Source organism: Peromyscus eremicus, chromosome 15 (genome assembly GCF_949786415.1).
Source record: "Peromyscus eremicus chromosome 15, PerEre_H2_v1, whole genome shotgun sequence".
In the NCBI taxonomy this organism is placed as follows: domain Eukaryota; kingdom Metazoa; phylum Chordata; class Mammalia; order Rodentia; family Cricetidae; genus Peromyscus; species Peromyscus eremicus.
In genome coordinates, this window is record NC_081431.1 from 21,758,053 (window position 1) to 21,902,231 (window position 144,179).

At 38.7% G+C, this 144,179-nt stretch overlaps 2 protein-coding genes and 1 long non-coding RNA gene across 3 annotated transcripts; all 3 read left to right on the forward strand.

The window, feature by feature from the left end:
- The first annotated feature begins 4,156 nt into the window (after positions 1-4,156).
- Positions 4,157-5,089, forward strand: LOC131925390 (olfactory receptor 10J1-like). The gene has a single exon (XM_059280713.1). It carries the CDS (start codon positions 4,157-4,159, stop codon positions 5,087-5,089), a length of 933 nt encoding a protein of 310 aa, XP_059136696.1.
- Positions 5,090-31,277: 26,188 nt separating this feature from the next.
- On the forward strand, positions 31,278-32,207 carry LOC131925707 (olfactory receptor 10J1-like). Its single transcript, XM_059281060.1, has one exon. It carries the CDS (start codon positions 31,278-31,280, stop codon positions 32,205-32,207), a length of 930 nt encoding a protein of 309 aa, XP_059137043.1.
- A 6,984-nt stretch (positions 32,208-39,191) lies between these two features.
- Positions 39,192-74,744, forward strand: LOC131925391 (uncharacterized). Its single transcript, XR_009383234.1, has 3 exons — positions 39,192-39,285; positions 44,548-44,666; positions 74,636-74,744. It is a non-coding gene; the product is annotated as an uncharacterized LOC131925391 (long non-coding RNA).
- The last annotated feature ends 69,435 nt before the right edge of the window (positions 74,745-144,179 follow it).

The window sequence follows — 144,179 nt, forward strand, 5'->3', positions numbered from 1 at the left end:
TTTCTTCTTCTTCAATCTTTGAATCTTTAATTTCTTTTTCTTACCTTACTGAGATGGCTAGAATATCCAATGTAATGTTGAAGAGAAGTAGATAAAGCCATCACGTTTATCTTGTTCTTAATCATGAAGCAAACCCTTCAATACCTTGGCACCAAGTATGATGTTGACTGTAGGATTGCTGCCTGTCTTTATCAGCTGAGAGAAAATAATTTTATTCTCAGCTTTCTACAGGTTCTTCTCAAGTGCAAATATCGAAAAAAAATAAAACCTGTGTTAGTAGCAATTCAAGGAAATCATATGACTTTACCTCTTTAAATGCTTTTATGATGAAGTGTATATTTGGAATCTTCTAATTCTAAACAAATTTCCATCCGAAAACAAAACTTTGCCCTTTAACCATTTTATATACTGATAGATTTAATTTGTTAATATCTCATACAAGAATTTGCCTATATTTCAGATGCAGATTGGCTTTAAAGTGTTATCTATGATGCTATAACATTGCAACTTTATTAATATTGTTATTTTGAATTAAGTTTCTTATATTTTTCACTGATTGGATTTTTCATTTATTTTTAAATTTTCAGTATAATCATGCCATTTCTCTCTTCTCTTTCTTGCTTCCAAATATTGCCATATGGCTCTCCCCTTCTGCTTAAAATCCATGGCCTTTTAATCTCATTAATATCTATTACATGCATATATATTCCTAAATATAACCTAGTCAGTCTGAGTCATGTTAGTTTTGTGGTGTTTTCAGGGCTGACTATTTGACACCAGTTCACATGCTCTCCTCTGGAGATGACTGTCTCTTTCAGAATTCCTTCCTTGTCTGTGATTCTTAGTGTATGGTTGAAGCCTTGTGCCCCACTGCCATCCATTCTGGCATGTCCATTGGTGTCATCCTTACTCATGTCATGTTTAGACAGTCAAGCTGTTGATACTTTATGGGTGTAGCTTCTGACATTATGAAGGACACAAATTTCATAGCAAAGTGCCTAATCTTAATCTGCACCCTCTTTGGGTGAGCCTTGGGTTCTAGAGTGTTGTGTAGATGTATCCACAGGGACTGGGTTCCACAGCCCTGAATTTTGATTGCATATGTTTTTTGTTGTTGTTGTTGTTGTTGTTGTTGTTGTTGTTGTTGTTTTTACCAGAGAATTGATGTTGCCCTCCGTGGGCTGGGCTTTCCTACATTAGTTTAGACAGCCTCCCAAAGACATGACCACAGACAAACTTGATGTAGTCAATTCTTCAGTTGAGGTTTCGCCTTTAGATGACTCTAGGCTGTGTCAAGTTGAGAAATTAAGTTTGACCAAGAAATGGGGCTTCTCAGCGGTTTGGTTTATTTGTTTCTAATTGATTCTTGAGAAGTTCACACAATGTTTTGATCATTGTCACCCCTCCCCATCTACTTTCAGATATACCTCTTCCATATCCACACAAATTTGTATACTTTTTAACCCATCAACTCCAATTTGTTTTTCTTTTATATTCTTAGATGTGTGACCTTCCAAAGATTCATGGTCAACTTACCAGAGACAGCATTAAGTCTTAAAGAAAACGGACTCTTCTTCTTCAAGAAGCTGTCAATTTCCAGTAGCTCCTCTGCTTAGGTGGAATTTCATATATACCTCCTTTTTCTGTGTTGAGATTTGGTCTGAGCTTGTACAAGGATTGTGCATGTAACAATTGCTCTGACTTCTTATGTGCAGCTGTCCTGTTGTGTCTGGAGGATACTGTTTCCCTGTGTTCACTGACCACCTCTGGCTCTTACAGACTTTCTGCCTTTTCTGCTACAATGATTCCTGGGCCTTGGAAGGTGATATAGATGAACATTCTATGAGCTTATTCTAAACCTCAGCCAGATGTACATATCTGTGTGAATTACCATCTACTTCGAATAGACAGTTGTCTGATGAGGGTTGAGATATGCATTCATCTATGACTGTAAGAATAAGACATTAGAATTCAGTTACATATATATATATATATATATATATATATATATATATATATATATATATATATATATATATATGAATAATTGTTGTAAGTCCTCCCCTGGGGCTTAGAACCTGTCTATCCACAGGTTTTTGGCTCAACAATGGTGCCAGGTATAAGTTTTCTCAATTAAATATTGTATATTGGTAACTAACTTATTCCTAGGAGTATAACCATTTCATTTTACTAAAAATACATTGAAATAAAATTGTGAAGCTACTTTTATTCTTTTTACTCTGAATCCTCCCTACTTATGTTCTTTTATTGATTATTATGAAAGTTTATTCATGTCTTCTCTTATTTTCTTGATCAATTTCACTAGCATCCTACATTCAAACTTATAAACATTTACCTTTATATGCCTTATCATTTTATTCTTCTTTTATGTTAGTACCATCCAATTCCTATTATTTTTTTCTACTTTTTGTCTTTATTATTTTATAATTTAATGAGATGGGACATTCTACTGGATAGTATTAGCCTCTTTTAAAAATAAACATCTTAAAGTACAAATTTAACTCTAATAATCTTGTATGAACATCACATATGTTTTGGTATAATATTATTTTATTACTATTTGGTTCAAAATAGTTCCCAGTTATCATGATGAGCTCTTGTAACCATGGGTTAGAATTCCAAACATAGACTTTTTAAGCTATTTTTAAAATTTTTCTAATTTGATTATACTCTACTAAGAATGTAGTTATCTTTTTAAAGATAACTTAATTTTAAGAAAATTTTCGGTATCAATTTCATGGAATATAGGCAATTATTTCTATAATTTCTAAAAAGAACCAACATGTACTCGATCAGAATGCTTTAAATCAGGTTCTTGAGTAAAACTAATTAAATTCTATCTTTAGTTGTAGTCCAATGACTCAGTCTATTATTTATGAAGGAATGAGCTGGTCTTTTTTGTTTATTTTATTTATTTTTTTTTCAAGACAGGGTTTCTCTGTGTATCCCTGGCTGTCCTGGAACATCCTCTGGAGACCAGGCTGCCTTTCAACTTAGAGATCTGCCTGCCTCTATCTTTCAAGTGCTGGAATTAAAGGTGTGCACCAACACTGCCAGCCTTGTTTTGTTTTTAATTTCATTTGGGTGTGTGTGCTCTTGCATGTGAAAGTATACATTATGTGCAGGTATGTGTGCCTGTGTGTGCCTGCGGGGAGGTCAGATGCCAATCTCAGCTGTTCCCTAGATGTCATCCACTTTGATTTGTTTATTTTTTTAAATTTTCTAACAGAGTCTTTCATTGGCTTGGAACTAATTGAGGCTAATCTGACTGGCTGTGATCCCCAAGGATCTTCCTGTATCTACCTTCCCAATTCTGGGATTACAAGCACATGGCCCCATCAGAGAGGCAGAAGATAGGAGTGAGTTTGAGACCCACAGCCAAACTGATGAAGAGAGAGAGTCTAAATTGGAAGTCCTAACCCTACAAAAGAGGGTGTGGAAAGATTATAGGGATCATAGTGGGTAGAGGCTGCCAGGAGAACATGGCCAAAAGAATCTACTAAGCAGGACTTATGTGGGCTCACAGAGACTGCACCAAGTCCCCTGCATATACATTATAGCTGGTAGGTTGGTGTTTCCCTGGGACTCTTAACAGTGGAGTAGAAGTATCTCTGATTCTTTTGCCAGCCCTTAGGACATTTTTTTCTCCTATTGGGTTGCCTTGTCCAGCCTCAATATGAGGACTTTTGCCTTGATTTCCTGTATCTTGTTTTGTCCTGTTTGGCTGTCGTCTCACAGAGGTCTGCTCTTTTCTGAAGGGGAAACAGAGATGGGTGGATCTGAGAGACAAGGGGGCTGGAGGGAGCTGGTAGGAGTAGAAGGAAGGGAAACTGTAGTCAGGATATATTATATGAGAGAAGAATTTATTTTCAATAAAATCCAAGTAACTTTTTAAACGCACATGCCACCATGTCTGGCTCTTGTTTGTATATATTTTAAAATGTAAGTTATAGTGATTGGGTTTAGGGAGCCATGCTTTGGAGATAAGGACTTTATGAATTGAACTTCCATATAACTCCATCCATGGATGTTGTACATGACTCTGCTGTATAGGATCTCCACTCTGCAGTGTACTCAGGGTCGTCTCTGACACTAAGACATAGTGTTTATCTTCTCTTTATCTTTCAGATCTGAAATGAAGAGAGCCAACTTCACAGGGGTAAGAGAGTTTATTTTCCAAGGTTTCTCCAATTTCCAAGAATACCAACTCATACTATTTGTTGTCTTCCTTGCCCTATACATCCTGACTCTGGCTGGCAATGTCATCATTGTGACCATTATCCGTATTGACCACCATCTTCACACCCCCATGTATTTCTTCTTAAGTGTTCTCTCCAGTTCAGAGACTTTCTATTCCCTGGTCATCATCCCACGAATGCTTGGTAGCCTTGTGGGTTTGAGCCAAACCATCTCCCTGGAGGGATGTGGGACACAGCTCTTTTTCTTCCTTGGATTTGGAATCAACAACTGTCTCCTGCTAGCAGCCATGGGTTATGATCGCTATGTGGCCATCTGCAACCCACTTCGTTATAGCATTGTCATGAATTGGAGGGTGTGTGTCATTCTGGCATCTTCAATTTGTGCCACAGGGTTCTTTCTTTCACTAGTTCAGGTGATGTCCATTTTCAGGCTGCCCTTTTGCCACTCACTGATTGAACATTTCTTCTGTGATGTCCGACCTGTTTTGAATCTGGCCTGTGCAGTGCCAGTCATCAATGACATCTTGACATTAGCTCTTACCCTCCTGGTAATCACAGCACCTGCCACTTTCCTATTCATCTCCTATGTCCTCATTATTTCCACCATTCTCAAGATTGCCTCAGCTGATGGCTGGAAGAAAACTTTCGCCACCTGCAGCTCCCACCTCACTGTGGTAGTGATCCACTATGGTTGTGCCTCCATTGTCTACTTCAAGCCCAAGTCAGAGAACACCAGAGACCAGGACCAGCTGATCTCAGTGACTTATACTGTTATAACACCTCTACTAAACCCTGTTGTGTATAGTCTGAGAAACAAAGAAGTCCAGGATGCTCTGCGGAAATTATTGGGTAGGAAATCCCTATCATAGTTGCTAATTTATGTCCTAATAATTTTATCTTTTTCATATGGAACATGATACCTAAAGTTATAAAGCCAGGATGTCATGTGATTAGAAGTCTAATATGTCATAGCAAGGGTCAAGGCCAGGACTAAAGAAGAGCTGTGAGCCAGCCTCTAATAATTGTGTTACATTTCTTTACCGTCTTTGTTAACATAATAAAAACACAGGTCATTTGCAAGACCTGTGCACAGACAGCCATTGGCCCTACTCCAGAAGATAATTACAAGGTCAAAGTATGATCTTACGTTCATTTTGAGCTTAAATTTAAAGGGACCAATCTATTTCTTGCTGAATTATAAACAACACATTAAACATTACTCAATGGAATATTCTCTTAATATAAATTAGATAGATGTTTGAGCAAGTGGTGAATAGGAAGAATACGTACAGGCGTCTAACTGCCTTGTGTTTTAATAAGATAAGCAATGAAAAACTAAAGAGATCTTTTAAGAAATGAATTTGGAACGCGATAAAACTTTCCAGACAAACTATCTTCAAGCAGCCACACATGGACCTCCAAAGGAACTCCACAATTACTATCTGCAACAGGTAGAACTCCTGATGTAGGGGGAATAAGGAGAGGCAGTATAGAGGAAAGAGAACATTAAATGGAAAACCTTTCTAATCAACATAGGATAGCCATGGGAGTCTGGCCATTTCATCTGAATGCAAGTGACCTGGTCTATTCTTTGCTTCTTATTGATGAGAAGTCAGATGGTGGAGAGGGGTTTGGGGGGCTAATAATAAAGCATCCTTCATAGAAAAGTAATTGTTTTAAGTCTCAGAAAGGAAGAGGGAGCTCTTGAGGGAGAGGATCACTGAGAATTGTCTGAAATTGACAAAGAAGGAAAGGTTAGGGAGAAATCTTCTGAGAACTTCCTGAGAGTTGAGTCAAAGTGTGAGATGCCATTGTGAGGAGGGTTAGAGGGGCAGAAGGAATTTAGCAAAAGTCCTTCTAATGGAGCCTCCTTCTCCTACTTGTAAGCCAAGTTATCAGGGCAAGGAAAAGGAATTTGGCGGAAATTCCAGCCAGGACAGCTCCTTTGTGAAATAAATTAGATGATTCCATTACTGCTGAAAAACTGAGCAATTGTAAATAGTAAGGAATTCTGACATGAAGACTCCCATAAAATTCAATTAAACTGAGTTAGACATGAAATAATGACAGACTATTTACTCTTCCTTACCTCAAAAAATGAAAAAAGAGAACAATGGGGGTAAATTTTAGATTCAATTTGTGGGAAGAAATAAGTGATGAATAAAACAGTAATTGGAGGGCATAATTATTGAGCAAATCAAAGTATTTTATTATATTGAGAAATTAACTTCAATAACTACAAAGAATACATGAGTATACATTATTCTCTTTGTAAAATATTGTCAAAATACAGAAATATCAAATAAAATATGTGCATGTGATACAGCATGTATACAGGGAAATAAATCTAAGAAAGTTCCCCTTTCTGTCTGCCTTTTCATTCAGAATCCCTAATACTCCTGATGGAGGAAAAATTACCTAGATTTTTCATGTAAACCCAGTCAGTCAATGATGAGTAATCTAGGCTGAGTAAAAAATGAATTTGAGGCTCTGCTCTTTGCTTTCCTTCTAATTTTTCTCACAATGCCCTGTGATGAATCCAGTTCTGGGCCACACTTACTAGCCTGGAGGAAAAGAACCCTCGTCCATGCTCATGTCTACCTCCACTTGTTAGATTCCAGGAAGATACATGACCCACAGTCAACCTTAGTGTCATGCATTGAGAGGACTTTGGTATTTCCATGGTCTTTCATCAGTGTGATTCTTGCATTTCATGTCTTGCTTGTGAACAGCCTGGGGCCATTCTGTGTCCACCATCTCTCCATTACCCTTTTATAGTCTTAGACTGTTCAGCTGTATTTGTGGTCCTATGATGTAGTGAATGGAGTCAATTTGGTATCCTCAAATCATCCTCCAAACACCTCACTTACCTACCCCTCTCCCCCTGCCAGGATTCAAGCCTTTCTGAGAGGCTTCTCTGGAATGTGAGGAACATTCACACTCCCCTGATGCACTGACACCTTTCTGTCCTTGATGAGGGCATCAAGGTTTAGCTGGTGGCAGGACCAAGAGTCTGCCTCCTTCAGTATCCCACTGACTGCAATGCTGTCTTTGCCAAAGGTTGTGTGTCTTTATGTTATTCAAACAGAAAACTCCAAATTCTTCTCAGCTACATACTTGATGGGTGATATTGCTCTGTATGCTGTGAATGTGTTGCTCTAATCTGTTGATAAATACAATGCTAATTGGCCAGTAGCCAGGCAGGAAGTATAGGCGGGATAAGCAGACAAGGAGAATTCTGGGAAGAGAAAAGCTGAGTGAGGAGATACCAGTCTGCTGTCCAGGGAGCAGCAGGTAATGGCACACAGGTAAAACCACAGAACACATGGCAAAATATAGATTAACAGAAATGAGCTGAGTTTAAGTGTAAGAGCTAGTGAGTAGTAAGCCTGAGCTAATGGACGAGCAGTTATAAATAATATTAAGCTTCTGTGTGATTACATTATAAAAGGCTGCGGGACTGTGGGTGAGAGATTTGTCCTGACCTCAGGCCAGGCAGGACACAGGAAATCTTCCAGCTACACATACTCACATTATGTTTTTCACATATAGAATATTTTAGTGCTCAGATTTTGATATTCAAAATCATTCTCTCCAAACTACAGGAGGATTTCCCCTCTAGAAAAGTCTGCTAAACTTAAAAGCTCTTTCAATTTTCAATAAAAATATTTCTTTTATAAGTTTTTAAAAGTCTTTTTTAAATGCAGTTGACTTCCCCTATGGCTTATTCTGGTTCTTCCCCAGGACAAATAACACCTCCTAGAATAATGTGGAATAACAATAACAATTGGAAAAAGAGGGGAAGCATTAGATTACCACTCACAAGATTTCTGCCTAGAGTTTGTTTCTTTGGAAATTCAGAAATCATTTACTTCTCATTTGGAACCTTCAGGAAAAAAGCTCCTGTCATAATCTTATTGCCCTCGAATAGAAAATCCCATTTTAAAAGTATAGCTCTCCAATAGTACACAAGTCTCCATCAGAATGGAGTTCAAATCTCCCTTACTGGAGGTTAATCCTGTCTGCCAGCTACATCTACATCTGGTATGTAGGGTGAGATTTTCCATCTTCCTAGTTAGAAAGAGGGTCTTTCCCTGTTTCTGCACAGGTCTAGCTCCAATGACCAATACATCTATTGGGTTGACAGAGATTTATTTTCTTGCTAAAAAAGAAATAGTAGTAAGAAAAAACTGTTAAAATACAGGGCCCCAAATCAGTGAGTACCAATAACAAAACAACAAAAGATAGAAGTGGGAGGTGGGGAACTGTAAGGACCAAGTAGGAAATGGGAATTGGAGGGAGAATGGAGAAGGTGGGGATTATGGTGTTGACAATGTATATTTTTACATATTTGAATTTGTCAATCAAAGCTAGAAAAAGAGCATTCTGTCTATCCATGGGCACATTCCAGAAACTGTGCTTTTATCTGGTTTTCCAAGCATTATCTAAGTACATGTAGGGCCTGATGCATTTTTATGACATTTGAAAAGATGACTGTCTTTTCAGAGTTGTTGATTAGACCTGCACATTAGGAGAGGCCTTATTTCTTGAAGAAGGGAGTTAGTCTAGAAATATCTAATATACAGTAGACATGATGGCCACCTGCCTCTTGCTTCCTTGCTTTTCTCTGAAGGGGCAAGTTAAGCTCACAGTGGGCAGTTTAATTCCTCTCCTCCTGCTGTCTCAAGTAGATTCTCTTTTTATCCAGAATATATATATATATATATATATATAACTGTCTAAGTACTTCTTTTTTAAAAAAATATATCTTGGTTACAATTTCCCCTTCCTTCACTCCTCCCGGCTCCTCCCCGCTTCCCCCTCCCATCTGGATCTTTCCCCTTTCTGTCTCTCATTAGGATAGAACAGGCTTCTAAGAGATAACCAAATGCAACAAAATAAAGTATTATAAGATAAAATAAAGAACTCTCATATCAAAGTTGGACAAGGGAAACCAACAGAAGGAAAAAAGCCCAAAGTGGTCACAAGCATCAGAGACCCACTAATTAATACTTTCAGGGGTCACAAAAAATACTAAACTGAAAGCTATTATATCATATATATATATGACCTGGGACAGACCCATGCTTGCCCTGTGCTTGTTGCTTCATTCTCTGTGAGTTCATATGAGGTTTCCTCAGTTGATTTAGAGGGCCTTATTCTCCTCATGTCCTTCATCCCCTCTGGCTCTTACACTCTTTCTGCCTCCACTTCTCTGGGGTTCCCTGAGCCCTGAAAGGAGGAATTTGATAGAGACTTCCCATTTAGAGCTGTGTATTCCAAGTTCTCACTCTGCATAATGGCCATGTTAAACTCAGCCTTACCACAGTTGATTTCCTTATTGATGGTAATTCCTATTTGCCTTTAAATACTGGCATTTCCTGGGATTCAACCTTTTTCTTTTCATGATAACATTTTCAGTGACAAACCATTCTTTTTTTTCCCATTTCAAACTTGAACAACTTATATTGTGGGAATCTTTTTTTTTTTTTTAGTTTTTATTTTGCAATACAATTCAGTTCTACATATCAGCCACAGATTCCTTTGTTCTCCCCCCTCCCGCTCCCCTCACCTTCCCCCCAGCCCGCCCCCCATTCCCATCTCCTCCAGGGCAAAGCCTTCCCCACAGACTGAGATCAACCTGGTAGACTCAGTCCAGGTAGGTCCAGTCCCCTCCTCCCAGGCCGAGCCAAGCAATCCTGCATAGGCCCCAGGTTTCAAACAGCCAACTCATGCAATGAGCACAGGACCCGGTCCCACTGCCTGGATGCCTCCCAAACAGATCAGGCCAATCAACTGTCTCACCCACTCAGAGGGCCTGATCCAGTTGGTGACCCCTCAGCCATTGGTTCATATTTCATGTGTTTCCGTTCGTTTGGCTATTTGTCTCTGTGCTTTATCCAATCTTGGTCTCAACAATTCTCGCTCATATAAACCCTCCTCATTCTCGCTAATTGGACTCCCAGAGCTCCACCCAGGGCCTAGCCATGGATCTCAGCATCCAGATCCCTCAGTAGTTGGATGAGGTTTCTAGCATGACAATTAGGGTGTTTGGCCATCCCATCACCAGAGTAGGTCAGTTCGGGCTGTCTCTCGACCATTGCCAGCAGTCTGTTGTGGGGGTATCTTTGTGGATTTCTGTGGGCCTCTCTAGCACTTTGCTTCTTCCTATTCTCATGTGGTCTTCATTTACCATGGTCTCCTACTCCTTGTTCTCCCTCTCTGTTCTTGATCCAGCTGGGATCTCCCGTTCCTATTGTGGGAATCTTAATATAGTCATAAAATTTCAATTTGATCACATTTCTATATTCATTCAATTGGTCAACAGCATTTACACTCATACTTTTAAAATTTCAGTTATACGCTGTCATTCTTCTTTTTGGGTTTTTTGGTTGTTATTCATATCATTTCATACAAATTTTAAAAGCAACATGTGCAACTTACAACATGAATCATACAAACTAAATTCTGATGGCAATTTATTGAAAGTCCATTGAATTGACAAATAAATGTACAGGAAATTGACCTAATTCTTTTGATTCTTTGTTATTATTAAAAATTATTTTCCACTGGTTTAAGGTCCCTGTTGAATCAAAAATTTTCACATTTCTTTAAATTATGTTCGTTGTGATAGTTTTACACTGTAATCTGTGCTGCATCCTGTGTTAATTTTACATAAGGCATGCAGTGTAGATGAAGAATAATTTTTCTTCACAGATGCTCAATTGCTTTGAGCCAACTGTTTGTTAAAAGATTTTTCATGGTAGTGTGCTTGCACCTTTGTGATATGTCAATCAAGCAGCTATCTGAGGATCAACTTCTGGGCTGTCTGTATTGCTACAGTAGCATGGAGTCTGGTTTCGACCAGTTCCTCTCTCTGTGAGCTAAACAAGAACTGTTAAGTGACATGATTCCTCTCACTTTTCTATTTCTTCTCCAAACACTCTGGCTGGCCCAAAGCCTGTGGTTTTTAAATCCACATTTTGTAATAAGCTCTTCCATGTCTACAAAAGTCTCACTGAGATGGGAATTCCATCAAATCTACAAATCAATCTTAAAAGCAATCTCAAGTAATGTTTTGAGTCTTCTGATCATGAAGACAATATTTACCTTCAATTATGTAGTTTTATCTAAGTTTTCAGCACATAATATTTATACATGTTTTGTTAACTATATACTTAGACAATTCATTTTCCTTGGAGAAAGTACAAATGATTTTCTTTTGTATGTCTGTTGTGACTGTTGTTGCATTAGAACCCCTCTGTGTAGATTTGGATGGTCTTGAATTCACTATGTACCTCAGGCTAGTCTTATACTCATGATCTTTCTGCCTCAGTATCCCAAATGCAGATATTACGAGCATATGCCTCCGCATCTGGCTGATACTGCATTTAAAATTTTTATTTCATCATGCTTATTACTGATCTGCCAAAACTGAATTGATTTTTGTGTTTTGGTAATATATGCTATAGTTTTGCTTAATTTAGTCACACCAGGAGTTTGTTGTATCTTATTTCTATAGATATGCTGAGATTTTTTTAAAAATACATATAAACATATATGAAAATAGAGATGGTGTTTTTCTCCCTTTCTCATCTGTATTTTTTTTGTTTCATTTCATTGCCTTATTCAAAGGGCTAGCATTTCTGCAATTATGTTAAATACGTACAATGATAGCTATAGTTTTTTTTTTAAATATGATCTTTATCAAGCTGAGTTAATTACCATATATTCTTAGCTTTTGTAAAGTTTTTCTTGTAAATGAGTGGTGGGTTTTGTTAAATGATTTTTCTATATTCACTTACATAATCATAAAGTTTATTATTTAAAATGCTAATGTGACGAATACCAATGCTTGATGTTTGAAAATTGATCTAACTTTGTATTACTGGAATAAATCCAAGATGGTCTATAATTCTTTTTATGCACTGTTGGATCCGTAATAATTTTTCTATTATTTTGCTGATATTCAGATGAAGATACTTTTTCTCTAAGCCACAAGACAGAATTTTCTGATGAATTAGTTTGTCTTTCAAGCTGCTGAAATTATGAACATAACATTCATAACATTACTCAAACTATTTTTGTATTATCTTTTCATAGCTGATGGAGATATTTCTTCCTTGTTTATGGTACTTTTTTTTTTTTTCCGAGACAGGGTTTCTCTGCGTAGCTTTGCGCCTTTCCTGGAACTCACTTGGTAGCCCAGGCTGGCCTCGAACTCACAGAGATCCGCCTGCCTCTGCCTCCCGAGTGCTGGGATTAAAGGCGTGCGCCACCACCGCCCGGCTGTTTATGGTACTTTTGATTTGTGTCTTTTTTAATTTATTTTTTATCAGTTTTATACTTATCAATTATATTTTATACTTATCAACTTAATTGATTATTTTTCAAGATCTTTCTTAAATGCGTTTTCTATTAATTTGTTTCTTTTTTTCCAGGTTTGTTTTTGTTTTGTTTTTTTGCTTCTGTTCCTACCTTTGTCACTTCCTCCTTTTTCTTGTTGGAACCTGCCTTCCTTCTTTATTTCTACCTTCTTGGTGTAGCAACTCATTTTCTTGATTTGTTTCCTGCTAAAATACTCATTTCAGTATTGTAAATTCCTTTCTGTATCACTGTTTTAGGTATGTTCACATATTTTTTTATTCCTTTTTTTTTTTTTTGTATTTAAGTTTTTTCCACGGGACTTTTTAAAGAAGTGTGTTGTTTGACTTCCATGTTGTTTAGATGTTTTCCCTGCGGAGTTTCTGATATTGATATACATTTTGTATGTATTCTGGATACTTTTTCTGTCATGTTCGGAAATGCTGACTACTGTGTAAATGCTTTATTTTAGCAGATATTCACTTGGTTTACTTGTCTTTCTTCTGTGAGCTATGGTTCCAGCGATACTTTAACTTCTGAGGAATTTTCTGTTAGTTTGGTCTGCTTGTCCCCTCTGGCATTGTCAGGACTCCCCATGTACTCTCTTTGTTTACTCTTTTTCTTTTCCAACCAACATCTTGCATAACAGCCAGTTATCTCTTAAAAATGAAAATCATATCATACCTCTCCTCCAGTTAAACTTACCTAATGTAGTCCCACGTTACATAAGATAAAGTCTACTTCCCTCATGATGGCCCATGTGATGGCTGGTCTTTTCAACTGATATTTTTCATTTATTATTTGGCAATTTCATAATGCATATACTATATCTTGATCATATCAATCCCGTTACCCTATGTTTTCCCCATCCCACCATGGTTGAACCCCTTCTTCCCAACAAATACGCTTCCTTTTTTCATGTCTTTCTTTTCAAGTGACCTGCTGTGTTGAGTTAGAGTTGCTTGCATAAGCATGTACAGACGGGAACATGGGCCACTTCTCAGTAGCTATGCCACTGTAGACAATGATTCCCCTAATCTACCTCAAGACCCAGCTATACCACTCAAGGAATGCTCAATCATACCACAAGGACACATACTCAACTATGTTCATAGTAGCATTATTTGTAATAGCCAGAACCTGGAAACAACCTAGATGCCCCTCAACCAAAGAATGGATAAAGAAAATGTGGCACATATACACAATAGAGTACTACTCAACAGTATAAAACAATGACATCATGAAATTTTTAGGAAAATGAATGGAACTAGAAAATATCATCCTGAGTGAGGTAACCCAGACTCAGATAGACAAACATGGTGTGTACTCACTCATAAGTAGATACTAGATTTAAAGCAAAAGATAACCAGACTGCAACCCACAACCCCAGAGAAGCTAGCTAACAAGGAATTTGTAGCTTAAGTTTTCCTGCCTGGCCCACAATCAGGACAAATCTCTATCACCTGCCAGTCCCACAGCCTCAGACCCAACCAGGTAAACACAGAGACTTATAATGGTTACAAACTGTATGGCCATGGCAGGCTTCTTGCTAACTATTCTTACAGCTTAAATTAATCCATTTCCATTAATCTATACCTTGCCACATGGCTCGTGGCTTACCAGCATCTTCACATGCTGTTTCTCATCGTGGCGGCTGGCAGTGTCTCTCTCACTCAGCCTTCCACTTTCCAGCTTTATTCTCCTCCTTGTCCCACCTACACTTCATGCCTAGCCAATGGTCAATCAGTGTTTTATTTATTGACTAATTAGCAACACATTTGCCATACAGAACATCCCACAGCACTTCCCCCCTCCCTTTTTTTTTCAAAAAGGAAGGTTGTTTTTTTTTATTCCATATTTTAATTATTATTTTTTTTAATTTTTATTTTGCAATACAATTCAGTTCTACATATCAGCCACAGATTCCCTTGTTCTCCCCCCTCCCCCCCCTCACCTTCCCCCCAGCCCGCCCCCCATTCCCATCTCCTCCAGGGCAAAGCCTTCCCCACAGACTGAGATCAACCTGGTGGACTCAGTCCAGGTAGGTCCAGTCCCCTCCTCCCAGGCCGAGCCAAGGGACCCTGCATAGGCCCCAGGTTTCAAACAGCCAACTCATGCAGTGAGCACAGGACCCAGTGCCACTGCCTGGATGCCTCCCAAACAGATCAGGCCAATCAACTGTCTCACCCACTCAGAGGGCCTGATCCAGTTGGTGACCCCTCAGCCATTGGTTCATATTTCATGTGTTTCCGTTTGTTTGGCTATTTGTCTCTGTGCTTTATCCAATCTTGGTCTCAACAATTCTCGCTCATATAAACCCTCCTCATTCTCGTTAATTGGACTCCCAGAGATCCACCTGGGGCCTAGTCATGGATCTCTGCATCCAGATCCCTCAGTAGTTGGATGAGGTTTCTAGCACGACAATTAGGGTGTTTGGCCATCCCATCACCAGAGTAGGTCAGTTCGGACTGTCTCTCGACCATTGCCAGCAGTTAACAAAGTAAAATTACATATAATTTGGGAATTTGGGCATAGCTTCTCTTACTACTTCCTGCTGGAGGAGGGCGCTGTATCTTATGGGGACACAAAGAAAATTTTAGAATTATGGAATAGTCCATGAGGCTGTATTGTCTGAGCCAGATGCCTTCAAACCATTCTGGATGTTGGATCATCTGGGCCATGGTGTCATCGGAGACCTTTCAGGGGGTCTTGGCTGGTCAAACCTGATGTATCTTAATCTGGAACAAATCCATAGCCTTTGGCTTTCTGTGGGAACAAAAGCAGAGTCTCCTTTCCAAAGTAACATATCCTTATATCCAAATTTTGAAGTCAAGGTATCTTTAAAGTATACATATTGGTTTAACTCAACAGCTTTTACAATCAAATGTTTTTCTGCAGTTAAAAATCTCAAAGACAACACAATCCAGATTCTCTGTGTAATATTCATCTTTACGTGGCTTAATTTTTATATTAATTTTACTGTCTCTTTAAAGACTTTATTTTTTAAAACTATGTATTTGTTTATATAACTGTATATATCACCTTTTTTGTCTCTTTCAAGCCTACGTATATTTTACACACATTGTAAACTATTACATCTGAATCTGTCTTATTGTGAATCTATTGCTTTAAACTGCAGCAGCTGTGGCTGCTGGCTCCGCCCACCTCATCTTCCCAACATGGTGGTGGCACATCTACCACCAGCTCTGGGAGCCATCGTGGGTCCACGCCTCTATCCAAGCAGCGTGTAGCCCAGAAACCTCTTTGCTTTGTACCAGCAAAGGCTAAATCCACCATGCAGCTTAATGTGCCACTTGCAGAGGCCTCATTCCCGCCATACTGCAGGTCAAGCAAGCACACTAGGAACCCGCTATAGTAGCTCAAACCCACAGCTGCCGCTCATTTGAGAGAGACAATTAGGAAGCTGTTTTTTGCTCTGTTTTAAAATCTTTTCTCAGGTTTTAGGTGGAAACTCTTGCCACCACGTTGGACGCCATTTGTAGCTTAAGTTTTCCTGCCTGGTCCACAATCAGGACAAATCTCTATCACCTGCCAGTCCCACAGCCTCAGACCCAACCAAGTAAACACAGAGACTTATATTGGTTACAAACTGTATGGCCATGGCAGGCTTCTTGCTAACTATTCTTACAGCTTAAATTAATCCATTTCCATTAATCTATACCTTGCCACATGGCTCGTGGCTTACCAGCATCTTCACATGCTGTTTCTCATCGTGGCGGCTGGCAGTGTCTCTCTCACTCAGCCTTCCACTTCCCAGCTTTATTCTCCTCCTTGTCCCACCTACACTTCATGCCTAGCCAATGGCCAATCAGTGTTTTATTTATTGACTAATTAGCAACACATTTGCCATACAGAACATCCCACAGCAGGAAATTCCTAAGAGGGATGCATGGATTTCCCTGAGAAGGGGAATAGATGAGATCTCCATGAGCAAACTGGGTGTAGGGGGGCAATGGAGGGTAGGGGATGGAGGATGAGAACATAATGAAACAAAATGGTTGATCTGGAACAGGAACAGAGTGGGAGGGCAAGGAAAAAGATACCATGATAGAGGGAGACATGGAAGCAGGGAGAAACAGGGTGCTAGGGAAGTTCCCAGGAATCCACAAGGATGACCTCACCTTAGACTACCAGCAATAGTGGAAAGGGTGCCTGAACTGGCATACTCCAGTAATCAGATTGGTGAACACCCTAGCTGTCATTATAGAGCCTCCATCCAGTAACTGATGGAAGCAGATGCAGAGATCCACAGCCAAAGACCAGGCTGAGCTTCAAGAGTCCAGTCAAAGAGAGAGAGGAGGGATTCTGTGAGCAAGGGGCATCAAAGTCATGATGGGGAAATGTACAGAGACAACCAAACCAAACTAGAGGAAACTCATGAACTGTGGGCCAATAGCTGTGGAGCCTCTATGAGACAGGACTAGGCCCTCTGCCTAAGCCAGACAGTTGTTTAGCTTGACCTGCTTAAGGGACCGCCTGGCAATGGGATCAGGATCTGTCCATGGTGCAGGAGCAGGCTTTTTGGAGCGCATTGCCTATGATGGGACACCTTGCACAGTCTTGGTGCAGGGGAAGGAGCTTGGACCTGCCTCAACTGGATGTACCAGGCTCTGCTGACTCCCCATGGGAGGCCTTGCCTTGAAGGAGATTGGAATGGAGGGTGGGTTGTGGGGAAGGCTTGGAGTGGCAGGAGGAGGGAGGAGAGGGGCATCTGTGGTTGGTATGTAAAATGAACAGAAACTTCTTAATAATATAAAAAGAAGAAAAATAAAAAGTAAAAAAAAAAAAGAAAAGAAGAAAAGGAAAATGATTCCCCTTCTCCCAGCAACCATTAACTGCCAATAGCTCTTCCAGGAGGGGAAGGACCTCATAGGCTCCTCCTCCATCCCTGCTGGAGTGTCAACTGGCTCATCCTTGTGTAAGTATTGTATACGGTAACTATAGCTGCTGGGATTCATCAGTGCAACAACCTTGCCGTGTTTAAAACATAGCTTTTCACAGCACTGCTCCCCATCCTTCCGCTTTTACATTATTTCCACCCTCCTCTTCCACAGTGTTTCCCTAAGTCTTGCAGGAGTGAGACACAGGGATCCAGTTTGGGAATAAGCATCATTTATTCCCAGCACATTGACAAGTTATGAGTTTCTGCATTGCCCACTGCAAAAAGAAGTTTTTCTCAGCAAGGCTGAGGGAGGTAATTATCTATTTCCCTTGGGAACTTTTGGGCCTGGGTTTGGTTCCCAACACTGTATCACTGAGAGTAGTGGTACATGACTGAATTCTCAGCATGTTCAGGAGATGGAGGCAAGAGGACCAGAAGTTTAAGATAATCTTAAACTATACCGTGGGTTCAAAGGCAGCCTGGGATGTTAAAGGTCATTTCAGAAGAATACAAAGAAGTAGTTTGTGGCTGAACGTTGGGGAACTTCAGTAACGAGAGACTGAGGGAAAGAAGAGGGAGAAGGACACTGGGAGGAGGCAAGAGAAACAAGAAAGCATCTTTCCTGATGTTTCGTGAGCAGAGCTTTCCGGAGGGAAAACTTGATCAACTTTGTCCAGTGGTAAGGATGGTGAATTAGAACTGACCATTAAATTTGGAACTATAAGGCTAAGTTTAATCACTTGGGAAAAATATGTATTGACACAGTTAAAGCTACTCAGGAGTGAATAGGGCATTGAGAAGTTTACTCAAGATAGCTCAGTGAATAAGAGCTCTCCTGTGTAGGCTCGGGGACATGAGTTGGATCTCAGCACCTACTCAAAAGGCCAGTCACAGGTGCAGGCTCCTGAAACCTTCGAGTTTGTAGGGAGGACCAGAGACAGGAGGATCAGTGGGGCTTGCTGACTGCCAGTCCAAATCGAAGTTTAGTAAGAGACCCATGTTCAAAAAGTAGTAAAGTGGAGAGTGACAGAGCAGCAGAACTCCCCAAATACATGTGTTCATTCATACACAACACCCCCCCACACACACACCATATCACACATCACACATAAATTACACACCACACACACATTACACATCACACACACACCACATCACACACACATACCATACTTACCATACATCATACACACATCATATCAGATATCTCACACAGACACACACACACACACATGCAGACACACACACACACACACACACACACACATCATACACACTATACTTCTTAAAAATGAATAGGGGTGATAAACTGAAGACATCAAACTCCTTCATATAGTTTTTCTGTAAAAGGGAACAAATCAATTATCCTATAACTGAAGAGGAATGTGGGTCAAGGATGATTGACTTTGCTAAGTTTTACTAGAGAAATTATAGCAAATGTATGCATGTCTTTCTAAATTGGTCTAGTTTGTCTCCTCTTTGCTTTGACAAAATACGTGCCCAAAGTAAATGGGTGGGGTGCATTTCAGCTTACAGGCTACAGTCCACACCATTAAGCAAAGCTAAGGCAGGAATTTAAAGCAGAAACTTTAGAGGATGTTGCTACAGGCTCGCTGCCCTTGCCTTGTTCAGCTACCTTTCTTCTGCTGCCCAGGCTCACCTAGCAGGAATGGTACCAGCAACAGTGGGGAATTTTCTTGATTGCTAGTTAAGGTCACTGTAACTGAGGATGCCCCTTTCTCAGTCTTCTGGCCTTTTTCAGAGTCCCCAATCCTGCCATGTGGGGCCAAACCTCTGCTTCTCTTCTGGACTCCTACAACCCTGGAATTCCCACTACAACCAAGGCTGCACCTGCATTAATGGTGTCTCCTGGACTTTCTTCAGAGAGGCTCTCACCCTACCACATAGAGGAAGCAAGCCAGTAAGAAGCATTCTTCCATGGTTTCTGTTTGAAGTTCCTGCCTTGGTTTTGCTTAATATCAGATTATAGCCTGTGAGACGAAATGAATCCTTTCCTTCCCCAAGTTGCTTTCGGTCACTGTTTTATCCTAGTGACAGAGAAGCAAACTAGACCAGAAATTTGTACCCTCCTGCCCACATGCCGGTCTGATGGAGGCAATTCCTCAATTGAGATTCTATCTTCTCAAGTGTGTCAAGTTGACAACAAGAACAAACGATGACATAAATGAACATGATCTAACATAAACTGAAGACTCAAAAGACACAAGGATGACTGAGGGGTTGTGATGGGTAACCATGTAGTAGATGGCTCCACTAGAAAAATAAAGGGGGCTCACTCATAGGGTTAAGTACAGAAGGCTTAATGTTGGAGCAGAGATTCATACATACATGAGGTAAGTATGATTATGAGAATACACAGATCTCTTTTAATTGCTTTGAATTCCTAACCAAAAAAAAAAAGTTGTCTACTGAAGAAGGCAAGAGGATGAAAGGCAGGAAATATAGCCGGGTTGCCCAGCAACATCAATAACCTACTTAATGTTAAATGTCATGAATTTTAATTAAGACCAGTTATTATCTAAGGTTTTTATTTCTTGCCAGTTAAGTTCAGCTACATGGGTGCTCTATGCAAGAATAAAATTTGATTTAACGAAAGTTGGTATTGCGGTTGGTAAACAGGGGCACAGAAATCAAATGTAAGTGCAAGGCAACCTTGAGAATGAGAGCCTACTGGATTTAAACAGGGAAGGAGAAAACGTCAGGGCAGAAGAGATTCTGAAAGGGACAAAAAGCAGACACAAATATAGAAGGAAGGGCATTGCAAGGCGAGCTATCACTTAGGTGTGGGCGCCATAGGGAATGAGCAGGAAAGAGAAGACACAATATAACAGGTCAATACATGGGACTAGCCAGACATGGTGACTCAGATCTATAGTCTCAGTACTCAAAAGGCAGAAGCTGAAGGATTGCTGCAAGTTCAAGGCCAGCCTTGGAATATAGAGTGAATGAGACCTCATCTCATAAAATCTGAACCAACTAAAACCCATAAGAATAAGAAATATGCACTCTCTTCATAAAAAAAATCTTCAAACTCTAGTCAGACTTACAATAGTAGTAGATAAGTACTTTTAAATCTTGCATTGAAGAAAGCTTCATATTTTTTTGCCATTTGAGATGATGAGTCTCCTTAAATTCCTGGGAGTACAATGGGAAACTAATGAAAAGAAATTCTAAAGAAGAATAATGTGAGGAACATCTAATACACAGAAACATAAGGTAGTAAAAGTATGAGTAATATTTACTTTTCCGTATGACGTTGAGAACCAAAAAAAAGTTATATCAATTTGGTTTTAAGGAGTTCGCTTAACTTTGTTGCTCGCAACCAATTAAATTTCAGATAAATCAAATATTAGAGAATAAAAAGTGGAGAATGCAGCATGTGTGGCTTTAAAAACTAATCTTGGAGTTAGGAGGGCCCTGTTAAGCACTAATCAAAATGCAAAAGAAATAAAGTCTGATGTCAAGAGATAAATACATAAATACAATACTGACAAATTTTCAAATCCATAAACCCAGTAAAGATGACAAATGGAAGAAAAATATTTGCAACATGTATAATAAAGGACATATTTTCTTATCATAGAACTCTTCTAAGAAAAGGACAAATAACAAACAGTATGAAACATGAGCAAGATATGCAAATGGACATTTATAATAAACGAAGCACAGAAGTGAATAAGCACATAAAACGATACAAAGTACATTCACCAAGACATCAAAATTCAAAAAAGAAATATATCATCTTTGCTTATCAGTATGGCAAAATTTTAAAGACATAGTGATGTACAAGATTAATGAAAAAATGCATGAGGAACTTACTCAGCGTTGCTGAATGTGTAAGCAGATACATCCTATTCTGGTTTCTGTTCGGTGGTATGTATTGTATTTAGTATATGAATCACTGGCCATGGAATTTTGATTTCAGCAGTGTATCTTATAGGCACATACTCCAAGAAGTGGACAGTTACAAACAAGCTGTGATTCTTTCTTATGATCTTCATAGGTAGGGTAAGTCAGGTCAAGTGTGATATTGTTAGAAGCTGTGATAGGAAAATTTTCAAATTAGTACAACAGACCTTATGGTAGTGATTTGTAAAGACACCAAGAGTACATTGCTTTAGGAAAAATGCAAGTAACATGACAGTGGATAAAATGCAGTGTGTTTGAATGACAAAGAAAGGTCACATAGAGACACATGTTCACACATACAGTACAAACACAGAACGTTTCCAAATGGTGTTCAGTAAAATATGCTTTTCATGTGACAGGGACTAGCGACTTAGAAATAAATTGACAACATGGAAAGGGAGGGCATTATGACACACTCTGAGGCATTATTTTCAAGTTGGTACTCCCAGTATATGAACTCAGGATGTTTAAAATATTTTTGGTGATTTCATGTACATATGATTTCTTTAACAAACCCACCATCTATTCCCTCCCCTCTAACTCCTCCTATACCCGCCAACTTCATGTAATTTAAAAAAACAAACAAACAAACAAAACCCACTGTGACCAGTATGAGCATGGGTGTAGAGATGTTCACTACAGCATGGGCAGCCTTTTCCCAAAGAAAACTGACTGTCTTTCCTCCAAGCAGCTATGAACTGTCCATAGCTCCTTTGCTGAGAGTGGGACTTCACGATCTCCTCCCCTATTCGTGCTGCAATTATGGATGGCTTGATTCTGTATAGGCCTTATGCATGTAACCAACATCTGTTATGGGTTCATGTATACCTCTGCCCTATAATGTTCAGAACACACCATTTCACAGCAGTCCCCTATTAACTCCAGATCCTGTTATCTTTCTGCCCCCTCCCTCTTCTGCAATGACCCCAGAGCCTATAGGGAGAAAGTACAATATACATACATTCATATATATATATATATATATATATATATATATATATATATATATATATATATATATATGTCCATACATACCCATTTAGGGCAGATCATTTAATCTCTTATTCTCTGAAAATTGACCAGTTGTGGGTCTCAGTATTAATCACCATCTATTAATAATAAGCTTTTCTGGTGAGGGTAGAGAACTGCACTAATCTCTCTGTATGAAGAGAACTATTTAAGGGACTGGAGAGAGATGTCTCAGAGATTAATAGTCCTTGCTACTCTTACCATAGACTTAGGTTCAGTTCCCAGCACCCACACAGCATCTTATAATGTCCTGTTGTTCCAGTTCCAGAGGACCAAAGCCTTCTTTTTTTTTCCAAGACAAGGTTTCTCTGTGTAGTTTTGGGCCTTTCCTGGATCTCACTCTGTAGACCAGGTTGGCCTTGAACTCACAGAGATCTGCCTGGCTCTGCCTCCTGAGTGCTGGATTAAAGGCGTGCGTCACCACTGCCCAGCAGGGACTGAGTCTTTTTTTTTTGACCAAAGCCTTCCTATGGCTTCCTTGGGCATGCCTTCTGGTCTCCTTGGCTTCTGCATGCTCATGGTGCAGATAAACGCATACAGGAAAACACACATACATGTAAAATAAATAAATCTTTTAGAAGATAAGTATTTAAGATGCAGTTTAATGCTGTGTTCATTTTGCAGAATAATAGTAGCAGTTCTCTCTCAGGATCTATGACCTACCCAGCTACCAGTTCTTGGCCCAGGAAGCAGTGTCAGGAATGAGGTCAAAGTTGTGGAATTTAGAAATCAAAAAGCAATTATTTATTCTCATAATATTCACATAACTACTGTAGCAATCATATCTTCTGCCATACTGGTTCTTACTGTACCTTGCAGGGTTATATCTAGGTAAGACTGTTCATTACTTTTCTTCCAAGCAGTGTTCTGTATAGCACATTCAGGCACTATGAAAGCTGGCCAACAGGAATGAAGTTTCCAGGTCACTGCCAGCTTGATTTCTCCATGTCCTATGACTCAAGTCTATGTTATCTTTAGTGAAGGGGACTTAGTACTGAGTACTGAAAAGTAACCAAGAACAATTTCAATGTCCTGTATAAATTTGGTCTATGAGACCCCACTGGTCAACAAATTGAGAAGAGATAACCTACACTTGGTAATGGGCTCTTGGTTTGATAGCCTATGGCATCTGGGAGAAGCATAATCCCCACATACATGGTAAATGTAACTCCATTTAAACTTCATGTATGTATTTTAGGAGGCTTCTGTAATACTGGGTTGTCACATGGATTTTCCAAGTCTTTAGTATTAGTTATCAATCATTGTACCCCCTTGTTTATCACTCTAGTTGGTGGCATGAACCTGGGAGTGCAGAGCCTGAAAATGACGTGGACTAAAGTCTCATGCAGTAGTCAACTTTATTCAGGGTGCCAAACAATTCATACTAAGAGGGTTAAGAATAATCACACAAGTCAGGTGCTCAATCACAAGAACAAGCCACCTGTGTTTAAAAACATAGAAGCATATGAATAACAATAGCTAAAGTAAATTCACTCCTATCCACTACACCTGGGAAGGGAATGAAAGCACATTCCAGGAAGAACCCATGTTATGAAGGAATAGAGGTTACAAGACTCATTTACTTGGAGTTCTCTCACAAGGTCTCAGAAATGTCTTCACACTGCTTCCTTCATGTACCACTTTCCCACACACCCTACTTCACCCTGCCCTCCTATCCTCTTCCCTATTTAGTGCTTCCTGGTCCATTATTTTAGTTCCTCTCTTGAGAACACCTGTGTTCCACTACCCCACCTCCCTTGGAATCTCACCACCATATAGCTATTTTCCAGCTTCTTGACTTCTACAAGTACCTTAATTTAAACACACATCTTTTTGTGCATGTGAATTCTTTATTTTTTTACATCCTGAACACAGTTTCCCCTCTCTCCTCTCCTCCCAGTGCTTCCCACCCACCTCCTCTATGCTCCCCCATCTACTCCTCCTCATTACTATTCAGAAAACAGCAGGCCTCCCATGGATATCAACCAAACATGACTTATCAAGTTGCAGTAAGACTAGGCACCTCCCCTTGTATTAAGGTTTTGGACAAGGCAACCCAGTATGAGGAATAGGGTCCCAAAAGCCAGTGAAAGAGTCAGAGACAGCCCCTGCTTCTACTTACTGTCAGGAGTCCCACCAGAAGACCAAGCTACACAACTGCAACATATATTACAGAGGGCCTAGATCAGTTCTACGCAGGCTCCCTGGTTCAGTCTCTGTGAGCCCCTATGAGCCCAGGTTAGTTGACTCTGGGTTTTCTTACGGTGTCCTTGACTCTTCCTGTCTCCTATAATCCTTCCTCCCCCTCTTCCATAGGATTCCCTGAGCTCTGTCTAATGTTTGTCTGTGGGTCTGCACCTGTTTCCAGATGCTGGATGAAGCCTCTCTGATGACAGTTGGGCTAGGCTCCAATCTATGAGTATAGCAGAATATCACTAGGCATCATTACATTGACTTTTTTTTTTGCCAGTCATGTTTGATTCTATCCTAGGTCTCTGGGCTATACAGTCTCTGAGTCCTGGGGCTCCAAGCTGTTTAAATAGGCATATCTTAAGATATACATATTAACACACAGTCCAAAGCGAAGGTTGTTTGTTTGTTGTTGTTTTGTTTCATTTTTTTATGGAAAGAGCCTTAAAGTGATTATGTAATAGTGGCAATGAGGGCACCTGGTGTCCAGATATTGGTTGCTGAATATGATGCAAAAGATGTTAGATTTCCTTGTAGGAACGGCTAAATGAAGGGCCAGAGCAGGGAATGTACATAAAGAGGCTAGACCTCATTATGGTGTAGAACATAAACAAGCATACACAGAAAATGAGGACAGGTTGGAAGAAAGTCTAAGATAAGTTGTAGCCATTCTTGCTGGATAATTCTGTGGTGATTTGAACATCAATGTGAATAAGTGTTAGTAATATCCAGTGTCGTTTAAAACAGCTAGTGTCACAGCATCTCACATGCAAACCCAGGAAAGAATTAGTGGACTAGAAGTCACCAAGAAAACAAAACACTAGGGTGAAAAATTAATAGGAAATAGAATATAATCCCAACATACCACACTACAAATTACGCATAGAAAAATTAGACACTGATTTTTAAAAATACATACATAATATGAACATATATCATGGTTATATAAAATAATGTTTGCCTTATTAAGAAATACCCACTAAGGAGTTTAGGAGTGACACAGTGACTTCAACATACTCTTAAGTGAATTGAGAAAAACATATATAAATATATATAGATATACATACATATATATCTATATATGTACTAGATGATTATGATGATGGTGATGAAGATAGACTAAGAGTTAGGAAGGGAGGATGACAATACAGCAAATACAAAACACTTCACATAATCGAGATATCTAGGTGGAAGATTATTTAAGTGGTTTTGTTCTAGTTTATCTAGAGTCCTTTACAAAGTTTCAAATTGTAACTTTAAGATATTTTCTCCACCCAAAACTTCAAAAAAATATGAAAAGATATTTGCACAGGAAAGAGTTAAATCAGAAAGGCTGGGTTGCCTAACCCCTGAACATCCCCAGTAGAGGTTTATCCTCATACTTTGGATAGTTCTTGAGAAATTAGCTGTGAGCCACTGGATTTTTTTTATTTGTTTTGTTTTATGTGTGTTCATAGATGCTAGAATCCTGGAAGCAATTGATATCTGTCTAATCAGCTAATTCATGCTAATGTCGTTGCTTTATGACAAAGAATATCTGATTTCCCTCTGGTGTGGTATCTAGATGTTGCCAGCCAATAATAGGATTCCTGAGGCCAAAGTCCAGAGCTCCCATGTGAGCAGCACTTTGTAGGTGTTATCACGCATGGTTGGGAAGATCGAGCATGCCATGTGAAGCTACTAGGAAAGGTCACCCGGAAACTCATGTCAAGTTTATCCTAGACTGCCTGTGAACCACTTTTAATTGATTTAATTCTGTGTCCTTGTTTTACTATCAGCCATAAGCAGGAGGGTGATGACTCTTCTGTCATCTAGCTTGAGAATGTTCCTAAAACCCCAGTCAATGGATTGGCTAGATGGTTTAGTGGATAAAGACAAAGTCTGTTGCCAAGCCTGATGAACACACATGCCATGGCACATGCCCCACCACTCCAAATAAATAAATAAATAAATAAATAAATAAATAAATAATGTAAGACAAATTAAGTGGAACCAGACAAAACATGTAAGCAAATGGAGAACCTGTACCAACGTATTCAAACATATTTCTTAATTTAGTACAATTCCAAAAGCCTAGTTCTAAAATCTGTGTTAAAAGCCACAGTTCAGCCAGAAAGAATAAGATAATCTCCTTGATAAAATTTATGATGAAATTATAGCTGTTAAGACTATGGAATTTTGGTAAAGGGGTGAAATTAACTAATATAACAATATAAAGTGCTTGAAATGACCCATGCTTATGTATATTTTTTTGAAATCTATTAGAGAAGTAGAGATGTAGAGCATTGGGAAAGGGATCATGCATCAGGAAAAGTGACCAGGTTAATTAATCACCTGTTTAAAACAAATTTGATATCCATCTTGTACCATAAATAATAATTAACTCTGGATACAATTAATTATAAAAATATATAATATTAACATGCTTCATAATAAATTAAAAGAGAATATTCTGATATTGAAGAAGGATATTTTTCTCATAGATGATAAGAAAGTGCAAAATGTAACACACAAGAATGTGTTTGGCTATATTAAAGTAGTGTTTGTCCAATAAAATGCACCAAAGAAAACACGAAAAGGTGTGGGAGGCAATGGGAAGAGGGGAGGGGGAAGCTGCAATTGGGATGTAAAATTAATGATAAATTTAATTATAAAAGTTTTTAAGAAAAGAAAATGAAAAGGCACAAAGTGGGAGCAAATACTTGGGATAAATAATGAGGACAGGAATTAAAATACTTGAAACATTGCAGTTTCTAGAAACAATCCTAGTGTTGGCCTTTAAACTTACAAACTACAGTCCCATCCCAGAAATTAAAATATGACTGAATTTTTAAAAGACTCAAGTCTTAATGAACCATATACAATATATTTTGACTGTTTTATCAAAACTATATGTGGTGGACAATAACCTATTATTTAAGCTTTCAAACATGTGTAACAATGGCATAAAATGCATATAATCAAAATGAACATATTACGGACAGTAGGGACCCCTGGAGCATTGAGGAGTTCTGGAAGAAGGGAGACAGGAAAAAACATGGAAGTGTACTCTCTAGTTGAGCTGAGGGACAGGTTCCCAAATGTTTATTCTATTGCCATGTTCTCCATCTTACGTATTTTAAATGCAGTGTTCTGTAAGTACCATTATTACATTAAAATTATAAATTATAAATAAAACAAACTAAAAGAAATAGCAAGGACAAAAGCCAAGCCTACTAGTGGACATGTATACCTACAGACAAATCACTGCTGGTACCTTCTTGTCCACTGAACCCAAGTGTTGTTCATTTTGAAAATTATTTATGAACTTTTATTTGCCTTTTAATATAGGCCATTAACTGTATACTAGCTTCATTTTGTTCTCTGTGCCTCTGTCTTTCTGTGTGTCTCTGTGTTTCTGTCTCTGTCTCTCTGTCTCTGTCCTCAATATTTCATTTTCATTTATCTGAGTGTATTGCAATAAGAGCAAATGCCAGTAACATTTTTTGTATTTGCTATGCCCTTTTAATTTTATAATCTCCTACTTTTAAAAGGTTACTGCAAATTCAGTGGGTAAAGAAGACTATGAAAGACAAAAGGGAAAAATACTGCATATAGGGAAAAATTTCAGATTTACTATGAATTAAGACAATTATTGATTGATTGATTGATTTTGTAAACTGTGGAAGGGTTAACTCAGAGGAGAAGCAGTATGGTCCAATAAGGAGACATATGCTAGAGAAAATTCAGAGTAAAATTCCTTCTAGGGAAAAACAGGACTTGTACTTGGGGCAAGGAAGCCAGGTTGGTAGGGCCCCAAACTGTGCTCATGAGGCCCAATGTGTTTATCCAGGTTTCTGCTGGCCCTGGGGGTAACGCCCTGCCCAAGTTGTTTGGATATTCTGTTTATATGGCCTTCCACTGAAGATCGTGTTATTGTTTTTAATCTCTAAAATTTTGATTCCCACAAGATAAGGAAGGAAGGAAGGAAGGAAGGAAGGAAGGAAGGAAGGAAGGAAGGAAGGAAGAGTCGTCAAGATTGACTATTTTCATTTAAATAGGGAAAAAGACAAAGAAAACATCTTCCAGCATGGAGCAGGGTTCTTGTCTTTGTGAGAATTGCAGTTTCCTGGAATCTAAGACTCTCATCTAGAGCTCACTGGGGTTTTGTAACCATGGTTTTCCAAGGCTCAACTGTGTAAAAATAGAATATTTATTTAAACAACATAAAACCTGACAAATAAGACACATTTGTATCTACTTGCAGTGAAAGCTACCTCAAAGTTCAAAAAGCAAAATGCTACTGAGTCTAGTGAACACGCCCTCCACATAACGAGGTCCCCTGGTATCTGATGCTCCCCTGTCCCAAGGTGACTCTCAGGGTGCTCAGGGAAGAGCACCCAAATCCCTGGGAGTTGCTCCTTGGAGAATCTTTCTTGGGAATCAAAATCTTATCCTCCAGATGGAAGGAGCATCTCATACCCAAAGAGCCCCACCTCCATGCATTTCATTCGGCCTCCATCCTGGGACTGACTCTATGGCCTGTGGACCAGCCACATTCAAGATGACTTCTTTCATGACTCGGATTTATGAATGTTTGTGATCCATGGCCACTTCTAATGAGACACAGACTCACAGGGAGAGAAGTAAGTGAAATTTGAGGAATGACATGGGTGGTTAAGATGATATCATATGAGAAATAAATTATACACTTTAGTTTTCTTGTAAAAGGGTCATCATGTACTTAGTGGAGAAGGATACTGGTATCTGTGAATATTTGGTTTCCTTCTTTACTTTTTCATGTATTACATTAAAAGATCTCCCATTCTGTTCATTGCAATAAACCAGAGCTTCTCAGGATTAAGAATTAATCTTAGTTTAAAAACCATGTGACTCTGTGTTCCTACTTGTATTTCAACAATTCATATTCCAGAAATACATGATTTATAAAGCTGCATAGAGCATGTTTATAGTAACTTGCTATACCACACCCATCAGGGTCAAAGAACTTTCCCTATGAAGAAATGGCCTGTGGCATCTAACATAAAATTAATTTTGTTTGCAATCTTATCTGGCTTCTTTCTGTATCATGCTTACAGGAGCTAGCCTGATAATGCATTGATTTGTTACTTTAAAAAAAATCTTTTTGCAGTTTTCCTTTATGAAAAGTGGCTTATTTGTGAAAAATGAATAAAACTTTTAAAAAGCATTAAAGAATACTACCTTTGAAATTTGTCCAATGGTAAATCATTTTGTAGTGTGGTCCATTTGCTTTAATTCAGCAAAGTGTACTTAGGGGAAAAAGTATCCTTCTATTACTGAATTAATTATTTTATTAACCTCTCCTAATTATATGTTGGTTAGTAATAGAGATGGTAAAGGCTACTGGAAAAGGTGTACTACCAGTATATTTTCTAATTACATGTTGATAATGAGGTGCTTCTGGCCAGTGTTCTAATGGCAGAACTTCAATGTTAAAATGTAACCCAATTATTTATTTGCTTGTTGCTACCATGGCATAGACACAAGGGGAAAGTGAGACAGAGGGTAAAACACTATGCGTTCTGTTCCTTGAAGAAAATGTCACTGCGGCGCTCTGGCTTTTTGCTTCCTAGTGGGCAATTACTGTGGTGGAACAATGATTTGTTATGATTCTTCAAGGAGACATTCATGTCTTGCATTGCACTGGCCACACAGTGGTTTCAAAGAGTGGGAATGCATGGTCCCTGTCTAGCTGTCATGGGAACAGTTGCATGATGCAGTTTTATGTGGTGGAAGAAACAATCAAAAGGAGTCAGAAGACACGAGTTTTTGAGTCTTAGATTAATCCTTTGATGTCTATGTGTACGTGGGCAATTACCTAAACAAAACAGAGGTGATGAGCTCAAGTTCCTCATCTCAAAAGAACCAGCAATCTTGTCCTCACACTTCATGAAATGATAATGAAATGAAATAATATATGTGAGTATCTTTTATGATTTCAAAGGCACAATAAGATGCTGGTAATACATAAATAAAAATAGTAAAACATTCTTTGCTACCCACATATGCAAAGGACATACAGGTGGGCTGGGGAGGAGAACAATCTTACAGAGAATATGACTTGCTTAGTTTCGAAAATGAGTGGCATCTAGGGAAGAGAAATGTAGAGCAGCTTTAACAGGAACATCAGAGTCAAAGGAGTAAAATGAAAAAGAAGTCTGTAAGTGCAGTCGCCAGAGCTCCATGCAATCTTACATGCCCTGGAATGAGTAGGACTCTACATAACAGCATATTCAATGTTTTAAAAGTTCAAACTTATGTTATAGTTAGCAGTATAATTGTTTGTATCCCAACAGTGCTATGATGTTATCACTACATCCCTATAAGGGATGTGGAAACTTGTCTTAAGGATGTTAAGCCTTTATCCAAGATATGACAACACATGGCAGAAGAAGTAAATGATTCACAGCATTCAACTGCAAAAGCCACGTAGTTTCTTCATACTGAGAACCCTGGACCACTCCCCCAGGCTCTACTCCTCAAAGAAATAGATGGGGATGGGAATATAAATGAAAAGAAATGTGTGGTAGATCAACCACAAAAAAAAATTCCTGGCATACCAACATCACCCTTTTGGTATCATTAATCTTTTTTCCTTCTTAGATATCATATAAGATATAATGAAGAAACAGAATTACACTTTGGTGAGTGAGTTCATTTTCCAGGGTTTTTCTAACTTCCATGAGCACCAGCTCACACTCTTCGTTGTGTTCCTGGCACTGTACATATTAACCCTGGCAGGTAATGTCATCATTGTGACCATCATCAGTCTTGATCATCACCTTCACACTCCCATGTACTTCTTCCTCAGCATGCTGTCCGCTTCAGAGACTGTGTACACACTTGTCATTATACCAAGAATGCTGTTCAACCTCATTGGCCTGAGTCAGTCCATTTCCTTGGCAGGTTGTGCCACTCAGATGTTCTTCTTCATCACTTTGGCTATCAACAACTGCTTCTTGCTCACAGCCATGGGATATGACCGCTTTGTGGCTATTTGCAACCCTTTGAGGTACTCAGTCATCATGAACAAGAGGGTGTGCCTCCAGCTGGCGTGGGGAGCCTGTAGCATTGGTCTAATTGTGGCAATGATACAAGTGTCAGCTGTGTTCAGGCTGCCCTTCTGTACCGCCAAGGTGGCTCACTTCTTCTGTGACATCCGGCCTGTGATGAAACTCTCCTGCATTGACACCACTGCCAATGAGATCCTGACTTTGATCATAAGTGTGTTGGTGATCTTGATCCCCATGAGCTTGGTTTTTATCTCCTACATCCTCATCATCTCCACCATCCTCAAGATTGCCTCTGCTGAGGGCAGGAAGAAGGCCTTTGCCACCTGTGCCTCTCATATCACAGTAGTCGTTATCCACTATGGCTGTGCCTCCATTGCCTACCTCAAACCCAAATCAGAGAACACCAGGGATGAAGACCAGCTGATCTCTGTGACCTACACTGTCATCACACCTCTCCTTAACCCTGTGGTATATACCTTAAGGAACAAAGAAGTTAAGGATGCTTTGTACAGGGCCGTGGGAAAGAAACTTCCCTGATCGTTTGAATTCATTTCAGACAGGATCATTGAAAATTCTCTAGGAATTCTCAAGGAAGACATGGAAGTGTTTCCACGGAGTTAGCATTCATGATCCCATTAAGCAAATGTAACAGGAGGTGAGAACAAAGGATCCACAAATTCAACCACTTGAGGAAGGGAGACACAAGCCAGCACATGTCTCACAGGAGAACAGCAATAAAACGTTAATATTGGGAAGTACATCAGCCATCTGGAAAGTCTGATACAGAATGAGATCAGGAGAGCAGCCAGAATTAATGAGGGGAGGCTGCAATAAAAGAGTTTTTAGTATATTCTGTAATACTCTTGGGGGAGACATAGGTTTCTTTTTACCCATGTAGAACATATAAGTGTTGAACATAAACTGTCCTTTATGGACAATTTACAGCCTTTTGCTTCTTAGACACTGCAAATAAAATGGATACCAGAGTTGAGCATATTTAAAAGTTAGCAGCCCGTGAACTTATGGATCCTTTTCATGGAAGCTCCAGGTTATAGAATATGGAAGTTGATGTTTTCAGGGTCACAGGGAAGAAATATCTTCAGAACGTCATTAAAAACCATTGGTGATGTAGTTAAAGAAGTAGCAACAATACTCATATAAGCCCTTATCTTGTGAAAATATACATATTTTCATAAATGTTGGTGACATATACGAGCATATGAACCTGGAAAAAAACACATTCGAATGGCTTTTGGAACACCTCACAGAATGGATGAAAACTGCTAACATGAATAAAGGAAGGAATCTTGGGCAGAAATTAGTGAAGTGCAACGTTTAGGGGGATTTGGATGGGAGAAGAGAATGTAGCTGTCTGGAACGTAGTAACTCAGTAGAAGAAAAATGCTTCCTAAACCATCGATCCTTATGTATTAAGGTCCCCTGAGATCTTAAATGATACAACATATTTCACTGCCACCTCCACAACAGCATACCAACAACCAATGCCTAGTGACTTGGTTTTCAGGCTACATCTTTATGGCCTTCTATGACTTTTTAATCAATTGATGATATCCTGCATGTTATTATCAGCATCTACTCAGCCAAGGCATTCTTCTACTCATTTTGAAATACCAAACTGAAGCAGCTCTCCTTCTAAGAACTATTTAATAATGCCCCTAAAGATATCACTCCCTTGAACCCTCCCTTCTAAACCCAGATATTCCTACATGATCATATGACCAGCATGATTATTGCTTATGCAGTCTATATGGACTGTAATGTAAAATGCCCAGAAAATGACTTTTTACCTGCACACAGTCATAGCTGAAGGGCTGTTCAACACAGTGGTTAATGTCTCACTTATATCAGATGATGTGTTTCTCAAGGACCATGTACATTCTTTAATTTAAAAAGCTAGAGGTTTAATCAAATATTTTAATTCCTCAAATAACTCACTGATGTTCAATATTAAAGCTTTACTTTTGGGAGGTTAATAGTGAAATCCAAGATAACCCAAAATGACTTTATTCTGTATCTGCTAATTGAAGACTTTTTCATTAACTTAATAAATAAAAATTAATTTAATTAATGTTGTCCCTTCACTATTATCAGTCATAGATAATCCATATCTGTAAACTATGTCAATCACTTAAAATGAAAGGCAGCAATTTTTAGAAATCATCAGAATTAAGGCATGAGAACATGAACATATATGTATATGATTATGTATGCATATATGTTTATATATGTGTATATTTAATCATATATAATACAAACAAATGAATTTTTTCAATTTCTCTGATCCTCATCTGTAAAAATTATATCCAAAAGTTCTTGTCAAACACATGAAAGGATAATGATAAAAATTATTAGGAAATGACAAAACAGGGGCAGATATTCTCTTTTACTGTTAGAATGAGGAAAAATAGCTGTATTCCCCATAAGCTGCATCATTCTTTATTTGCAGAATAGGTTACTAATCTGTGCTCTGTTTTTACCATGGAGTGTAGTATGAATCACCTGCACTACAATAAACACAGTAGGAATTGCTGCAAAAACCACAGGAAGTAGTAGGAAATACCATGTACCATTAACATTATTGTAACTGTTATTAGTGAACATCATCCATGTGTTCTTACCTCTTCATATGTTCCTACTTGTTTATTCCCAGCTTCCTTCCATAGACTCTTAAGTCCTAATTATTAATATTATTAAAACTTTCATTAAGACTGTAGATCACACATCTTGGTCCTTTATGAAAGAATATTTCCCGAACCTTTCATTTCTACCTTTTGATAGCAATTTCAGTAGTTTGTGTTTGTCTTCTTGCTACATATCAATCCACTTCCCCGATATAGTTTAATGAATTCCAAATCATTTCTAATGACCCTAATATGAACTATATGTTACATCCTGACCTTCTCATATGTGCCCAACCTCTGTGTATGTGTACATAGACACATTTACAAATAAAGACACAATCACAGAACAGTTCTTGGCCTTCTGTCTTGTAGGTCAGGCCCTGTGTTTCTCCTTTCAGTCTATTCTATTCTCCTCTATTGTATCTTATTTCAAGAACATTAATGACTAGAACCATATCTATCACATGCTTTGACTAAAAACTCAGAATGGATAGTTGGTCTATTTTCAACTGATGTCAGTGCCAAAGTCCAATGTCTGAAGATGATATTTCCAGAATACTGAAATAAAATTAAAATCTTATTTTTAAAAAATCTGAATTTTATTTTTAAACATTTAATAATCATACTTAAACATATTTTATCTTGCATAAGAGACACTTAGTCACCGCTGTCAGCTTCTAAGTTGTTCTAAAAGTCTTTAAAGTTCATGTTCATGACATGAGAGGGATTCAAATGTTTTTACTGATGAACAGTAAAAACATTTTTATTGGAGAAACAGCAAAATATCTTTGGGGAAATTCCCCATTCTTAGCATTCCATTTATATATTACTTAATAGTTGTTTATTGGAATAATACACAGTGGATACTCTCCTATATGATTTAGAAGTTTAATTAAAACCATGCTGTAAATCCTTCCATAAAAATTGTGAAGACTCATCACTTAATTGGAATTAAGAAACTAAAAATTAACTAAGCCAGAATTTTAAAACTTGTTTAAACTTATCAAAAAATTGTATGTGAATGTGTGTGTTCATGTATGTGGAGGTATATATGTATGCACACAAGGCAGGTGACAACTTGGGTGTTGATATTTAGATACCATCTATCTTTTAAAATCTTAGTGGCTTCATTAGAGACCTTGTATCAAGAAATAAAGTGGAGAACAATTGAAGAAGGCATCCAACATCAACCTTTGATCTCCATATGTACACACACACACAGTCACACTCACAAACAACAATACATACATACATACATACATATAGTAAATTTTTGAAAAGTGCAGTCAGATCAATAGACTAACATACTTCAGAGTGATGTATGAATTAAATGGAAAGTCCAGTTCTAGAGTAAGGATCAATATAAGAGTGACTTCATATGCTGAGGTAGAGAGAAGCATGAACAATTAGACTCCAGAAGGAGTCAAATCAATAGAAGATACTAGCCCCACCACCCCCAAAAGAAAAGCTTTCTTCTTCACAATTTTTTCTAAGAGGTCAGAACCATGTTTGTGTTTTTAAGTCAAGAGCAACACCTAGACAGAGAGTCATGGCAGGGTTCGGGGACTGCCAAAAGCAAAGGTCCAGAGGGAAGCAGGGGCATGAATGAAGGAGAAATCAGCTGCAGGAAAGAAGTGTTGAGCTACAAAGTGTTAATATGTAAGTTTCAATAAAGGCACTTATTATAAAATAATTAAACTCAAGTCTCACTCAGTGAAAGCTATACATCTTTGCTAATAGAAGTCACTATTTTAAAACAAGTATAAGCTTCAGGATTTGTGTTTAAGATGGAATTCAGATTAAACACAGATGATATATTCTTATTATTTGCTTTTTCCCCCAAAACCCTACTAAATTTGAGATAAAAAAGGAACAATGTCATTTCAATAAAATGTGCATAGAAGATAACATCAGATGAAAACCAAAAATTAGCAATTTAAAAAATAATTCAATCAGTCATTAATGAATCTAATGTAACTTCCCACCAAAGAGAATGTTGATCTAGGCTTGGGACAAAGAACACAACACAATGCTAATTTAAGATCCCAAGTACAGGAGAAATGGTATCTCTGAACAATAGTTTGTCATTAGTCTGACAAACTAGAGTTGCTTGGAAATCTTTACCATGTTATACAATCACAACCCTAGCCTTACCTAAGAGATTGCTGGCAGGTGGTTGTCTGCAGAGATCTGCAAAGATGAAGTAGGGAGAAGGTATGTGATGATGAAGATGAAGAAGAAGAGACAGAAGGACATCAGTCATCCTTTCAACAGCTTACATCTCTGAGTCAGGACACTGAAGAATTTCCCTCTGTGCACTTCAGCATTTCAAGAGAAAGACACACATCTAGGCAGTTGAATGTTCTATTTTGGAAAAAAAATGAAGCTTGCATTTGTAAACTAGTTCTATTACATTAGTAGGTAAAACAAAAATTCATTACACCCATAGATCAATGCATCTTTCAGCTCTCATCAGATAAGTTTCTATTTGTAGTACATGTTGATTAACACAGAAACTGACAATTGGCCAAAGCACAGAGAACAAGAGACTTTAGAATGCTCAGCTCTAAAGAGAACATATATACTATGCAACCTCTTCCTAATGTCAGGGATCATTGTGGATGAGGGAGCAGAAAGAATGTAAGACATTCTAGATGACAAAGGAAACTCTTCTGGACACAGCAGACAGAATAGCTATACATCCGAACTGGCAGTGGTTGTGACAACATGCACAAAACCTTGGCCAGCACAAGCCGGACCAAATGCTAGCATGGAGAAGGGAGATGAGAACACGATCCTACCCCTATCTGTGAAGCTATTGGCAACTGGTAGCTACTGGGAAAGTCAGTTTTTTCTAAGGGTATAGTTCCTAGTAAGTTGACTACTTAGTAGAATACTTTGGATAGCACAAATTGGCCTCAAAAGTTAAAATAAAGGATGTAAAGTTGTATGGGAAGGGAAAGGGGGTGAATCTGGGAAGAGTTGGGAGGGTGGATATGAAAAAGATGGCAGATACAGAGAAGTAAGCCAGACACACATCAGCTGTGCAGTTCTCTGTTGGGGAGCAAGGAGAATAGATGCTGCTTCCCAAAGCAGTTTGTGTTCTACTCACTGAGTCATACCGGAGATTGCATCTTCCAGAGTAGGCTGCCGCATAAGATCTCTCTCGTTCATGTGCATAAACACACACACATAGATATATTCAACTAACATATGTGAAAATATACCCTGAAATGCCAGAAACATGACTCCTAAATTACTGACCTAGAAGATACTAAAGATAAACAGCAATAGCAGATAAAGATCTCAAAAGTTTTCTTATAAAAATGATCAGTCTGAAAGAAAACAGAAGCAAACAGTTGAATTCAATACAGACATGGGGAAGAATGTCAGAAACATAGAGGAAAAAGTCAGCAAGTGAAAAAAATCACAGAAATTGAGATTTTTGAATAAACAACAGTAAAGTTGGAAATGAAAAGCCCAATGAACTAAATGTGAATGCTGTGGAAAGCACATCCTATAGACTTGAGCAAGGAGAAGAAAGAGGGCAGTATTGAAGAATTGCTACATTCAAATGTAAATAAGGAAAATTTTTAAAAAATGAGCATGGCCAGTGTCCAAAAAACTCAGGGATACAATACAAGAAATGACCCTAAGAAACTATGAGACAGAGGAGCTGAGATAAATACTAAAGGTATAGCAAGTCCATTCAGCAATGAATGTACCAAATCTAGAGAAACGAAAAGATTCAAGTAAAAGAGGCTTTCAGAAACCTAAATAGACATAACCAGAGAAGAATTTCTCCATGACAGATTATTATATTCAAGATGTCCAAAGTACAAAGCAAAGAAACAGTAAAAAGTGTAAGGAAAAATGCCAACTCACTACAGAAGCAGAAATATCAGAGCAACTCCAGATTTTCCATCAGCTATTCTCAAAACCAGGAAAGTATGGAATGCTATTTCAAGCCCTGAAAGTAAATAACTGTCAAACAAGATTGACTTATAAAGCAAAGCTATCTTGTAAAACAGAGAAATAAGAGCACTTGGAGGCAAGAATGAAATAAGGCAGTTCATCACCAACAAGCCCACACTGCAGAAGGTACTGAAAGGAATATTATACATAGAAGAAAAGGAAGCTTCAGCATCGGAATACAGGAAAAATGCAGAGAATAGCTGAACTAAGGAGAGCTAGGAAGGAATCCATCATGTCCATCCCAGTAAACCCGTAAATCCCTGATACTAATAGGGGAGAAAGTAAAGAAGAAACAATAATCTCACCAACCAGAAAGCAACCAAAAATATTATAGTAATTAAGAGTATGTATCAATAATAACCAGAAACGTTGTGACTTTAACTCATGAATAAAGAAACACAGAAAGTTTGAGTGGATTAAAAAAACTGGATCTAACTGGTGTACTCTTCTCTGGGGAATATTACTTCTTCTACTCTTAGCGTTCCTAGCTGCCTGTAGCCCTTTGTATAGGGTTGAGGCTTCCTGGCCTTTCCCCTATTCATGTGAGCATGTCCATTGTTGCTGTCTTTGTTCAGCTCATGTTTAGGCAATATCATATTTCCAAAATATATACCCCACCGTTAAAGATACCTGATACTGATAGTCAAAAGATGGAAGACCCTGAGGAGAACAGAAATTTGACTATGGACATGATTCCTTAGTTAAAGAGCTTGCTGCACCATGATGAGGACCTAAGTTCAGATCCTGTCCTAGTTCCATCTTGTTGCTGTGATAAAAATATGCTGACAAGAAGCACCATGGGGGAAAAGGGTTACTTGAGTTTACAATTCCAGGCTGCAGTCTATGCCTAAAGTGATGTCATAGTGAAGAGGCTTGTTACATCATATCTATAGTCAAGAGCACAGACAAATGAATGGATGCTGCTTGTTTGCTTATTTGCTTGTGCCCAGCTCATTTTCTGTCTTATACAGTCCAAGATCATTCCTGCCTACAGAATAGTGAGTGCCACCTGCAGTAGACTGGGACTTCCCACATCAATTAACTGAATTAAGGCAATACCCCATAGACATCACCACAGGCCAACTTAATATAGACAATCTCTTAGTGAGAATCTCTTCCCAGGATTTTATACATTGTGTTGATTGATTTGGCAATTAAAGTTAACACACTCTACCCTTTGTCAATGTCACACACCCATATCACTTTTAAATCATAATTTTCCATTCCTTTTCTCCCAAATCTCATGTTTATCTTATAATTTAAGATATCATTACATTTTTAAAAAGCCCAGTCTCTTAACTGTAGGTGACAAAAACAATCCTTATTTCCAACATATGATGGCACAGAGTAATATTAAGATTTTATTTATAAAGCATTTTCTTATTATTTTACAGACAGTATAAATATAGTTGCAATCTTAGTGATTGGTAACCATGAAGGTTGACTCACCAATCACAGCTACCCAGGCTACAGCAAGAGCAACATTTGTAGTTTTGTTGTGAGGAAGTCCTAGGCATTGTAGTGAATTACCAAAAAAAGACTAAATGAAGGAAGGTGGAATGTCACAGGAACTATTCTTTAGCTCTTTGGGAGGGTGAATATCCTGCAGTTTGTAGCACAACAACATTTAAAAATAAAAGATGAAACCTAATTTAAAAATAGCTACCAAATCTATGATCAGCACTGATTCTACTAACATTCTTATTCCAAAAGAGAAGAATCAGGGCACCACATGGAACAATCCAATCAAAACTAGCCCAAAATATAGCAGGGTAGATATTAAATCTTGTAGTCCAATGTGCAGCATCTGAAGTCCATAATGTAATCTTCAGAACTCGAAAAGGGCTTGCATAGCTCCACCTCTCTAGCTCTGTTAATATATAGTACACACAGCTTCTCTCTTGGGCTTATGTTAGCTCCACTGTATATTTGTACCTCTCCTTGGAAGACTCTATGGTGCTAGCATCTCCAAAACCATGGGGTCTCCACTGCCATTGAGGCTTTATCCTTGCAGTTCCACTCAATGATTTTCAGACCCCCTTCACAGGACATACCCTGCAACACTGCACCAGACCCTAGCATTTTCACCTTGGTCAGTTAGGTTTTATAATATGTTACTTATATTCACATAAAATAGTTGCATTGTTATAATTTAAAATTTTAAAAAATTAACAAACTTTCTCAATTTGGATTTATATTGTGACAAAATAGCATAAACCAAACCTGATAGTGTTCTAAAGAATTTTAAGAGTTGGAAATATTCCTGTGATCAAAGACTTAAGAAATACTAGTCACATTATATGAACTGATCAGGTTGTATTTAGGAGTATACATGTCTTTACATATACATATATGTATGTAACAACAAAAGAGGCCATGAATTTTAAAAAGAGCAAGCAAAGTATATATGAGGGTTTAAAGGGAGGAAAGGGAAGGAGAAATTATGTAAGTATACTATAATCTGAAAAATAAAAGAAATAATAAATTTATAAAGACTTAGTAAAGATGTGCTTATAGCCAGGTTTAGCACATTAACACAAGTAGGTAACAAAGGCTGCAGTAAATATCATTTGGATAAGTGAATGGAAGAATTTATCTACTATGTTTGGAGTTTATACAAAGACAATTTTAGTTTAGGTGATATACATACAATTTCTAACACTGAAGTTGTTAGTGTAGAAAATACTCAGTAGTAATTTCCCTTCTTGTTTTTTATAATAAGAACTAAGAGGCTCAGAACTGGGAATTTAAAATCATGGCTCTAGTATGTGTGAGTTATGAATAGGAAGATATCGTGGGGGGCATGCAGAGTTAGTAACCACAACATCCACCCCAATGCATGCAAACAAACGTGTGCTTATAATTTTAAAGATTCTGGAACGATTTAGGCCCACAAGAAACAGCACGGCTGCTGTCACCTGGGATCCCCGATGTTGAATCCTACCTTGTAATCAACATCAGAATTCCTAGACTGTCTCAAATGAGATAGGTCTGAGATAGGGAAACTGAAAATATTCCAGCCAATAAGAACATTAAACTTTCAGACAGCTCAGAAAGGAATAGGCTCTGGGACAAGACTTAGGCACCTGTTTGTTTCTAGGACACAGTCTTTCTTCACACAAATAGTCAAAATAGCAGTGTAGGAATTTTCACCCATGTCAGATAACATCCAAGAAAGCACCATTACTATCTCAGGCACAGGGATAAATAATAATTTCCAGTAAAGGGTAGTAAAATTAGCACAGAAAATTCTGGCAGAAGTGTCCAGTGGAGGGGATGCTTGCTTTCTAAAATATACAGAAGCACCTCATGAACCCTTGATAGCTCAACCATCATTTTTTAAGAAGGGCCATTGATTTGCTCAAGAAGATTCTGCTTCTTGCAAGCCCAACCCTAGGCTAGAGCCCTCTCAAATGCCCCCCCCTTTTTTTTTTTCGAGACAGGGTTTCTCTGTGTAGCTTTACGCCTTTCCTGGAACTGGCTTTGGAGACCAGGCTGGCCTCGAACTCACAGAGATCTGCCTGGCTCTGCCTCCCAAGTGCTGGAATTAAAGGCATGCGCCACCACCGCCCGGCTTCACATGACTTTTATTATGACCTATACTATAAATTATGGGCCTGCAAAACTTAAAAATTAATATCTGTACAAAAAACTAACTAATGAAAAAATCAGTATAAGTTGATGATGTTGAGAATGCTATGATTTGTTTATATTATTTTGTGTAAGAGTACAGATGACAGTAAATAGTGTGGTTAAGCTTCCTACACATAATGTAAGAGTTAATAAAGTTGGGTTTGAAGAAGTCAAGAGGTCAAATTGAGTTAGAAGGAAAATTCCTGCTACAACTATTGTGCTTGAGTGAAGGAGAGCTGAGAGGGGGTAAAGGGTAATGCAAGAAGTACAAACCATCCTGACATCTACTTTTATGTGCATGGACAAAGGACTTCTGCCTACTTGGCAGGAGCTACCTAAATACTCCAGCCCTTTAACCTTGTTTCACAGGAATATGACCATCAGTCCGAGATAAAACATCTGCAATGACATTCATAGGGCAGGCTTCATAGGATGCTGAAGAGAATTATGGGCAAGACTTTGGAAGATCTAACACATGAAAATAAACCATCATAACTCCAATGCCTGGGAGTTAAACACTGCTTTCCAGTGTTCTTTTCAAAACACCTTGACCTCCTCATTCTTTGAGCTATACATCACGGGATTCATCAAAGAAACAAGGACAGTGTAGGTCAGAGATGAGTCAGTCCTACTCCCAGGAACTCTAGGATTTAGGCTTGAGGTAGAAGATGAAGATGAATTTGTGGTAGATAATGACAGCTATAAGGTAGGAGGCAAAAGTGGCCAAGGCCTTCTTCTAACCATCAGCTGAAGCAATCCTAAGGATGGCAGAGATGATGAACATATAGGAGAGGACTGTCATTTCTGTGAGTAGACCATGAACAGATAAAAACAACAGTCATTTTCATTGACAGTTGTGTCTGTGTGAGCCAGCTTGAGCAGAAGTAGACAGTAGTAAAGCCATCACAGGAGCTTGGACAAAATGTGGATGTCATCAATAATGGCCATGCTTAGAATAACTCCCAGTGACAGATGCCATTTAAGACAGACCCTCTGCACTACAAAAATAAAATACTGAAGACAGGCCTAGACCTGATTCCTAGGTCTCTCTCTGCCTTGCTGTCTTGCCATGTGATCACTTGTTCCTGCCTACACAGCCTCCACCCACCCCCCATTATCATCCTTGAGACACGATGCAGCGGTGGGGGTGGGGCTGTTGATAAAACAGCTAATTCAGACACTGTTGCTTCAAAACTCCATAATGTGAGTTGAATTACTTCCCAGCCACCTCATATATTTTGCTATAATGATGAAAAGCTCACTAACATAATTCAATACCATTGGGCCTCAAAGAGGAAATAGAATTTAAAGAGAAGCAGAGGGCACAGTGGTCAAAAGAATGGACTTTGCAGCCATATAATCAGGATTAAATGCTATTTCCTCCAGATCCTATCTCTGTAGCCATAGACATGTTACTTAGTTCAATTAATAAATGTATTTAAGTTCTTAGAAAATTATGTGGCAATTAGTAAATGCTACACAGTAAGTTCTAAGTGTATAAAATTTGAGCAGAAACAGTTAAAAACATCTCCAATTATAATTTAAAAAGATAACTAGAAGATAACAATAAGGGTCAATAATTGCATAAATATAACTTTATAATTTATTCAAAGTAGTTGAATAGTTAATCACCACATTACTCTGTGAGATCAGCAATCAAACACATAAATGAGCTAAAGGGGAGAGCAACCCCAAAGGAGAGTTTTAACTCATTTTTTTAAATCTATCAAATATTTCCTGTTCACTTACTATGTGTTAGGTCTATGAATTCAACCCCTAGTACACTAGTATACAAAAGATGCTCAATAAACATTTGTTGAATGAATATTTAATTAGACAATTCTTGCTGTTAAATGCCTCACTGCATAACTAAGAGGGAAGAGTATGTAGAAATGGTAATGCAGAGAAAGAAGTATTCTGATGGGGTTTTTACAGAATGCTATGAAAGAATAAAGGAGGAGTATAGTATATAACTGAAGCTGAGGGCTAGACAACACTCTACAGGAGACATCATTAAGACAGCAAGAGCAAAGGGAATGATGTGTGCACCTTGGGCACAAAAAGGTAGAGGGAGTAGAACTTACAAGATACCAAAGCAGCGAAAGAATCTTTACAACTCATGGGTTCAATATGGGAACGCTGAACCCAGAGGGTGCATGATTGATTTTTATTTCACTTCAGACAGTCTGACCTCTCTAGAACAAACTTTAATCATCTATAAAATGGACATTAGTATTTACCTCATGAGGATATTTGAGTCTCCAAATAGTTGGCATAATAACATCTCAAAAATGTTGGCTATGATCATTATTATCTTTATTAATAAGGATAATGTCCTGTTTGAGGAATAAAGGGAGGTTCCAAATGAGTCTAGAGCCGTATGACCCAGAGTAGTCTTAGGAGACCAAGTCCATGGGCTCTGTTTTAAAGAAGAGAAATCCAGTTGCAGGAAGTGCCTCGTTGTGTGGGGCTCTCCAAAATCAAACATGGAATTTAATTGAACTGAGTATGTTATGGTGTATTAATGAGCCTGTACTAGTTTTGTTCAAACCATGTATAATTGTATTGAAATGAATCACATCCCTTCTCTTCCGCTAATACAGGACATCACATTCTTTACTTATCAGGCTCTTTGCACACAGAAGCCTTTGCCACCATACCTGGGCATTTCCTCAGCTGCCTGTAAACATCCTCCAGTGAAGACTTCATCCACACTGCATGAATGTGACATGGGAATTCCATGAAGGTTTGTGCTTCTACTTTTGCTATTTCTTCGTGAAACCTATCACCTTAAACATCTCTTGATAAATATATACTTAAAAACGGGTGTTGTGGCTTCAAATCTCACTTTCTTTTTCTTTAATAACTTGGGGAACTTAGTGCTTTAAGTAATGTCTGTACCCTGTTTATCTGATGAATTGTTTTGCATCAGAATGCATCAGGAAAGTTTCCTGCTTCTTCCTGCCATTTGCAAAGAGACTCCTATCACTTATTTCCATTAACTCTGTATTTTACAAGCTTTGAGGAGTCTATACATTTCTATGAGGATAAACAACCATTTATCTTTACATTTAGCATGTATCTATAATCTGTCCAAGAACAAAAGTTGTTTAATGGCTCAAATGTGGGAGACAGCTTTCCATATTTTTGAAAGTACAAATTCACTATATTTTCTTTTATACATCAAGAGGTTAGGTAGCCTCTAACTAAATACATATCTTTAAAAACAGTACACATCTTTTCTCACATAGGTGATGCTGAATACTTTTTTATATTGTGTTATAGAGTCCAATATTTACCCCCACCATACGCCACATACAATGAACCCTCTTCCCCATTTTGGTTTTGTTACACATATTAGAATTTACTGTGGTAATTCTACTTGGGTTTCCTTAATTTCTGCACATCTTTCAAACAAAGTAGTGACGGCCTTTGTTCCAAATGTTTATTTCAAAAATGTTTGTATCATAAACAGCCTTGAAAGATAGAGTCGAATCTCCCTCTGGAGTACATGGCCAGCAGGCTCACAGCATGTTATAGCTGACTTCAATTCCAAAAGCCCAAACTTCCACTTTTATAATACAATTTACCACAACACAGATACACTGCCTACATTTAAATAAAATAGTGGAGCTTTACATTTTCCACAGAGACTCACAAGCAGGAGAAATGCTATGTGGGAAATAAGGGGGTTAAGAAAATTCCTTTTCTTCTTCCCAATAGATGGTTATAAACAGGGGGAAATAGACTAGAATGAAAGAATCAAATGGGGAGGGGAGAAGGGAGAATAAGAGAGAGAATATAGGGAGGGACAGCTAAAATCTATAGGGTTATACAGTAGGATGATACAGTAAAAGCTTTTAAAAATACATACATACATGAAAGAAATCTTAATGGATCCACCAAATAACGGGAAAGGCAAAGGTCCAACTAGACATTTCCAGCCACCAATGAAACCTCCGGTGGTGGGAATGGTTACATCTAACCAAGTTGTTGACCAATGGAGCCACACGGAAAGCCCTAAACAAGCCAGGCTGTTTCCAAGGCTGTTGGATGTTCTCCATAAACTGTCTTCAGCCCTATTGCTGAAGACAACACCTATATAACTCATTAAACACAGAGAAGTTGAGCTGTGTTTTTACTTTACTTCATCTTTACTAACTACTGAAAGGTACTCTGCATGCTTCCAGAGGAGAAAGGTAAACACCAACCCAGTTACATATCCTTTGATCTGCCATGATGACCTACCTGCAAGATGTGCTGGTGCAATAATGGCAGAAGACTAGACAGGCCATGGACCAGGTGAAACTCAAATGCCACTGTTCTGCTCGAGGAATGTAGCTTTAAAATGACTCCTAGTGACAATCTGCTACAGTCAAATCTGTGTACTGCTCAGCCATCAACAGAAATGCTTCCTTCTGCAGTAGATGGATACAAATAGAGAGAACCACAGCTGGACAGAGTGAAGAGAGGGAGAGACCTTGGAACACTGAGTCCTAAATGGGATGTCTCCATCAAATCCCTTCCCTCAGGTCTCAGAGAACTCTGTGGAAGAAAAAGAAGGATAGACTGGAAGAGCCTGTGGGAATGGAAGACATCAAAGAAACAAGGCCTAGAGACAACAAGACTGAGGCACATATGGACTTACAGAGACAGTGGCAGTACGCACAGGCCTGCACAGGTCTAAGCTAGACAGGGGTCCCAGTGCTGAGAGGGGAAGTGGGCACAAGCCCCCATCCCTAATCCAGAAGCTATCTTCAGTTGATGATAACCACTTGCAAATGAAAAATTAGTTGTTTCTAACAGAGTCTCACTAGCGATGCAAACCATACTTCAGGGCAGACCTCATGCCCAGCAGCAGATGGCCAACTCAAAACAAATTCAATGGTGGTTTTAGAGGTTTTTGTCTCATAATGCTTTGTCTGAGCATTGTCCTTACCTTACAGGGCTTTTGTTTATATATTATAGTTTCCAAATTTGTTTCTATGAGTTTTCTGTATGTGCAAATGTGTGTCTCTGGATCTATATGTATTTCTTGTGTTTTTTCTTTGGATTTTTTTTCTGTTTGTTTTGTTTTCTTCCTGTTCTGGTTGATTTGTATTAATTTTTATCTTTATTTTAGATGCCTGTTCGTTTTTTAATGAGAGAGGAATGGTGTAGATGTGGGTGTGTGGGGAAGTGGGGAGGATCTGGGGGGATTTTGGGGGAGGGAAAATTATAAGCATAATATAATGTGTTTAAAAAATCTGTTTTCAATAAAAAAGAAAGCTTACAAATACAAAGCCAAAAGACTCCCGAAGCTCACCCACAGCCACCAGGACTCTCTTCCACCAATTCCCAGAATCCAAACAGCAAAGTCTGCAGCCACCAGAAAGTCCTTAGAGAGATCCTATCTGGGGAAATGGAGAATCCCTCAGTGAAAACCCACTTTTCACCTTGCTGTCCTGTATACAACAGGCACACTCCCACAACTTTTAGCAGGCTTCTTCCTTAGAAATTAGTGGACAGTCAAGGTCATTTTTTGTGAAAGTAGGCTATACTGAGACAAAAGCACTGAAACCCATAAGAAAACTGAAAAGGGGAAGATAATGTATTAAATCTCTCTCTCTCTCTCTCTCTCTCTCTCTCTCTCTCTCTCTCTCTCTCTCTATCTATCTATCTATCTATCTCTCTCTCTCTCTCTCACACACACACACACACATACACACACACACACATACACACACACACACACACACACACACACACACATACACACAGAGATGCACACACAGTTTTAATATCACAACGAGACGAGAAACAAGAATGTGCCCAGGAAATAAAATTAGGCTTTTATTAAAATAAAGATTTGAAAAGTAAGACCATTTGTCCCATTAATAAAGTCACAAGTTGGAAGACGGCAAGTTTTCCAGAAAGTGTAGTAAAAAGAAAAATGACACGAAACTGAAAACAGAGTAGGTGAAGTGAGGACTGACAGAAGAGGTGTTGTGTCCCACAACTGCGTGTCCCAGAGCAAGCAACTAGAGGAAACAAAAGAAGCCCATGAATTTCCAGACTGGGTAATTAGCATACTTGGGGAAAATAAGAAAAGAACACACATTCAAAGGCGTTAACATGTGACACTAAAAAAACAAAACAAACAAACAAACAAAAAAACCCTCTAGAGATGAGAATGAAAATGAGAAATTTGTCATAATTAAAAGACTGAGATTTCAAATGAAATTGTACTTTTAAGCAATTACCCTAGGTAGAAAAAGAGTCCTTTCATGAGAAAAAATCATGTCTAAATATATACATCCACAACCTAGGTGGTTACAGCAAACACATTTGCAGCAAGGTAACACCCCACATTGTATTTTCTCAGTTATTAAAGGGCTGCCCCATCAAAACAAGGGACCCAGGAAATAGAGAAACTAATAGAGAGAAAATGGAATTCCAGAATATTAATGAAAAAAAAAAAACCCTCTAGGATTATAGTGCTGCAGCAATAACAGACAGGAACCCAATTCAGTTAGAGAAGGGGGATGGAAGGACTCCAGAATTGTAACCTTAAGACAAAAGGAAATTGAATAAATAGAAATCTAAACAAATAAATTACATAGGACAATTACCTGCAATGTTTGACTATATATATCTATATGAAAAGTTTCACAGCTCTGAGAGGAAATCTGAGTGCTAATTAATTATAGATAAATGTAAGTTAAACAAATAAACTTAAGGTTTTGTGAGGAAAAGTTGTGCAAGATATGTACTTATAGTAAGCTGCACAGCTTAGTTGTGAATAATATTTGCATATCATAATAATGCATGATCTGAAAATAGACTTAATTTTTACAGAGAGGATGGCAGGAGGAGAAGCATGTGGGTGTGTTTAGGTTCATGTGCAGGGAGATGAGATTACAAATGAGCTAGGAAATCAAGAGACAAAGCCTAACATTTAGAAATCAAGAGACATCAATATGTGCATCTTGTCCATACTTTGGCAGTATTGTGGAGGCGCATAAATTGAAAATCAGGTAAGAGAGTCAAAAGTAGTTGCCTGTAGGAAACAAGAATAAAAAATGGATAGAAGACTAATTTTTAAATAATGTAGCGCCATTTCACATCTTCAGTTTTTATTTGGATTATTTATCAAAATGTAATTAAATTGTAACAACTAAGTGTTTCTGAAGGAAAAATAGAAACAGTGGGTGCATGATTTTCTAGACAGAGAGTGGACACTAATAAGAAATTAGTCAATCAGAACAGGCTTTCTTAGAAAACAAATAGAAATTAGAAAACCTTAGTAAATGGAAATAGAAAATGTGATGGCAGGATATTTCAACAATTTATCTAATTCTAATAAGCTTTAGTGGATTAAGCTAGCCCACTGAAGCAAAGAAGCTCACACAGTGAATTCTGATAATCTGACAGTCTATTATTTTAAATATATGTTAAAATAATGTGCCACAGAAAGTTTCAAAATAAAAAAAATTGAAATAGTATTCAGGCAAATGCAGAAAAAAATAAAAAATAATGCTATGTTTTCAGTAGCAAACAAGATATTATTCAAAGGGAAAATCACTCATAATATTGATAAACAAAATAATTCACTGGAACATATTCCATTCATGACTTTATAATGTCCTAATAGTGTAGCTTTAAAATTTATTATGCAAGAAAATGACAAAAGTACCAGGAGAAACTGGCAACCAGCCAATCCCAGCAGAAGACAGCAATACATTTCTTCAGAAATTGAATGACCAAATTGTCAGTGGGTTCACAGGACTTTAAAGGGTTGCAGTGACAATTAACAAGCCTTATTTAAAATTCTTGAAGACCCCAAAGTGGCCCCAACACTGATACTCTATATTCCCAGACCACAACATAAGAAAATGGGAAGTTAGACAAAGGAAAAACACAGCCAAGCCCACCCCAATAACCTCTCCACTTGGATAGACTTTGTCTAACAAACACTTTTGTAACACCTACTGGATGGTATAGGTCACTCTCAGAACTCTCAAGTACACACTCTTTGTCTTTATTGTAATTGCTTGCACTATGCACTGTTTTCCCTCACATTTCATAAGTCAGGAAATTAAGGCACAGAAAAAGTGGATAGTTTCTCCAAAGTTATGCGGTTAGGGGCGAAGCAGAACGCAAACTCTAGATCCTAAATCTCGGCTCTGAGCTTTTGGTTCTTCTTCCTTCCACTTCTTTAGGGGTGGAGGGTAAGAGTGGAAGTCAGAAGACAACCTGTGAGAACCAGTTGTCTCCTTCCACCATGTGGGTCTGAGAGATGAGACTCAGGTCATCGGGCTTGGTAGCTAACACTTTTCCAGCTACATCGCGTCTCTGACCTTGAGCTCTTGATTTCCTGATAGGCCTCTTCTCTCAAGATAAATAAATTGTTATTACAAAAGAACTGAAAACTAAAAACATATAAGAATAGATCTTAAAATACTCTATCAAAACTAATGAGGCACATCAAATGTTTGCAAAAATAGATGGATTTATTGAAGAATAAAGAGAAATATGTAAAAGAGTAATAAACCAAGAGAAAGTGGAAGCCAAATGGTGAAATGAAAATTTGCTTTAAAACTAAAATAAGCCGGGCGGTGGTGGCGCACACCTTTAATCCCAGCACTCGGGAGGCAGAGCCAGGTGGATCTCTGTGAGTTCGAGGCCAGCCTGGGCTACCAAGTGAGTTCCAGGAAAAGGCGCAAAGCTATACAGAGAAACCCTGTCTCGAAAACAAACAAACAAACAAACAAAAAAAAAACAAAACAAAACAAAAAAAAACTAAAATAAATCTAAAATAACAAAGGTTTTTGGTTTTGGTTTTTGTTTTTTGGTTTTGAAGTTTGGATCTTTGAAAAAAATGAGTGTTAATATGAAAATTTAAACACTCTTGACTAAGAAAAATCAGAATGACAAGATAATAAAGGTCAAGAAATGTGTATAGAGACTGATACAGATAAACAATGTATTTATAAAATTATCTCTTGAACAACTTGATATTGATCAAACTGACAAAGTAAATAGACTGATACATTAAAAATGTATATATATTATACAAACATTATTTATGGAGTATGTACACATAATTACACACTAGGAAATATATTTGTATACTTTTTTAGTATGTCTATACCCATATACTAATACGTTCACATATATATGAGTACATATCTGTGTATAGAACCATAATTAGACCAACAATACACAGAAAATGTGCTGTAACTATTCCTCCAATAGAAATGGGAATAGGAATAGTAAAAAAAAAATATCAAGCTCAAAATATAGAAGTTGCGAAATTTCCCCAATACTTAAAAAAGCTGCTAATTGCAAACCTTGACTACCAAAAATAGATAAAACAGGAAGATATAATTATCAGCCAGTAATGAATAGAGAGAAAAGTAGCAAATTGAGTTCAACCATGTATAAAAGAACAACTATGGTCTATCTTAAAAATATCAGAATGTACCCACATTAGAAAAAATAATGTAATTCACCCCTAACCAGTTAAAGAAACAAAGGCATGTAGTTACATCATTGGATGATGAAAAGGAAGAGCTGAAAATTTTAAAATTCATTCATGACAAACTTATAAACAAACCAGGTATAGGGGGGAACCCCTGTTATATGATATTTTGTTTGTGTTCTGACAAATAAAGCTTGCCTGGAGATCAGAGGGCAGTGCTAGCCATTAGTTAACCATAGAGGCCAGGCAGTGGTGGCACACACCTTTAATCCCAGCACAATCTGGAGGTAGAGACAGGAATGAAAAGCAGGTGGAGACAGGATCTCCGGACCCTCATTTCATCAGAGGATTCATGGAGGTAAGATATTGTTCAAAATTTAAATGGTCTTTAAATAAAAACCCAGAGCTAGATATTGGGGTAAATGCTGAAAGATCAGAGAGACAAAGGAACAAGCCACTGTTATGTCTCACCTTGCCAACTCCACAAATCCTCTGACTGAATGTCTCTGAGTCCTTACCTGAAAGGCTCCAGCAGAAAAAGCCTCTAGCTGAAAGGGACCCTTCTGCAAAAAAGCTTTTAGTTCCTGTCTCCTCACGCCTTATATACCTTTCTCTGCCTATCCATCACTTCCTGGGAATTAAAGGCATGTGTGTTTCCCAGTACTGAGATTAAAGGAGTGTGCCACCACTGCCTGGCTCTGTTTTCTTTCCTAAACTGAGTCAATCTCGTGTAGTCCAGGGTGGCTTTGCACTCATAGAGATCCAGACAGATCTCTGCCTCCCGAGTGCTAGGATTAAAGATGTGTGCCACCACTGCCTGGCCTCTATGTTTAATCTAGTGGCTTGTCCTGTTCTCTGATCTTCAGGCAAGTGAAGTACATCCTTTATTAGGATGTACAATATATCACCACAGTAAGATGTCTGTAGTGGCTGCTGCTCTGCTTCACTGATCTCCAGGCAAGCTTTGGCAGAACACAAACAAAATATCACACAACAAACCCCTTCTCTCCCATAGGGCATCTGCCTGGGATCTGTAATAAGCATCATGGTTAATGGTGACTAGATCATGAAACACACTGAAATAAAAATCTAGGAAAAGACCAAAATGTCTCTATGACTCCTAGAAGTTAGTTTTATATTAAACCCAAAGCAATGTATCAAAATAAGCACAAGATATAAAAGTCAGAGTGGAGTACCAAAGTGCCAAGATGTGAAGATCATTTAATTATGAATGCATCTTCTTCCTTCTCAGAAAAGTTTCCTTTATTCCAGATTTTTTTCATCTTATTTCAAATGAATGTATAGTTGGGATCACAACTTTAAATATTCAGCCATTTTCCAGTTCATTATTTTAATACCAAGGTTTTCTTCCCTTTCTCCTGGGTTTCCACTCAATTCTCTCTCAAATATCAAAAAAGATACACACGGAAATTGCGTGGCCAGGATAACTTTGAAAAGGAGTGTTGACAAGCAAGACCCCAAATTAGCTGATTGCTTCAAGGTCTGGCTAAGAGCCACTGTCTACTTCAGACTTGTCTACAGTTGCTCCCTGCAGGATTTCAAATGGTCTTGCTGAGGCTACTCATGGGCTGTTCTCGGTCACTGGTAAATACACTATGTATTTATCACTCAGCTGTAGTGTGCTGGCTCATAATGTCACGTGAGACTGTATACTTCCAATTTCTCTTGGGTAAATGTTTGAGTACCTTGAAAGAGACTATGCAGAATGAACTGAATGCCTGGCTACAGCTCCATGCTTGTCATTCTCTCTCAGTTTAATTGGCTTCTCAAAGATACCACAATAAACTATCTTGTATTCAAATATTCATTTCTTAGTATAATGGAATATAGAACAGAAAGACTTCCTTGCTCTTTGAACATCTAAGATAAAGTAGCAATTCTAGAGAAACCAAATTTAGGAATGACTCAGATGAAATCCTCCTTTTTAAATCTTCCTCAAGAAGGTTCTCAGCTTGTCCCAGGTGGGACACAGTGAAGCTGATGTATTGCAAGGCCAGAAAAATAGGCATTTCCAAAGGTGCAATATCCCCAGTGGGTGCAAGGCTCCATGTCCCTGGCATATGAGAGATGATCAACAAGTAGTTTTGGAAGGGATCAATAAATGACTGAGTTACAGTTATTACAACACTCAAATTGACGGGCTATCAAAGACAGGTGTTTCAGCGTTTAGGACTGACAGACTCCAGGATATAAGTGACCTGTCTAACAAAATTACATCCTTAAAAATCTTTGGGATCTGAGACTGTTTATAACAGTGATTCAGAGACAAGTGATTCTCTTCATCCCCTTGGCAAGGCAAGATTATGTCCTCATTCAAAGCCTCTGTGGGAAAGCCCTGATTGTGTATGTATGTGACTGGGTTGAGAGCCTTTTTGTAGTGGGATCCCCAGTCATCATGGTGTTGGATCTTGCTGTTGTCGACTTTGGGATGGTCACTATGCATTTGGATAGAAGGATTCCAGAATCTCAGGGCACAAAGGAACGGTTCTTTTTGATGGTTTACAACCCACAACTTAAGAAACAGTGCTGTAGCCAGGTACTGTGGCGCATGCCTTTAATTCCAGTACTCAGGAGGCAGAGGCAGGCTGGTCTCTGTAAGTTGAAGGCCAACATGGTCTACAAAGTAAGTTCCAGGACAGCCAGAGCTGCTACATAGAGAAACTCTGTCTTGAAAAACAAAACAAAAAAGAAAGAAAGGAAGGAAGGAAGGAAGGAAGGAAGGAAGGAAGGAAGGAAGAAAGAAAGAAAGAAAGAAAGAAAGAAAGAAAGAAAGAAAGAAAGAAAGAAAGAAAGAAAAAGAAAAGAAGAAAGGGCTGTATGTGGCTCAAGAGAACTTACTCTCAAAGATTATCAGGAAAGGGCAACCCACAACTATCCATAACTCCAGCTCCAGGGGACCCAATGGTCTCTTCTGGCCTCTGCAAGTACTGGACATGAATACAGAACACATAACATATGTGTGGGCAAAACACTCATACACATAAAATTAAAATAAATCTTAGAGAATGAAGAAGTGGTGCTGTAGGAAGGCATATGTGTGCCTAGTGATGCTTCCTGTGTATTTATTTTTTCTAGAGCTGACTAATGAGGAGTAGCCCTTTCCTGTGACATATACTTTGTGCAGTGTGCCTGCTGCAGCATAATGGGAGCACTAGAAACAATGGTTCCAGCCTTTGTCTTCTGAATCAGGAAAGAGCCCAGCTCTGGCCAGTAAAGTACAAGTCTTGTTCTATAACATGATTAAGCAAGGATTTGTTTTCTGTGACTTAATGTGGCCTTATGGCTCTTATCTCATGGGATACTGGTTTTTCCTGGGAATATTGAGAAGTAGAAAAGAAAATGAGTGCTCAGTTATACCACAAAAGTTAGAAATCAAAAAGCATAAATGAGGAGAAAAATCACCCAGAAAAGTCACTAGTCTTAGAGAATATCAGACAAAGATTTCAAAAGGTTTAATTGGTCAATTTAGCCCAAACTATTATCTTCATGGTATCAAGCTGAGCTAGACCAGGGAACTAGGGACAGCCTGTTCTGTTTCCTCTGTTTTCTATCATACTGCTAGTACTTGGTACCTGTAGGCAAGTAGTGGAAATCTGACTTTAGTCATATGAACCCAATTGTCCCTACTTATCTTGGAAAGAGTATTTCCAAGTATGCATTATTTCTTCCTTTCCTGCCACGGATCTCAACTACAGGCCATAAGGGCACAGGTTTATGATTAGCTAGCTCATGTGTTAATGCTGCAGGAGTACAGGTCATAAGTGGGGGGTTGCACAGTGAGAGGTGCATGTAGGGAAGAATAGAGGGGGAGAGTGTGGGGAGAGACAGGTAGAATTGGGGAACATTGGGGGTATGTGGAAATCTAATGCAGTGGAAACTTTGTAGAATCTATGAGGGTGACCCAAGGATATGGAATCAGAACTGGCCATCCTTTGTAGCCAGGCAAGGCTTCCAGTAGTGGGACTGTGTTGCATTCAGTTGAGTTGTTGGTTGAAGGGGTCCCACAGTGGAGATCCCTAAACAACCTAGGCTGATGCTAAGACAGAAGATCACTCTCCAAAACTTAACAGTGGGGCCCCATTGCCGAGAACAACATCCACACACCTCATTGAACATAGAGAGGTAGAGCTGGTGCCTTCATGGAGCTTTCACCCCTACATTCTATTCACTTTGGCAGGATAAGACACTCTCTAGGCTACTGAAAGAGAAACTTGGACACAACCCAGTCACAAAACCCCTGACCTATAATCAGTCCTGCCTTGAAGATGTGCTAGGGCAACTGTGGCACAGTGGGAATCACCAACCAATGTTTGGGTGAACTTAAGGCCCATCCCATGAGAGGAAGCCCATGCTCTACACTGCCTGGATGGCCAGGAACAGGAGACTAGTTAGCCCAGAGACCTCAGGTAGAACCAAACATGACTGCCAAAAAACATCAATGAAATGATTGCTAATGATATTCTGCTATATTCATGAACTGGTGCTTTGTCCAGTCATTATCAGAGACACATTCTCCAGCAGCAGATAGGTGGTTACAGAGACCCCTCCAGCCAGACATTATGTGGAAAGTGAGTCTAAATTGGAGGTATCCATTGGGTCCCTCCCCTCAGAGATTGGGGTTTCCACCCTGTGAAAGAGGGGGATGAAAGATTATAGGAGTCAGAGGGGATGGAGGACACCAGGAGAACATGGCCCACCAAATCAACTAAGCAGATCTCACATGGGCTCAGAGAGACTAAAGGAGAAAGCACAGGTCCTGCATGGGTCTGCACAAGGTTCTCTGTGTACGTTATGACTGTTAGCTTGGTGTTTTGTGGGACTCATAACAGAGGGAGTAGGTGTATCTCTGATTCTTTTACCTGCTCTTGGAACCCTTTTCCTCCTATTGGGTTTCCTTGTCCAGCCTCAATATGAGGGCTTTTGCCTTGTCTTCTTGTATCTTGTTGTGTCCTGTTTGGCTGTTGTCTCACAGAGGCCTGCTGCTCTTTTCTGAAGGGGAAACAGAGATGGGTGGATCTGAGAGACAAGGGGGTTGGAAGGAGCTGGTAGGAATAGAAGGAAGGAAATTGTTGTCAGGATGTATTATATGAGAGAGGAATCTACTTTATATTTAAAAAAGAAAATTAGGAAAAAAGCAAGTGAGGAAACTGAGACCTAAAGAGGTGAGGAACATTCCAGTGTCTAGTGGGAAATAGGGTAACTGGGGTTGATTTGATCCAGGACCACCCTACTCCTATCAGGACACACTTCAGAATCTAGAATGGATGTGGAAGGTGAGACATTCCAACTGATAGATTGGAGAAAGTGGTAACAATTATCCATGACCTCATAAAAGAAAGAAAGTATGGGGTGTGGGGTGTAGGTGATCTGAACACATAGAAATGGATCCCAGAGTTGTAGGGAGTGGGAATGGGGAGGATGAGAAGGGTGGAAGCAGAAATTTAATGTATTGTTTTCCTGTTATGTACCAAGATGTAAGGTTGGCAATTCATATACAGTAATTCATATAATCTCCATAGCAACACTAGAAATAGATACTACTCTTCTGTTTTATAGGTAGGCAAATGGAGACAAATGAAACGAGCAAAGAAAATCGGGTGCCTCTCCACTTATGCCGGGGTTAAAGCCAGGGATTTCTATAAACTTAAATATTTTGTTGATTTTGTTGCTGTTATCTTATAGTTACTAATATTTCAAAATGCCACAGCCTTTATCATCCTTAATTAGGGATGAGAAAGTAGAAGTTGAAATACAGTCCTCAGAGGCAAGAGACTGAGATATTAAAACATGTGATTTCTGGAAACCAAGAAAGGAAGTGAAAGTGATCAAGTTGGCTCTGAACCATGGAATGTTCTGGGTTTACAATGCATTCACCTCCATATGAAAATGCAACATCTGTCTTCATTGCCATATTCCAGGCCTTAGATATTTTGATTTGACCAGTAAGAGGCAGTGTTTTGTGCCTAAATTTACCAAATGGAAATTCCTTTGGGAAAGAGATGGAGCTGGCTTCTTCACTTTCAGAAGGGTACCTCATATATCTTCTGTTCCTATCCTGAACCAATTCTCTCTAGGTATGCTTCTTCATGGTGTGACCATGTCACATGACTGTAGTGGTATTTGTTTCACCCATGACCTTGGGCTATATGGCCCAAAGAAGGCGGTGCTTCCTACCATTTTATGTGACCTCTTATAAGGAATTGGAGAAGGGTCACATGCCCTTCTCCCTGCTCCCCGCCTGTGAGGTGGATTAGCTCCCAGTCAGATCAGAGGATGGTGTCTACTCCGTTCTGTATTTCCTCAATTTATATCTTAATGAATTCTGTTACCCATTTAATAGACTCACATGGATTGATCATAATACATGACCAGTCATTGCCCACTCAACTGATAAGTTTGGGTAGAGATCTATGGCCATATGCCGTCTGTGCCTTTTCTGATCTATGTATATTCTTAGCCAAGCTACATGTGGCTTCCAGTACCCCTTTTCCATCTTACCCTTTCCTCATGTCTCTACCATGTTTCTCTCCAATTCCAATACTCTGTGGACCTTAAGAGCCCTTAGAGTTCTTGGCCAGAGTCTGCCAACCAATGCTGTATCATTTCCAAGTCCCTGCTGATAATCTTGGACCAGCCTGTTCCCTCCAATATGTCTACTTCATTTTTTCTCATTGCCAAGTCCCAATTTCAGAGCTATGGCAGAGTTTACCTTTGAAGGTTATTGGTGGAATCACAGATTCATCTTTTTTATGGTCTTTCTGGTCTTATACCCACTGACTCTTTCCAGCAATGCTATTGTCTGACAGTTAACAGTTTTCAAACTCCACCATCAACTTCACACATATACATGCTGATTTGTGATTGTACTTTCCACTTTGGAGAATTGTTACACTGTATCCATTATCCCCTGAATGTTTTGCAGTCTTCACTACCAACAAGTAGCAATCTCTATCCCAGGTTATGTCATTCAGCTCTTCCATCTCACTTCTGGTGTCAATAGCTGCTTCCTGCTCATAGCCATGGGGTATGACTACAATGTGGCCATCTGAAACCCATTTTCATATTCACTCATCATGGGCAAAAAGGCATAATGCAGTTGGTAATGGAGCCTGGAGTACTGAGTGGAAATGATATAACTACATTGATGAGTTAGAACCTGGCCTCAGCATGAAAATCAAAGCACTAAAATGACAGTCTTCATTGTTTATGGATAACACTTCAAAAGCTGTACTATTATGGAAGACATCACATATTTTGGACACAGGATTTGGATGGAACCCGATCTGAAAGCCTCCTCCATGAAAACTAGCTTTTATAATACCAGAAGATGCTATGCAAGTTGCCAAAAGAGGGAATCATCCAATATGACACCTAGGAACCATAGTAATAGTCAGTATGGCAAGGTATTCCTAAAGGTATAATAGTGACACTCATGTTGTGGTGGTAACCAACAACTCTCTAATGGACTTAATGCTTACTCAACATGGGGAAATCAAATCTGGTACTGGAAGCCTAAGCAACTACCCAGGGCTGGTGAGGTCATAGGTCTTAGAGGAGATCCTACAAATGTCACTTTATTAGACCAGCAATTCCTAACTACATATTAAATATTTATCCTTTTACCCACAAGTAAGTGTAGCTCTCACTCCTCATCAAAGAAGCTTCTCTTTCTTTGCCTCAATAAAGTATCAACTGTGGGATATAATTCTAGGATATAATCCTCTATTGGACTAGCGTCCAGTTAAACCCCAGCTGAGACCACATTCTCATTCTCGCAGAGCCCTTCCTGTCACATACTGCTCTCCCACTCCTTTCCCTGATTCTATTCTCTGAAACAAGCACTTGCATTTGGGTCCTTGTTTCTGGATCTACTTATAGAGAAACTGATCTAAGAAAGGAGGTGTGGTAATTTGAGTGTAATTGGGCCTCATAAGCTTGTAAGGAGTGGCATTACTAGAAGATGTGGCTTTGTTGGAATGGTGTGGTCTCATTGGAGGAATTGTGTCACTGTGGGGAAGGGCTTTGAGGTCTCCTATTCTCAAACTACTCCCAGTGTCAGAGACCATTTCCTGTTGCCTACAAGAGGTAGGACTCTCAGCTTCTTCTCCAGCACCATGTCTACCTGCATGCTACCATGTCCCACCATGATGACAATAGACTAAACCTCTGAACTGTAAGCGAGCCACTCAATGTTTCCTTTGTAAGAGTTGCAGTGGTCATTGTGTCTCTTCACAGCGATAGAAACCCTAAGTAAGACAGGAGGTATCTGTATATACTGGGAAATAACTAGGCTTCATTCTGAGTGTTCTCTTTGCATCTGTTGCACATACAACAGTACCTGGGACATAGTAGAAACTTCATGGTTATTTATAGAAAACAAAAATGATAGACAACTGAAGGCATCAAAATATAACTGGTATCAGCAAAAATTCCCCTTCTCTCTCTTTCATTTTTATTGTTTTAATATTTGTTATCATTCATGAAACACCATTATTTTTGATTCACTATTGAAGATATTCTAGATATTAAGCATATTTAAGTACTTTATTCATTCGATCCTCACTATAAACCTTAAAAAGTAGATGTTTTATAATTCTTACTTTGGAGGTGAAAAAATATTGAGACCTGAAGTGATTAAGTAAATCTCCCAAGGCAATATGACTAGTTTGTGGCACAGTCTGCATTTAAACACGAACAATTCAGCCCCGCAGCCTGTGGTTGCATTATAAGCTCTTGGTGATTATTTTAACCAACTTTCTCCTTTACAATAATTCAACTGTGCCACTCCATTTGTCTAGAAAAGAAAACTCTCCCAAGTATAGATTTCTGCATACCTTAAATGATATCAAGGATGCCTAGAAACACGTCTAAATGTTTAGACACTGCATTACAGTTCACTTTAATTTCTCAAATATTTTAGTGCATTTTTTCTCAACTCATTCAAATCACAAAGGAGGTTTGAGGAAGGTAGATGAAGACTTTCCATAGGTTGAAAGGAAACTAAGCTGATACATACTAAAACACAGAGCAATGGCAGGCTTCAGCTTCTGCTAGACTGCCAAACCTGAACACATACACTCTTTCCCACAGTTCCTGTCCACCATGACTTCTTCCTATAAACCAATGATGTTTAATAAGAGCTACCTGAGCAAGGCAGTATTGTATGCAGAGTACAGACTGTAGGTCCAGAGTAATAAGTACCTCAAACATTAGTTCACCCTTATACACATGAATCATAGGAAAAGTCACTTAATCTCCCTGATCTCTGGTTTCTGTCCTTATAGTGGAGTTGCTAATACATCCACCTCTACCTCTCAGAGTTACTGACTGGGTTCATTAACTCAATGGAATAGCATTTCCTGGCACATAGGAAACAGTGGTAGCTATTAGCACCTCCTCACAATGATGTCCTGACCACATTGTTCTGAGTCACTTTGAGGTCAACATTAATCACCTTGTATGTTCTTAATGAAGATCTTCAGTTTTAACAACAAAGTGATTGAGTTCTCTCTCACAAAAGATCTTGACATTACAAATAGGAGTCTCCTTTAATCCCTAATCTATGTTCCAGTAAAAGGTAACTATTTTCCTAAGGTCTTCCAAGAATTACTGAACACAACTAATCCATGTTAAGAAATCACTCTGCCACCTTTCTGGATTTCTCCTCCAGATTACCCTTTCTTATACCATACTAATTTACTGGTTTATCAAATATATCACATAGCATTCATTCTATTGCCTTGCAGAGTCAGTATGAGGAATTCCAGAATTCCTGTGTGCATCAGTTCTCACATGCAGCCTGAAGAAACCCATATAAAATCCTCTGTAGCTATTTTTAATGTAATGCTCCTTTGAATGTACACCATTTATTAAATTCATAGTTCTTTTTTCAGACTTAAGTTTTATGTGATTAGATATAAATAGTGCAATTATTAGTATCCAACTGTAATTAAGTCAAAGGTTCATGAAATATTTTGAAATTGATCCAAAGATTCATGAAATACATTTTAAACTGGGCCAGCAAGATAGCTCAGTGAGTAAAAGCACTTGCTACCAAGCCTGACTTCCTGAGTTCAATCCCTGGAACCACCATGATGGAAGGAAAGAACAAACTCTCCTAAGTTTTCCTCTGACTTCCACATTCAAACTGTGGCACATATGCACACCTATCACATACATACATACACACACACACACACACACACACACATACACACAAAAATATATAGATATATACATACATACACACACACATATATATACATACATACATGTAATTTTTAAGAATTAAAAAAATTGAAATAGGCAACATCTAAAGAGTTGTTGGCCAAGGAGCCCCATAGAAAACTGCAAACAATTTAGACTATTTCCCAGTCTATTGGTTGCTCTTCACAAACTGATGATAAGTCCCTATTGCTGAAGACAACACCTTCATAACTCACTGAACATAGAGAAGTCAAACTGGTACCTACTTAGAGCATTCACCCCCACTAGCTAGTGTCCATGTTACTACAAGGTACTCTGCATTCTACCAGAGGAGAAAGGTAAACGCCAACCCATCTACAAATCCTTCCATTTATGATGGTAACCTGCCTGCACAACATTCTGGTGCAACAGGGGCAGAAAAGTTGTAGGAGTAACCAACCACTGTCTGACTAGAATTAAGGCCCACTCCATGAGATGGAGCCTGTATCTAGCACTGCTTGGGTGGCAAAGAATCTGAGACTAGATAGGCCATGAACCTAGGGAGAAAGCAAATGCTACTGTTCTGCTAAAGGAATGTAGCTTTTAAATTACTCCTGATGACATTCTGCTATACTCAGAGATCAGTGTCTTGCTCAGCCATCAACAGAGAAGCTTCCTCCTGCAGTAGATGGGAACAAGTACAGAGATCCACAGTTAGTGTTCAGAGAGTAAGACACCTTGGAACACTCAATCCTATATAGGATGCATTCATCAAATCCCTCACCTCAGAGCTCATGGAACTCTGAAGGAGAAAAGGCAGAAAGATGATAAGAGCCAGTGGGGATGGAAGACACCAAGGAAACAAGGCCTTCTTGATACAGCAGGACTGATGCACACAGGAACTCACAGAGGCTGTGGCAGCATGCCCACAGCCTGCACAGCTCTGAGGTAGATGGGGTCCCAGGGCTGAAAGAGAAAGTTGGTCCCACACCCCTATCCCTAACTCAGAAGCTGTATCCAATAGATAGCCCCTTGAAAAGGAAAAACTTCTTCTTTTTTCCAACAGATCCTCACTGGGAATACAAACAATACTTAAGGGCTGCCTCGATGCCCAGGAATCGATGGCCAATACAAACTCAATGATATTTTTGAAGGCTTTTTGTCTCACAATGTTTTGTCTGCATTTTTCCTTACAGAATTTTTGCTTAATTAATAGGGTTTCGGATATTGTTTTTGTGGGTTTTCTGCATGTGCAAATGTGTGTGTCTCTGCATCTATATGTGTTTCTTGTGCTTTTTCTTTGACACTTTTTTAAAAAATCTGTTTGCGTGTTTGGTCCTATTCTCATTTGCTTGTCTTTATCTTATTTTATTTTTTAAGGCCTGTTTTTTTTCTAAAGAGACAGATAAAGAAAGGGTGTAGATTTGGGTGGGTAGGGAAGTAGGGAGGATCTTGAAGGAGTTGGAGGAAAATAAATTGTTTTCAGACTATATTGTATGGAAAAAAAAGTTATTTTCAATTTAAAACATAAAAAACAGAAAACTTGAGAGCTAGGCTCAGTAGATAACACACTCACCACCTAAAAGCCAGGTGCTGTAATCTCAGTCCTGGGAGGCACAGACGGCTGGATCCCTAGAGCTCATTGGCTTGGCAGTCTAGTATAATCAATGAGCTTAGGATTCAGTGACAGACCCTACCCTAAACAACAAGAGTTACTAAGAAAGACAACCAATGTGTCAACTCCTGGCTTCCACAATCATAAGCATACATGTGCACAGATGCACACACAGATGCACATACCTATATGAACATGAGGGCGGTCTTGGATACTCCCACTCAAAGTGACAGGAATATGGTAGGAGAAGATGCAGAAGATCCTGAAAGAACCTCAAGTGAATCTGTTTTGTGTCCTACTTTGAGCCCTGAAAGCCTCCTACTGACCCAGTGACCAGTGCAAGGCATAATGAGGAGGTCTAGTCTTGAAATCCTAAAATAGATGGAATGTCATGAATGACTTCCAAGAACTGTCAGAACCTAGTTCCAAAATACAGTGACATGCAGAAGTAGAGTTGTTCACAGCAGGTTCATTCCCTTTCTTGGCGAGCTTTGTTTGTAGAGCCATCCGGTATATATTTGTTCCTTTCTCACCCCAAATCCCAACATGTTTACTCTTGGTAACAGCCTGGGCTCCTCATACAGCTTTCACCTGCAATTTGAATTAACACTACCGACTCCACCAGGTTCTCTGGAGGATTAAATGGGACAGAAATCCGTAAACATGTCCATCAAATATTAGCTGCTCCTGAAACAAAACATCTCTCCTTTCACCAGGCACCACATTTCTGTAGCGTCGCCCTTGATCTTCATTTTCAAAAACCTCCTAATTATCCCAGGACAACCTCCATCCTGATCCTCTGCCTGTTGAGATTCCAGAACTACTGATCATATCTAATGATAGGCAATTAATATGGAAATCATTTCAATGTGAATGAATGAACTTGATGAAACAGTTTATTAAATGATTGGCTTTCCTCTCCCGCGACCTACTAGACATTGATTCAGGCACAAGCCCTATTGATTTTCCTCACTCACATCAATTCCTTCACTGCGACTATCCCCAACCTGTAGATAAATCCCAATTATCTCTGTTATATTGGAAGCTAAGCTGCTTTCTCTCCCTCTTCTCTCCTGCCTCAAACCTATCAAATCACACTGCTGCCAGGTCCGTCGGTGTCAGGGATGTCTTTTTCCAGCAAGGAAAGCAACATAGATGTGGGAGAGGGTAAGGTGGGTAGTAGTGTTTTACAAAAGTCATTTCCTTAAGAGACCAATTGCTAAGTCTGTGAACTGGGAGGATAAGTGAAAGGTACTTCAGAGGTCCCTATAAGTAATAAAAGTCTAAATGCTGTCAAACTTTCCTCATACAGCCTCAGTTTACGCACACAAGGCAGATTTTCCATATTCAACCTCCCTCTAATCAAGCCCCATCTCCTTCTTGTCTCACTCAAGACGATATTCACTTTAGTTTATTGTCGTCTCTCACCTACAACTAAACTATAAAGTCCTTAAAAGTCTGTTAATGCAGTTCCAGAGACTTGTCAAGGCCTGGCATACAATAAGTACCTGAAAAATGAATGAAAACAGATCCACTCTGAGTATTACAATAGTTGATCATTAAGGAACCCATATGCAGTGATATTTTAATTGTACTAAAATGTGATTTTATTTGTATGTTAATAAATAAAGTTTGCCTGGAGATCAGAGGTCATAGTGAGCCGGGGACAGCAGTCAGGCAGTGGTAGCCCATGCCCTTAATCCAATCACATGGCAGGCAGAGTCTCTGTGTGTTTAAGAACACAGTCAAGCTTGGTGACACGAACCTTTAATCTCAGTACCAACTATAGAGACCAGGAGGTTTGTATAGACAGGCAGTGACAAGCAAGTCATGCGGCTGGGCTTAGAGCCAATGAGAAGGCAGAACAGGAAAGCAATAAAAAGACAAGTCACACAGGGAGAAGCTCTCTCTCAGGGGAAGCAATGGCAGCAAGTGGTAAGCTAAAGGTAGTCTTGGCTCTTCGCTAGTGCTCTGATCTCTTGGGCTTTTAACTCTGTATTTGGCTCTGTGTTTCTTATTTAATAAGACTGTTTATAACTTTGTCTACACCCATAGAAAATCTTCAAAAGGTATCAAACTTGCAGCTGGGTAGTAGAAGTGTGTCAGATAGAGAAGGAAAGAAAAACCTGTGTAGGAAGGAGAGTGGTGAAAAACTTGCCACTGTCTCCTAGCCACCAAGAGTCTAAAGACTGTTCATTTCTAACCCTCAATGCCATGGACAAACATATGGAGCATGGAATGTCTGTACAACCAGGGATGTCTTGACATGAATATGTGTGTGCACGTATGTGTGTGTGCTATTGGGAATTGAATCCAGAGCAACCTAGGCAGCTTGTATCTGACCACTTTTATTTCAAAATAAATTGCAGATTTTTATACTGCATGTAGTCTGTGACTGAAAGTAGCAGAGCCTAAACTTTCTAAGATCTAAGATAATATGGCTCCAAGTTTGAGCTGTCTAAACCAACTTTCTATACGGCTTTCTGCTTAAAGCAAAATTTTTCCAAGACTTCCTAAACACTAACCTTGAGGTTGGGCAAATAAGCCCCACACATAGTGAGATCTTCGGGTACCTGCTGCTGTCTCCACTCAGCTCTAAAGGCACTCTCAGGATGTCTTTATGGAGTAGCCCCCAGATGTTCCTCAGGCCAATCATTGAAGGACATATCCTCTGGCTTTCAATACCTTTCCACATAGAGGGCTGACAGGTGTACACAGTTTATCATCCCAACTACATTCCTGCAAGAATGTTTCTCCTCTGCCTCCTGGGTCTCAGTCCTGTCATATCCCTTTTAGTCGCTTGTTCTTTCCTGCCCCTGCACACTGGGACCCACAGAACCCACCATTTCAATCTCTTCCATTTGGCCTCTTCCAGGAACATCCTGAACTCTTTAGGTAAAGGGGCTTGTTAACCTGGACTGATATTTTTCATAAGGATATATTCCTTTCCATGGTTTCCTTTGAAGAATTATGTGGTTTCAGGGGTAGGGATGCTCATCAAATTTTTATAACCATTCTTCTTCCTCAAGACAGACTTCAGCCAGATCAGATGCCCCATTATTAGTCTCTAGTAAGAATTTCTTGCCTCTGTGAAGAAGTCCTCTTGGATGGAACTATCTGTTTTTTGTTCAGAGACTCACAGAGATAAATGCCATATATTTTAATATCAGATTATTTTCTCTATTGGGAAATATTCTCTACTGCAGCTTTAGTCTCTTTTAGCATTCTTAGTACAAATGATTAACAGCTGGTCATCAACTTCTGTTAAATGGATTTTTATAAACTCTGAAGAAAGTCTCCATGCTTTCATCACTGATATGATTTACTTTATGTAAAAAGTCACTTTCTGAATATGCATAAGCAAATCAGAATATAATTTAAATACCCTACAGGAGCTTACTGTTTAAAGAGACAAAAAATGTGAAATATTACATAAATTGGACTGATCCTCATCCTTCAGCAAAATGATGTATCCTCACAGTAACTCTGCTTTTTTATATTCAGAGTCTGCCTTTCCTTGGGTGAGGGACACTTGAATTTGCTGCTGCTTTCCTGATACAATTGTTTACCTCTGCAGAGTAGGTGGATGCCTATCCTTAAAGTCCTATTGGCTGTAAATTTGTCCTCCAGTTTAGGGAAGGTAAAAATGTAGAGTGGTTTACAACATATGTGAATCAGTGCTGGGAACTGTCAGCAGACTTCCATCATTCTGACAGCAGAGGAAAGCGATTGGTGGGTGGTTAAGCTTTGCCTTTTACTTTTAGAAAAACAAGACAGACCTTTCTCTAGCTCTACTGTCTAAAGGATGTAAAAGAATGATGATTCGTAGTCCTAAAAGTCAAGGTCTCTCCAGTCCATCCCTAAACAAATGGTTTCCAAGCATCTAATTTGTATGTAACTCTGAACTAGTAAAATATGAGATGTATTTGAGTTTTTGTGTAAGGAAAAGCAAAAGTAATGGGGGTTATAAAATAATCCAAATAAGCCAGAGAACACGAGGATAGCATGACTGTTATAGAGAACTGAACATTTGTATTGATCTCTGAGTATGAGGAAGAGTAGCAGGGCAGCAGATATATTTAGCAGCTGTACAGTCAGATGAAGCAGACTAGATGAGTCTGAGACACAGAGGTTGTTACAATTGTTGGCCCTAAAGTTAAAAAACTAAGGGATTAACTACAAAATATGCCCCCAGATACATAACTGATAACCAAATTCAACAGTTTCAGACTAAACTGAAACCATATTACTATTATTCATTTACATTGTTTATTTGATAACCACTCAATGAAGAGTCAGAGCAACACTCATCACTGGAGTTATTTTCCAAGGGTTTTCCAGCACACTGAGCACCAGCTTCCCCTTTTACTTTCATTCATTAAATTCTGCATCATAAATCTAGCAGGCAGTGTTATTATTGTAGCCATCATTTGATTAGATGGCCATCCTTACACACCCCTGTACTCCTTCCTAAGTACCATGTGTTTCTTATGGGCATTGCTCATTGCTCTCCAATATGGTATGAGATATTTCACATCATTGGTAGTTTGCACCACACAGAAATTCTTTTTTGTTATTAAGGTGGCACTTACTGCTTCCTGATCACAGAAGTGAGATAAGACCACTATGAGGCCACCTGCAACTCCCTAAGATGACAGTGGTTATGAAAAATAGGATATGCCTCCAGCTAGTATGAGAGGCCTGAAACACTGGCCTAACTGTGGCAATTGTGGCCATTTGTAAGTGGCACCTATGTTCAGGCTACCTTTCTGTGCCTCCAAGATGTCACTTCTACAAAGTTCTCAAACTTTGATGAAGACCTCATTGGTCAAAATTACTGTCAATGAGACATTGACATTGGTCACCAATGTGCTAGTGTTCATTGTGTCTATGGGTCTGGTTTGCATCCTTTATATTCTCATAATCTCCATTGTTCCTACAGTTTACCTTCTGTGCCTCACACTTCATTGCTGTCACTGTCTATTATAGCTGTTCTTCCATTGCCTACTTCAGATCCTAGCCAGAGAACATCAAGAATAAGGATCAGGTGGTCTCTGACCCACACTGTCATCACCACTCATCATGAACCCTGTGGTGAACATCCTAATGAACAAAGAAGTCAAGGATGCTTTATAAAGAAATATGGTCATGAAACTTTGTGACAATTTACAGAATTCTCTGTAGTGGGTAGCCATTCCAGCTTTGATCTGGAAGTTCCAACCCCCATTGAGACTTCGGCAACTGTCACGCCTACAAGGCTGGGCCAAGGGAGGCACCTGGAGACCCGAGATCTGGATAGGCCAGCGCTCTCTCTGGTCCAGGACCCTGGACGGTGGAGGTGGGCCAAGCAGAGCTCCAGAGAACACCGCTGGACTGCGATACACCTTCCCCAGACCCCGCGACCTACCTATCCCTTAATTTGTAAGTTACGCCATTAAATAAATCTCCTTTTAACTACATGGAGTGGCCTTAATAATTTCACCAATATCTCTCCTGTGCTTCTTACTATCAATGCTAGGCAGAAACATGAGGATATACATCTCATATTCTTCACTCTTAGACTCTTGACCCATAAGTATGAAGCAAGAAAGAGGAACAGCCATATGAGATGAATGAAAGTTTAAAAGCTTTACATAAAGTTATTGAATGAGACAATGGTTTTATTTTTGTGGTTAAACAGAAAAAGAAAGATAAATATTGTGGAATATTTGTTTAAATATGCAAAGATGTGTTGCATTTGTTTAACTATGTAAAGATATGTTGCTATTTTGCCTTGCCTGCCTAAGGTACCTGATTGGTCTAATAAACAGCTGAATGGCCAATAGTGAGAGAGAAGTATAGGTGGGACTTCTGGGCAGGGAGAGTAAGTAGGAGGAAGAATTTTAGCTTGGGGGAAGAAACAAAAAGAGACATCAGGGAGACACCAGGAGCCAGCCAGTCAGACATGGAAGAAGCAGGAAAGTAGGACATACAGAATGAAAGAAAACCAAAAAGCCCTGAGGCAAAACATAGATAAATAACAACAGGTTAAATTAAGTTAAAAGAACTAGTGGAGGAAGCCTAAGCTAAGGCCAGGCATTCATAATTAATAATAAGTCTTCATGACTTTATTTGGGAGCTGGTTGGCAGCCCAAAGAAAATTCCATCTACATATAAAAATCTACCTACAGAAAAACATCAGGAAACAACAGGCCAAGGATTTTTTTTTTATTTAAAAGTTTTTTTTTCATTTTACATACCAACCACAGTTCTCCCTCCCTCCCCTTCTTCTATTCACTCCCCTCCTTCCCCCCACTCCACCTCCCATCCACTCCTCAGAGAGATTAAGGCCTCCCATGGGGGGGTCAACAAAGTCTCAGGCCAAGGATTTTTAATTTACTCTTTAGTTTCCTTGTGACTCTCCATCTAATGGTGACAATAAAGAAGAATTCAGTCCACAAGTTAAAAGTTCTCCTGTAATGTCGCGTCTGCCTGGACCAGCAAGAAAGACGCAACACCAGGCTCTTCTCCAAGCAGTTTATTCAGGAACCTTGAAACAATCTTCTGACCCTGGGGAGAGCCAACCCACAACTTAAATAGCCTCTGAGTAGCCTACCCCAGTCTGCCACGTGGGTACCACGGATAGGTCCAGGTACGCATGGAAGCAAGCCAGATCCCAGCCTTAGCCAAATAAGGAGTTGTTTTTCAGAGTTGTTTTTCAGAGAGCACTCACCATCAGGAGAGTGGAAGGCAGAAGCCAGGACCATCTAGGAGGCGCGGCTGCATGCAGCTCTCTACACTGTAACTCATTATTTCTTATTTTAAAAATCACAAGAGTTTCTTAAACTGGAATCCACGTTGTAGTTGTTCATACACGACATAACCTGTAAAAGTCCCATCTTAGGATGGAAAGACAGAGTGGCATTAGGACAGAGCAGATGGGGGAAAATAGATTCCTTATGTTGACTGCTTCAATTCCTCTCAGGTTCTAGTAAAATTATTAGAGGTGTTGACCAAGAGCAGTTTAATCAGCAATCATAGTTGATACATGTCTTGTCATCTACAATAGCAGATGCTTTCCCTTTGAGATATATATATATATATATATATATATATATATATATATATATATATATATAAAATCTCATTGTGTAGCCATAGATGGTCTTCAACTCATGATATTCCTGCTTTATCCTCCAGAGTACTAGAATTACAGGAATATGCCACCCTACCCAGCCTGAAATCCCAAGATCACAACTCAGGATGATCCTGAGTCAGTTAAGAACCATCAATTCAGACAATATATTATTTAGTTAAAGTGAGGAGCTGGGCTGGGTCCTGGATCCTGTGCAATAAAGATATAAAAGACTTATTTTCTGGATCCAGAAAGGTAAACGTCTATCAGGGGAAATGCACATTTAAAGCACGGTTTCAATACTTTGTTAATAGATGGTATATATGAAAGATGAAATGAACTAAGTGATGGGGGAAAAGGGTAGAAGAGAGACAAAAACAGAGGACAGAAATGGAGAGACATACAGAGAATCTCACATTAGAAATACCAAAGAAGTCTACCAAAAGATCTGTGATCTTTTAAAACACTGATAAGAGATTGTTGAGTGCGTGAGTTGACAGCAAAGAATTTTCAAGTGAAGAAACAACACACTTCAGACATTAAAACCCGAACATGACACATGGAGTGAAAAATTATCCACTGTGTTGACTCCACTCCATGAGGTCTAAGCAAAAGAAGACCAGAAGGGTAAGTAGGGTCAGATTGTGCAGGATAAGTGTGCCATGATAAGACGAACAGTCTTCATCCTTTAGATACAGGGAATTGCCTAGAATCTGGATTATAAAGCTGTTCTGTGAACTCATGACACTGACTGAAATACATAGGAAACTGTGTTATAGAGTTAGAAAATCTAAGATCATCATGAGAAATAGAAGGTGACTCAGGTTTGGAGGGAATATTCAGAAACTTATACACTTAAATCAAAGCTGAATCTACCCGTTGGTGGGGTGGGGGGTGACTGGGAGTATTGTTGAGATTTGGGATGAAATGCAGATGAGTACTCAGAAGAAAACGACTTGATGTCATGTTAGTAGGTTGGCAAGACCTCAGACCTTGTAGCTTTCTGGGACATACCATCCACTGGAATGAAGGGTGGGCCTGTAAATAAAGAAGTTTTCAAAGAAAGATACAAAGACCCAAAGGGCACATGTCTCTGCACCCCAGATGACAGCACGCTCCAGCCCTCTTCAGGATTAACAGAAACAATGACAAAAAAAATCAAGCCATACCTAAAGCTATCTGAGAACAAGATAGGTTGCTAAAAATATCCAAGAGAGTTTGTTGACTAGGAAATAAAAACATGTGTAATTAAAAGCCAAGCATTGTAGGCAAAGATTTTGACAGTCACACATTAAAGCTTCATGGAATTTTTACTTCATATCATATACTATGTTAGACATGAAAATGCTGAAATGGACCCTGCACTGTACCCTGAAAATAGCTGTTCCCCATCTTACAAGGGAGGCAGGCCTATGCAGACCTCACAATATGGCAATGTGATAGAGAAATCGACAAAGCATGCTTAATATTTAATGAAAAAGATGTAAGCCTTGGGATATTTTTTCCTGATCTATATAAAGCAAAATCTCATCAAGCTGAGAATAGACCTTCATGCTAGAGTTCAGTGAAATAAATGCCTGTTTCCTGGACAATAAGGCATTCTTGCTCTGTGTGAGGGGCTGTCTCCCAGGGCTGAGGGCTATGCAGCTCCTGATAGGAGTCACTTGGAACATTTATCACCATGGACTCTTAGGGCATTTATCACTCAGGTTTTCTAGAAACCTTGTTTGAACAGAATAGCTTAGCAGTTGGACATTACAGAATCAAATGTTTTTAACACCCCTTCTTGCCCAAGCAAGATCTATCAACTTTTTTTTCTCCCTTTCCAAACAGTTCCAGCCTCTCACATACTATGTATCTGGCTCAAACAACACAAGAGGAACTCTTTTCCTTCCATGGGATTATTTTGATCTCTACTCATGTTTAGATTCACTTTGTGAATGCAAACATCTTTCCATACTGTGGTCCCTTACCCAAGATACCTTCCCAATCATCATCCCACTGGTTTCTCAAAACAATGTAGATGAAAAACAGAGACAATGGTTTCCATTATAGGGAAAACAGGACAGGAAAAGAGTGAAGGCAGAACCTGAGCTTACACCAGTTGCCTGGCATTTTTCTGTTTGCTCAGAGCACATCAACACCCAGTGGTGACTCACAGTAGCAATAGTAATACACTGGAGAATCACTCTAAGAAATATTAAAAGTTTCAAGGTCTCAAATTTTCCAGATAAAAAAACTCATCTGAAGTCATTTTCAAAACAATAAATCATATTTGAGAGGAAACCTGGGGCTCTGGTTTTAATCCATGGGGCTGCAAAAAGATTGTCTCCATTACTGAGCGAGTTGTAAATACTATTTGTGCAGAACCAGCTGAAGTTTTAGGAACATGAACGTATTCACCTTCTCCCGTATGATGGCTACTCATGCTGGGCGTGGTGGCACATGCCTTTAATCCCAGCAGTAGGGAGGCAGAGGCAGGCGGATGTCTGTGAGTTCAAGGCCAGCCTGGTCTACAAAAGGAGTTCCAGGACAGCTAGGGCTACTACACAGAGAAACCCTTTCTCAAAAAACAAAACAGAAAGAATGAAAGGAAGGAAAGAAGGAAGGAAGGAAGGAAGGAAGGAAGGAAGGAAGGAAGGAAGAAAGCAAGCTACTCGTACATAAGTTTTTAAAGCTCTACAAGCAAACTTGGCCCTTACATTGATTTAAGAATTCCACAGACAATGGGTTGTGTTAGGTCCAGTACTGGGTACTGAGAACATAGTGGTAAATTACATTCATTGCCTGTTTTGGGGATAGGGAGAGAGGTAGATTTGTGTTTTGATAATTTTGGCAGACTAGTGAGTGCTGAACCAGAGTTTTAAGCCAGTAACAGGAATGTAGCTAGAGTTTTTCTGTGCCTGGCCCACGGTCAGGACAAATCTCTCTCACCCACCAGTCCTGCAGCTGCTCAGACCCAACCAAGCAAACAAAAAGAGACTTATATTACTTATAAACTGTATGGCCATGGCAGGCTTCTTGCTAATTGTTCTTATATCTTAAATCAACCCATATCTATTAATCTGTAAGTTGCCATGTGGCTCGTGGTTTACTGGTATCTTAACATCTTCTCATGGCGGTGGCTGGCAGCATCTCTCTGCCTCAGCCTTCCACTTTCCAGAATTCTCTTTTTTGCTTGTCCTGCCTATACTTCCTGCCTGGCTACTGCCAATCAGTGTTTTATTTATTAACCAATCATAGCAACACATTTAACATACAGAACATCCCACAGCACAGGAACATAAAAGGAAGATTTTGTTCCATTTCGTGATTTTTAAGTTATGAATAATAAAAAACAAACCCATGTTCTCAGTCAGATACCCCGTCTCCTTCCCACACTCACATATCAATGCTCATAAGCAGCACAGAGATCATAAGACGGAGATTTGTGTCTTCATGGCAGCCTGTTATTCTTCTGTAGAAAACAACCTATTATAATTCCAGTTGTGAGGTTCTATTTCTGCAAGAGCCACATGAACGTGTAGGTAGCGTGAATTCCTCAGTCATTCTCTGCCCAGTCAGCTGAGTCTAGGAAATATGAAGTACCTTTATACTATTCCTGTTGAACTCCATCTCCCTGCTCTGCAGTCCAGGGGCGTACATCTCTGAGACACATGGAAACCTAAGGGAAGACTATACTCTTGCTGTAAGGTATTAATAATAATCCAAAACCCCTGAATTGGGGTGATAGTTAATGAGCATCTTCAAGACCTTGAAAATAGGCAGTCAAGAAAACCAAGAGCTGACATCTAATAAATGAGAAGGCCAGGACTTGAGTCTGACCTACTGACCCAAAATCTCTCCATTCTTGATGTGGTGGTTGAAATGCATCAATCATCATTGATGCATAGGCTCCTAACCAAAGGCTACTGTGGGTTCCCAGTAATCACAAGCAGAGCAGATTTGTCAACATAAAGACAGGCTGAGTAAGGATGGGAAAATAGAGAAAGATCATTCCCCTTTCTTTGGTGATGACACTGCAATTCTTACCCAACTAGAAGGTAAATAATAGTTTCTAGAGATCTCAGTAGAGATTCTCACAGATCCTCATGGTAACTCCATGATAAACTAGTCTCTCAGAAAAGTCTGAGCTTTTTTCCTCCAGTCATTTACCATCTCCAATTCCCCCTGTTTTTCTCTTAAGTTCTAGGACCTGACATCAACATCTCCTCTTTCTGGTCCTGTAAATTATCTTCCTCTAGCCCTGATCCTTAATGTAGCATATAAGCAGCTTCAAAACAGTTACAGTGCATTTTTATTTATTCTTTACTGCAGGCCTACAATGTTGGCAGAGACAACATCATCTGACATGCATCTCAGGAGGCTTGGAGGCAGTTGGTGGACTCTTATAAGAAATCCAAGTCAAATACTGGTAACTGTCAGAGTTCCCATTTAAACACAGTTACTTTCCCCAAATCCACTCTCTTGCACAGCTTTTCTTCGGGATGTCCATTTCATTTATTACATACAAATTAGTTTGATCTCCAGACTATGTCCTTCCTGATAATCTCACACTTGTGCATTTGTTTTCTGCTTTCCTTGGAGATGACAGCAAGACCTACCTGAGCCAGGCCCCACTGCTCCATGATTGACACTCAGAAAGAAAAGAGTCCTCAAGATGGATGTGCGTTGCTGGTGTAACATGCCAAATATAACTCTTCTTTTTCTATCTGCTTCTAAGTTACCTGTAATTATTTTTTATTCTTCTATGGCCCCTTCTATTCTGGAGGCAATATGGTTGTCTTTGACCTTTGGAGGAATTACCCACACGGGTGACTTTTGTGGAAAAATTGGTCAGCCACCTTAGTATGCTCAATGGCTCATGTTTAGGAACCTTTCTAAACAACTTGGAAAAGGATACCTGTCACCATAGCTGCAAACTCTCAGGAGGTTCTCTGTACCACTCGGGGGAGACTACTAAGTTCTTCTCTGCTAACTGTACTCTGGAAAGTTCCTCTTTATGGCATTGATCAGCCTAAAGGTATTTATCCAGTTTAAGACATTAAGAAACATACTCTTTCGTATGCATGCAGGTCTTTCTTAGACCTTTGACAAATTAAAAGTCAAGATTCTCTGCCTTTGTCTCTCTGTTCCCTAATAATCCTAACTTATTCAAAAGAGTTGGAGGAGTTGAGTGGGTGAAGCTTAACTCTAAGGCCCAGAGGTAGAAAGTGGGGAAGGAAAAGCCTTGAAGGTGAAAGTGAAATGTACAATGTGGTGGGGGAGGGAAAGAAAGGGTATCGATTTTCTTCTGATTTATTTCTCTATCTTTCCTCTTGTTTTATAATTTTCTAATTTATGTGTCTATATCACAGAACTGAGCTGCAAGACTGTCTCAAACTGAGTAATTATTGCTAAATTACTTACTTCTCATCAAACAAAAATAAATGAATGCCACAGCCAGCATTCATTCTCTTCGAATCCTTTTAATGGTTTGATCATCTAAATAGGGGACCTTAAGCTTATCAAGTTGTCATTCCATCCTTATAACAAGAAAAAGAAGGCAGACTGTCAGTAAACAAATTTTCTTGGTCTCATTATAGAAGTGAAGTTGCAGGCCAAATTCTGACCTGAACATTTGGTGAGACAGTTTTATCCAGAGAGATATAGTTGATCTTACCTAGAGCCACAGACACTGGAGCCATAAGTGGGAATAGCAAACTGTAATGTTGATGAATTGCTGCAGGCAGAGCACAGACCAACTTGAAAGTGAGAAAACCCTGAGGGTTATGATGTAGCAGGAGCTGACACACTTTCTTGAGGTTTGCATACAGAAACCCCACAAGATTCTCATGATAAAGATTCAGGAACCATCTTTATTCTGGCAGGAGGAAGGATTAATCATTTTGAAATATAGCCAGCTTGTTCCTCATCGCAAAGGCCTGCATTTTATTTCACAGAAAGCAGTATTGCCAGAGCCTTATCTCAGCTCAGAGAGAGAGAGAGACTTCTCTACCCATCACCAGAATCCTCCCCATCTCCACAAAGTAGGAAGGAGAGTCAGCAAGGGTCAGGACTTCAAATAAACTCATGAGGGATTTTGTCGGCATAAGAGAAAGTAGATGACTGGAAGAAAATAATTCTACTTCTGGAGAAACACATATGACGGTCTCAGACCCAAGACATGGGCCAACTAAAAGACCAAAATCTAACAGGAAGGTAATAGAACATCTCTCATACAATTCGTGTGTGTGTGTGTGTGTGTGTGTGTGTGTGTGTGTGTGTGTGTGTGTATGTTATGTATTCATGTGTATGCATTTGTGCCTGTGGATGTGCATGCAATCTTGTGCACAAGCATTTGGAGGCCAGGTGTTGATGTCAGGTGTCTTTATCAGTTACTCCCCATTTTATTGTTTTGAGACAGGGGATCTCTCACCAAACCTGGACTTGAACAATTTAAGTAGATTAGCTGGCCAGTGAGCACCAGATATTCAACTGTCTCTACCATGTCAATACTGGAATAACAGATGTCCACTGCTATATCTGATGTTTTATGTGGTTTCTGGGGGATTCAAACTCATCTTCATATTCAAACAATAAGCACTTTACTAAATGTGCCATCTTCTCACTATCACTATCAATTCACATTTTAAAACCTTATTAGTATACAGCCATTGTACAAAGTGGTAGATTTCATAAAGATATTTTCCAAGCCTATCTTATACTTTGATCATAATCATTCATTTTTACCTCTCCTTTCGTCCTTTCCTAGTGTCCTTCCTTTCCCCAGAGAGCCCCTCTTCTTCATTGCATCTATAATGGAAACAGCATGACACTTTGCGTTCTGTGTATGGCTTATTTCACTTAACATGACGATTTTTAGTTCCATCCATTTTCCTGAAAATGGCGTGATTTCAAAGCATCACACACACAGACATGTAGAGAAATGGAGTCAAATAGGAGACCCAGAAGATAAACTCACACTGTTATAGCCACCTGAGTTTTGACAAATGTGCCAAAAACATACTTTAGAGAACAGACAACCTTCTCAACAAATGATACTAAGAAAACAGATATCCACATGCAGAAGAATGAAAGTAGACTCTCATATCCTACATTCTACATATCTATACATATATATAATATACATATATTATACATATATAATTCAAGGTAGATCAAAGATCTTTTTTGTTTTTTCCAACATAATATTTTTTATTGATTATTTAGGAGTTTCACGTACTGCACCCTCATCACATTCACCTCCAAGTCTTCCCAGGTCCACCCCCATCCTCCCTTGTGACCTCTCCAAAGAAAAGAAGAAGGAAAAAATACCAAGTCAAATTTGTATTGCCCATATACTCACTGGAGCATGGTCAAACTCCTAGTGGCCAGCCTCTTAAAGAACATTAAGTCCTTCCCCACCACCACCCCTGCTATAAGGCATCAACTGTGAAGAGCTACACTTCAGGATCCCTATCACAAGGATGACCTTCAATGGCTTCCTGTCTAGACTGGGCTTTTTTTTTTGGGTGGGGGGAGGTTGTCATAGAAGCCTTCTATGTCTCTCATTCTCAGTTGTGAGTCTGCAGTCATCAATACCACTGCAAAGGAAACTTCTTTGTCCTTTACAGTCAGCAGCGGCATGGATCATGATCATGGACTTCCACATAGTTTCTGGTGACAGTACAGACCACAGACATCAGTGCAGCCCTTGCCCTCAGCATGGACCGCAGATACCATCATGGCTCTCCGTGACAGCACAGGCACAGATCATAGATATCCACATGGGGCCAGGATGCAGCAGGACCACGGACACCACCATGGTGTCAGATGAAAGCACAAGCCACACACATCAGCATGGCCTCCGGCAGCATCACAGACCGTAGGCATCCACATGGCCTTTGGTGCAAACACAGGCCACAGACACCTTAATGTAAGACCTGAAACTTTGAAAGCGCTAGAAGAAAACAGAGAAACCATTCTAAAGATGTAAGCATAGGCGAGGACTTAAAAGGATTTCCATTAGCTCAGAAAATAATAGCAAGAATTGACAAATGAAATTAATAAGCTCCATAGAGTGAAAAGACAGCCTACAGAATGGAGGGGAACTTTTTGCCAAGTATACAGCCAACAGGGGATTAATAAGTGGATGTATAAAGATTTCCCTCTATTCTTTACATGTCAGTAGGTTCATGAATCATCACTGCAGATCTCAGCAGAGAGGACCACAGGATACAGACACTCTGAGGAAGAGTGCTTAGGGAACCCAAAGCTAAGAGGGGAGGAATGACAGGAATACCAGGGCAACATGCAGCCTCTGTCAGAGCCTAGCCAGGATAACCTAAATCTTCACATCAAAGGCCTATTTCCACCATTCCAAGTCATCTAAAACAAAATGTATGACTGTTGACCAAAAATCACAAGGCATGGTGAAAATAAAGAAGATTAAAAAAAAATCATCAGCCTGGATCCAGTTATCTCAGATATCAGAATTACCAGCCTGGACATTTTAGTCACCATGGAAATTAAAGCTGTGTTTCAAAGGATCTAAAAAAATACATTGATGACATAATAAAAATTGAAGGATATCTTGATCCTTCATGTTTCCACCCCATCCCTTCTCTTCTACCCCCCCCCCCCAGTTTACCCAGGAGATCTTAACCATTTCCCTTTCCTGGGGCAATCCCTCTTAGGGTCCTGCTCTTTACCTAACTTCTCCGGGGTTGTGGATTGTAGTCTGGTTATCCTTTGCTTTGCATCTAATATTCACTTATGAGTGAATATATACCAGTGTTTGTCTTTCTGAGTCTGGGTTACCTCACTCAGGATGATTATTTCTAGTTCCATCTATTTGCCTACAAATTTCATGATGTCATTGTTTTTTGTTTGTTTGTTTGTTTGTTTTACCAGTGAGTAATACTCCATTGTATAAATGTACCACATTTTCTTTATCCATTCTTCTGTTGAAGGGCATCTAGGTTGTTTCCACGTTCTGGCTATTACAAATAATGCTGCTATGAACATAGTTAAATAAGTGTCCTTGTGGTATTGTTGAGCATTTTTTGGGTATATGCCCAAGAGTGGTATTGCTGGATTTCAAGTTGGGGGAGGAACAGGGAGGGAGAGGAATGAAAGAGATACCTTGATAGAGGGAGCCATTATGGGAAATTCCCAGAAACCCACAAAAATGACCCCAGCTAAGACTCCTAGCAATGGTGAGAGAGTGCCTGAACTAGCCTTTCCCTGTAGTCAGATGGGTGACTACCCTAATTGTCATCATAGGACCTACATCCAGTGACTGATGGAAGCAGATACAGAGACCCACAGCCAAGCATTTGGCTAAGCTCCTGGAGTACAGTTAAAGAGAGGGAGAAGGAATTATAAAAGCAAGGGGGGGGGGAGGTCAAGATCATGATGGGAAAAACCATAGAAACCATTGACCCAAGCTAGTGGGAGCTCACAGACTCTGGACTGACAGCTGGAGAGCCTGCAGGCGACTGAACTAGGCCCTCTGAATGTGGGTGACAGTTGTGTGGCTTGATCTCTTTGTGGAGGGCCCCTGACAGTGGGACCAGGACTTATCCCGGATACATAGACTGGCTTTTTAGAGCCCATTCCCTATGGTGAGATTCCTTGCTCAGTCTTGATGAAATGGGGAAGGGCTTGGTCCTGCCCCAGCTTGGTATTCCACCCTGTGTTGACTACCCAAGGGAGGCCTTACCTGCTATGAGGAGGGGCCAGGGCAGAAGAAAAAAAGGGAGGGGGACTATGGTTGGTTTGTAAAATAAAAAAAATCTTAAAAAAATAAGGTAAAACAACAAAACTGATGAGTAATCTGAGAGACAGAATGCCTAAGAAAGGAAAAATGAAGAAATTCTAGAAATGAAAGATAACAAAATGAAAAATTACTTCCACAGCCTCATTGTCAGACCCAACATAGACAAGAAAGGAGTCAACGAGCTGTAAGGTTTCTCAATAGGAACTTCCCAACCTGAAATATAAAAAGAAAAACTGTACCTAAGAATTAAGGGGCAGAAGTAGAAGGCATAGACAGAACAAAAGGAATAGACAAGCAAGAAAATGGAAATAATGGACATCAAGCTCCAATCTTGGACTCTCAGAGAACACCAAGCAGTGTGTCACCATCACAAAAGCAAAAACAAACAGTTGGTAATCCTCCTGTATACACTATGACCCGAGTGCCCAGAACAAACAACCAAGAGGAAATCTTCAATGAAGCCGTTGGGAGCAAATTGCCTTCCTGATGGAGAACAAAGGAAGCATTAACACTGATTTCTGGTCAGATACCACATATGTGGGAAGAGAAGAGAGAGAATAAAACACGTGGAGATATTTGAAGTTCTTAAAGAAAAATCTACCCACATAGAATTCTGTAAAGAGCAAAGTTATTCTTCAAACGTGAAAAGGAAATACTTTCTCAGACAAAAACAAGGCCAAACAAATAAACGAAGTCCCTAAAGGAATTCATTGCCGATAGACCTGTCATTCGAGAAATGTTAACGTAGCTTATTATTCATGAAGAGGGAAATAACATAGGTCAGAAGTCTGCATAAACAAAAAGAAAAATATAAAATAGGGAAGGAAGAAATGTACATAAATAAAATCTCTTTCTTTTCTTTTCTTATTTATAATCAACCCCAAATACAACTGTTTCTTCGAAATGATGATAGTATCAATGTGCTAGGTGAGTGAAATGAATTATAGCAATATCAAAAGGAACATAAAGAAAGAACCATTCTAAGATCTAAACATGTGAAGCAGTGTGGTGTGTCTTGAAAACAGAATGAAATTAGTTTAAAATACATATTGTAAATTCTAGGTAAGGAGATTTTTAAAGAAAATTGTTATGTTAAGGAAATTGAAATATTTTCGGTACATAAGATATTCACAACCCAAACACAAAGATGAGTTAAAAGTAAATATAATGAACAGAAAACAATTATAAGAATTATACCTTACCCAAACATATCACCAATTAAAAGACATATTGGCAGTATGGTTTTAAAAAAAAAATAGGACTGATCATGGCCTTAGTGGCAAACTTCTTTAATCCTAGCATTCAGGAGGCTGAGGCTGGGCGAGCTCTGTAAGGCTGAGGCCAGCCTGGTCTACATAGCAAACTTCAGGCTTGCCAGGGCTACATAGTGAAACCTTGTTTAAAAAGAAAAGTAGGACTCACAGGTCCTTTATAGATTCTGTCTGAAAAGAAATCTACTCAGACAGTTTAGACATAATGAAATGGAAAAAGATGCACCATGATAAAAGAAGTTGCTCCAACCATATAAATTTCAGATAAGCTACATTCATAACCAGAAAGATAAAGAAGATAAAGTAGACTATTATATAACGATGAGGTGTGAAGATACAATTCCATGTTGAGAAAAACATGTTATTTCTGTAAGAAAATGTAAATGTTCACGTATTTAACAAAAAAAAAAGCATCAAAACAGACTAGGCAAAAACTGAACTGGAAAGACAGAGACACATCGATCAGAGTGGAGCCCTGCAATACCCTCTGTCAGTAATTCAGAGATTTAATAGACAAAATGTCAGTAGGAATGGAGAGGAAGTGAACAGAGCTGTCAATCACTTTACCTAATTGACATTTACAGACTAATCCACCTAACAATAGTGAAAAAAACATCCTTCTCAAGTCCAACTGAAATTCATCAAGATGAGCATTCTGAACCACAAGCTGCACATTAGAAAAATGTAAGACTAGAAACTACATGTGTTCTCAGATCACAATGAAATTAAATCAGAAAACAGTAGAGGAGGATGACTGAAAACTTCTGAAGCATTTTGGAAGTTCTCAATAATCCATGGGTCAAAGATGTCTGGGGGGAAAAAAAGTTGTTTTGAGACAAGGTCTCACTATTTATCCCAAGTTGTCTTCAAATTCTCAATCTTTCTGCCCAGAGCACTCACTTTCTGGAGTTACAGTAGTACACCACCACACCCAACTGAGGACATTTTTTAAAATTTATTCTGAACTGAATGACAATGAAACCACAACTTATCAAAAGTAGGGGGATGCAGAGAAAGTGGTACTTGAAATGAAACTGAGTGCCTTAAATTCATAATATGGAAAGAAGAAATATCTGTCATCAATAACCTAATCCTTGTCTTTGGAAATACGAGCAAATTAAGCTTTAATTAAACAGAAGAAAAAGAAATATTAGAGTATAAATCAACAAAATTAAATAAGAAAAACAGTAATGAAAATCAACAAAGCCTAAGGCAATTCTTTGAGACTATCAATAGAATTGATATACATCTGGGCAGCCTGACCAAGAAGAAGAAACTAAAGAAGAAGAAAAATTAGCCGGTCCATAAAGGATAGAAGGGTCAAACTGCTAACTTCTTTGTGGCCTTGATAGACTATGATGGGCTATGAAGAACCCCATGCCTAGAAATCTGGTAACATAGATGAAACAGATCAGCTCCTTGGAATAATTAAAATGCCACAACTAATTCTAGAAGAAATGCATAATTCACATAGTCTTTTGCATATTAATAGTGAATGAATGATATTTAGTCTTTAAGAAATTATAGTACTAGAAGGGTTAGATGACTCAGTGGTTAAGAGCACTTTTAGTCCTTGCAAAGAACCTGGTTTTTTTCCTCCTAGCACTTACACAGTAGCTCACAATCACCTGTTACTCAAGTTCCAAAGGATGCAACATCCTCTTCTGACCTCCATGAGCACTAGGCAGGCACATGGCATTCACACATATATGCAGGCAAAAACATTCATGTACTTAAAATAAATCCAAAGGAAGAAAAAAGAAATCATGGTACCAGTCCCAGATACTTCCACAGATAAATTCTACTAAACTACTAAGGAAAAAAAAACACTTTTTTATACTCTCTTATGGAAGGTAAAAGTAGTGAAAATTCTTTCTAAGGAATTCTGAGGTCAACGGTGCAATATTAACCAAGCCAAAACAGACATTTTTAAATGAAAGACCAAAGCCTGTTAGAGATATTAATCAAAACATTCAATAAAATTTAAGTATATCACAGAGAGAGAGAGAGAGAGAGAGAAAGAGAGAGAGAGAGAGAGAGAGAGAGAGAGAGAGAGAGAGAGAGAGAGAGAGAGAGAGAGGAGATTTTTACATATGCATTAAAAATATTCTGGGTATTCAAGGTCAGTTCATGGTTTGAAAATTAGCCAATAAAATCCATCAAATTATTACCTAAAGAGGAAACTTCAGCCAGGCCTAGCAGCTCCTTTCTCTAATCATAGCACTCAGGAAGCAGAGAGAGGGGAATCTGGAGACCCAGGTCAACCTGGTCTACACAGTTACAACCCACTTCAAAAAAAGAAAGAAAGAAAGAAAGAAAGAAAGAAAGAAAGAAAGAAAGAAAGAAAGAAAGAAAGAAAGAAAGAAAGAAAGAAGGAAAAGAAAAAGGAAAAGAAAGAAAAAAGAAAAGGCTGCTATAGAAAAGTAAAACCTGAGGGTGGAAGCATGGTTCTGAATTGTCAGCACTTGGAAAGAGGAGGCAAGAGGATCAGAAGTTCAATATCAGCCTCTGCTGTACTAGTTGAAGGGTAGTCTAGGCTGTATGAGACCCTCCCACAGTAAACAGAGAGATGAAGTAAAGAAAACTCATGATCATATCAACTGATGCAGGAGAATCCTTTAACTAAACCAACATCATTATTCAAATTTTCACTAAGTTAGACTAGAAAGATCTTTCTTAATGCTATTTTTAAAAAATATAAAGCCCTCATTAAAAAAAATGAGGGTTTTTTTTTTTTTTTGGAGCCCACTACCTATGATGGGACACCTCATATAGCCTTGAGGCAGGGGGAAGGGCTTGGACTTGTCTGTACTGGACATGCCGCCCCATGGGAGGCCTTGCCTTCTTGTAGGTGAGAGTAGGGAGGTGGGTTGGGGGGGAGGCTGGGGGGGGCAGGAGGAAGGAAGAGGAGGATCTTTGATTGGTGTGTAAAATGAGTGAAAAAAATTATTAAAAAAATAAAATTATCCCTCAGTAGTAATACACACACACACACACACACACACACACACACACACACACACAAAGCCTTTGCCTGGCATCGTATTTAATGTTGAGAAATAGGTTGTGTCCCTTCTACGATCATGGGAGCAGCATGCTTCTGAAAGGCCTGAATGGTGCAGTGAGACAAGGGGAAAAGCAGGGATACGGGCAGGCTGTAGCTTTGTTCCTGATTGACAGAACTGTTTATTTAGCACACCCGCAAGGAATTTCTAAAGCCAGCGAGCAAGTATGGTAACAGCACAGAATATAAGACCAAGACACAAAGCCAGAAGCTTCTGACACACTAACAATAAGAAGGTAGAAATTGAATTAAAAATTGTAATATATATATATGTATATATATACATACATATATATATATATAATAAAATAGAACTTCAAAATGTTTAGGATGAATTCTTTTATAGAAAACACTGGTACATAAGTTGCATTAATGTTGATATTTATACCAGTCTAGGCTACCTAGTGAGAATGTGTCTTGAAACAGCAAATAAATAAATTTATACTGCTATAAAAAAATCAGAGTATATAAAACTGAGAAGAAATCCAAGTTGATTTAACAGGATGACGGGTGTTCTCTGTCTTTTGGTTTAAAGACTCATTATTAAGAAGTCAAAGCAAATTGCACAGTAATTAGGTGTTTGGTTATTCAATACTGACTAGTTGGCAAGAAAAATATTTTTTATGAGGAGACTCGTGACTTTTATTTAGTCTAAATTCTAAATGTCTGTAAATGAAAGGATACTTCTTAAAACCTTGGTAAGCTACAAATGGGGCTAAGCGTGCCGAAACACCTACAAATGGTAAATTATTGACAACAAGATTGCATAAAAAATTTATAAAAATTAGGTTTAAAAAAAAAGAATGTATCATAAAAGAAAATTTGTCACAGTGGAAATATGAATGGCCAAGAGACAGTTTAGAAATAAACTCTCAGGAAAATAGCTAATTAAAAATGTAATGAAGTCTATTCATACCCACAAAAGCAATAAAAATTTAAAAATCTAACAATATTGAGCTAAATATAGTGATTAAAAGAACCTCTTCCATCGATCAACCAGGAGCATTGGCAGAGAACATGAGATCAGTAAATTCACTGCCTTTTAATTTTTAAAATGGTTTTGTAAATTGGTGATGATTCATAGAATTAATAAATTTTTTAACAAAATATGCATGACATTTTTCATAAATTCTGCTTCACAATACTAAGCATGAATATTTTCTGTATGTATCAAACAGCAGAGCAAAGAAATAAGTAAAAACATCAGCTTTTTACTTTAAAAGCAGTAGATCTGAGTTTTTGAGTGAACATAGCCAAAGTAGCCTACATTATAATAGAAACTATCTTTTTAACACATTTAAGCTGTCTACTAACTTGACAAATGTAAGAGACTAAAAAATATGCCACATGTTTTTATATTTTATATTTTTAATTGGTAATATTTCTGTCTAAAGTGAAATGTCCCTTTTGGATTTCCCTAAATTATTGTTTCATATCAACCAATTCAGGTAAAATAAAACAAAGAAATTCTTTCTTTTTCTCAACATTTGAAAAAAAATCAGTCTATGGTGTTAGGATAGTTTTTAACCTTATGACTAATTACTAGCTTCATTGGACGTTGCACTTTTTATAAATTGCACTTTATTAACCTCATTTTTTTCTAAGAAAACTTTACATGTGAATTTGCAGTTGGAAAATAGTACAGCTCACACCTTTCTTAACGATAATCACAGCTTCATATGCCCTTGTAAGAAATAGTGCAGAGAATACAGAGGACTCCTGTGGAAGCTTTACTTTGCCCACACACACATAGGATCATCTAGAAAACCATTGTGTGGTATCTCAACCAGAATATTAACATTTATTTTGAGGGGAAAAAAACATACCTATCACCTCAAGGATCCTTTGTTTTTAACGTTTTAAGGCACACCCACTTTCCACACATTCATACCCTTTTAACCCATGACAAATATTAGTCTCTTCCCACTTTCTATAATTATATCATTTCTAGAAAGTTTCACAAACAAGTATAAAATATAAAGCCTTTAGTGATTTCTAGTATAATTCTGTAAAGATTAATGCAGATTCCCATATGAATCAATAGTGTGTTCCTTTTAATTTGCTAAGTAGTATTTTATGTTATAGATATGCAACAGTTTGTTTAACCTTTCACTCATTGAAGAATGTGTAAAGTGATACTAGTTTTGAGCCACAATGGACAAAGATATTGCATATATTCATATACAGATTTTAAAATGAAATGTTTTCAATTCTCCGCTATAAATGCAACAAAAGTGTAAGTGCTAGGTCATACAGGAGTTGTACTTTTAGTTTTTAATGAACCATGAAAAGATTTTTTTCTCAAGGTGGCTTTGCAATTTTGCATTGTCTTCGCCAATGTATATTAGCCCAATCCCGCATCTGCATTGGGTGTTGCTTTGGTTCCTAGCATGATGGGTACATAATGGTATCACTATTTTATTCTTTTTTCCAGTATGTGCTAAGTTCAACATCCTTTCTTGTATTTATCTACCAAATGAATATACTCTTTATTGAAGTATTTAATTAGGTCACGAAGCCTGATGCCAATTTGAATTTTTCATTTTCAAATTTTAGAACCCCCACACATACATCATTTTTTGATACATCTTCTAAAGCAGCCACCACGGACCTTGAATTCTTGATCCTCCTGCTTCTGTGTCTTACTGTCTGTGATTACAGGTGTGCTCCATGAAGCCAGTCTTTCGAGAATCCTTTATGCAGTTTAGATGCTAGTCCTCAGGTCTGTGGGATGTATTTTCTCAGTCTAAAAACTGTCTTTTCATCTGTTTAATAGGGTTTTCCATAAAGTAAAGTGTTAAATCAAATTTATCATCTTCCCTGTATGAATCATATTTTTACTGTCCATTCAAAGAATTCCTTCTAGAATAAGAGCCTAAAATTTTTCTCTAAAAGTTTGTAGCTGTGTGTCTTGTATTTGCATCAGTGTCTCATTATGACTCATTTTTGTTTAAGAAATGAGACTTACATCGAACTCCCTTCTGCTGCCAGCAAATCTCTAGTATCCCGGGACTATTTGTTAAAATGGATTATCTTTTTTTTTTTTTTTTTTTTTTTGCACTGAGTAGCTTCTTAGAGTTGCCAAAAAGAAATGGGACACATTTATATATACTTTTCAGTTCTCCATTATGTTTCTTCTGACTATATCTTTTCCAGGATCCTTTCTTCCAATCATTTATTTTTGTCTCTGTCTCCCCCTGTCTATGTTGTGTCCATACAGTGAAGATTTTACAGGCCTAGCCTGCCCATATGGAACGGCTATCTACCTTCCTCTTTTCTTTTGACCCTCTTGTTCCTTCAGGCGTGGAAAGCATGCTCACAGCTGCTCATGAACTTCAGGTTGTATCTGCTCTAAACCCTCTGTGGGCCGATTCTCCTCTGTGTGCCTTCTTGTATTTGGCATCCATCCAGGCTTTCGTCACCCACTTTGAAAGCATCCTGGTTCTGAATCAAGCCCATAAAGTTTCACTGAAGCAGGGATGTTTTGTGTTATGCTGTGAGATTTGGAGTCAGGTTTAAGTGTTCTGGTTTAAGCAGCTTTTCTTTCTGATGTCTTAAGGCACAGGAGATGCCTCCTTGGTTCAGTTAGGCAGAGATCCAGGTATCCTATTTAGTTTCCATAGAGGTGTCTTTGTTACTGCTAAGTGAGGGTGGGAGATGCACTCCTCCTGAACTGCTTGGAGGGTGGGAAACATGCCTTGTTACTAATTACAGAAGGCTTCTAAGGACACTAAAAGAGTGTGGCCTGTTGTAGCTACCCTATTCATAGTCTTCTCAGAAATATCAAAAGTGAAATCACAGAGCATGCTACTCTTGGAAATTCATTTCTTACACTCAGTTTAAGAATAGAGACATGCATACAATCTGCTGAATACATCAATCATTTGTTCATTTTAAATATCCAATGGCACTCGTTCTGTGAATGAAACTCTTTTGTTTGTATTTTAATCCACTGAAAGACATATGTATTGTCTTTATTTGGGGGGCAGTTATGAATGGAGCTGCTATAAGCAATCTACTGGGGTTTCTGTAGACGTCAGTTTCAATCCATTTGGTTAAATAGCAAGGAATGAGGTAGCTAAGTCAAATGTAGAGCATAGATTAAATTTCATAGGAAACTATCAACTGTTTCTAGATTGGATACAGTATTTTTCTATGAGAATTCTAGTTTCTCTACACTATTTCTTGTGGCTATTTATTCTTAAGTTTTTTGAGATGAGACCTTATATAGATTATATAGCCTTGGTTCTCCTGGAACTAGTTCTGTAGACTAGGTTGGCCTCGAACTCACAGAGTGGAATTAAAGGCATGTACTACCACTACCCAGCTGACCTCATTTTTTTAAATTTAGCCTTTCTGATATATACATAATTTTCTACAGAAGTTTAGCTTAATCTTTCTCTAAGGGATAATAACATTGAAAGGCTTTTCATGTTTTCTTTTGTTTGCTGTTCTTGTGTTTCTGAGGTAGAGCGTCTATTCAAATATTTTATCATCTTTAACTGGGTTGTCTTTCCTCTTTTGAATTTTGAGAACCCTTTACTCATTTTGTATACAAGTCTATTGTCAAATATGTAATTTTAAAATATTTTGATTCTACTTGTGATAGTTTTTTCTTCTCTTTATAATTTTCTTCACAAAACAAAAATTTTAATTTTGATGGAGTGTCAATTTTCCCTTTCTGGTTGTGCTTTTGTTGTTATTTCTGAAAACTTCTAAATTCCAGTTTGGGAAGATTTTATAGTAAACAATACATAGATTAAAATTTAATATTAATTTCGGATACAGTTTATTGTCAACATACAGATATCTACTTGTGGAAGAATCCTCGTTGAAACTTTATCTTCTTCTCAACAAAATTGTCTATGCAGCTTCATCAAAATCAGCTATGCGTATTTGTGTACAATGGACTTATCCTATTGAGGAATGTGGTATCTCTTCTAAGGTTCCCTTCCCTTTGTACCTTTGTATTGACTGGTGCTGGTCCCCTTCCATTTATCTTTCTCTTATTCACTTATTTCTAGGAGTTTTAGCAACAAGTCATTTCCTTCCTGGGTTCTGTTGTCTTTGCAGTTTTCTCAAAAGAAGGATGCATCATCCCTGAGGCTAGTGACGCTCCGCTACACAGGAGCAGAGATGTATGTGCTTTTTCTGACAGGGCCCTCGGGATGCCCAGTTATTGTACAGCCATCTTCGAGACAGTGCAACTGGAAAGAGAAGACAAGCAGCTATGTTTCTCCAACTCTCCTCTTTAGCCTTTCTCCCCTATACAAATCCTTCCCTGAAGTGCTCTCACAAATGGGGTCCTTTGACTCTAACAAATGTGTGGATATGGAAGCAAAGCAGCCACACTCTGAGACTTCATACTGTACTTAGGGTACACTTCCATTTTTAAAAAATATCAGCAGCCATGAGAGACTGCAATTCTGGGAAACTGATTGGAAAATTCCAAAATCATCCATTTGTTTTACATTACAGTCTATTTTGGGTGACTTGATGAAATCTTGTACCATTCTCACTTATCCCACCTAGGACTTGAATCACCTCTCTGTCCAGTGTAATGCTTTGTACCTGTCCATCATTATTCATTCAGTTGTTATTTTCATTCTCAGATCCACAGTGGATGCACTCCAGTTTTTCATGCTTCAATAACCTTTATTTATTCCATATAGGTCTCAAACACTCACACAAAAATTCTGTGCTACCAATTCAGATATGACACAGAGACACCAGAAAGAGTTTCAATTGCTAAATAAGGAAGAAAAAATATGCAAGCTGAAGTTGCTATGATCTGCAGTAAGAATGAGTTTTCTAACTGTGAAATTGTAAAGAAGGAAAGAAATTCATGCTGGTGTTACTCTTGCACCTCAGAGTGAAAACTTGCAGTCACAGAAAAATCACAAATGCATAGTTAATATAGAAAAGACATCAACTCATGTGGTGTATGTGTGTGCATTTGTGTGTGTGTGTGTGTGTGTGTATGTGTGCACTCAAGTGTGGTACACATGGCACACATGCATGCACATGCACGAATGAATGAGTGAGTGAGTGAATGAGTGTAGGAAAAAATAATAGTTCGAATGGAGTATGGAATTTCATGAGATTTTGGATGAAGAGCTACCCCTTGGAGTAAGAGGGGGCTCCGGTAAAGGTCATTATAAAAGTTAAGTCAGAGCTCTACTTGCATTAAAAATGGCATAGGAGGAAGGAGGAAAAATGAGTGATTACCCACCATCTTCATATAGCTACGAAGTAAGAGTAGGTTTGGTTGTAAACTTGAATTTGGGCTGATTAAGACGTTAATTGGAAATATTCGACAGAAAGGTAAAAACGTAGGTGAGACAACACAGAGGAAGCATTGAGACCGAGCGACATAGCTGAGAAAGAGAAGCAAAGGGCTAAGGACTGGAATTTGAAGTTCATGAGCAGCACTCCAGTGTGTGACTAAAGAGCAGGAGGGAAGTACGTCAAGGTAAATAGGAAAGGACTAATTGAAAGAAGCCAAGAGTTTCCTTTACTCCAAGTACTAAATTCATCTAATGTAGCCAAGGTTATGTTAATTGTTACACTTTGTTTGCAGTTGCTCTTGTATTTTCTCTGCTCGCAGCACTTATTGGCCTTGTGCTACTTTATCTTTTGAATAAAGAAGAGAATTTTGTCTATTCTCTGGGGTCTGAGAAAGTCAAACAATGAAGTTTTACACCAGAAAATTTAGCATAAAAATAAAACATACAGGAAAGGATTTGTGAATTATTAAAATCTATATGGACTTTGCTAAGTACTTTTATAAAATTTTTTTCTTCTACTAGAATTGAGGTGGTATAAAAAGGTCACAATTTGTTAACATACCCAAAGATTTTTAACAGCACTACAGATTTCATAACATATTTAGCATATGCAAAATATTCCTTCATGGATGTATCTATATTTACTTAGTCACTCACAGATTTTTAATATATGGATTACCAGCTGAATTTTTTAAGTAAAAAAAATTGTCATAGAAAATTGTATCTTCCAGTTTTTAAGAGAATCCATTTTTATTCACTCCCATATGAAACGGATTTACTATTAACCCCAACGTCATTTGCACACATAAACTCTGCCTGCAAAGTTCCCACCATGTACAAAAAGGGCCTGACAACTCTGTTTCTGGGTAATGAACATAAATCTGTGGTTAATCCTTCTCCTTTGGTGCATTAGTCCCAAATCTCTCTTCTAATAACTCTGTTCTTTTTTCCCCCTTTTGAATCATCCCAATTATTTTCAGTCATTTTTTTACTATAAAGTTCACTGGGTTTGGTTATTTACTGGTAGCTCATGTAGCCAAGAGAGAAGAACAAGCATCATTATGAGATTCAGTTATTCAGATCAATGAGCTGTCTGCTGTAAGGCTTTTCTGATGCTTTCCCTTAGGACTTACTTCTAATAAAAGGTGCACTCAGGAACAGGGATATGCAGAACACAAAGCAGACAGCCATAATTATGTGATAAAATTTTATTTTCTAATAATTATAACATCCCTTTAAACTAAAGAAAATAAAGAAAGGTGGTTTTTTTTTTCCTGCAAATAATGTAGTTTACAAAGGAGGCTATGTACATTCTCAACAAACATCTCTCTCTTTGCTTCTTCTCTGCTTTACCAGACTTCAGCATTTGCCTCCTTTGTCATGCAGCCTCTAAATTCTGGTACTGCTCTTCAGTTGGGCCCTGCTGTGAACCAGAGGGCATGAGACATGGGGATGATCTACTACAACGGCCTTGTGTTACAAGTGAGTCACTCAGTCTTACAGGTTTGAAAGGAACCTGATTGACACTGTGCAGCCAACTAGTCAGTAGTTAACCTGATGCAGATATGTTTTCTAAAATACTGGGCTACAGCTCCAGGACTGATAATTACATTAGCTAAAACTCTGGAAGAAATGAGAATAAATCATTCAGTGGAAAAAAGTGGTATAATTTTAGGATTTAATTTTAAAGTTGTTTTGAAATCACAGAACAAAGACATAGTGAAGAAAGGGCAAAAGCAAGAGCAGAAGCCAGACTCCTAATCCATCCACTGTGATCTAGCCAGAGTGACGTCACCAGCGAGGGATGGAGGCAGGGTATCAAGTCCTGTTTTAACAGATGACCTCTGCTAACATCTTTTCCATTGTTTCAAACATTTTTATCTGTTTATTTTTATTTTTTTGAAACATGATCTCACTCTTATCCTTGATGGGCTTAGAGCTCATTATGTACAATGGGCTGCCCTTGAACTCATGGCAATCATCCTGCCTCAGTCTCCTGAGTCCTGGGATTGCATGTGTGCGCTACTATGCCAGACTCCATTCTGAAAATTTGCATGACCTTTTTCTTATAAATCTCTTTGCCCTGTGTATCTACATGGACTACGTTTTGATATATTTTTGTAAAGCTATGGAAAATGTCACACATGTACCTCAGGTCAAAACCTTCAGTCAATTCCACAAGCAATAGGATACCTGACACGGTTCTTCCCTATGACATCAACCTCTCACTCTGTCAATTTCATGGCTCGGACCCTCCAGTCATAATCCCTTCCTTCTGTTCCAACAATTCAAAACCTAGCCCCAGATTTGGCTTTTCAATTTGCCATACTGTCTGCCTGTCAAGCTTAACTTCTGCCCCCAGATCAGGCAATGGTAACCTGTAAACCAAACTTGATCCTTCACCCCTACCTGGTTTAGTTCATTAGGTTTTGGGGTACATCACTCCCTGAAAATTCCTTTGTATACTGTCTCTTTCAACCTACAGTTGCAGGGCTGAATGGTGCAGACTGAGAACACCCAGGATGATAAGTTTTAAATATTTACTATCTGGAGTCCCACAGGGGGAAAAAATTGTTATACCCAAAATAGTTCCCACAGATCAGAGCTTGGCTGCTTCTGCCTTGTTCCTCATAAAACAATTTCATCAGGGTTGTACAGTTGTACAATGAAAGGAGAGACTTTCTCTCACCATACAGTGTAAAGTAGTTCCTTTTGCACTGAACACTGTATCACCCTACATTGTTGTCCCTTACTGTTTGATATGTTTATCTGACTCTTGGGTGCTTTGAGGTTCATAACATTCAGTATAACACTTTGGACTTAGTGACAAAATGATCCCTTGAGAAATACTTTTTGTAAATGATTCCAGTGGTTGAATATATGGATTTTGCGACTCCAAAACTCAAGGTTTTCCCATTACATTATGATTTTTTTCTATTAACCACTGCCAAGAACAACCAACATCAAAATGGAACAGGAACAATAAGAATGAGTCTTGCTCAGTTCTGCAGATCTCTCCTTTATACACAGTGGAAACAGGTTACAAACCACACACACACAAATAAGCCAAGAGACCTCTTAAAATGCAGAGGATACATTTGTAGAGTGCATTTCAACTTAATTGTCAGTACCATACCACAGATATGTCCATGACACCTAGGCAGAAGCATCTGGAAATTCTCAGGGGAAGAAAAGTTTGTCTGGGTAAGCCCTAGAACACACTTCAAAAGACGCAGTTTTTCTTTGGATATCAATTGTGCTTTTTCTCAAGACAGAAATCCCCCTTTTTGCTGTTATAATTACTGTTTTCATGCTGTCTAGCTTTGTTGTATCTAAGATACTTGGTTTAAAGTTACTATTGTGTTATAGTTGGTGTCCTGGATGGAGAGGTGGCTCATTGGTTAAGAAAACACATTAAACCTCTGCTCTCCCAGAGGACCTAGGTTCAATTCCCAGAACCCACACAGCGGTTCATAATGGTCTGCAATTTTGGTTCTAGGGGACTCAATCCTCTTTTGACTTCCTTGGACACGTACATACATGAAGGCAAAACAATCAAACACATAAACTAAACTATTTTTAAAAGAGAGAGAGTTGGTGTCCCCCCAAATTTCAAAGATTGGAACATTACACCCAATCTGACAATATTAAGAAGTAGGCTCTGTGGAAGATGACTAAGTAATGAGGAAGCCAGTTTCATAAGTAAAACCTTTATGAAAATATTTTAATAAACTCTGTTGCTCCCTCTGCCACACAAGGACACAGAATCATCTTGGACACCCTATCTGCTAGTGCCTTGATCTTGAACTTCTAAGTTTCCAGACTGTGAGCAATGAATTTCCCAAGCTTGGGCATTTTATTATCGCATCTTAAATGGACTAAGGCAAGAACTTACAGACAAAATAATTGTCCATGATCTTGATGAAGCAGAGTAGAAAGACAGGGAACGTGCAGGGACATGGAGAAAGGAGCCTCTCACTATGAAGTCTCCTTGAAGCCTCTTATCAACCAAAAATAAAAAAATTCCAGCACAATCAACACATTTGTTATGAAGGTTGTCAACACAAAACAATATTCCTTTCTATATATGAATATTTTATATATATCTATATGTGAATATTATAGCTAGATGATAGAGATAGAAATAGAAAGATAGATCAGATAGATAGATGAGAGACAGAGATCATTGTGGAATATTTATTTATACTGCAAAGATGTTTCTCTGCCTAGGTACCTTCTGATTGGTTTAATAAAGAGCTAACTGGCCCAATAGCTAGGCAGGAGAGAATAGGAGGGACTTCCAGGTAAAGAGAGGAATCTGGGATGAAGAAATGCAGGGACGCCAGTGAGAGGCAGAACAAGTCAGACATATGGTATAGAAGAGAGGTAACTGAGCCACATGACACAATATAGGTTAACAGAAACAGATTAATTAAAGTTTTAAGAGCTAGTTGTGCAAACACCTAAGCTAAGGCCAAGCTTTCATAATTAATAAAGTCTCTGTGTCGTTATGTGTGAGCTGGCAGTCCAAACGAAAGTTCAACTATAAGAAATATTTCATTTTAAAATTGCAGTGAACCATTCGTAAGATCTGAATTGCATATGCATTGGGTAGGAACTCATTCCTTCCCCAAAACATTGCCTAAGCATTTCAAACAGCCTAAACATGAGCTGAGCAAAGATAACCACAATAGACACGCCAAAGTTGACAGGGAAAAGCCTGCAAAGCCTCAACCCTGTACAAAGAATTGCAAGCAACTAAGAAATGTTGAGAGTGGGAGAAAGTCTTCAGAGATGACCAGCTGGCCCTCCAGTACTACCCTGAGGATGTGCATGCAAGTGGCATTATTCAGACTGAGTGGGTTATGTTTGGGAATATATGCATACATGCATGTAGAAACAATTAAAAGAAAGGCTCTGAATTTGAAAGAGAGCAAGGGGGCATATAGGGAGGTTTAGAGAGAAGAAAGTGGGAGCAAAAATGGTATATTATAACCTCAAAAATAAAAAAAAGAAAAAGCCATGATTTACTTGTAATAAGAATATCCTACCTGCTTGTGTCCTTGTGAGCCAGATTATATCTTATCCATTATAATCTTGTCTGATGACCCACAAGAACCACCTGGTGAGCCCATCTAGATTTCTTAGCAGTCCTTTGAACATTAATAACTTCAAATCCCACCAAAATCCTATATATGACTGCTATGGGGGAGAAAGTCCATAAGGTGCGACTCTCATTTAGAGAAGTCCATACCCATACTTTTGTGTGTGTTATCTTTCTCCCTGAAGGCCTTCTATTCTTTTAATACTTGTGTTTAAGCCTATATTCAAGCACCAGTGTGTGTGTGTGTGTGTGTGTGTGTGTGTGTGTGTGTGTGTGTATGAGTGTGTGTGTATGAGTGTGTGTGTGTGTGTGTGTGTGTGTGCAGTTGTGCATGTCAATGCATTCTGAGGCCAGAGGACATAGGGTGTCCTGCTCTTTCATTCTACACCTTATTCCTTTGATCCTGGTTTCTTGCTGAGCCTGGAGCCTGGACTGGCAGCCAGGAAGCCCTAGTGATCCTCCTGTCTCTACAGACTTCCCTCCCATCTGTAGACATTAGATACATGTGCAGCCATGCCAGCTTTTTACACGAGTGATGAGAGGTCTGACCTCAGGTCCTCATGCTTGCATAGCAAACTCTCCTATCCTGCGAGCCATTTCCATGGCCCATACAATACCTTCATTAAACCCCGCCTCTGCTGCTAACTGCTACTATGCTAGTTACTCTTCTAGTGCTGTGATAAAACACCATGACCAAAGCAAATTATAGAAAAAAAAAAGTTGTGTGGTCTTACAGTTCCAGAGGGATAAGTCCTTGGTGGCAGAGGAGGAACCTGGAAGCTCACGTCTTGAACAGAAAGTGCAAGCAGGGAGAGTAAACTGGGAATGACCCACGTCTTTGAAACCTCAAAGCGGGTCACCAGTGGCATACTCCACCAGCAAGGCCACACCTCCTAAACCTATGCAAACAGTGCCACCAAGTAGGGACCAAGTATTCAAACATCTGACCCTATCAGGAACATTCTCATCCAAACCACCATGCTTTATGAAATCTTTTCTGTGTTGAAGCCACACATCTTAGTTTGGCCTGTGTCAAGGTCCCTTAAAGTCTAGTAGAGCTCTTCTGGCTGCTGAAGTTGATATGCAGACCTTGCCTCCTGGCTCTATCCCCCACAATGCTGACACTGACAATCTTCTCCTTTTATACTTTATTCATCTTAAGTTTTATTTCATGCGCACTTTCTTTTGCCACTAAACGTTTATGTCAAACACTGATAATCTAAGTAAAGAACTGGTTCAAGTGCTACCCATCTCTGAGAAAGTGCATCCCAAAAGCCTATTGGTTTCCTTTAGATCGTCATTAAAGAATAAGGTGCTTAAAGCCCTTGGTAAGCCTAATTACTAACAATAGCTCTTGGTTGTCCCTGAATATGTAATGTACTATTAAGCAATTCTTGCTTGGGGTCAGACTGGCTCTAATTAGTTCAGACGTCCACAATTTATAGAGCTGTAAAATAAGATGTAGGATTAGATCATCCCTAATAATAAGGACCCCCGTGCTTTATGATGACTTTCAGGTAGCAAGCATATAGAGCATAAGAGGCTGAGATCACATTGATGGAATTAGTGCCTCATGTCCTTTGTGGAAAATGCCTTAATATTTTGAGCCTTAGTTTACTGTTTAAAAATAATAATGTTCATCTTTCCCATAGCTAAGAATTACAGTGCACTAATTGCATGTAAAGTACTTAGAGCTGTACCTCGCTAATAGATGGAAAATACTTATAATGTGCTGTAGTTTCGATATATTTATGGAACTAAGACACTATTACATTGGTTATATTTTTATGAAGCTATTATGCTAGGAAATGGGACATACTAGAGATAAATTTCAGAGAACTGGGAGAACAGAGGAGAGTTGATAACATGAGCCAACAAATGAGCTCATGTACCCAAAATTAGCACAGATTCCCAACATGAACTATGACCTATCAAAAAAACTTGTTCTCAAGGGGGACCATTATTAAGGACCTCATTATTAAGGATCTATGTGCAGTAAGGTAGAGAAGAAAAATATGAGTGGCCCTATTCCTTCGAGCTGATAAACAGCTCTTAGTAATGTAAATCACAATGAAATCTGCCTTCTTAGAAATAAGGTTTTGAAAGGAAGGTAAAATTTCCAGGTAGGTCACATCAGCCAAAACATGGTAACAAGGTAGCTATCTCATGCTAAGAAGATTTAGGACATGGTAAATCTCTTCTCTCTTTTTTTATATTTACCAAATCTCTTAGTACTAAAGACCTTTACTTTCTAAACTTATCCAATTTATTCTGTGTAATGAAATGAATAAAACCATATTTCCCCAAATTCCTCTCAGGGAGACTTTATATTTATTCAAAAGGAATTACTTTCTTTGGAGTATGAGACCCTAAGGAAATGCTCAAGTAACACAATACAGCAATTAAATTGTTCTGCCTAATGAAGGGATAAGGAATTTTAACAAGAGAGAATCTTAGAGAGGGGGAAAAGGGGACCAGTGAGGCGGGAAGATATTGGGGGTGGAAGGGAGAAGCAGGAAGGACATGGAACGTCTATTGGCTTAGTAGCAGAGTGGTGGGGAAAAGATTCAAATGCCTACTTGGAGTTCACATGCTTGCTTTGAGTGTGCAGAAGGAAGCCCTTCGTCTTTCTTCCCTCAGAGATTTGAGGATGTATTTGTGTTGCTCACTTGTGCATGTATGGATTGTTTTGAAGACCAGATGAGATGCTGAGTTCTGTGTTCAGGTGATTACAAGGATAAAAGAGAATTTTGCAGAGACTCATAACTCAGAGAACAGAGCAGAAAAGCTATCCAAGTCAGAGAGCCATATTTCTTTAGAATTTCTCATAATGTTTTTAATGAAGCTTTAAAAGTGTCTCATCTGTACTATAATGAAGAAGATTAAGACCAGAGAGATAAGAAAATCCACAGCTCGAAAGAAGTGTTCACAAGGGGGAGACAGAAACTCAGAAGGTAGCATTTAGTGACTAGTTCTGCAGCCTTCCCAACACAATCTCCCCTCCAGAAACTTGGGTAGCTTATTCATTGGTGAATTTATGCTTTTTAAAATTAAAGACACTGTTATTCAATATATATATATATATATATATATATATAATGAAAATCACATATGTAATTATTCACATGGTAACAGAATTTTCAATATGTGGACATAAGGAAGTAAAATTTAATTTTAATAATGTACTTTATTTAACCCAATAAAGTATCATCATTTCATCATGTAATTAGAATATTATTATCAATGAGAAATTTTACATTTTTTAAAACTCCCTTTAAAATCCCATATCTACTTTACATTTGCAGCACAGCTCAGTTCAGATTGAACACATTTTAAGATCTCGATCACATCACACTAGAAAGTATGTATTTAAGGGGTGTAACACAAATTGCTAAATGGTCTTATTAATAAAAAACCCAGAGCCAGATATTGAGGTGAAAGCTGAAAGATCAGAGGAATAGAACAAGCCAGCCACAAGTTTTTACCGCTAGGAAATCCTTAGCCCAAGAGAGAGCTACTTCCTGTGTACTCACACCTTATATACCTTTCTGTACATTGCTATCTTTATTTTAGACAAAAAAATAAAGGGAAATGTGATGATATTTTATTTTTGCTCTAACAAATAAAGCTTGCCTGGGGATCAGAGGACAAAGCCAGCCACTATATTAAACATAGAGGTCAGGCAGTGGTAGCACATGCCTTTAATTCTAGCGTTTGGGAGGCAGAGATTCATCTAGATCTCTGAGAGTTCAAGGCCACACTGAGAACAGAGTTAGGCGTGGTGGCACATACCTTTAATTCTAGCACTAGTTAACCATAGAGGTCAGGAGGTCTGTACAGACAGACAGGAAGTGATAGAGCTAGGCAGAAAGAGGAAATAATGTAGCTGGGCAAAGAGAGGAAGTAAGATGGCAGAGCACAGAAAGGTATATAAGGTGTGAGTATACAGGAAGTAGCCCTCTTGGGCTGAAGATTTCCTAAGTGGCAAGAACTTGTGGCTGGATTGTTCTATTCCTCTGATCTTTCAGCTTTCACCCCAATATCTGTCTCCAGGGTTTTTTTTATTAATAAGACCGTTTAGCAATTTGTGTTACAAAGGGGGCAACCCTTTAAGCAGTTATCTCATAGAAGAGTAAAAGTTGTTTACAACTGGACTCTTAGACAAAGTGATTACAAATCCATGTTTAGAATATTAACTGTACATTTATATGTATAAATTTAGTATGAAGAGTTTGAGAAGAAAGACCAAAGAACTGTTGAGCATTAACTACCTGTGGTTACAGAAATTTATGTCCATACATCATCAGACACTTAATCATTTTTAAAACACCTTTCTTAAGTTTGATGAAGGATCACCATTGAAATGGAACACATGGAATTGTGCCCAATATCTACTTCATCATTCCAGTTTGTCTTTCTGAAGGGCAGAGACTTGAAAGCCAAAATCTACATTTCCTGGATTCCCTTGCAACTAAAGCTCTCTGTGTGCGTTAGGATCAGCCAATCAGACACGTATAGGTGAGATTTTTGAGGGTAGAAGTGAAACAGATTGTATCTCTGCCATTTTTGTCATATCTACTTGGCAAGCATGGAGGGAGATTTTTCAATAACAGTATTAAACAGAGTTGCCACCACCTTGTCTCCACCTGAACATGTTACAAGAAGGGTGGTAGGTATCTGTGGTGGTTTGAATAGGAATGACTCCCATAGGCCCATATATTTGAATGTTTGGTCATTAGGGAGTAGAGTTACTTGACAAAGATTAGGAGGTGTGACCTTGTTGGAGTAGGTGTGGTCTTGTTGAAGGAAATGTGCCATTGGGGGTGGGCTTTATGGTTTCAAATGTTCAAGCCAGGCCCAGTCTCTCTGTCTCTCTCTGCCTCTCGGTCTCTCTGTCTCTGTCTCTCTGTCTGTCTCTGTCTCTGTCTCTCTCTCTCTCTCTCTCTCTCTCTCTCTCTCTCTCTCTCTCCCCTTGCTGCCTGTAGATCCAGATATAGAACTCTCAGCTACTCTCAAGCACTAGGTCTGCCTGCATTCCACCATGACCTCTGCCATGATGATAATGGACTAAACCTCTGAACTGTAAGCAAACTCCAATTAAATGCTTTCCTTATAAGAGGTGTCATGGTCAAGGTGTCTCTTCCTAGCAATGGAACTCATTGACAAAGACAGTATCTGTGTTGCAGATCAGAAAAAAAAGCAATTTGAACATGGGGACAAAGAAGGTAGTGAAAGAATCTTTCTAATTATGCTGTCTTTTGAACTCTGGATCCTTGATGACAATTGCAATGATATACATCATGGAGCAATTTGCATCTTCACTATAAAAGAAGCTGGTGCTCCTTTGATGCTTTGGCTCTGCAGTATAACATGTTTCTCAATGTTCTTGGTACACTCTGTTTCTTTCTTTCTACCATTCTTAAGCCATTCCCATGGAATACCATTCTGATCCATGCTGTTAAGACAAGGTGAGTGTAAGATGATCAGGATACTACAGAATATGGTGAGAAACATATATTAGAGAAAATAGACAAAATTCTAAGCACTCAGAAATTTTTCATTTAAGTTTTAGAGATGCAGTGGTCAGATGCACCCTTTCAGCTGATAAATCAAGTAAGCAGAAAAAGATGTTGCATCTTCCATCTTAAAAAGAAATTATAAAACCTGCAAGTCTTAATATTTAGTGCAGATTCCCCTCTCCTCTCCTTCCTGTCCAGCCCTAGTTAAATATCTTCCTCTGCTGCATGCCCTCACCACCATGATCTTCTATCTTATCTAGGACCAAAGCAATAGAGACCACCAGATTCCGACTAAAACCAGGAGTCAAACTATTTTTTTCTTCTTTGAAGTATTTTTTTCTCAAACAATTTTTTACAGTTACAGAAAGTGACTTGACATTCTATGCATGATCCCAAAGCTAAGTATTGCAACTTACCAAGCCTCCCATAACTACTGTCCCCTCTGGTTATTCAACAATGGGTCTCAAGTAAGTACAGTATTGTTCATCAAGGAAACTAAATAACAATCTGGCTATAAGTTTAATGGAAATGGCCAACAATTCTTTCCCATAAAAACAGAAAATTATATTAGACTTTGCATTCCATACTGATAGCCTCCATCTTAACTGTGTATGGGGAGGGAAGCCATACCCCCTTGCAACAAAATATTGTACAGAAATGGGCCCATAACCATGGACTCCATTGGTGGAATCAAATACTATACAATTCAGAAGCAGCCTCCTAGATGGAATATTGAAATGGCCTTCTAAAAATACATTGAAGGATAAGCTCAGAGTCCATCCTTTCTCAGAACAAGGTGCTTCTCTTCCAGAATGCAGTGTGGGTGCTGGGGGAGGATGACTTCTATATAGTGCTTTGTCTGCAGTAGAAAAAAAAAGTATGGTTCTAAGAACAAGGAGAGAAAACAGTGGTAACCCCACTCTTTGTCTTTTCCAGTGGCCCCTAGGAGGGATTTACGCTTACTGTCTGCTTATTCTGGACTATGCACCATTGAATATCCTGGTCCCCAAAAGTCTTTTCCAAAGGCCATAAGGAGGATTTACGCTTACTGTCTGCTTATTCTGGACTATGCATCGTTGACTATCCTGGTCCCCAAAAGTCTTTTCCAAAGGCCCTAAGGAGGATTTACACTTACTGTCTGCTTATTCTGGACTGTGTATCATTGAATATCCTGGTCCCCAAAAGGTGCACACGATGCAGAGGACGCATTGAGGGTGGGATTGAGTTACAACCTAGACTGTCACTTGGATGTTTTGGACTACTTGTGCTCATGGGCCTACAGGAGAGAATGACATCTGTCCTGTTGATCAGGCTAATTAACACTGCTTAGCAAAAAACCATAGGACTGCTTTTAGACAAAAGCACCGGGAGGAATATGTCTCAGACCCGATGTTCTATTTAGCCTTGTTTCCTCCACTTCCTTTCATACTTGAAATAAATACCTTTGTACTTCTTTAACTCTTGTATCCAACTTAGATTCTGTTCCTTGAAGGACATACGTAAAACAAGTGAAAAGTAATTTTTATTTTTTGTATATTTCATGGTGAAAGACCATAAGTAAACACATTAAAACATTATTTCTAATGAAATAACACAGGACAGGAATAATGAGTGATAGAGGTGTTATTCCTGATGGATTGGTTTGTAAATATTCTTAAAGAGAGTAATAAATATGAGTATACTCATACAAAATAACAATATATGAGATGCGCAAACAAATGTTTGAAGAGATTAAGGAAGACAATTTTTGTCTGCTCTCACAATTACCACAGTAGCTGCTCCACCACCACCATTGGCTTTGTTTACTCTGTTTAGTAACAAGGGACAGCAACAACCGACATGTCAAAGTTGATAGGGGAAGGACCAAGAGACTCAACCCCACACAAATGTCTACAGGCAACCAAGGAATGCTAAGAGTGGGAGAAACAGCCATCCCCAGGGAAGAGCACACCAAGTGGTTATCCAATGCCAACTGGCCAGTACCGAAAATATACATACAAGTAACATTGTACCCAGAGAAGATTATATTTAGGAATACATATGCATATACATATATATGCATATAACAGCAATTAATGAAAAAGACACCATGGATTTTAAAGATAACAAGAAGGAGTATATGGAAGGATTTAGAGAGGGGGAAGGAGAACTGATGTAATTGTATTACAAACTCAAAATTAGAAGAAATAATTAAAAAGAATAATGACCTGGTATCCTACTTAACAGGAATAGCAAGATATCACATTGTTTGATAGAAGAGATTCCTTCAAATCCCTTTCCTTAGTTTGATTGCCTGAGATCCCCTCTTTGGAAGAGGAGTCTGCTCTCATGGCCAACACTAATCTTTCCATTTGTAACTGAAGACAAGCAGAGCGGTGGTGTTCTCAACTGCCATGAGAAAAATTATGCATTTCTGCCTCCAGGGAACACTGCCATTTTCAGAGTATGAATTAGAAATTGCTGATGCTTCATAAAATAAGACAGATGAATCTCGATGCCATATTGCCAAAGGCCATGCTCAGTAGAGTGTTCCTTAATCCATCATTTAGGGAGCACCTGCTTATGTGTCTGGTGTTAGCAGTAATAACAGAAAGATAGCCAGGACCCCAAATTTTCAGCCAGCTCTCTCTTCCTATAGATTCTTAATGAGGAATTTTCTACACAGATGACACTGTGAGAAACTGTATACAACTGTCCCCAAACACAGTACAGTATTTTACTTCAATGACCAAGGCTGACTCACATGTGTTGCTTAAGGTGTCCTTCATGTAGTCCAATGGGGGTCTAAAGTTAAAGACTTAAGTCAACCCTTTTGACATTTTACCATGTTTACTGCAGAATATGACCAGATGGAGTATTTGTTTGTTAAAATAGTAAAAAAAAAAAAAAATGGCCAGAAAGACGATCATAAACAGAATTTATATTTCCCTCAGGCCCAGAATGTATTGATCCAAGGAGAACCCTCCAGGATTTTTCCTCTAATTGGTGGCCTTCCTGGTCTTGATGACCTTCCCTGGTAGAGGGTGCTCTGAAATCAGAAGAAGCAGTACTACTGTTGCCCTAGCCTTGGAAATATAACAGAAAACAGCAACAATTCTAATGACCTTCCTGGAAAAGCATATGTAAGATGTATCCATTTCCCTCTGTTCTCCTTGTCTTTGCCACACCAAAAATCAGAACTTTCCAAGAAATTGACTAGTTCCTTCTATTTTCTTCTTAAACTGATAATTTCTACTGCTAAACATTTATCCTGATTTTTCGCGACCTATTCAAAAATAGCAACATATAGTAACTAATTGAGAAGTTATCGCATTTAAATCTAGTATTTTCTTTGTCCCAAAACTCTGCCAATGCTCTAATATTGTCAATGTGAACACTGAAGGGTTGTCTCCCCACACATGACCCACTCATGGCTTGCTGCTCTGGTTTCTTCCTTACGCACACGACTTCATACCTATTTCAGAAATTATGATTTCCTGTCACTGCAGAAAAGATTTTAAAAACTTCAGGAGCCACGTCAATGCTCCCTTAAAAAAATCATTATCCACCTCACAATTGGATGAATTATCCTCTTTCTCCCATCAAGATCAAGTCTGCTACTTGTTCACAACTTAAATTTTGTACTGTAAACTTTAAAATAGTGCTTTCAAGTGCATAATAACACAATTTGAAATATATGCTTAGGCACAATGTCTGCTATGATCATCAAGAAATAGAAAAAAAAAACATGTGAAGTAAATCAGGAGGTACTAATTTCATTTTCCAGAAGAGAATTGTGGTACATATTTTTATGAATCTGACAAACTCCAAACTTTGCGTTCACTACAATTGCCTTTACTCCAGTCTACCTTGTTTGTGCCTCAAAGCCCCCTTTTGTGGAATATGGCTTCTCTGGTCAGAATTGGATGACTAAGGAAAATGGGTCTGATTTCAGTGGGATCACTCTGATTCTCTCATTGAGAAATACAGAGACTGAAATAGAAATAACGGTGTTGGAGGAGTTAAAATACAGAGCAGAAAGTGAGATAGAAGAGTCTAGAAGTGGTAGCTGAAATACAAAGATGCTATCCACACAGACAAAACAGTAACACTTAATTTGAGAGCTTTTGTCAGAAAAAAATACCTGTCTGAATGGGGCAAGGGAAGAATTACATAGATTTCGGGGTTGGACCCCACAAATTTTAGGAGTCTTAAGCTTCTCAACTCCATGATGCAATTTCTTTCCGGAATGGTCTGCATTCTTGTCCTTGAGGCTCATGGAAAGATACTGTAAGTTACAATGATTTTTCCCCTTTTCCTTGAGCTAAGCCTAATTGGTTTCTATATTTGCAACCAACATGAAAAATAAGACTCAAAGTGATTAAATTTATCCAAGATCACATTTTCTGATAGTGAAAACTGAAAAATTAAAACCATAGCCCAGGTCCCCTAACTTATATTATGGTGGATTATTGCATCTCAGAAATGCCTGATCAGATACAGGCAGTGAGGACACAGAGGTTTATGCCCCAAAATCAGAAAAGAGAAGATAGACCTCAAGTTAAATAGCCAAGATGACTCCAGTAGGTTTAAAGGTAAACACTCAGCAATATATTCTCACAGAACCTATTAATGTGGCCTTATTTTGCAAAGGAGTTTTTGAAATGTAATTGGGACCTCAATTGAGCTCACGTTAGATTAGGATGAGTCATACACCCAATGACATGAATTTTTGAAAGAAGAGGACATGAAGAAAGCATGCTGAGAAGTCCACATAAAAACAAGATCAATGTATCTACACGCCAACCTGCAACAGTGATTGCTGACAGCAAACAGCTAACTGTCTAGATTTTACAATTCTGGCCTCCAGAGCAATGGAAGAATCCATTTCTGCTGCTCAAAATCACCAATTTGTAGTAATGGATTATAGCATTTGTAGGAAAATAACAATATATTAAAATATACATTACTATGAAGAGAATGAAAATATCAGAGAAAGAGTACTTAATAGTAGTTGAGGTTGCTACTATACACATAGGAAAACTAAGGATTAAGAAGTCATGTAGTGTTTCCTTATCATCTCCTGAAGTTCAAGAGAGAAATATCACCTGAGGATGTAGAAACTAGGGCCAGGCATTGGCCCTAAGAAGCTCATGGTTTTTAAATCAGGATTGGTTGAGCTGTTTCTAACCCAGCTGCTGAAAAGTAATTAATATTCTTCAGAATACTATTTTTATTCATTTGCTGAAGATTTACCAATGATTTGTTTCTTTTTCCTGTCATAGCCTCATCAGGAGAGATACAAAACATCTTCTTCCCCCCTCCATCATCAGCCCCCACATTATCCTCCATGTACCTCCACTGGCCTGTTATTAAGGAAGCAGCATATGGATTCTTACTCAGGAATATCTTCAACTAAAGTATAGAGGTCCAAAGTGACTTCTGCAAATGTTGCAGAATTATAAAGGCCTCCAACGGAAAGGTTGGAAATATAGGCTTCAATGAGACATGTGGGTGACACAGCACTAGGCTCTTTAATGCCCTGGAAAAGAACCAGGAGAGAAAGAAGCAGATTGACAGGAACCCTCATCACAGAGGGTCATACACTCACAGGACTTCATAAGCAAAAAGAGCTTTAAAAATGTATGAATGCCCATGTAGAAAAAATCTGTAAAAAAGACCAGTTTAGACTGTGCTGGAATTAGAATCTGTGAGAGCATCCTTTATTTATAGTTGGATAAGTAGACCATGAGAACATGAGCTTTTTCTACCTACTTCTTTCACTGCTAAAGAACCTGTACCTTTTTCAGACTAACTAAATTAACAGTTAGTTGGTTCCATTGCTATTTTGATGAAAATTTAGTTTTCTGTATGTATAGCTTATGGATAAAATGAATAATATATGTTTGATTGTTATTTGATAACAACATCTTGGGATGAGTGGGTAATACAAGTATTTGAAGAAAGAATGCCCAGGAGGAACACATAATTAAAAGCCTGTGAAGATCTCAGGATCCTCTTACTTCTCCTTACCAAACAGAAGCAGAAGAGCCTCTGTATGTTCAAATGTCCTAGTCTCTTAATATCTTGTCCCACAGAACAGGCACAGAAGTGGAACAACTTTAGGTTGTTCCCAAGATCTAGGCATGAAACAGCTTCATCACTATCAAAACTTACCTGCCCCCACATTTTCATGGGGTACATAAGCCCAGTACTCCAACACAATCAAGTAGGGGAAAGGTAGTTGAACCTTTGATGAGTAAGTGATTAAGGAAGTTAATTTAACTTAAAGAAATCTCCTGTCCTTGGAAATGGGCAAATCAATTCAAAATTTAGCATTACATATGGAGAATCAACATTTTGAAGGGATCTTATGTTTATCACCCAAAATATCAGAATAATTCCATAAAAGTTGTCTAATGTCTAATAAAGACTTATTTTTTAATCTTTTATAATGGTTTTTCATTGTACTTAATAGAAAATAAAACAAGTAAAATTCTGAATTATTCATCCACAGCTTCAAAAATGATCTATTATTCATCTGTAAATTCTTTGTTCATGTTTAGATCTTCTAAAGGGACATTTAGAATATGCCCTTTCTCAGACACCAGCTCATTCACTAAAACCCCACCAGTGTTAAAACCACTGTGATAGACTAAGTAGCCTTCCTTGCAGCTATGACACTCCCAACTTCTCCGAGACATTCTCTCCACACCAGCAGCTCACCAGAGTAGCTCTTGCTATAACAGCAAGCACTGGTCACTCTCTGATTATTTGCTCAGTTATTCTGGGCCTTGAGTCCTTCTGGTTGCTAAATTGCAGATTTAAATAGTAACATCTCCCTTTTCTGCTGTCTTCTCTTCTCATCATCCAAGCAATACTACTTTTTTTTTTGAGACAGGTCTGGCTGCCCTGGAACTCACTTTGTAGACCAGGCTGGCCTGGAGCTCACAAAGATCCACCTACCTCTGCCTCCTGAGTGCTGGAATTAAAGGCATGCACCATCACATCTGGCCAAGCAAAACTATTTAAAAACAGGTCTAGGAAATATGTAGACTTCAGTGTACCTAACACTTCCATCCTCCAGACCCAATTACCAACCCAGTCTTTAATTAAAATTATCAATATATTTATTCCATAAACTAGCACTTCTTTCAAACACATGAAATTACTAACAATATAATACTGAAAAGTTTCTGCTGCCCAGCCTTTTAAAAATACTTATTGGACATTTATTGATCAGTTATTAAGTAAATTTACTGTGCATATTTGTTACAGGCAATGAACAAATGAGACTGCTACTGCTACTGTTATATTATGCAGAGATCAATAATATTTAACAGATAAGCTTACAATATTTCAGATGATAAAACATATTAAAAATAAAAAGCACTAAAAGGGAGTTACCAATTTTTACAGGACAATTCAGTACATCATTGCTAGTGGGAGACTTTGAAGCAAAAATTTGAAAGAACAAAAGAGGCAACCATGCAACTTTCTAGGTAAAGAGGCCTTTCAGAAGAAATGAAGAATTATTTCAAAATCCTGAGGCAGATTATGCCAAGTAAGGTTGAAGGGACAGCATAGAAATCGGTGTAGACTGAACTGAGTCAACTGAAAGAATGGAGAAGTACAGGACCTGGATAGTTGTTATCAAGCATGTTAGAATCATGTGGGGAGCTTTTTTTGGCTTTCTTTTAAACAAAAAAAATGCTCAAAAGAAGCAGGAAAGAAAATGTAATCTGAAAAGGCTGTGGAAGAAACAGTGCCCCATAGATAGCTCTACCTGAGAAAAGATAAAGAGGACACTCCTATGAATTCAAAGATAAGATATCTCATGCCAGAATTGAACCATGCTCAATCCCAGAAAAAAAAAAGGATGTGGGAGTTTAGGAGTTCAAGGTAAAGTACCATTGTGAATGAAGGTCTGAGCTGAAGGGTTGACTTAGTAATAAGAACTTAGGGTAGGTATGTATGAAACTTTTGAAACCATACACTGTATAGAGTCAGTGTTGCAGAAATGACAGGGGCTATTAAAAATAATCTTCTGTATTCAGGAATTCTGCATTTATAGATTCAATCAGCCCCATAGACAAGATACTATAACACATTCCCAGAAAGTTTAGAAATGCAAAATTTGATCTTGTGCACTACAGAAAGCAATACGTACATAGGTCTTGGTGTGCTCTTGCTACTTCACAATACTTCACCTCTCTCTAGTATTTCTGAGGACTGTTTGCTTGAGTCTTGTGCAAATTCGGTATAATAAGGCATTAGATGGTGTGTATGTAGTGGATGTGCACAAATATTTTTGTCATTACTCCCTAAGCAATATGTGAGAAGAATTATTTATACATCATTTACATTTTATTCAGTATTATATTCATGAGATGAATTAAATATATAGGAAGATGCACATGGTTTATGTAAAAAATAAAGAGAAAGTGAGCATCCAAAGATGTTGGTATTTACAGGGAGTGGTGGAACTAATCTTCCATTGATACCAAGGAACAACTATATCACGGTAATTGAGATCTAAGGATTTAGGTACAGGTGGAATTAGATCCAATGGACTTGGGGAAGACTACACTCATGTTTAATTTAGAGGGTAAAAATACTAACCCTTAAAAAATGCATGTAAAATTCTGCCAAAAGAGTAGTAAAAAGCCTGAAAACAGAGTGAAGAACTTGGATCACCAAAATTCTGAGAAGTTAAAGAAAATCTGTGAAGAAAAAAAAAGCAGTGCAAATCGGTAGGGGAAAAAAATCAGTAGACTTGAAATTCCCAGAAGTTCATGACAGCCAGGAAGCAGCAGAGCTGCAGTAAGTACTCTGTGGTGGTTGTAACTTTATACCCAAACTCTCTGTTGATCACTGCTTCAAAAGTTGAGATTTAACTGCCTTCTCTTGAGTACAGCCTGCAATTAGTGACTTGTTTTTAATGGAATATAATCTACAAAAGTGACAGCATATGGGTCAACAACATGGTTCAGTATGCAAAGATACTTCCAGCCAAGAATATTGTCATTAGTTTAGTCACATGGTGGAAGGGGAGATTGAACTCCTGCAAGTTGTCCTCTGACTTCCACATGTGTGCATTGCCACACATATGCTATGGCATGAGGACACACACACACACACACACACACACACACACACACAAAAGTAAAATATTTTAGAAAGTGACTACTCTAAGTGTATAGAAGTTCATTGTGTTGTGTAGCCTGTGAGTCTGTTTAATTTTGGTGTGTGACCTTTTTAATTTGTAAATTTTTTTTATAATAAAGTTTAAAATAAATAAATAAATAAAAACCAGTAATTAAAAGGTGAGGGCATGTAACTAGCAAGCTTGGCTCATAAAAGGTGTTTGCCATTCTTCTTGCTTTTTCTTATGCCTCTGCCTCTCAGAGAACCCACTTTCATGTCAGGAACACACTAAGGAGCCCTGTTCAGAGGTTTCTTTCCAGGGGCCAGCTCAAACTCACTACCATACGAATGAACCCACTTTGTAAGATCCTCCAATTCTAGCCGATCTTTCCAGGGACCACTGCTGAGAGAGGAAACCTTAGTCTTTCCCAAGGATGTGGCACCCCTCACCCTCAGTTGTTCATCCCATACAAAGTGGGCAGCCCTGAAATCATATGCACATAAGGAGCACTAAATAGACCCAGCCAGCTCTATTTATATATTTATGCATTTATATATGTTACAATAATAACAAAAGAAAAAGAGGCCATCAACTTAGGAAGTGATAGGTGGTATGGGTAGAGATTAGAGGGGAGAACACAGGGGAAGTGAAAAGGTAGAAATGGAAAGGGGAGTGATGTAATTGTATTTTAACTAAAAATTTTAAATTGCTTAAGAAAAAATTATGAGCCGGAAACACCCAAAAAAGCTACTCCCATCTGATTTGACTTAAGGCCCACCCCACGAGATAAAACTCATACCCATCACTGCTTGGATGACCAAGAACCAAAGACTAAATATCCCAGAGACCTAGGGTAAAACCCAATAATATAACTCTTTAAAAAGTAGTACTTAAGTGGCTACTAATGATATTATGCTATATGCATAGATTAGTACCTTAATCAGCCATTATCAGAGAAGCTTCCTACCACAGCAGATAAGAACAGATGCAGAGACCCACAGCCAGACATGAGAGAGAGAGAGAGAGAGAGAGAGAGAGAGAGAGAGAGAGAGAGAGATTGGGGGGGTAGAGCCTGGAATGCACAGCTCTAAATGGGATGTCTCCATCAAATCCCTCCCCACAAATCTCAGGGAACCCCACAGAAGAGGAGGCAGAAAAAGTGTAAGAGCCAGAGGGGACAGCGGGCACCAGGAGAACAAGGCCCTCTAAGTTTCAAGTGTAAGAATTAGATGATAAATATATCATGTTCAAGTCTTGATATTGGCCCCAATTCAAATTTTTAATAGAAAAAAATCATGATCTTTTTAACTCCTTTTGTGGGACTTGATCCACTACCCTATACACTGTTCTAAGATTGAGTGCAAACCCACTTAGGAATAGGATGGAGATGAAACTGTCAGAGATCTTTCCCTTCCCCCACTTCCTGAGCCTTGACTAACAGACATCTTATCCTGCAGCAAATTCAGGCAGCAGAAAGCTTATTTTTTTATAGCAATCCCCAAAGCATGGAAAAACAAACAGATTTCTTGTGTAGTAATGCACAAAAGCTGTACTAAGAGGCAGTCACTCTTGGCAGCATAAAAGGTCTGATTGTCTATAGATGTTTGACCCTGAGGCCATGTCATCCCAGTTTCCCTTTGTTGTTTTGTTTTATCTCTACTAAAATTTATTGAATTTTTCTTTCAAGTCACAAAATCAGAACCTACTTATTGTAACAATAAAAAAAAACTCACTGCCAGCAAATAATGACAAAAGCCAGCAATGTCCCTTTCTCCTTCATTTCCCAAGTAATCAGTGATAACAGTTGTTCTGCATCCTGCTACCTTTTCTCTATGAATTGGCCACATTTGTTTTTCTACCAACATGAATTACTTTGCAATATGTATCTTTTTCACTTAAGACATATTACAGTTGTCACTTTAGATTAATAAAAATAGATAAATTCATTGTTTTATGTAGCTGTGTGATATTCTGTAGTGTGGATAGACAATAACCATTCTCTTGCTATTTCCAAAATTTATGATCACACACATAGCTCAGGGTCAGGAGGAATATTTCCTTAGCAATAAATCACTTGATTATCATGCACAGGTGCTGTGGGATGGTCTGTATGTCAAGTGTGGTGCTGATTGGTCAGTAAATAAATCACTGATTGGCCATTGGCTAGGCAGGAAGTATAGGCGGGACAAGGAAAAGAATTCTGGGAAGTGGAAGGCGGAGAGAGACACTGCCAGCCGCCATCAGGACAAGGAAGATGTAAGGTACCAGTAAGCCATGAGCCATGTGGCAAAGTAAAGATTAATAGAAATGGGCTAAATATAAGAGTAAGAGCTAGACAATAACAGGCCTGAGCTAATGGCCAAGCAGTTTAAATAATGTAAGAGTCTGTGTGTTTATTTTATAAGTGGGCCCTGAGACTGGCGGGACTTGGTGGTGGGAGCTGGAGAGAAATTCTCCAGCAACAAATGGCGTCCAACGTGGTGGCAAGAGTTTCCACCTAAAAACTTAGAAAAAAGATTCTAAAACGGACCTAAAACAGCTTCCTAATTGTCTCTCTCAAATAAGCGGCAGCTGCCGGTTTGAGCTACTGGCGGGTTCCTAGCGTGCGCTCTCGACCTGCAGTATGGTGGGAATGAGGCCTCTGCAAGTAGCACATTAAACTGTGTGGTGAATTTAGCCTTTGCTAGTACAAAACAAAAAAAGAGGTTTCTGGGCTACACGCTACTTTGGTAAAAGTGTAGACCCACTATTTCTGAGAGTTATGGCTCCCAGAGCTGGCGGAAAGCGGACCGCCGCCATGTTGGGAAGCTGAAGTGGGCGGAGCCAGCAGCCACTGCGCTGTTTCAGGCTTAGAAGGCTGCAGTTTAAAGCAATAGGCTCACGCTAATATAAAAAAATAAGCCACGTAAAGATGACTACCACACAGAGAATCTGGATTATGTTCTCTTTGATATTCGTAACTGCAGAAAAACATTTGATTGTAAAAGCTGTTGAGTTATGCCAAAATGTATATTTTAAAGGTACCTTGACTTCAAAATTTGGATATAAGGATATGTTGCTTTGGAAAAGAGTCTCTGCTCTTGTTTCCACAGAAAGCCAGAGACTATGGATTTGTTCCAGATTAAGATACATCAGGTTTGACCAGCCAAGACCCCCTGAAAGGTCTCCAATGACACCATGGCCCAGATGATTCAACATCCAGAATGGTTTCAAGTCAACTGGCTCAGATATACAGCCTCACGGACTACTCCATGATCCTAAAATTTTCTTTCTGTCTCCAGAAGATACAGCGCCCCCCTCCAGCAGGAAGTAGTAAGAGAAGCTACGCCCAAATTCCCAAATATACCAAGCTGGCTTTAGAGATGGAATTGGCTCACTCCCCCTCTAAACCCAGACATATTGCTCAAAAAAAAAAAAATGGTTAAGAGATTCTTGTGTCCCAAATCAGAAGAGCCCTCTGGTGTGGGACAGAGAAAAACCAATATTTTTATTTAAATCAGGTTGATTATAAATACAATCTCTTTCTAAAACAAAAAAGGGGATAGTTTAGATATGATAGGATGAAAGGGTAGATTAATGAACCTACTTTTAAAGAGTAACAACTTGTTTAAAATGTTTTACATTGCTACAGATTTTAGTTTATTGATACAAATTTAAACTTAATTTTGTTATACTGTATATATATTTCTATTCTTGTTTGAGGTATTATGTTTATGTAACTCATTTAAAATTGTAATGGATAATTAAAAAATAGATTAATAGTTAGTCATCTATGATAATATTTGTAGCCATGTTAGTTAAGTCTTCTAGGTATACATAGATATATTTCAGATAGATAGGTAGTCTTCAAATACTTCAAAGACCTACAGAATATGGCATTTAAAATGTTTTAAAAATTTAGACTTTTTGGACAGTGAGACATGTCTGCTCCTGACAGCACCGATTTACTTCAGAGAGGAGGATGGGCATCGAAGACACTCCATACGGAGTTTATCTTCACCTTGACAAAAATAGCCATTTGGGCAAGAAACTGTTCTTGCCTGGACTGTCTGATCAACTGGACATGCAGGACCCATACAAAGGTGACCACTGAACTTTGCTTGACAAAATGGTCCTTCAGGTTCCTGCTTTGCAGAGAAAACTGCCAGACATTCTACAGGACACAGAGAAAAGTGAATAAGAGACTCTAGGCCTGTGGGCTGAAGACAGATGCCCCAACTTTACAAGAGAACTTTGAATGACTGTCCAGGCTGCCAGCTGTCTCTGTCTACCCTACAAGACTCCTAAAAGTTGCTTATATCCTTCTCCATTTCTCAGGTAGTAATATATCCTTCTGAGGTCTTTGATGTGGTTAAAGACTAGATACTTACAATTTTCCTTAGTTATAATAAAAGATAAGTTAGATATAAAACCTTAAACTTACAAATATAAGATAGATAGGATCTCTTCTTTAATATTGTAACTGTAATTCTTGCTTGATAATTGTTTTGTTATATGTAATTTTACTATGTTAAAGTTAAAACCTTCCTTTTTAAGAAAAGAAAAGGGGAAGTGCTGTGGGATGGTCTGTATGTCAAGTGTGGTGCTGATTGGTCAGTAAATAAATCACTGATTGGCCATTGGCTAGGCAGGAAGTATAGGCGGGACAAGGAAAAGAATTCTGGGAAGTGGAAGGCGGAGAGAGACACTGCCAGCCGCCATCAGGACAAGGAAGATGTAAGGTACCAGTAAGCCATGAGCCATGTGGCAAAGTAAAGATTAATAGAAATGGGCTAAATATAAGAGTAAGAGCTAGACAATAACAGGCCTGAGCTAATGGCCAAGCAGTTTAAATAATGTAAGAGTCTGTGTGTTTATTTTTATAAGTGGGCCCTGAGACTGGCGGGACTTGGTGGTGGGAGCTGGAGAGAAATTCTCCAGCAACACACAGGGCTCTGGGCTTGATCTCCCACACAAGCTAGAAAATGATAGGTTATAGACAGATAGATGATGGATAGATAGATAGATAGATAAATAGATAGATAGATAGATAGATAGATAGATAGATAGATAGATAGATAGACAGACAGATGAGGCAATTGGTAGTTTTTTAAATTTATAATTATATTTGTATAAATTGAAAACATCTTTAGCCTTTTACAGTTGTACCACTAGGGAACAATATGGATACATAATATAAATCTATCAAAACATATAGGTTATGCAACACAACAAGGAATACTAGTAAGTGTTGCCATTTCTCCATGTTCTCAATGTGGTTGAAGAATACTAAACTTCCAGAGTGAAGATAGCATTCCAGTACAGCTTTGATATATATGTCCCTATTAGCCACGTTGAACATTTTTTATATATTTTAGAAAATCTGTTTTTCTTTGTTCTTCACAAAATTTGCTGAAGGAGACAAAAAACAGTGTGGATATTTTAATTTGCTTTGAATTGTTTATTTTTAGTTGAATTAATAACCTTGTTATTTAGAGTAGCTTTAGTTTAACAGCAAAGTAGAAGAGAAAGTCTGAAGTTGCCACACATTCTATCCCTCCCCAGCACATGGCCTCCTCTTTGTTAACCCAACCATCATCTATGTGGCACACTTTTTACAATCTGTGAGCCAACAATGACACATGGACATCATCATCTACCAGTCTGTCCACCAGTATTCTGCTTTGTACTATTTCTAAGTTTTGACAACTTTATAAGCCCCATATTTCACAGCATCATGCAAAATTAATTCACTGCCCTCAAAAATCACTGCTGTCCCACCTATTTATCCTTGTAACCATTGTGGGTGTATTTGAAATATAACTAATCCTTCCACACATCCTTTGAAGAGTGAGATTTTTTTTTTCTGAAACAGGAAGATGGATGTGGTAGAGATGGCTCCCAATGGCCACAGTGGAACTCTGTGCTGATAGTCTTTGACAGAAACAAGAGGAGTGACACATTCATGTTGCATGCTACCAGATGTCAAAATCTGATTTTTTTTTTCAGGAAAAAAAAAGAGAAAGAGAGAGAAGTTAGAAGTCTTCATTTATCTTGTACAGAGGGGTGCTCACACTATAAATTCTGATATGCAGAGAAAATGCAAATCTTTTATTTTGCCCATAATTATTCTGCCTATGTTAAAGAAACTACTTATTGACTGGTTAGGGTGAAGGAATGCACTACATGGCTTAGTCTCCATCCTATGCATCAATAATTTGAATGGTTCATTTGGGTAGCAAGCTCTAACTGATAGAAAAATGCTTGGTCTCTCAGGTCATCCTCACCTACCTCTGTTCTCAAGATGTTATCTGGGGGCAGCAATATGTGAGGGATGATACGAAGAAAATCCTGCCTCCATGTATATACACTGTGTAGCTGGAGTTTTCTCCAGTCCTGCCTGGCCCACGGTCAGGACAAATCTCTCTCACCTGTCAGTCCTGCAGCCTCTTAGACCCAACCAAGTAAACACACAGAGACTTATATTGCTTACAAACTGTATGGCCGCAGCAGGCTTCTTGTTATCTAGTTCTTATATCTTAAATTAACCCATTTCTACTCATCTATAAGTTGCCATGTGACTTGTGGCTTACCGGTACCTTACATCTCACTTTTCATGGCAACAGCTGGCAGTGTCTCTCTGCCTCAGCCTTCCACTCCCCAGAATTCTCCTCTCTCCTTGTCCCGCCTATACTTCCTGCCTGGCTACTGGCCAATCAGCATTTTATTTATACAGAGCAATATCCACAGCAATGCTGGCCCCAAGTACACTAAGCCATCTGGCCAGAAAGCCTCAGGCATCTGCCTGTCTCTGCCTCCTTAGAACTGGGGTTGTAGGCATACACCACTACTCATGGATTTTTTGGCCTGGGCTTGGGGAGTCTAACTCAGGTCCTCATGCTTGCATGGCAAGCACTTTACTGCACTGTTTCCCTAGTCCTGACGGTAGCATCTTTGTCATGAGTCAATACCTTTGGCTGCCATCACGTTCAGCGCACTGTGTTCCTGAAATTCCTCAGCTCTACGGACAAGCTGAAAGGGTCGCAATTCAGGTTCATCTGTGCATTCTAACACAAACATCTCTGAGTGACCGCCGTGGAGGCGGTCACACCTAGACTGGTTTCAGCAATGCCACACTAGTCAAAGGAATTATTGGCTCACATAAAAGTTCATGCCACCACGGTGTTGGCAGAAAAGCACAAAGCACTTTTACATTTTTGTGAGTGCTGTGAATGGCATGCAGAGCCCTTCTATAAAATGGCAATAGATTATCTCTCTGTGACCTAATGACAGGGGCCTCCCTAAACCTGGACTACGATAGCTAACCAGGATTTTCTGTGGAATATGGTTAATACAGAGCAGTGAGGCTTCTTATTGCTATAAACTGCTCTAGCTCCTAGGTCTCATATGCCCACTGTCACTAGCTCAGTTTCCTTTCAGGAGAGAGGTAGAAAATAGCATTGATTACTTTCTCCCTTACTTAAATGCCAAGCTGCTATCCATTAAATGACAGCTAGTCCAGAGAGTTAGCTCTTATCACGTCATCTGACAAGTTCAGAGAAGAAAGAAAAGGATGGGGAAAAAAAGTGAATTTGCAGTTAAGTATTCAGGGGCTATAATGAAGAATCTTTGTATTTAGTGGTTTCCCATCACATTAAAAAAAGGAAAAAAATGTAAAGGAAAAAAATCATTACAATTAAATAAAGGAGAATATTTATTTGCATTCATGTCTCATGTGAGCTAAATGAAATATCAGTGCTTTAAGGCCTACTCCAAGAGTACCATGTAACAGATAAATGATGGAACAGAAGTGTCCAGAACATGTGTAAGTCATAAGGTTCTAAGCATTGTTAATGAGGTAATAATGAGCAATGTACGTGGAGTGTGACTGGTTTCTGTGACACTGAACAAATAAATAGTGGCAGTCTTATTTACAATTCTGTTGCTACTAAAATACCATGACCAAGAGCAGTGAGGAGAAAGGAGGTTTATTTCAGCTTGTAAACCCATATCCTACAGGGAGTCAGAGCAGGAACTCAAGGCAGGAACTTGGAGGCAGGAACTGAAGCAGAAGCTAGGGAGAAGAGCTGCTTTCTGGCTTGCTCGACCTGCTTTTATATACACCCCAGGACTACCTGGCATGGGGTGGCACTGACCACAATGTACTGAGCCCTCCCATACTCATCACTAATTTAGAATACACAGATCCTAGTTTTGAATTCTAAAACTAATAAGTTTAACTTGTAGAGCCTGAAAAAGCCAGGCATATAGTAAAGTGCTATTAGAAGGGAGGGAAGAGGCCTTGCACAAGGAGAGGGTGTGGTAGCACATACATGGTGTGCAAGTACATGGACAGAATACCGAGGGTGGAAAGGTTTAAGCTGGGCTGAGAGTCAGGGAATAGAGAGCAGGAGAGAGTGGGAGGAATCGTTAACCAAAACTAAAAATGTATGGAAAAGAACTATGAAACTTACCATTTTGTAAGTCTATTAAAATATAATTTTTAAACTGTAGATCTAGGGACACCCTGAATGGGTAAATAATTATTCCCCTGGAAGACATAGGCTATTAAATGAAAATCCCAGTGACAAGTATGGAATACCTTCCTGTCAGTTGTTGGTCAGAGAGGCTCCAGGGTCCCCAAAAATACTATATATTATTGCCATTTCTCTTTGCTGCCCACCGGGACTAGATAGTGAGACTCTATTGCTAAATACATCACATACTTGGTTGCAGAATATCAAGAAATCAAACTGTAGCTAAACTGGAAGTTTCTTTCAGTTTCATAATGCTAGAAGGTGCCATACCTGCTGGTGGGAGAGAAAATTTATCAATGATCCTAGACTTGCCACTGGTTAACAAATGTGTGATTATTATGGGGGTAAATAACCCAAACCAACCATTTTGACTGGATTTGAAGCCTACTCTACAAAAGGGTGTGGTTGATATATTGTGCACTCCAGTAAACTTATCTAGGGGTCAGAGAACAGAACAGCCACTATATTAAACACAGAGGCTAGGCAGTGGTAGCACATGCTTTTAATCCTAGCCTTCTGGAGGCAGAGATCCATCTGGATCTCTGTGAGTTCAAGGCCATACTGGAAACGGCCAGGCATGGTGACACATGCCTTTAATCTCAGGAAGTGACGACAAGAAGCAGAAAGGTATATAAGGTGTGAGGACCAGGAACTAGAGGGTTTTTAAGCTTTTAGACTTTTTAGCAGGAATTCAGCTGAGATTCATTCCAGTGAGGACTCAGAAGCTTTCAGTCTGAAGATTCATGGAAATAGGACCCGATGAGGAGTTGTTGAGGTTAGGTTAGCTGTGGCTTGTTTTGTCTCTCTGATCCCTCAGCTGTCACCCCTATATCTGGCTTCTGAGTTTTTTATTAATAAGACCATTTAAAATTCATGCTACAAAAGGGAATTTATGCCTGGTATTGTAAATCTGGTCAAGAGCCCATGGTTGGTGTTGTGGCTTAAATAGGAATTGCCCCCATAGGCTCGTATATTTGAATGCTTAGTATCTAGAGAGTGACACTATTTGAAAAAGATTAAGATGTATGGCTTCGTTGGAGTATGTGCAGCCTTGTTTGAAGAAGTGTGTCACTAGGGGTGAGCTTTGAGGTATCAGAAGCCCAAGGTATGCCCAGTGGCTCTCTCTCTTCCTGCTAACTATGGATCTGGATGTAGAACTTTCAGCTGCTTCTCCAGCACCATGACTGCCTGCATGCTGCCATAATTCCCTCCATGATGACAATGTACTAAACCTCTGAAACTGTAAGCCCCAATTAAATGTTTTCCTTTATAAGAGTTGCCATGGTCATGGTGTCTCTTCACAGCATAGAACACATAATACAGCTAGGGAGGTCATAAGCCTTAGTAGGGAACCTACTGCTGTAGTTTGCCTAAAGTAACATGTTGTCAAACTGTCTTCTAAATACTTATATTCAGACTTAGTGTTTCAGCTCTCAACCCTCATGAGAAAAGCTTTTCTACCATAGGTGGCAGTTAATATACAGATTTACAGAGGGTCAAAAAGCTGAGAATAAGTTACTGTTGAGTTCTAATTCCTAAACAGCACATCTGCATCACTTCCTTGACCCCATTCCACCCACCAAGACTCAGGAAACATCATAGAAAAGGATGTAAGAATATAAGAGCCAGAAGATGGGAGAGGAATCTTTCAATAGAGTGTCTTAGGGATGTGACAGGCCTATTGCATTCATGAACTCATTGCAGCTGTGGTTATCTGCAGAAGAAATTCACAAGATTGAACCTTGCAACATTTCATCATAGATTATAGACCAGTTCATGAAGCCCTACTCTCTCCATGAAATTATGGGCAGTTAATGGGTACTGGGGAAGAAGAGTCATTTTCTCCAGTGGTATAGCCACATGCCAACTTGCCCATGCTCTAGTAAACAATCCCCCATCCATGCTCATGTGTGCGGCCATAATTAAACTCAGTGAATCACATACACACAAAAAGACATCAAAGCAGGTGGTGTGGCGGGGGGACCTTGCTGGGAAGAAGAAGGGCTTAAGCAGGATGGGGAGAGGCAATAAGAAAAAGTAATGAGTGATTAAAAAAATCAAAATTTATTATATACATGTATGAAACTTTCAAAGAATTTCAAAACATTAAAAAATGACTAGAGTTTAAAGTAAACTTACCATGGAGACATCTGAGGATCCAGTCTTGGCTGCACTGTCAACAGCCTCTCTGGGAACACTCTCACACTCCTATCAAGAGAGCCAGAACACAGCATCCTTCTCCCAGGGATCATCAGGACTGCTGCTTCCTGCATCCCCCAGAGCCTTTCCAGGAGCAGAAACTTCTGTGAAACTCAGTGCTTTCAGAGTTTCCCCTCTGTCTTCATTAGGGCTTCTGATGCTGTGAAGAGACACCATGACCACGGCAGCAACTCTTACCACCACTTCCTGGTACTCATTTTCTCCTCAAAATTTACATTTTGTAGTTTACCCTGCTCAGTTTGCTCCTTTTCATTGTAAATCTTTGTTAGAGCTAACACTAGTAACCACAAAACAGAGCCTATACCAGGCTGCTTTGAGATTTCCTCTGCCAACAGAATTAATCCGAATCTCTTCACTTTAGCCTCAGGCAGACTTTTTGGACAAGGGCAAAAAGCAGCCATTTACTTCACCAAAATATCACAAGAACAATCTCTAGGCAGCATACTAAAATTCTTCTCTGAAACCCCTTGAGTGAACCCCTGACAATTCAAATAACTCTTAGCACCACTGTCTTCAGTGTTCCTACTAGTATGGCCAACCCATTAAGCAGTGTTTAAGCATTCCACCATTTTCCAAACCCAAAGTATCAAATTCCAAATTCCTCCAAACAAAAACATGATGAAGCCTATCACAGCAATACCTCAGTCCCTGGTACCAACTTCTGTCTTAGTTAGGGTTTATATTGAAGTTAGGTTTTTGTGAAGAGACACCATGACCATTGCAGCTCTTATAAGGAAACATTTAATTGAGGTGGCTCACTTACAGTTTCAGAAGTTCAGTCCATTATCATCATGGCAGGGAGCATGGTGACATGCAGGCAGATGTGGTGCTGAAGGAGTAGCTAAGAGTCATAGGGTATAGGGAACCTCACAGCTTGCCCCCACAGTCACATACATGTCTAAAAGGACATGCCCACTTCAACATAGAGCCACTCTCTATGAGATTATGGGAGCCAATTACATTCAGTCTACCACACCCTCTCTCAGAAATTTTGCAGACTTCTTTTCACCAGCCCTTTCCCACTAGGACCATCCGTTTTCACCTTGCTCTAAGTGCTCAGGCTTCTAAAGCTTGAGCAATGGAGGGTACTTCATCTTTCCTATCCAGGACAGGGAGATTTTCCAGCCACGCAAAGCACCAAAACTTTCAGTCCTGGAAACTTCTCTGCACCCTCTATGTCCTGAGCTCTCTGTGCTAAACAAAACCAAGGTCAACCTGCCTTTCACAGTCTGTATAAGAAGTTGAGACTCTCGATGCTCTTTCTGCAATGTTATTTTTCATAATAAAAAGGAAGATTTTATTAGTCCCTTCTCAGTTCAGTCTATATTCATCGTCCATGGAAGCAAATATCATCAACTGCAATATGAGGCATGAAAGTCCTTACCTTCAGATCAGACAAATATCAGAAAGAGCCTACAACTGAAGAAATACAATAATATAAACAAATAAAATTAATAAATGATAACATTAAAAATATAAAAAAATACAAATAACACAAATATTGGCAGGGGTGTGAACAACACTGCTGGTGGAAATGTAAACTAATCCAGACACCATGGAAATCAGAATGGAACTCTCTCTCTCAAAAAAAAGAAAAGAAAAACATAAATTTATCATATGATCTTACTATATCATTCTAGGATATTGACTTGAGAGGTTCTATGTTATTATATTGTTTTTTGTAGCAGTATTCATAACAGCTAAGTTATAGAACCAACCTAGGAATCCAACAACCAAAAATGCATAAATAGAATACTCTGTGTGTGTATGTGTGTGTGTGTGTGTGTGTGTGTGTGTGTGTGTCTGTGTCTATGTCTGTGTCTGTGTCTGTGCCTGTGTCTGTGTCTGTAAGTTTCCCAGTCATAAATAATTAAGCTGACATTTGCAGAAAACTAATGCAATTGGAGATGATCATATTAAGTGAATTGAGATAGTTTCAAACAGACAGATCCAGGCATTTTCTTTTACTCATATTTTATATAGATACATAAAAATTATGTATGTATATATAACACATGAAAGTAGAAAAGAAACTGTCTACAGGAACAAAGCGGACCAATGAGAAGGGGAGGGGCAAGAAAGTCTAGGTAAAGGGTAGGGATGAAAACCCAGCATATAGCATATACTTGAATGAGTTTTGTTTTGTTTTTTAAATAAACCCAAACCATTGCATCGTTCTCTAGACTTTTGTCCTCCTCTGTATGTAGCCATCTCTCAACTATGATTTCATTTAGTATCTCAGACATCATCACTTACCACAGCAGAGCTTTGGTTCTCCTTATTTCTTACAAATTTAGGCCATTTAGCTTTTTACCCTCTCTGTCCAGTCACTTTGGTTCTTATATGGAGGAGCTTGTACTGGTAAAAACAACAAATGTGAACATGGATTCCTTGATTCTGTTTCAGTGCCCCTGAGTCCAGCTGGGGCCCAGCTGCTTCCATTTTGTCAAGTTAGCTTTAAAGTAATAAAACCTACTGTCAGTTGGTGCTATTTTTTTTTTAAAAAAAAGGTAAGAATGAAATCAAATATGAGATGCAGTTTTTCCTCTCAACTAGGTAGAATGGGCTGAATTGATGGAGAAATCGTTTGCACCAGTGGTTCCTTGGAAAGAGTGCTGCTGCCCTGACATTCCAGGTCCTTTTCATGATTTGTGTTCTGATGATAGTCTTTCCTTATTTATGCTTCCTACTCACACCTTTTCAAGAACAGCTCTACTCCTACATGGAAGACTTCTCTTCCTAGACAGTGTACTCTATGCTTCCTTCCTAGGACCATTGAGATAAGGATTAGAAGAGAGACAGATGGCTGGGTGTTACAATACATGTCAAGAAGGAAGGAAGAAAGGAAGGAAGGAAGGAAGGGAGGGAGGGAGGGAGGGAGGGAGGGAGGGAGGAAGGGAGGAAGGGAGGGAGGGAGGGAGGGAAAGAGGGAGGGAGGAAGGAAGGAAAGGAAGGAAAGACCAAATTGACCACACTACCTACAAAGAACCCTTTAGGGGGCTCCTTCCTCAACTCTGCAAGAAGCTCCCTAGAGTAGTGAAATGTAGCTTCTTTTTCAATGGTTAGAAAAATTTCCCATGCCATGATCTTTATTGTGCCCTTGGAAGGATCTAGGATCACCTAGGAGACAAGCCTCTGAGCACATGTGTGAGGGAGTTTTTAGAACAGCTTAACCGAGGTGGGAAGACTTATGTTAAATGTGGGCAGCACCATCCCATGGGCAGGGGTCCCAGGCTGAACAAAAAGGAAAAAGCAAGCAGACACCAGTGTTCCTCTTTCTCTGCTTCCTGGCTGTGGCTATGATGTGACCACATGCCTCATGCTCCTACCATCAGAACACCACCATGACAGAACATACATTTGAAATCTGAGCCAGAATAAATAAGTTCTTCTTTATTTGCTTCTGGCCATGCCTTTTATACTAGAAATTGTTAAGGTAGCCAATGCAACTTTTTTATTTTGTCAAATAAATGTACTTATTCATTAAAAATACTTCTTTTATTTTTTTGAGATTATAATGTAATTACATCATCTCCTCGTTCCCTTTCCTCCCTGCCAAACCTCTCATATACCCTTTCCTGTGTATGTAACAACTAATAAATGTATTTTAATGAAAACTATTATCATTAATTATTTAGAAAATTAAAAATATGTATTATACTATAAAGCTACAAAGGGATAATTTGAAGATAGTCCTTTAATGTTTCATTCAAATGAATTTAGCATTACTTTTTAAATTTACCATATTGACCCTTTAATAGTCTTTTCCTCAAACTAATAAAAACTTAGTGCGTTTCTTTATCCCAACCGCTGTGGGGGGGTAGGGAGCAGCAAAAGGGGTCCATTTGATTACCAATGAAAAGCAAGAGAGAAAAGAAGCTGATGTGGTCATTCTGGACTTGAATAAGACATTTTCATTGGCTTTTGATGTAAATAACAAACTTTATTTTTAGATTTTTTTATTTTATTGTTAATTATGTGTGCATGTGTATGTGTGACTATGTGTAGGTATGTGCTTACGAGTACCATGCCAGTGGAGATCAGAAGAGGATGTCAGATGCCCTGCAGCTGGGGTTACAGGTGTTTGTGAGCCACCCAATGTGAGTTCTGGGAACCAATCTCAGGTCTTCTGAAAGAGAATAACTGGTCATAACTGCTGAAACACCTTTCCAGCCTCTAGAAATATATTTCTTGAAACTCAATGAAAAGAAAAAAATCTCAATGGAAATTGGAGAGTTGCTTATTTGAATGGCCATAAACATAGGGCATATAAAAGTCATCACATCGCTGGGCGTTGGTGGTGCACGCCTTTAATCCCAGCACTCGGGAGGCAGAGCCAGGCGAATCTCTGTGAGTTCAAGGCCAGCCTGGTCTACTGAGCGAGATCCAGGAAAGGCGCAAAGCTACACAGAGAAACCCTGTCTTGAAAATAAATAAATAAATAAATAAATAAATAAATAAATAAATAAATAAATAAAATAATAAAAGTCATCACATATAGTTCAGCTGCGATTATAAGAAAATTTAAAGCCTTAGACGCATATGTTATCAGAAAAGTAAACTAAAATCAGTTAATTGTGGATTTATAAATTGGACCCAGTAAGTTATCTATAAATCAACAAATAGAAAACAGCAATAGAAACCCAAAGGAATGATAAAAATAAATATAAAACACAAGAAACATGTAAATCTTTAATTTTTAATGTATATGTGTGTTCACATATGCATGCATGATGGGGGTGTTTGTATGTTCATGATGATAGGGGAGGTTATGTATACATGATAAGAGGATTGTTCATGAATGTTACAGGGGAGGCTCATGGATCAGAAAATGCATGTGGAGGTCAGAGAACCACTTTGTGGGGCTGGTTCTTTCCTTCTGCCTTACATAAGCTTCAGTGATCAAACTCAGGACTCCAGGCTTGCACAGCAAACACCCTCACCTGCTGTGTTATCTTGCCAGCCCTGGAATCTTATAGAGATGAAAAATCATAAGATACTCGGGTAATTTTGCATCAATACTTTAAGATTTAAACCTAAAACACAGAACTCACAAAACCTAGCAAAATACCAAGAATCTGAGTCATCGGATACTAAAGAAAGCAAATGCTTTCAGTAGCCTACCCCCTACCTCTGTACTTTCACTTTCTGTGGTTCCCCTTACCCACGTTCAAAACACTGGATGAGAAGTTTCAGCAAGAAACAATTCACATGTTTTAAACTCAGCACCATTCTGAGTAGAGTGCTGTAAACCCTCACTCTCCTACCCAATCCTACTCATCTTTTATACAGCATATCTACACTGTATATGCTATCCCCTCAAGAGTCATCTAGTAGCCCTCAGAAGAATTGATGGGATATTTTGGTCCTTACGTTCATGCATCTCTTATCTTAATTAAAAATGGCTCCAAAGCAAGAGGATTAACGACACTAAGAATGCAGATACGCCCCCTAAAGAATCCAGAAGGTACTTTCTTCAAACTGAAATGGTAATACAATATTTTGATAGAAAGACTCCATTCAGGTGACTGTTTTTGTAGTATATTATAATTGTACTGTTTTAGAATCAGCTATTCTTGTTAATCTCTTACTGTGCCTAATTTATAAGTTACCAATGTAGTAAGTATTATATGTGTGGAGGAAAAGGACAGACTTGGGAACTATTTATGGTTTCAACATGCACCCCCCACTCCAGTCTATAATGTACATCATATGGGTAACAGGGAAAGTATTATATGTTAAAATCTTTCTACAAAGGAAATATCTGAACAGATAATCAACATTAAAACACTAATCTCATCCTTAAAATTTCTTCAGAGAATAAAAACATAGGAATTTTTCCTGATTTATTTCTACAGAGCATCACCTAACAGCAGATACTGACAAGGACTGCAGCAATGTGGAAGCTGGGTAATGCACCACAATTACGTCGCATTTATTCCAGGAATAAAAAAATTGGGGTTAACACTTTAAAATCAATCAACTTAATTCACCACAATTACATAAACGAAAGGTAAACTGTCTCATCATCTCAACAGATACAGAAATCCAGCATCCATTCATAATGATGAAACGCATATCATTCCAACCTCAGAAGAGAACACCACAATGCATTGTAGAGCATAGATTTATTTTTGCGGTATCATTTTGCATGTACAAAATTTATTTTGGCTTATTCCCTAATTCTCTGCTCCTTGGGGTAATAAAGAGCTGATTAATGGAGAGCTTAATAACTGTACACAAAAGCCCTCTGTGGGGGGGGGCAGTCATTTCACAGGCTCAACAAGGCATTTAAAAATTAACTGAATGTAACAGGCAACTTGAAATACAATCGACACAAAAGAAGCTCCAGAAACAGAAGGACAAGATCCTGATAACGATGCAATTCAAATGCCGGTCACATTTGTTTCTCGGTACTTGGACAAGGCTTGGTGACATTAAAACACTTTACTCTAGAGTTCAGAGGTGAAGTCTATTGTACGATTTAAAAATACCAGGGCTGGAGATTTATCTTAGATACATGTAAGATACAGAATTGTAGATAGTTAATTACTTCTATAAAGAGCTGGCTTTATAAAAGTAAAGAGGAACTAATTCTGAGGAGGAAAGGGACCAGTGAGAAGGAAGAGGGGAGATAAAGGAAGATAATGGGGGGGAGTATGAACAAGGACAATGATATACATGTGTGACGTTGTTATAATGAAGCCTGTTATTGTGTATGCTAATGAAAAAATTTTCAATTTAAAAAAAGGAAAAAATAGAAGTATTCTTATGGAACTCATTTCCATAGGTGCCCCCACTCCTTCCCCAGAACAGGCTGAGTTAGGCCACCACGAGCCAGCCTGCTGTACTGGTTCCTTACTAGGCCTTTCCATGGGCTTAGAGGCCAGCATGTCCTAAGGAAGGCTTCTAGAGCAAACACCGACAAGCACCGGGGGTAGATAAAGCTTCAGTGGTTTGGGAACCAGTGTTTCAGCTCCATTATACAAACTGCATTCCCCAGTTCTGGGCCTAATGAGGTCAATTCCATGTCCTTGCACCAGATGAGTAAGAAGTCAGGTGCAGCGCAACAACAAATTCCATTTCTGCAGAGGTTTCTCCAGCTGTAGACCCTACTTCACCTAGTAATCAGTATATTCTCTAGGGAACAAAACCTCTTCCTGAGAGTGTTTAAGAAAGAGAAAGGCAGAAAAAATACATTTACAACCCCCCAAAAAATGTCAAGGAAGGAAAACGTAGAATCATTTTATTAACAGTTTCTTTCTGCTTTCTTCTACTGCAAGGTAGCCCACTGTCTCCACAAACTACAAGACCGGGACCCCTGCAGGCATAGATGGTGAAGCAACATGGAAAGGTGCTGAGGGTCTTAGCAGTGAGTGGGAGTGTCTATCATTAAGCTCAGATCTTGCAGTGTCTACATACACAGGGTGAGACATGCAGGGGCTTAGAGTGTATCAATAATTTGTGAACGATTTTTCACTTCTGTTCTCAGGTGCCAAGAGTTTGAGGTTCTCAAATGTAGGAAGGGATGACCTTTGGCTGACAAATCAATGGTAGTTAATTATTTAAAGGAACCATTACTGCCTGCATGCCAACCTTCAGGGGCCTACATTCCAGTAATGATAAGATCCAGAATCATTTGGAAGCATTCATATCAGAAAACAGCCAGAATGTAGACGGATACAGCTAATAACTCACTGTATCCCAGATTTGGGGGTCTTTGTTTCTTACTCAAAAAGTAGGTCTTGACCTCTCCCTTGTCACTGCCATGTTCTCTTAAATCGTAGGAGGGAACCCCTGAGCTCTGGCCTTGCAGATAAAGGAAAGAATACTGAGGGCCGACATTCCTACCTCTTTTATCTTGCTTATGGTAGTCTTTCCCCCAACAAGGGTCTCCATCCCCTCCCCTTCCTCTCTGGCTCCCCACTCTCTCATTCTCTCTTGCCAGTGCCTGTAGACTGCTCACTGGGTATTTCAGGACTGCTAGTCACGAAGGTGGATATAAAGAAATGCACAGCCTGACCTCTATTTCAGGAGCTAATTTCTCTGCACTGTCAGTTAATGACCAATTCTTCCATGGCCTTAAATCCATCCTTTCGTCAGAGTCCTTATAGCCATGTAAGAACCTCTCATTCTTTTATAAAGAACTACAACACCTTGTCCAAAACCCCCTCCCCCCTGATTCACTGTAGTATCATCCACTATATATTGTTTCTTCTCCACGTTAAATGTTCACTGGATGCAGACTGTGGAAATGGACTTTCTACCCAATATCATTCATTCCTAAAGAGACTTGAAGACCCTTCCCTTCACTAGCCAGACCTGAAATTTCAGCTCCTTATTTACACACACATCCCATTGTATCACTCACAAGGCTTCCCAGACTCTTCCACCTTCAAATACAAATTTACTCAGGGCCTTCCGATTTCTCAGAGATCTGTGAGATCTCAGAGCTCAGAATCCAAAGCCCTATAGCTTACTCCTCCTTTCCCAGTTCAGTCTCCTCTGGGAAAGTGTCATCTACGGCTGCCCCCAAACTAGGAGCTGAGGATAAGTAACAAATAATTTCTGCTTCACAGGGTGCAATGTGAAATAGCTGGAACTGCTGATGTTTCATAAAAGAAGCTGTGCGGTCGGAATCATGTCCGGGAAAATGCACTCAGTTCACTCTTGCCTCTGGAAATATTCCCAACAATCTTCACTTTAATAGTTTCAATTTAATCAACTTGCCTTCTGTTCTCAAAGTTAAAATCTCAGTATTAATAAACCAATAAAGGCCTATCAGTACCAGCACCAGAGCATATGGTAAGTGCTCAAAAACCTAAATAAATAGATATTTCCTACATGCTGCCACATTGTGCTTCTTTTCTAATAAAGATTTCAACATCTAAAAGTAAAATATATCAGCATTTTTGTAACTGCATGACTTGAAGTCATGGTGGATGAAATAGAAAAATTACCCTTTCTTCTTCTTCTTCTTCTTCTTCTTCTTCTTCTTCTTCTTCTTCTTCTTCTTCTTCTTCTTCTTCTTCTTCCTCCCCCTCCTCCTCCTCTTCTTCTTCCTCCTACACCAGAGTTCCTTCTACCGTTGTATGATTCTGTAATTTGAGTGGAAATTTAGAGAGTTATTACATTAGATCTTTAGGAAAAATCTTTAATACTCTCAAAATATAACCATAAGAAAAATAATCCAATTAGAAAATACAAAATAGTTCTGTTCTGTGGAGTAGAGTATTACTTAGCAATAAAAAGGAACGAACTTTTAATACATACAACAATTGGAGTGGGTCTATCTACATTGGCTTTAATATCGTTATCTAGCTTTTAAAGGTGAAAAGAAGGAGCACAAATTTTGCCTCATTCCTCTAGTTTCATATAAAAAGTCAATGTAGTGTGTTTTTTTAAGCCCTGCTTCAGCAACACAAAGTGTTTGATATTTTTTTTATTCAATCCAAACTAAATTTTCCTTGAGATTTTTCCTTTGACTCACAAGTTATTTAGAAGTATAGTGTCTGGCTTTCAAACACTAGGATGTTTTCTGCATATCTTTCTCTCACTGGTTTGTAACTTAATTCTGTTGTGATAATAGAATGTACTTTGTGACATTTTAATCATTGTAAAACTAGTTTAAGTTTGTCTTAAATATTAGAAAACATCCTATCTCAGCAAATCTCCATAAACATTTGGAGTGTTTAATGTTTATTCTGCCACTTTAAAATGAGATGGTTTATAAGCAATAGGAAAGTTTAGTTTAAAAAAACTGTAGCTTCTTACATACCAATACTGTAGCTTCTTTTCCGTTCTTTAACATTTCATTTTCTTTTTCTGCTATATCTATAAAAATTTATGCCCATTGTTTCACCAGTTATTGAGATAGAATAAGTGAAATGTCCAATAAAGCACACTTTGTGGATTTGCCTCTCTTCTCAGTTGTATTAGTTTTCTACATTGATTCTGAAAGTCCAACATTGTGTGTGTAGATGTGCTACTTTCTGAATGAACTGAAGTTTACACAGTCAGTGATATTTTTGTTTAAAGAAAGTTAACAAATAAAACTTGAAAAAAAATGAAGTCGGAGGACTAACTTCTCCCAATTTAAAAGGTTTTCTATAAATCGAAGACTATAGTCATTGGGGTTACACTACATGGAGCTGGAGAGATAGCCTGGGAGCACTCCCTGCTCTTCCAGAAGATCCAGGTTCAGTTTCCAGCATGCTCATCTGGTGGCATCACAACCTCTGCAACACCAGCTCCAGAGGATCCCATGCCCTCTTCCAGCCTCCTGAAGCACCTCTACTCATGTGGAACTCATGCACAAAAATACACACATACACATAAATAGCAAGGTTGGAAGTAAAATAAACTAAAAGGCTGTACTATGAGAGCAAAGTCTAGATCAATGGGGCAGAACTGGCAGTGTGGAGACAAAGCCCTTCTTTTATGAACTGATGTTAGAAGGGTTGCCATGACAATTCACTGAGGGAGATTAGTCTGTCTATCATTCAGTCTAGGGATGACTCACAGTACACATGGCACGCCAGCTAGGACAATCATTTCTTAGATATGACACTTAAGACAAATGCAACCAAAGAAGAAATAAATAGAACTTTCTGAAATGAATAAATGTTCATGCCTCAAAAGTCACAATGGAAAAAGGGAAAACAGTTATCGATCAATAAAAAAATATTTGTGAGTCACTGATATATCTAATGTCCAGAAAGAACTGTGACAACTTCACAATAAAAAGGCAAATATCCAATATAAAATTTGTAAAGTACAATTTCCACATTAAAATGCCTTGCCCCTGTTACATGGAAATGCTTTGCTGTATTTCTGTGGATTTACTTCTGTATTTCCCATTCCATTCCAGTGATTTATATGTATGCTAATATCTCACAGCCTTGTAGTCCAGATCAGTGTAGACTTATGGTAAGCCTGGATATCCTACTTTTTTCTATTCAAAAGTCTTAGTAGTCCTAGGTATTGCCATGTACATTTTAAATTGGATTTTCAAATCGTATTTTTAAAAGCTTGTGCAATTTCAATTGAAGCTGAGTTTATACACTAACCTAGAAAAAAGACATATTTTTTCATTACAATATTTTCAACATTTATTTGTTTTGTGTGAGTGCATATGTGGACAGTGGAAGAAAACTTGTGGAAGCGGGTTCTCTCCTCTGACTTTATGGATCTCAGGAACTGAACTCAGGCAGCAAGGATTAGCACCACATGTCTTTACCCATAGATCTGTCTCACTAGCTTCCAAAGACTGATATCTGAATAAGTCTTCCAACTATACATATAGTGTACATATCCACGTCTTCATGTCCCCTTTCATTTGTCTTGGCAACATTTTGTAAAATATTCAGAGATATTCAAATATTTGTAAAATTGTTACAATTGTAATGAAATTTAACAATATGTTAAGTTGTCTTAATTTCAGGCTATTTGTTGCTCCTGTTTAGAAATATAATTGATTGTATTTATTAGTCTTGTGTTTTATAAACTTACTGAATTTTGTACTAATTCTAGTAAATTTTCTGCCCATTTTTGGGTTTATTATGTACATAACTGGCCTCATATGAAAACTATGCTTATTCTGCTTTAATTTTGATGCATTGAATTTATATCTCTTGCCTTATGGCACTGGTTAAAAGCAAAATAATATTAAATACAAGTGGTAAAAAGGGCACCTTTGTCTTACTCTTGTTCTGAGAGAGAAAGCATTGTCTTCCACTATTAGTTATAATGGTAATTGACAAATGTGCCTGCTGTTGTTAGATGACCAGGAGATTTTCATGAAGGAGGATTCAATTTTGCCTGCTTTTCTATATCAGTTTTGAGGTAATAGTCTGATTTTTTTCCTTCATTACATATTACATGATGAATTCATTAACTGATTTTTTTTTATTACTTGAGAAACCTTACTAGTTTGTGGCACATGACCAGTTTTATATGTTGTTGGGTGTTTTTGTTGTTGTTTGGTTTGGTTTTGTGGGTGGTGATGGTGTTAATGGTGAGGGTGGTGATGGTGGTGGTGGAGGAGGAGGAGGAAGAGATGGTGGTGGTGGTGGTGGTGGTGGTGGTGGTGGTGGTGGTGGTGGTGATGGTGATGGAGTTGGTGGTGGTGGAGGTGCTGGTGGTGGTGGTATGCTGGAGGAGGGGTGTACATACACATATGCATGCCTGAAGATGCTAGAGAAGAATGAAAGGTGTCTTGCTATATCACTCTCAATCTTTAAAGAGTCTATCTACACCTGAAACTCACCATTTCTGACAGGCCAGCTGGTCAGCTAACTGCCAGGATCTTCCTGTGTCCTCCTCTCAACTTGAGTTACAGGCACATGTAGCTCTGCCTGACCTTTGTGCTGGGAACTGGGGGTTTGAACTCAAGTCCTCTTGTTTTCACAGTAAGCACTCATGTCCATTAAGCCATCTCAGCAGTCCCCATATTGATTTTTATCACTAACTTTTCCGTCAATGCTTGTAGGAGATCTTTAATTTTCATTATTAAACTGTGTGTGTAGACTTGGTCTTATTTTGTTTGAATAAATTTAATTTGACTTAATTTATTTAATAACACATGGTAATTCCAATTTTCTGTTTCTTCTTGAGTTAAATCTGATCACATATGACTTCAAAGAGTTTACCTATCTCATATGTACCTAAATTTATTGACCATGATTTTCATAATATTCCTAGTCATTTACATGGACAGGATCTACATTCCAATACTTTCTTTAGTTATTCTTTCCTTTCCTTCCTGGTTCAGCTAGCTAAAAGCTTATCAACTTTATTTAGTTTAGAAAATACTTTGATTAAGTGAGATATAGGGCACATGCCTATAATCCACCACCCAGAAAGCTAAGGCAAGAGAATGGCAACCTCTATGTCAGTCAAAGCTACATAGAGACAAGAAGAGAATAATTTGGTTATACTGACATTATTTGATTTCTTTTTTCTTCATTTTTTTCTTTTATTAAAAATATTGTGTTCTCATTCAGTATATCCTGATTATAGTTTCCCCTCCCTCTACTCCTCCCAGTTCCTCCCCACCTCTTCTTCCCTCAGGATCCACTCCCTTTCTGTCTCTCATCAGAAAAGAACAGGCTTCTAAGAGATAACAACCAAACATGATAATATAGTAAGATGAAGCAAAAACTATCATACCAAAGTTGGACATGGTACCTCAACAAGAAGAGAAAAATGACATTATTTGATTTCTATTCACTGACTTCAGTTCAAATATTTAATGTTTATTTTCTTCTATTTAATTTGGTTTTAATTTACTCTGCTTTTGAAATGAAAACTCAAATAACTGAATACTGGCCATTCTTTAACAATGTAAATGTTTAAAGCTCTAAAAATTGCATCTAAAAATACATTATCTACCATACAACTTTTTATATTTTATGTTTTCACTTTCATTTGGCTCAAGATAGGTGCCAATTATCATTTTTTAAACATTTTATTACCTTGTATTTATCTTGTATGCACGTATGTGTTGTATGTAGGCATGCACATGACCTCACACAACTGTGGAGGTCAAAAGACAATTTACAGGTGTCTCTTCTCCCCTGCCACCATGTGGGTCCCAGGGACCAAACTCAGATAGGGAGGTGTTCTAGCAGGTGCCTTTGTCAGATGAACCTCCTTGCCAGGCCATGTTTCAATTTTTCTTTTGACCTGTCATTGACCTGTAAATGGTATTGTTTAATTTATAAACATTCATGGATTTCTGTGTGAATTTATTATTGATTTCTAATTTAATTCTATACAATGTTAGAAAACACTGTGCCATACAACTCCTTTCAAGTATATTTGTTTTAAAGTTATTTTCTATTAGTTATTTATCTCTCTTACTATTTGAGATTATAATTACATCATTTTCCCATTCCTTTCCCCTTCAAACCCTTCCATATATCCTCCATGCTCTCTTTCAAACTTGTGGTCTCTTTTTTCATTAATTAACATTACATACACATATGAACATATATTCATAATTACCAAAGTACAACCTCAGTGTATAGTGTGATGCTTGTATGTATGTTTTCGGGACTGACCATTTAGTATTGGATAATCAGTTGGTGTGCTCTTCCCTGGGGAAGACTATCCTTTATTTGAGAATTTCAAACATACTTATTAATGAGTTTTTGTTGTGGGAATTCAATTCGTTCAGCCAATGGCTTTGGGTAGCAAGCCCTAGTGTGTGGTCTCATCTGGGTAGGTGACCACTTAAGAGTGGAGGAGGAGGTGTTGTGGAATAATGCTTTCGTACACTGGTTTAATAAAACACTGATTGGCCAGTAGCCAGGCAGGAAGTATAGGCAGGATAAGCAGACAAGGAGAATTCTGGGAAGAGGAAGCCTGAGTCAGGAGACACCAGCCCACCATCTAGGGAACAGCATGTAATGACACACAGGTAAAGCCATGGAAAATGTGGCGACATATAGGTTAACAGAAATGGGCTGAGTTTAAGTGTAACAGTTAGCCAATACTAAGCCTGAACTAATGGCCAAGCAGTTATAATTAATATAAGCCTCTGTGTGCTCACTTGGAGGATGCGAGTGGGAGAGATTTGCCCTGACCACTGGCCAGCCAGGACACAGGAAAACTTTCAGCTACAAGGAGGGGTCGTGCACTCTCATGGATGGTCAGAGCCAGATCAACCAGCAGAGAGCGGCTTGCAGTTGGTCCCCATCATGCTTGGGCAGAACAGCAGTTTCTTGTTCTGTATTCGTGAGTGTGATCCCTATTTTATTCTTTAATAAATAAGTCTTCGCCGGGCGGTGGTGGCGCACGCCTTTAATCCCAGTACTCAGGAGGCAGAGCCAGGCGGATCTCTGTGAGTTCGAGGCCAGCCTGGTCTCCAAAGCGAGTTCCAGGAAAGGCGCAAAACTACACAGAGAAACCCTGTCTTGAAAAACCAAAATAAATAAATAAATAAATAAATAAATAAATAAATAAATAAATAAATAAATAAATAAAGTCTTCTTCCAGACATTCATGGATTTCTCACATTATGTTTTGAACAAACTCTTCCCCTATCCCTCCCTTCCAATTCCTTGCCTATCTTCCCACTAGTCTTCCATTCCAACTTCATGTGCTCTTTTTTAATTCATTTAATTATATCTATATGTGCATGGTTGTAGGACCATCTTCTGAAGCATGGGTAGTAGCCTCTCAGGGTCACATCCCTGAAGAAATGATTCTTCCTCGCATAGCAGCCATCAGTTGCCAGTAGCTCCTCCGTTAGGGGTGGAATGTGAGGAGTTCCTCCCCTATCCATGCTGGAATTTTGTATGGCTTAAACTGGTGATAGTCTTGTGGACACAGTCAAAACTACTGAGTTCATGTGTACAGTCATGCTGTTGTGTTCATCAAATAGCGTTTTGCTATAGACAACCACTCTCTAGGTTCTTCTACTCAATTTTTCTGCCTCTTCTTTCAAACTATCACCAAGTCTTGGGGAAAGGGATATGATATAGATGTTGTATTTAGAGCTGAGCACTGCTCTGTTCTCTGCATGTTGACCAATTCTGGGTCTCTGTATTAATCATCTACTGCAAAAAGAAGCATCTGTGATGAGGGTTAGAGATGCACCAACCTATGGGTATAATGATAAGTCATTAGGAGTCAGTTTAATGCTATGTCCATTTAGCAGATTCTTCTGTCAGGTCCATGACCTGTAAATCCATACTTTTGGGGCCCAGTTAAATATATAGACATGAGTTCTATCTTGTAGAACTCAAATTCCAATCAGAAGGGGCAGGTCAGTCATTCTAGCTCTCAGGGTTTACAACTGGTTAAGAGTGTTGGTTATATCTCTCCCTGGTAGCATACATAGAGTCTTCCAGCACTAGCTAGTAGGGATGAAGTTTCCAGATTGGTATCAGTTTGATTCCTCCATGTTCTGTGACTCAAATGTGTGGTGTCTTCAGCAATAGAGAGTTACAAGTTCTAGACTGTAACCAGAGCAATGGCAGCAGCCTGTAATGTTTTAAGGGTTGTCTATGGAACCCCATTGGCCAAAAACTAGAAACAAAGTAGCCCTCTACTTTCCAGTGGGCTTTTTTTGTTGATAGCTTGTGTTGTCTTGGAAAGGCACAGTCCCCTCACCCCCATTTTAGGGAAACTCCATGTAAATACCATTTGTATGTGTATATCTTTTAGGAAGCTTCTAAGGTAGTTTCCATGCGGATTTTTCAAGTATCTTTAATATTAGTAATTGTTCCACCTACTCCTTTTTCTACCCTGCACTCCATCCCCCATCCCACTTAACATTTCCTGTTCCATTAATCCATTTCCTTCTTTGTACCACCTACTTTTGATCCCCTTTTTCTTGAAATCCATCTCTCCCATAGTCTCCTTACCAGCTTCCTGGTTTCTTTGGGTATTCCAATCCAAGCACACTATCTAAAGAGTATAAGTTAATACCCACGTCTCAGCAAATGTTACAGATACTTGAAATGAATGCATGTTCTTTTGCTAGACAAGTGTCTGTAACACAAATCTTAAAAGGTCTTATTAATAAAAACACTCAGGAGCCAGATATTGGTGTGAATGCTGAAAGATCAGAGAAGCAGAATAAGCCACAGCTAACCTCACCTTGCCAACTTCTCAGCCAATCCTGTTTCCTCAGACTGGAAGCCTCTGAGTTTTCATCCGAATGGATCTCAGCTGAACTGCTGCTAAAAGCCTAAAAGTTTAAAAAGCCTAAAAGCCTCCAGTTCCTGGTCCTCACGCCTTATATACCTTTCTGCTTTCTGCTGTCACTTCTGTGTCACCGTGCCTGACTGTTTCCTGTGTGGCCTTGAACTCACAGAGATCTGAATGGATCCTCCAAAAGGCTAGGATTAAAGGCGTGTGCTACCACTGTCTGACCTCTATGTTTAATATAGTGACTTTTCTGTTCTCTGACCCCCAGGTAAGTTTATTAGGGTGCACAATATATCAACCACAAGTGTCCTGTCTTGATAGAAAGTGTGTTCCAGATTTTTCCTATCTTTACTTTTTCTCTCTACTTGTTACATATATTCGAGAGAACTACTGAGATCATCAACATTCATGTATTTCTCTACACTCATTTTAGTTTTGCTGTGTTTTTGTATGCTGTTTTCAGGCTCCGTTACTAGAAGTGTCCTGATTTAGAATGCTATCTTCTTGATATGGACTGTCTCCTTCATCACTGTGAAATATCCCCTATGTCTAACTTAAAGGAAAATATCCCTTTAGTTAAATATAACAAATCTGATATTGGTGTATCTTCTATAGTACTCTTGAAAATAGTATTTGCACAGCAAATAATATTCCATCTTACATTTAAGCTATGTTTTTACATACATTTAAAGTATGCTTCATATAAGAAGGCATATAATAGTCTTGTTTCATTCTGACGATCTCACTATTTTAACTAGACTTAACTTAATTATTAGTACAGTTGGACCTAATCTATCACTTCGCTATTCAGCTGTATTACCCACCTTTTCTTTGTTCCATTTTTCCCTTTTCCTGCCTTACTTGGATTAATTATGTTTTAAGATTCTATCTCATAGCCAACATTGGCTTATTAGCTGTACTTCTTTGTTCTACTTCTAAGTGGTTGCTCGGGAGTTTGTAATACTCATTCTTAATGTGTCATAGCACACCTTTAAAAAGCATTATGCCACCTCACATACACCATCAGATTACAACAATGGCTGTTCAATCCCCTTGCCTATTCATATTGTCATTCTTTTCTTATACTTCATTCTGCATGGCTTAAACTCCAATACATATTTTCTGAAGGAGATTTAAAATGATTTTTCATTAATTAATATTTTATGTCTGATAGAGAAATCTATGTGTTTGACTAAACATTCCATAGCATTTATGTGAACATCAGATAACTTTGTGGAGTCACTCACTTTTTTCAGTTTTTAAAGATTTACATATTTACATTTTATATGTGTGGGTGTTTTGTATGCATGTGTCTCTATATAGTGTTATGTGCAGGGCCCACAGAAGTCAAAAGAAGGCATAAGATCCTCTGAGATTGAAGTTACAAATCATTGTGAGCTGCCATACGGATGCTGGAAATAGTTAGGATCTGAGAGAAGCCCCCAAGAAAGACCAACAGTCTATGCAATTTAACAAGAGCGTTTATTTTTCCAACAGGTTGGGATGGCAAATAGTGACTCTGAAGAGAGGTTGAAAGCTCCTTTTAAGCAGAGTTTGGGGAATTCCAGAGAGGAGGGATTAATCTGGTGCTGATTGGTGGAGGAAAGATTAGTCTGGGGACTGATTGGTGGGAGGCTCTAGTGGTTAGGGACCATCCACCTACAGGGTAGGAAAAGGTATCTTTAGCTAGCAGAAGGCTGTGGGGCTACTGCTGAGCCAGCAGAAGGCTGGGGGTGGGGCACGTGCTGATTGGTTGCCCCTGAGTTGTGGTCTTCCTGAGAACTGCTTGCTCAGCTCCAGCCAGTTCCAGTAAACCGAAGCTAAGGCCTGGTCCGTGGCAGGGCTGTTAGAAACCTGTCATGGCTCTCGTCTGGCTCCCCAGCGCTCTCAGAAATCAAACCCAAGTTCTCTAGAAGAGCAGTCAGTCTTCTTTACCACTGAGCCATCTCTCCAGCCCCAACTTCTTCTGTCTCTACATGAGCTCTAGAGATTGAAACCATGTCATGAGGCTTGAGTTGTTGGGATTGCAAGTGCCTTTGCTTGCTGAGCCATCCTGGTGGCCCTGTAGAAATTTTAAAGTGTATTAATTAAATTAATTTAGACATTCAGAATTTCTGCCTTCCCTCCATTGTATATATCCTCATTTCAATTTGGTATTGCTTTCCTCCCATTTGAAGGACTTTTAATATTTATTATAGTACAGGTGTGTGAGTAATAAATTTTCAGTCTGAGCTTAAAATCATAAGTGAGTCATATTTTTCTGCATATAAAATCTAAGCATACAGATGTTATCACTTAGTACTTTAAAGATACTGTGACATTGCTTCTGATTGTCACTGTCTTCAAAAAGATATCTAACTGCTTTTTATAATTTCTTGGAAACTGTTCTGATTTAATTTCTGTTGCTGTGACAGATACCTTGACCAAAAGGAACTTTGGGAAAAAATGAATTTATTTGGTCTACAATTCTAGGCTGAGGGAAGTCAAGGCCAGTATTGTATAACAGTTTCCTCTACAATAGGAACATTCCATCTTGCAGGGAAGCTCATTAAACAGAAGGGTAAACAACTCAAAATTGCTTCAGGAAGTCCCTGAAACTGACCAGATCCACTAGTCCCCTCCCTGACAGAGTAAGCAATGAAAGCTGAGATTTCTCTACAGCTAACTGAGCGAAGCTGCAAGGAAAACAGACAAGACAAGCCACAAAGAAGACTCGTGAGATCAGACCAGCTGCCTGGAAAAAACAGAAACCAGTCAAGCTGCCTGGAAGAGATTTAGTGCGGCTGAGTCAGTTGGAAAGGACATTCTCTAACCTGTTAAGATGCCTGCCACCTCTTCAATGTTCTACAGAGTCTCAACTTTGGGAACTGTCACCAATGCTGGGGTGGACTTTGGTGATGCAGCTGTCTCTGAGTCACTTCTGCTCCTATAAGTAACTCCAATAAAGCGCATTGATTCACCAAGTTGGACTTTGGTGGTATCCATGCTTTGGTCTGTCATGGGATCCCTATCTGGAGTGAGTAGGGATGTGTGTTGTATCTCCCCAGGAAAAGTTTTGTCACACAACAGCAGGTCTGCTTGCTATACCACACATTAACCCAAAACAAAGAACTCACTTTACGGATATATATATATATATATATATATATATATATATAGATATATATATATATATATGAAACTATTGAGGAGGAAGATACTGGCTGGGTGACTGGCTCATGCCTAGCTATCTTTCTTATATAGTTTAGGACCTCCTGTCCCCTCCTAAATCAGTTAATAACCATGGCAATCTCTCCAGACATGGCCACAAAACAGTCTTATCCAGGCAGTTCCTCAGTTGAGATTATCTTCCTGGGTAAGTATAAGGTCTGTCAAATTGACAGTAAAAGCTAACCAGAACTTGAGCAATTTGTGGTTTTCCTCTGGAAGCTTTTAAGATGTTTTTCTTCTCATTATTGGTTTTGTCAATAACATTTTGATATACCCTTGTATGGTTTGGGGTATAGGAATGTAAGAATGAAATTGTGTTTTTTCTCTTGCTTGTGTTTCACTGAACTTCATCTTGGGGTGCTATAGTTTGGATATCATTGAAGGGTCTCCTTGAGGGTTCATATGCAGGAATTTTGGTTCCCCATGCTTGAGGATGACAGCTAAAGGGACAACTTTTGAGAAGTGAGACTTAGTAGAAGGTAATTAGATGATAGAATACCAACCTTGGAAGGGATTAATGAAAATCTCATGCATCTGGATTAGTGTCCACAAGAATGAGTTGTTAAAAAAAAAGACAGCTCCTCAGCCTCCTGCATCTTCTTTCACAAGCAATTTTACTCTTCCTCATATGTGTTTCTCCCATGATTCCAAGCACCATGCTGTGATGTCACTTGCCATGAAGTCTTCACCAAAACCAAACAGATACTGTCCCCATACACTTTGACCTGTAGAACTGTGAATTAAACTCTTTTGTTTAAAACTGACCTAGTTTCAGGTACTCTTTTTCAGTAACAATAAACAGACTAATATAATTAGCTTATAATTTCTATCACATTTTAAATTATGACTTCTAATACTTACCAAAATATTATTACTGTAACTGCCCCCTCTTGTTATATTTCACTGAGATTATTTAGATCACATTGTTTGATTTTTTTTCCATTAGTAGTCCAGTTTATTGTCTTGGGTATTTGGGTGCTTGTTTTTTAGTTTTGTTTTGTTGTTTTCCAGGCAGGGTCTTACATGTAGCCAAGGATGACTTTGAACTCCTCACTGTCTTGCCTCCTCCTCCCTAGTCCTTGGACTACAGATGTGCAACACCACACTCAATGTATGCAGTACTGGGGATTGAACCCAGGGCTTCATGCATGCTTCATGCAATCACTTTACGAACTAAGCCACATCTTCAGCTCCTATGTATAGTTTTCAAAAGCTTGTTTGTATTTCCTCTTTGGGGGTAATTTCTATTAGTATATCTTCAAGCCCAGTGACCTTTCCATCTCCAGCTTCTAGTCAGATGTTAATCTTATCTAGGATATTTTCCGTTGCAAATTTCTAAATTACTTTATATTTGATTCCTTTATATCTTCCTTTCATCTTCTTATCCCATCCCTGTCTTCTTCTAACCTGTGTACATATTTCAAAGAGTGTTATTATTTTAACATCCTTGCCCACTAACTCAGTCATCTTTTCTCTCTTCTATTTTGAATGTTTCTCTTGATGCTAGATAACACTTTTTTTGCTTTTTTATATTTACAGGATTTTAGTGACTAGTGATGTTTTATTTCATGTGTGAATAGTTTAGATTTTTATTCATCTTTAAAGAGTATTGAGCTTTGTCCTAGTATAAATTTGGGTTACCTGTGGGTCACTTTGACCCTTGTAATTTCTTCCTAAACTGTATATGGTATATCACTCGACTCGATTTTAGGGCTGAAGCCACCATACCCTCCAAGTATGGTTTCCCTGACATCGCCGTTGGATTTTGGGGTGTTTAGTTAATCTCTACGCTTCAGCCAAGTCTACAATTGAGAATTTCTTTCTGATTTTATATTTCCCATAGCTGCTCTCTGACATCCTTAGATCATTTTCCCTGAGGTATACATGCTTCAGCATTCTGTGAAGGACCAGGGAGGGAGATACTTCTGTTTTTTCTAAAGTTCTTATTTTGTGCAGCTGCCTTCCCCCCACGCCATACTTTCCTTCATAACTTGCATGATACTGCCTATTGTCCAAAATCTGATAATAGTTGATTCGTTTATTTTCCCATTAAAAATCTGTTTTGAAAGAAGGAAGTAATAGTGTTGCTTCCTTGACTGAGAGCAATAGAATATAATTGACTTACTTGACATTACACCTTTCTTTGGACATTATCATTTGATCATGCTGCAGCTTGAAATTTCCTTTCATCATTTACTCTATAGGAAAAAAAATGGAGCTGTGCTTTCCACCATTGGTGCAGTGTTAGCATGTCATCACTGAGCATCGCAGAGACACTGCATGAGAGAGGGGCTTCCCTTAATAGTTGCAGAGTGAGCCACATGGCAGGTTTTCTAGCATGAACTGGCTTCACTGGCAGCAGATTCCTACAGGGTGAGCAGCTTCCGTAGCACCCCAGAGAATATAGCAGTAAATAGCTTCCATTTTCAGCATCTCTTTCTGTAGCAGACTGCCTCCAGAACATACCTTATCCCAAATAGCTTTCTGGCAAAGTCCCAAGTACAGGTTTCCATCAAGTTCTCTTAGAATGACAAATTTCCATTTTTCTACCATACAATGCACTGAGGCTTTCCCTCAATGCTTCTGGTCATTGGTCCACCTCCTATGGATCAGGACCCACCTTGACTGTCCTTCCAGCTACTAGATATGTATGTCCTCATTGTATGAGCAGGAACTAGAAAAATAACCATAGAGTAGGTCTTTCAACCAATTAACAAAGAATATATCATACATTAAATGACTCCTATTTATTATCTGACATAGTCAGTTCAGTGGGGGTACTGCAATCCCTCAGTTTGTTTCAAGACTTAAAGTAATTTGCAGACTCTAAGCCTCTGTAGCAAAAGAAAGGCCAAGTGTCCTTGAGAGAGTATCCAACCTCACTGATTCAAGCACACACTGTAAATCTTCACCTCAGCTCCCACAAAGGACCTAAGGCTATATACTATGGTTACTACATCTCTGCTCTAGAGATGCCAGCCTCTTGCTTCTTGCTGCTGTTCCATGAATTAACATATGTCTTCACAACTCCTAACAGTCTTTCCTGGTGTTACGATTGCATCACTTCTTGTTAGACAAAGCCTCTCACAACACATCCACATGCATTATAAAGCTTGCAGTA

Bases quoted from the DNA above. Each gene is read 5' to 3' on its own strand.
- LOC131925390 (XM_059280713.1), top strand. From the start codon at position 4,157: ATGAAGAGAGCCAACTTCACAGGGGTAAGAGAGTTTATTTTCCAAGGT.
- LOC131925707 (XM_059281060.1), top strand. From the start codon at position 31,278: ATGAAGAAACAGAATTACACTTTGGTGAGTGAGTTCATTTTCCAGGGT.